This window comes from Varanus komodoensis, unplaced genomic scaffold (genome assembly GCF_004798865.1).
Source record: "Varanus komodoensis strain SLA01 unplaced genomic scaffold, ASM479886v1 scaffold42, whole genome shotgun sequence".
Classification (NCBI taxonomy): Eukaryota; Metazoa; Chordata; class Lepidosauria; order Squamata; family Varanidae; genus Varanus; species Varanus komodoensis.
In genome coordinates this window covers 3,626,738-3,766,361 of record NW_025335972.1, presented here as the reverse complement: position 1 = coordinate 3,766,361, position 139,624 = coordinate 3,626,738, and the positions used below count along the sequence as shown (strand labels likewise).

General features: G+C 45.5%; 6 protein-coding genes and 1 long non-coding RNA gene across 13 annotated transcripts in view; 4 read left to right on the top strand and 3 right to left on the bottom strand.

Annotated features, from left to right (window-relative positions):
* The window catches only part of ANGPTL6 (angiopoietin like 6), a 34,211-nt gene extending 14,866 nt beyond the window's left edge, over positions 1–19,345 (top strand). Inside the window, exons 2-7 of one of the 2 annotated variants that reach the window (XM_044443535.1) lie at positions 9,610–10,247; positions 12,163–12,349; positions 13,473–13,663; positions 14,706–14,976; positions 17,699–17,907; positions 18,558–19,345. In XM_044443535.1, coding sequence (XP_044299470.1) covers positions 9,678–10,247; positions 12,163–12,349; positions 13,473–13,663; positions 14,706–14,976; positions 17,699–17,892 — 1,413 coding nt within the window. In that variant the 5' untranslated portion in view covers positions 9,610–9,677 and the 3' untranslated portion in view covers positions 17,893–17,907; positions 18,558–19,345. Of the gene's footprint in view, positions 1–9,490; positions 10,248–12,162; positions 12,350–13,472; positions 13,664–14,705; positions 14,977–17,698; positions 17,908–18,428 lie in introns of those variants that run through there. The other variant, XM_044443536.1, reaches the window with a different exon arrangement.
* The window catches only part of SHFL (shiftless antiviral inhibitor of ribosomal frameshifting), a 48,794-nt gene extending 3,980 nt beyond the window's left edge, over positions 1–44,814 (bottom strand). Inside the window, exons 1-11 of one of the 5 annotated variants that reach the window (XM_044443540.1) lie at positions 44,702–44,814; positions 34,346–34,487; positions 32,804–32,853; positions 29,126–29,167; positions 27,614–27,646; positions 25,618–25,773; positions 24,316–24,419; positions 23,357–23,505; positions 22,586–22,819; positions 2,973–2,980; positions 1,618–1,621 (exon numbers count right to left, since the gene is read on the bottom strand). In XM_044443540.1, coding sequence (XP_044299475.1) covers positions 22,602–22,819; positions 23,357–23,505; positions 24,316–24,419; positions 25,618–25,773; positions 27,614–27,646; positions 29,126–29,167; positions 32,804–32,853; positions 34,346–34,487; positions 44,702–44,731 — 924 coding nt within the window. In that variant the 5' untranslated portion in view covers positions 44,732–44,814 and the 3' untranslated portion in view covers positions 1,618–1,621; positions 2,973–2,980; positions 22,586–22,601. Of the gene's footprint in view, positions 1–1,617; positions 1,622–2,972; positions 2,981–14,940; positions 15,301–20,924; positions 22,820–23,356; positions 23,506–24,315; positions 24,420–25,617; positions 25,774–27,613; positions 27,647–29,125; positions 29,168–32,803; positions 32,854–34,345; positions 34,488–44,701 lie in introns of those variants that run through there. The other 4 variants (XM_044443539.1, XM_044443541.1, XM_044443538.1 and 1 more) reach the window with 4 other exon arrangements.
* Positions 44,815–51,414: 6,600 nt separating this feature from the next.
* On the top strand, positions 51,415–58,601 carry LOC123030005 (selenide, water dikinase 2). Its single transcript, XM_044443511.1, has 8 exons — positions 51,415–51,729; positions 52,404–52,507; positions 52,673–52,780; positions 53,236–53,390; positions 54,280–54,370; positions 54,759–54,858; positions 57,336–57,548; positions 57,879–58,601. Exons 2-8 carry the CDS (start codon positions 52,412–52,414, stop codon positions 58,106–58,108), a joined length of 993 nt encoding a protein of 330 aa, XP_044299446.1. The 5' UTR covers positions 51,415–51,729; positions 52,404–52,411; the 3' UTR covers positions 58,109–58,601.
* Positions 58,602–58,687: 86 nt separating this feature from the next.
* IKBKG (inhibitor of nuclear factor kappa B kinase regulatory subunit gamma) lies at positions 58,688–72,252 on the bottom strand. Of its 2 annotated transcripts, none has more exons than XM_044443509.1 (15): positions 72,155–72,252; positions 70,511–70,704; positions 66,939–67,147; positions 66,658–66,744; positions 66,094–66,264; positions 65,875–65,936; positions 64,762–64,824; positions 63,247–63,358; positions 63,004–63,122; positions 62,027–62,179; positions 61,816–61,912; positions 61,452–61,601; positions 61,167–61,309; positions 60,911–60,969; positions 58,688–59,480 (listed from the first exon to the last, which is right to left on the bottom strand). In XM_044443509.1, the coding sequence occupies exons 2-15, from the start codon at positions 70,692–70,694 to the stop codon at positions 59,323–59,325; spliced, it is 1,767 nt and encodes a 588-aa protein (XP_044299444.1). In that variant the 5' UTR covers positions 70,695–70,704; positions 72,155–72,252; the 3' UTR covers positions 58,688–59,322. The 2 variants fall into 2 exon arrangements, with proteins under 2 accessions (XP_044299444.1, XP_044299445.1); XM_044443510.1 differs by lacking the exon at positions 72,155–72,252 and adding an exon at positions 71,745–72,078.
* Positions 72,234–76,129, top strand: LOC123030006. Its single transcript, XR_006416021.1, has 3 exons — positions 72,234–72,286; positions 74,908–74,987; positions 75,956–76,129. It is a non-coding gene; the product is annotated as an uncharacterized LOC123030006 (long non-coding RNA).
* A 5,563-nt stretch (positions 76,130–81,692) lies between these two features.
* Positions 81,693–106,446, top strand: G6PD (glucose-6-phosphate dehydrogenase). The gene is made up of 13 exons (XM_044443611.1): positions 81,693–81,772; positions 82,991–83,136; positions 96,668–96,705; positions 96,790–96,898; positions 97,153–97,370; positions 98,667–98,825; positions 99,105–99,230; positions 100,368–100,461; positions 101,152–101,338; positions 103,422–103,657; positions 104,259–104,335; positions 104,914–105,006; positions 105,846–106,446. Exons 1-13 carry the CDS (start codon positions 81,697–81,699, stop codon positions 105,934–105,936), a joined length of 1,650 nt encoding a protein of 549 aa, XP_044299546.1. The 5' UTR covers positions 81,693–81,696; the 3' UTR covers positions 105,937–106,446.
* Positions 106,447–106,895: 449 nt separating this feature from the next.
* On the bottom strand, positions 106,896–132,001 carry LOC123029962 (ceramide kinase-like). Its single transcript, XM_044443431.1, has 13 exons — positions 131,884–132,001; positions 116,972–117,079; positions 115,799–115,924; positions 114,762–114,890; positions 114,560–114,623; positions 113,082–113,227; positions 112,439–112,513; positions 111,833–111,985; positions 110,987–111,092; positions 110,812–110,894; positions 108,839–109,038; positions 107,359–107,555; positions 106,896–106,959 (listed from the first exon to the last, which is right to left on the bottom strand). Exons 1-13 carry the CDS (start codon positions 131,999–132,001, stop codon positions 106,896–106,898), a joined length of 1,569 nt encoding a protein of 522 aa, XP_044299366.1.
* Between the last annotated feature and the right edge of the window lie 7,623 nt (positions 132,002–139,624).

Genomic DNA, 139,624 nt, shown 5'->3' with positions numbered 1-139,624 from the left:
GACTATGAAGGCTACTCCATTTCTTCTGAGGGATTCTTGCCCGCAGTAGTATACCTGATGGTCATCTGAATTAAATTCACCCATTCCTGTCCATTTTAGTTCACTGATTCCTAAGATGTCGATATTCAGTCTTGTCATCTCTTGTTTGACCACATCCAACTTGCCTTGATTCATGGATCTTACATTCCAGCTTCCTATGGAGTATAGATCTTTGCAGCATCAGACTTTCCTTTTACCACCAGATACATCTGCAACTGAGTGTCCTTTCGGCTTTGACCCAGTCGCTTCATTCTTTCTCGCGCTACTAGTACTAGCCCTCTGCTCTTTCCAGTAGTATACTGGACACCTTCCGACCTGAGGGGCTCAACTTCTGGCATCATATCTTTTTGCCTTTTGGTACTGTCCATGGGGTTTTCATGGCAAAGATACTGGAGTGGGTTGCCATTTCCTTCTCCAGTCGTTGGTAGTAACTGGTAAGTCCCAGAAATTGTCGGTAGTAACTGGCAAGTCCCAGAAATTGTTGCACTTCCCTTTTTGTGAGAGGCTGTGGCCACTGGCTTAACTTTTCCACCTTATCTACCATAAGTTGTGGTTGCTCCATGCAGCCCAAAGGGCATATATTTAAATGAAATAACTCTGCAGAGGTGGCAAAGGCTGTATTTTCCTTGGACTCTTCAGTTAATGGAATTTGCCAGTATCCCTTGGTGAGATCTAAGACGGAAAGGAAATGAGCCTGCCCCAAAGGATCCAGCAACCCATCTATTTGGGGCATAGGCGTTGAACTTAGATACAGCACTGACCCTTCTGAAATCAATGCAGAAGCAGATACTCTTATCAGGCTTGGGTACTGAGACCGGCTGACTTCTCCAAGGGCTCACTGACTCCTCGATGACCCCCAGTTGAAGCATCCGCCCTGCCTCTTCTATTATCACTTGCTTCAGCGGAGGTGGGTATGGCCATGTTGGTACTCTGACAATGACCCCGGGGACCATTTGGATATGAAGGGCTATGACTCCCATGCACCCAGGTCGATCAGAGAACACCTCAGCAAATTCTTCCGCCAAGGCTTGGACATGTGCTACCAGAGCTGGCGTTAGTTGGGAATCAAGGGATAACTTTCCAGGGTAGATAGAAGGTCCCTTTGGGGTCTCAGGTCCCACAGCCATGCAATCTGCCTGGTAGCTGGAACTCTTCTTTCCAGGCTTTGAGTAGATTTATGTGGTAAATCTGGGTTGAGCACTTCTTATTGGTGAGCTGTATCTCATGATCTACTGGCCCCACCCTTCTAACAACCTCATAGGGACCCTGCCACTGTGTGAACAACTTGCCCCCTCCCGTGGGTAGGGGCAGGAGAACGCACTGGCTTGGTTGGAATGTCTGGGGTTGGACTCACTGATCATAATAATATTGCTGCTCTCCTTGGGCCTGCCTTAAATTACTCTCGGCCCGCTGAGCTAGGTCAGTGAGGTGCTTTCTCATATCCAGCACATACTGGAGGGTGGAGGTGGGTTCTGGGGTTGAGGCTTCCCAATGCTCCTTGACTAGATCCAGAATCCCCCAGGGGTACCGCCCATATAACAACTCGAAAGGTGAAAACCCCGAAGAGGCTTGAGGTACCTCCCTTACTGCAAACATCAGGGGCCCCAACAGAATATGTCATTGACATGGATAGGTTGATACAAACTTTTTAAGCATCCACTTAAGAGTTTGCTTAAAACATTTCACTATGTCAAGACCAGAGGCAGCTTCAGGGCTCCCTCTGCTGGCCAAGGGCCAGCAGAGCAGCTCTGGTAGTTGCAGGATTCTGTCCTCAGCCCACTGCAGCTCATGAGTTCCACCTGGGGAGCCCTGGGGAAGAGCTATATGAGAACCAGCTCTTCCCCTCAGAAGCTGCCATGACAACAAGGTATTCTCTTGTTGGTGAAGCCCTTCCTGGTCTGTTAGACCTGGAACGCTGCTCCATTGTCCTGCCTGCACCTCTTCCCTCCTTGACTGGTCTGCCTTCCTCGGTTCTCCGACCTTTGGCTTGCTCTGGATTACGCTAACCATCTCTACGGACCTGGTTTGTGTATTGATTTCTGGCTTGACCTTGGACTGTGCACTGGACTTGTCTTGCCCTGTCTGCCTGGATCCTGGTGCCGTTGCCCTGTTGGCCAGCTGCCCTTGCCCTGGACACTGACAGTTTGCTGAGGCAGCACCGCACTCTGACCTAGGCCACCATGAGCACTGACACTGGCAATGTGCTCCAAGTCCTGCAGGCCCAGGTGCTGGCCCTGCAGAATGAATTGGCCACCCTCTGCAATGCAGCCCCAGCTGCTGTTCTCCACCAGGCCCCCGCAGCTCCCTTGCCAGCATGCTTCTCCAGGGACCATCAGGCATTGCAGGGATTTGTCAACCAGTGCCGGCTCCTGTTCCAGATATGCCCAGATGTCTACCCCACTGTACACAGCCATGTCACACTGATGGCGAGTCTCCTGTCTGGCCCTGCCTTCACCTGGGTGTTGCCCCTCTTGGAAACTGACCATCCCATGCTGGGGAATCTGACCCTGTTTATACGGGCCCTCATGGACATGTTCGGGGAGGCTGACTGGGAGCTAACCACGGAACAGGCCCTACAGTCTTTATGGCAAGGGTGAAGATCTGTGGCTAACTATGCAACCGAGTTTCGCTGCCTCGTGGCCAATACGCAGTGGAACGAGGCCACACAGCATTTCCATTTCTGCTCGGGGCTGCATTTCACAATCAAAGATAAGCTGGCTTGGTTGTTCCGCCGGCTGCTCTGGGCGACTTCATTGTGCTATGCATCGGCATTGATGCCTGGCTAATCGAGAGAGAGAAAGAGCAGTGGGTTGCCCACCCAGACATGCTGCACCCTCACTGAGAAGCAGTTCCTCCCAGCGTGGACCCCCTGCCAGAACCCATGCAGGTAGATGGGTCTTGGCATCGCTTGATGTTGACCAAAAAGCAGCGACATAGGAACCTGGGACTCTGCTTGTATTGTGGGGTGAAGGGCCATTTTCCCAATGCGTGCCCTGCAAAAAGCCCAGCAGCAGGAAATGGACTTCCCTGGCGGTCATAAGGGTAAACCCACCCGGACCGGCCCCCATTCACCCCCACTTTGTGTTCCCTGTCCAGTTAATCCTGCTCCAAGGGGGACTCCTGGGGGGAGAAGTTATGCTGGACTCTGGGGCTTCCTCAAACTTCATGGACCTGGAGTTTGCCACAAGGTTCCACATCCCAACCCAGCAGAAAGAGAGACCCATCCCTGTCGAGGGGCTAGATGGCTCTCTGCTGGCACTGGGCCCCATGACGCTTGAAACCGAGCCATTAGGCATACTATTTGCACCAGGCCACCAGGAATGGATCTCTTTTGATTTAATCTGGACCTCTCATTTCCCAGTAGTTCTCAGGATTCCCTGGCTGACTCTGCACAACCCTACTATTTCTTGGGTGCAGCGGAACGTCTGTTTCCAGTCTCCCCGCTGCTAGGAACTGTGCCTCTGGGATCCAGTAACCACTGGCATGAGAACACAGCTAGCAGCCACTACAGGCCATGGGACCATACCTCAAGCACTCCCAGGGAAAGCTGTGGAACCATCTCCACCAAGCTTGCTTCCAGCCCCTTACCGTGACCTGGCGGACGTTTTTGAGAAGGCGGCCGAAACCCTGCCTCCCCATTGGCCCTACGACTGCCCCATAGATCTCCAGTCAGGAGCAGAGGTTCCGTTTGGGTGAATTTATGCTCTCTCAGCCCCTGAGCTCAAGGTCCTCTGGGAATACCTGGATGACAATCTGGCCCGTGGGTTTATTTGGCCCTCCATGTCCCCTGCTGGGGTGTCTATCTTTTTTGTGAAAAAAAGGATGGCAGTCTCCACCCCTGTATTGATTACCAGTGACTGAACCTGGTCACTGTCAAAAACTGGTACCTTCTGCCTCTCATCCCAGAACTATTTGAGCCGTTACAGGGGCCCCACATCTCCACTAAACTAGATCTGCAGGAAACATATAATCTCGTCCACATCCAGGAGGACGATGAATGGAAAACAGTGTTCCAGACCCGATATGGGCATTTCAAGTATCGGGTAATGCCATTTGGGTTGACTAATGCCCCCACGACCTTCCAGCACTTTGTCAAAAATGTCCTGCGTGACATGTTAGACTGCTTCATCATTGCCTACCTCAACAACATCGTGATATTTTCTGGGTCCATGGAGGAACACATCCAGCATGTCTGCGTCGTCCTTCTCCGGCTTTGGGAGCACCGTCTTTACACCAAGCTGGGAAAGTGCACATTTCACCAACGTTTGACAGAGTTCCTGGGCTACATTGCCCCTACAGGACTTCGAATGGACCCCAAGAAAATCCAGGCCATCCTGGACTGGGAACCCCCTAAGAATGTGAAGGGGGTCCAGCATTTTCTGGGGTTCACCAATTTCTATAGAAGGTTCATTGAAGGGTGGCACCCCTCACCATTCTTCTTAAGAAGGGGGCCAAGTTCTCCTGGTCTGTGGCAGCCCAACCGGCCTTCGATCAACTCAAATCTGCATTCATCTCAGCCCCTGTCCTGACACACCCTGATCCAGACTTGCCCTTCATAGTAGAGGCGGACGCCTTGAGTCAGGCCCTGGGAGGCAGTACTATCTCAGAGGAAGGCCCCCCTCCATGTGCTCCATCCCTGTGCCTACTATTTGTGGCAGCTGACCCAAGCTGAGAGGAATTACAATGTGTGGGACAAGGAGCTTCTGGCCATAAAAGCTGCCTTCGAGGAGTGATGCCATCTTCTGGAGGGTGCAAAACACCTGGTGCAGGTTTTCACTGACCATCGAAACCTTGAGCATTTCCAGTCAATGACATGTTTGCAGCCAAGACAGGCACTCTGGGCCTTGTTTTTCTCCCATTTCAACTTCCACAACACCTACCACCCAGGGACTAAGAACAGCAAGGCAAATGCCTTATCCCGCAAGGATCAACAAGATGAAGCTCCAATACCTATGCCCCTGTTCTTGCCCCATAACTTCTTCTGTGCTACCATAGAACAGGAATACCTTGATCAAGTCTGCCAAGCCCTTGCTGGGGATACTTATGCCTGGGCAAAGCAGAATCAAAATGCAGCTTTGAGCTCCTCCAACGCCCCAGTTCTAGAAGAACAAGCAGGCTGCCTCTACTATAGGGGATGTCTCTACATTCCCGAAGGAGCTCTGCACCTTCCAGTACTGCAGCAATGCCACGATGCCCAGACGTCAGACACTGGGATTTCACAAAGATGATGCACTTGCTCTCTCGTGGGTACTGGTGGCCCGGCCTCCCACGAGATGTCTGGAGATACCTCCAGTCCTGCGAAACCTATGCCCAAGTCAAGACACCACATCATCTGCCCCATGGCCTCCTACAGCCCTTACCCGTGCCAACTCAGCCCTGGTCCATGGTCACTGCAGACTTCATCGTGGAGCTTCTCCCATTAAGAGGGCACATGGTGATCCTGGTGGTGGTGGACACGCTGACCAAGCTGGCCCACTTCGTTCCCCTGTCCAAGCTTCCCACCACACAACAGATGGTGCACTACTCCTGACCCATATATTCCAGCTACATGGCCTCCTAGATGCCATGATCACAGATTGAGGTACCCAGTTCACTTCACGGTTCTGTGCAGTATTCTTGAAGCTCCTGAGCAGCACCTGCCATCCGCCTACCACCCCCAGACAGACAGGCAAACTGAAAGAGTTAACCAGGTGGTGGAACAATACCTCCTATGTTTCATGGGATACCATCAAAACGACTGGATGGACTTGCCACCTCTTGCAGAGTTTGCGTACAACAATGCCAGACACGCATCCACAGGTCACAGCCCTTTCTTCGCCACCTATGGTTTCCATCCCTGCAATCACTCATGCACCCCAGGCACTTCCCTTGTCCCCTCTGTCAACAAACGTGTCAGTACCATCCAGAAGACCTAGACCAAACTTTCCCAGCACCTGGAAAAGGCTAAGGCCGCATATAAAAAATACGCTGACTGGAAACGCCAAGAGAGCCCCAGTCTATGTATCAGGGATAATGTCTGGCTCTCTACTCAACACTACGCCTCACCACGCCCTCCAGCCAAACTGGTTTACAGATACCAAGGACCCTTCCAGATTCAACGGCAGACCAATCCTGCCACCTATGAACTGGACCTCCCCCCTCACTAAGAATACATCTGTGAAAATTACCCCATACAATGTGCGTTCCAGTGGTGCCACTGCACCCTCAGAACCCTGGGAAATGGATCTGGGGTTCTTGGAGAACTGATTGGAGGCTGAGAAACCATGGTCTGAGGCCTAGCCATGTCCCTGCCATGAGGTATAGAAAAGGACAAAACAAAGGAAAGGCCAGGGATCTTCAGCGCATTATCCACAGGCACCGTGGGGCCCATGGGCACTCCCAGTACAGCTGTTCACTCCCTGCCCCCTTCAAAAAATAATTTGAAACAAATAAAAAATGATAGAGCACCAGGTTCTCCTTCCTGTTCCTCATCCTGAGCTGATCAGCTGTTCAGAGGATAGAAAAGGAAGGCAAGGCAAAGGGGCATAGGGGAGTGAAAGAGATAGATTAGAGCATGGGTCCACAAACTACAGCTGCGGGCCGGGTCCAGCCCACCATGCTCATTTCTCCAACCCACCTCAGAGCTTTTGAACTCACTTGGAGAAAACTAACTCCGAGCGAGTCCATACTCAGTGGGGAGATGGCTGCCATCACAGTCGCACTCGTGCAGGGAAGATGGGCACGATCGCAGTTGTGCTCGGGGGGGGAGAAGGTGCCCACAATCGCCCCCACCTTCCCTGCACAAGCGTGACTGCAATCATGTCTGTCTTCCCCCCACCCCCGAGCATGATTGCGTCCGTCTTCCCCCCACCCAGCTCGATCACGGACATTGTAGCTATGAGCTGTGTCCCTTAAATATGGACATGCTCTTCCCCACCTCATCTTGGGCTTCTGCTGCAGCCCAAGTGAGTGGAGCAAGCATTTTTAATTTTTTAATTATTTTTATTGTAATTATGTATTTAATTAATTTTAATTATGTATTTAATTTTAATTTTAATTAATTTTAATGTGCAGTGTGCATAGGAATTCATTCATATTTTTTTTCAAACTATAGTCCAGCCCCTCAACAGTCTGAGGGACAGTGAACTGGACCCCTGTTTAAAAAGTTTGAGGACCCTTGGATTAGAGGTTAAGAGCAGTGAGGCAGAAGTATGTGGGAAGGGGGAGAGAAATAGTGAATCGAGAGAACAGCAAAGCAGTCAGGTGGAACAGAACAGAACCAGACTCAGAATAGAGAGGGGAGAAATAGCAGGGAAAAGGGTTGAAGGGAGAGAGGAAAGGAACTGCAATAGAGGATGGGAGTGGAGAGAGAATAAACAAAAGGGAAAGGTCTGTGTGGATGGACGAGAGTTTGTCTGACCAGGGAGGAACAATTTCCACATCCCCCTGCCTCCCAGCCTTGTTCTTCCTCTCCCCACACCACCTCTTGACTAGCCAGGCCCCCATGGTAGCCATTCTGTGCCAGCTACATTCTTCATGGGAGCCATCTGGCGGTGGGGCCCATAGCAGCTTTTCCAATTATCAGATGTGCCCATAGGTGCAAAACAGTCTGGGCTTGAGTGAAGCCAGAAAAGGAGCTCTCAGGATCATGAAAGATAAAGCACTAAGGAGCTGAGTCAGGTAGCCACTCTTTGCCAACCTGGTGCCTCCAAGATGAGTTAGATGACAACTTTCCTCAACTATGGGTATGATGGGAATTGTAGTCCAACACATATGGAGGACACATAGTTAGGGAAGGCTGGGTTACTATTAGAAGTGAAACTTTCAACCTTCCCTTTTAAAGCAGTCATCTGTCTCTGGCTGAAGTGTCTTGTACTATAAATAATTGTAGAAAATAAATACATAAAACATACCCAAACCCTGCTTTGGAATCCCATCTCTTTTGATGGGAACAGCAAGGCAGCAGCCCAGAAGCTGGGAGGATATAACCGTCTGACTTGATGGTGGGGACGTTAATGGTCTTTCCTGTGCCAAATTGGATCCACTTCCCAGTGTGTATTGGCAAGAGCTGTTGGCACTTATGAGACCTTCCAAGCCAGCCCTGTAAACCTATAGCAACGCCCCAGCCTCTAAATATTGAAACTCTCAACTGACTTCATCGGCTGTATTTTTAGGAGGTGGAGGAGGCTGCTGGCTGAAAAGGGAGGGTAGGGTGATTGGAAGGAAGTCTAATCTTCCCTGCCACATCACATCTGGCAATTCCACTGAAACACAAGATCAATTTACTTTTAACAATTCTGTTTTCTCCTCCACTTTGCTATTTAACATTCCCAAGGTAGAGGGAAGGAGGCGGTAAATTTCATCTAGAAAGCTACTCTTGTGAAAGTAAAAAGGTGTGTTTGGGAGGGGGAACTATGATGTGGTGCCACTCTTTAGTTTCTCCCGCCTTTATCATGCAAGAGTATTCTTTCTGTGAGAAAGCTAGGCCTGCCATGTTCTTCCCCCTGGTTGAGGCAAGCTAAACAACAAAATGGGAGATGGAGGAAAAAATAAATGGTTGAAAAGTTCTTTGGTTTGAGTGGAACTATTAGCTGGGATATGAAAGGAAAGAGCTGAACGCTTGCTACTGGCCTCTTTTAATCTAGCTGCTCCAGCCATTAAACAGTGAAGTAACCAGCACAGAATACTGATTCTGCATGTTCCAAAAGGGTAGCTGCAAATGTGTTGTTTGGTTGTTGTTAAATCACTTTGCCAGACTTGGGTACTAGGAACCTTGACTTGTGTGTGGGTGGATTGGGTGAGATGCCATTTGCTTCAGACAGTGAAATGTATTGGGCTGACCCTGCTTGGTTTTGGAAAAGTTGACAGATCCAGTTCATTTTGGTGTGGCTTGCACAGCAGAACTTCCCAGGGGATTGGTGCTCTGGGTGCTTCCATTCTCTCCACTCAGAACATTACCACTTCATTCCATTGCATAGGTAGAATATGCCACAAATCCAGGTGCAGGTTTTGTTCCTTGTCAGATTATTTCCTGCTGCAGCCTTCCCCAACCTGGAAACCTACAGATATTCTGGACTGCCATTCCCAAGTTGCCATATGTTGGGAGTGAGAAAGATTGCTAGCTGGACTTCAGAGGAATCAGAATCTGAAAGAGAACTGAGAGGGGGAGCTGGGAATGTGGGCCAAGCTGAGAGTCTGAGATGAGAGAAGTGGAGATGCTTATGCCAAGGCCAGACTTCCCAGGTGGACATGCAGTCTCTGGGAATGACCAAGATGTACAGTTGGTGAAAGGGGACTCAGAGCAGGGGAGTTTCTCAGACACAAACAAGATGGTCTGATTGCAGCCACAACCCAGCCCAATTAAACATGAAGTAATATGTCTTTAGTATATACAATAGGTAATGAGAATCTAGTTCTGGGGGAGGCTGTTCTACAGGATGTCTCTACTGCATAGATAGGTTTATTCCCAGCAGGGTAAGAATGAACCCAAGTGTGAAGCTCATTAATATGTTTATCTTAAGACCATCTCCTTTCAATGCTCTCGTGATAAGGTAATACCAGACCTGAAATTAACAGGACTGTACTTCATAGATCCTCCAGGGAGAGAGATACAAGAATTATTGTTTCTGATCCCTCTTGCGGCTCCTTCTCCCAAAAGCATGAAGCCCCAGCACTTGGTGGTGGCACTGCTGGTGAGCCTGGCCCAGCTGGTACTGCCTGGTCCTGAACCCCTCACTGGGCCAAGGTGCACCTATACCTTCATCTTGCCCCAGCAGAAGTTCACGGGGGCTGTGTGCTGGAGCAGCGTGCGACCTCCCCCAGAGCCCCTGCGCCTCAATCACAGTGAGGTGGAAGAGCTCCGCCACCAGCTGGGCCAGCAACAGGCCCAAATGGATGAACTGCGGCGAATGGTGGAGGTGGATGGGGCAGTGGTGAGCGAGGTCAAGGCGCTGCGCAAGGAGAGCCGCAATGTCAATGCCCGCGTCACCCAGCTCTATACTCAGTTGCTTCATGAGATCCTCCAGCGACGAGAGCGGCCAGTACAGACCTCCCAGCTGGAAGGGCGGGTGGCCAACGCCTCTGCCGAGGCCTTGCGTGTAGCTGCCAACTATCGCCAATTGGAGGGCAAGTACCTCGCCCTAGCTGCCCTGGTCAACAACCAGAGTGCCCTCATCAGCCGGCTGGAGAGGGAGTGCCAACAAGGAGCAAACGGCAGGATGCATCCACAGGTACTGGCCAGAGGGATCTGGGCATGCTTCCAGATGGGATTTGTATGCTGTGATTCCCTTGCCCTAGTCATAGAATTTGTTTGGGGGTGGGAGAGGCCATTACCTTCCATTTATAACCCTCCTGTGTTTTGCTACCAGTTCTTCCCTAATTTGCTTTCCACCCCACCCCACCTCAAAAAAGAATCCTTTAAGGGGGAAAGACAGACTAGCCATCTGCCTGAAAAGCACTCTGAGAAATAGGACTGGATGGAGAACAGTAGAGCAGAAGGAGCAGAGAAAAGTAATCTTGCCCAACCTGGTGCCTTCCAGATATATTGGAGTACAATTCTTAACTGACTGAGGATGCTGGGGGCTGTAATTCAACATATCTAGAAGGTACAATTTTGGGGAAGACTAGGCTACAGGCTTGTCAGGAGACAGTGACAGTTTTATAACCAAAGATGGGACCCAAACCTTCATGGAAGCTACCCTGTCTCCTCAGAGACCACTGCCCTTGGTAATATGGTTTAGTCCTTTCTGAGAACCACTGTTTGGTTTATACCACTTCAAGCTACACGAAGGGGCTAACATGACTTTCCTTATCGAAGACAGACAGACACACAATCCCACATATGAAAAATGAGCATATGAATGGGAAAAATCCATAAAGGAAGCCATGGCCTTGAACTTATTTGGAGGGCTTTCATTCACAGGGTCACCATAAGTCAGAGATGACTTGATGGCACATAACAAAAGTTGCCTTCCTGACACATTCATTTTCTATGCACAGGAAATTCCATCATGTAAGCATCCTCCTGCCCATGGACAGATATACATACAGTTTAAATTGGTATGGTCTGTGTTACCACTTCAGTGAGAGCTAGGCCATAGCTCTAAGAAGGATTTGCTTGGAGTAGAGAAGCCCCATGCTTGCCTTCCCCACCGCCCCAGGCCCAGCCTTAATAGTAGGCCAAGCAAAGCTTTCCCCACTCTCTGTCTGCAAATGCATGTCAGCCAGGAAAAAAAACCCAAAGTATTGCAAACACAGGAGCCCTGACAAAAAATACATGCTAACTCTATTCCACTTCCCATGTGGATAGCAGCTGCTGCTACAGAGACAGTCAGAGCCAGAGGAAAGGTGTCTCTCTTCAGTTGAAAGAAGATGTGATGTGGCGGCAGTGCTTTGAACCCTTTTAATGTGGCATTTGTTTTCAAGCCAGCAAATGCATGTTCCAATCCATGTGCTTCCACCACATCCAAACCAGTACATCTTCTCTTCACCCTTAGTCATGTGTCCCCCAGCACTTTGGTTTAGAAACGAGTATATACTCAGGCATGCAGTTGGCAGAAGGGTTGTTTTGATTCTATATTATATGGTCACATTTCACTTTCCTCCTCACCCTACCTACTGACATCGCCCCATTTACCTCTGGAACATTTGGTTTGCTCTCCTGAGCTGGCCCACAGCATGTGCAGGCAGGACTGGTGTCAAGGGCGGGCTGCTCTGGCACCCGCCAAGCGCCCGCCCCCCACGAGTGGGTGCGCTCCTCCGCTTCACCTGGCGGCCTGCGCGTTCCCTTGCCGTTCATTCTGAGCCAGCAGTGTTGGCGGAGGAGCTGGAGAGGAGGAGCGGCAGGAGAAGCCACGAGCTGTTTGTTTGCAGGCCGGCCGGCAGGCTGGCCAGCAGCAGCTATGATGAGAAAGAGGAGGATGGATCCGGCGGCGGGTGCCAGTGGTAGGGAGACAGTCGACTCTCTGGAGGGGCTCCCCGTAGCGGCGCGCCCGAGGGCCTGCGGTGCAGAAAGCCCAGAGCAGAAGCGCCCTTGGCCGTGGCCCCGCCCCTTTCCGCGAGCAGCCTCCCCCCGCCCGCCTCAAAGCCCAGTACAAGCTCCTGGAGTGGCGCTGGTGGTGTGAGCGGCCTCTCCTTTCTCCTCAGCCGCCCCTGGTGCCGGTGGTGCCGCACAACCCCGCAAGCATCGCCAACGAGACCAGGGGCCACTTCGATGCGGTCAACGACATCCAGCGAGACCAGACCGCGCCTGCGCAGCACTGGCCCCACAAGGCTTCAGCTGCCCCGGAAGGCTCCGCCCCGCCCCCTGCCGTTGCGCCCACCAAGTCCACAGGTGCGGCAGAGGTGGTCGCCGGGAAGCGCCCTGACGGGGACGGCGAGCGGCGCAACTCGGGACCACAGGGGGAGGCGGCTGGGACTTAACACAAGAACAGCTGGGGATGAAATTGTGGGAGGGACGGTTATTGATGTTCCTCTGTGTAAAACACTCCATTACATACATATTTAAAGGGAAGCATATACTCTACCTATGGGGTGTGCATTATTGGTTCCCATGGAGTGCTTATCCTCAGAAATAGCAACTGCACCCCATCTTGGGATTGCCTCATCTTTTAAGCAACCTCACTTTCTCTCCACCTCCTTCAAATTTAAGCTGCATTAGCTTCAAACTGTTTATCTGTCTCTGCCCTCAACAGCTGGAAGATATTTCTAAACACTGCCAGCAGTAGACTCTGAAAACGGAAGTGAGTTTGCCATTTGTTAAGACTGCTTCCTTATTATTTTCTCTCACTAATCATGTTGGGCTGTTAGCCAGCCGCCAGCTTAACTGTGAGCCTATTGAGGCATGTTAGGATGCTGTCAAATATCCCTGACAATACAGAACCAATTCACCAATTGAGCTTTGACCAATGTGGGAGAATAGACATAGTTTCTGCAATAGAACAACTTTGTTCTAATGTGTCCTCACCCCCACCCTGCAACCTGTTCTCCTGAATTTGCTCCAGGGGCCTCCTGCTTTTTTCCTGAAACATCTGTAGCCAGAGCAAAATAAAACTAATAAACAAAAGCACCTCACCCTGCACTTTGTTCTGTAGCACCCAATCCCCACCCCCACCCCAGCCTAGTATTAAAATTTGGCTGAACATCAAGCCACAGTTGCTGGAGGAAGGCCAATACTTTCCTGACAGTCTTTTGTAGCTGACGGGGAGCATTAAGCAAGAGTTCAGCCCCTGCCAAACATGCAGGAGGCTCCTGGTGTGGCAGAGACTGTCCAGTCCCTCTTCCCTGGATTCTTCCCCACCACAGAAGCATCTGCGGGCTGAGCTCAGAGGTATCTCTGCCAGGAGGCAAAATAGCACAACAGGTGGCCCTAGCCTCCCAGCTGAGATGTGCTTTTTAAAAAGGAGCGCACTGTGCACTCCAATTCCTAATACCTCACTTTTATCTTCCTGGCATAGGGCCTTGGCATGACTGTCAAGCAGCTCAACAGGATGGGCAGCCCACTGGCATCACCATGCTGCAACCAACTGGTGCCTGGGGCATCTTCCAGGTTTGGTGTGACCAGGAGTATGATGGGGGCGGTTGGACTGTCATCCAGCGGCGACAGGATGGGTCGGTCAATTTCTTTATCACCTGGCAGCACTACAAGGTATGAAGAGGTGGCTCTGGGTGGAAAGCAAAGGGGCCCCAATCTTGGGGCTCAGGTGGAATGCAAAGAGCTATGGAATAGAAGTTCACTTGAATTTACAAGTCTGACAAGTAAGAACCCATGTCTGGGCTGGAAACTGAAGCAAACAGTCATGTGCAGCGGTGCTACAAGCAAAGAGGCATAAGATGGGTGCTGAGCCTTCAGTCCCATTATCACACAAGGCCCAAGTGGCAAGGACAGACAGAAAGACACCTGGGTGAGAATAGCTTAACCAGATGTGCCAAGGCACAGGTCTGTAGTGTGTCTGTGGTTCAAGGAGCTGGAAGAAGAGTTGACTCTAGCGATTCTGCCAAGGAGCAGAATTGGTGACACAAGAGTTACTCCTTGAGGGGTCAAACAGCAGAAGCTTATCCCAGAGGCACAGACTGAGTCTGGTTATGTGAGAAAGAGATGGTACTGAACCTGGGTGGCAGGCACTGGCGGTGAATGCCGAGGTGTCATGATTTAAACGGCTGAGGGTGCGCGTGTTTAAATGGATTCTCCCCACAGAGAGATTCCAGTAGTCTAGGCAAGAGAGCTGTAACTGCCCTGATTGGTAGGGGACCAGAAAGCCTAATCACACATTCTTCTTCCCTGCTTCCTCAGAGTGGGGGTGGAGAATGGGTAGCCTTGATCCACCACTGCTCCCATCAGCACCCAAGCAACAGGGCCAATGATCAGAAATGGTAGCTGCTACATGGTGCTTCCAGACAGACAGTTCTTAGAGCCAGCAACCAGGGGCCTCATGCCACTGCTCCACAATTTTCTCCCAGGCAGATTTTCTCAAAGAAGGAAAAAGATGGAAGCAGCGCTAAGAAAATGTGGGAGGGTCATGAATGGAAAGTGGCACATTCTGGGATCCCTGGAGCCTTCTGTGGCAGTGGCGCCATAAAAGCCTCACTGGGAAGTCCTCCTCATCTGAGATCAGGAGAGCCCCGGGTTACCTATGCCATTTCTGAGCCAGTACCAGCCTGCTGATACATCACCTCCTGTGTCTCCTTAGAATGGCTTTGGGAACTTGGAAGGTGAGCACTGGCTCGGGCTGGAGTCCATCCACTGGTTGACACGCCAGGGTTCATATGTGCTGCGGGTGTGGATGGAAGACTGGAGTGGCAGACAGGTTCATGCTGAATACGACACCTTTGCCCTGGAACCCGAGAGTGATTTCTATCGACTGAGGCTGGGGCGATATCAAGGCAATGCAGGTGACTCGCTCTCCTGGCACAACGGCCGACAGTTCAGCACGCTCGATCGGGATCATGATGCTTACTCAGGTAAGAGAGCACATGGGCCAGACGTGGAGAGACAACTATGCAGGAACAGTGAGAATCAGACAGAAGATGATGCTCATTCTGGATGTTTTTATCCTTGGTTTGGTCCCAGGAAGTCAGATTGGCGTGTGCAGCTCTTCTCCATGTCTCTGCACAAAACCTCTGCAGGAAGGTCATGTCATATAGAGACTAGTTTAAGGTTAACTCAAGAGATTTGTGGTTGCAGTGGGGAATCATAATTTTGGATCCCCAGCCACATCATGAAAACATAGGAACCAGCAATATAAACATATCCATAAGCATGAAGCATGAGCACAGGGTGGAGTCCTATGAAGAAGAATAAGGAGTCTACATTATTTTTTGTACATGGCACAAACTTTTTTGTCTGTCTGTCTGTCTGTCTGTCTGTCTCTGCTTTTATTTATTTGATTTATACCCCCCCTACCAAAAATGGCACTCAAGGCAACTTACAACAATTTAAAATAGACCAAAACAATGAATCACACTGAAGTACAATAATGTGTACAACAATGCATACAATAAAACATATTAACATACAATAAGGATAATAAACAATAGCAGCAGAATAAAAGCAACACCCAAGCCTCAGTCCCTGTTGAATAAAGTGGTCCTTGCCTCTCATTGGAAGAAGAGCAGAGAGGGAGCAAACCTGTCTGCCTTGGGATGAAGTTGTACAGTCTGGGAACAGCCACTAAAAGGCCCTCTCTTGCATCATCATCAGATGTGCCCCTGAGGATGGTCATCTCAACAGACAGGTTCCTCCAGCTTTTAAGGATAGACTAGGCTCATATGGGAGGCAGTGTTCTTTTGGTAGCTTTGTCAAAAGCTGTACACGGCTGCATAGGCCACAGCCATTTTGAATTCTGCCTGAAAACAAATTAGTAGCCAGTGAAGCTGCTGTGTGTAACACACTACCCAGTCAACCATCTGGCCACGGCATTTTGGACGAGCTAAAGTTCCTGAGCAGTTTGCAAAGGCAGTCCCATGCAGAGTAGGTTACAGTAGTCCAAAAAGCATGTTAACTAAAGCAAGTATGTCTGCATCCAGACCATACCTCTCTGGGAACACTCCTGGCCATCACAAAGAGTTAGGTCCAGGACCTAGTCCAAGAGTCTGCCCGCACTGCTTCAATGTAAAACCTAAGCTGGATAGATGACATGTTCACTTTAAAATGCTGAAATCTGTATTAGGGCAATACCTTTATCAGGGCAAGTTAGTGGTCACAGAGGAGTGTGCCTCTGGGGGCTGTTGTGGTATGTGTGAACTTGCTCACTATTGTCCCTCATATTTGCACAATGCATGCAGCATCGCAAAGAATCTAGTCTAGAATATTGTTGTATGGTTTAGTGGTTTACCTTTACAGTTTACCTTTAATGTGGTTTGCTTCAATGCTGTCCACTGGTTTCATTTCTAATTGCAAAATGATGATTGTTACTTGTTTCCCATTTCCCCGAGCAGTGAGGCCTACAATAATGTTAGGAGGATTCATTTCCTTTGAATGAAAAAGCACTGAGGCCCTAGGACATGGGTCCTCAAACTACAGCCCGCAGGATGGATCCGGCCTGCCATGGCCATCCATCCGGCCTGCGCTGCCGTTCGCTGCCCACGCGCGCACTTGCTGCACAGGCGGGGAAGTGGTGGCTTGCTCGCTCAGGGATGGTCTCTGAGTGAGCAAGCCACCGCTGCCCATATGCGTGCGTTCGCTGCCGCCTCACAGCGTGGGGAGGTGGTGGCTCGTTCAAGCGGAGATGGTCTCTGAGCGAGCAAGCCGCTGCCACCACCTGCCTCCCGTACACACACACTTCCCACTGCCTCATAGCGCAGGGAGCGGGGGAGGTGGTGGCTCGCTCTATTGGAGATGGTCTCCGAGCGAGCGAGCGAGCTGCTGCCACCACCACCTGCCTCCCGTATGCACATGGGGGTAGGTGGTGCACGCACAGCGTGGGGATGGGGGGAAGTGGTGGCTCGCTCAATTGGAGATGGTCTCTGGCCCCCTATCGAAAAGGTTTGGGGACCCCTGCCCTAGGAGGTCATTGCAATATTTGTTTGTTTACAAAATATACAAATGGAACATAGATAAAACCTATGGAGGCACGGATGCATATCTCCCTGTAAAAAGATTGTGGCAAGCCCGTCAGGGAATGCCTTCTCAAAAGAACCAGAATGTCAAAAACTCTCGTACAAGAGGTTTGGCTTGTACTTGCCCACCTTCCTGAGCACCGAGAATCTTGGAGAAAGGTGAAAAAGTAAGATGGCCCTTGGAGGAGCCAAGTCAAAACTGAGGCTGGCCACCCACTTCTCATGAATGAAGATTACTTACAGATTTAATTTCTCCTGACAGCTTGTCTTTTGACTGCTTAAAAAAATAAAGTCAAAAATAAGGCTTCACGTCTATAAGCCACTTTAAACATTGTTGATTAGGCAGAATGCAGAAATAAATACGTAAATATCTCCACTTTCTCCCAAGAAATCACTGAAAACATTGTTTGTGAGGATAATGAGCATTCTCAGTTTGAAACCCAGACAGCCAATCTCAAAGGTTGCCCTAGAAGTGTTACTAAAAACAATTCTCAGCAAATAGAAGCACAGACTGCACAGCTGCAGCCTTCAAATTCTCCTGTGATGTCAAGCTGATTCTAATGGCACCTGTTATCAGTGTTCGGTGATCAGTTCTTCGGTCCCCTCCCATCTTCTTTTCCTGCAGGGAATTGTGCCCACTACCAGAAAGGCGGTTGGTGGTACAACATGTGTGCTCATTCAAACCTCAATGGTGTCTGGTACAAGGGAGGGCACTACCGGAACCGCTATCAAGATGGTGTCTACTGGGCTGAGTTTCACGGTGGTGCCTACTCACTCCGTAAAGTGGCAATGATGATCCGGTCCACAAAAAGTACCTAATTTCTACTCGTGGGGGTAAGCAAAGACATACACCAATGCAGAGTCCAGACATACTTAAAAAACAGAGTCGTAGGGCTCTGGCAACACCCTACCATGTTTTTGTCAGCTATGTAGTCACCTCTCAGGGGCTGCCCTCTAAGGAAACTCTGGTAATACTACACTGATTGGCTGGGCGGCTGTACCATCACAAACCTGCCTACTCCCTTCTACTGTCCCTGGAACAGTTTTTCAGCTTTAAAAAATTGTTGTTTGATTAATGTAAATAATTAATGCAGCAACTTAAACAACTATAAACAGATGCATAGCCTGCTTGAAAGATGGGGAAAGAGAAAAGTTGAACAGGAAATTAATGTAAGGGTGTTGTTCACAGCATGAAAGCTGGGCAGGGAGGAGATTAGGTTCACAATCAATTTGGCATGTATATCTTCATTCTCCATAGTGTAGGCCTAGTTCAAATACAACAAAACATGGTTTGTTGTGACATGCATGAACTGACACAATCCTTGGGCTTGTGTGTTCCCCACTCCCCCTCACAGACAAGGCAAATTTCAGACTTCTGCTCCTCATTAGAACCAAGTCATAGCTTGTCCAAATTTTGAAAATGGTGGTTTTTTCAAACCATGATTTGTTATCAAACCAGAATAATGATTTGTTCTTGAATCCAGCCATGCTCATGCACATACATTATGAAGGGAAGACCCCTGATGAGACTGAAACAGAGACACCATCTGGACTGAGACGTCTTAATACAGGCAGCAAGGCTGCAGCATTTCAAGCATATCAGCCAAAGCATTGTCAGCACTACTCTGGCACTGCACAGGAGGGGTGTTCACTTCTTGAGAAGAACAGGGCTCGAGCCCACCAAGTTCTGGGAGCAACCCTGATGCTGAAATGGTACAGCTGAAATATTTGGACCCAGGAGTGTGTATACTTTACAAACACACTGTTGTAGATAAGAAATCTAATCTGAACTGACTTGAGAAAAAAAAACTTTCTACCCTACATTTCACAAATGGAAATCCAAGGCACAGCTGAACAAAACAGGCCCTTCTTTCAACATTGGTTTTAGACACCCTGATATAACCATGCAATGAAATGTGGGCTGTTTTGTGCAATCCAGCAGTTTTTGCCTTCTTTGTAAATAAGTGTTGCACCAACTGCCGCATGTTTAAGGTTAATTATTGAAGGGATGTTTCTGATAACAGGTATATATTTTGCAATATCTCTGTAGTGGCTGAGGCAATTCATGTTCTGTAGCCTCTACTTTCCAAATAGCAATTCTGCACGAAAGAAAGTAAAATCCTGAAACTAAAATATACCAATCCCATAAATGAAGACAATTGTATTTGTTTTGCTTTTGTTCACATATTGTTCATGTTCTTTTGTCCCACGTTCTCTGACAAGGAAATCTTACATGCTGTTCTCAAAATACAGTATGCAAATCTGCAATTAATTCAAATTTGCTCAGCATGCTTTTTTAAATTCTGCGCTTCTGCAGAGTTATTCCCGTTGTGGAAATCCCAGTTTTGAGAAGCCACACAGTAGCTGAGCCTCTTGAACGAGTATTTACAGATCTTCCCCCTAATTCAGGGAAGAGCTGCAGGGCAAATGCTGGCTTCTGCAGTATCACTCTACCTGCATGAACAGCCATGTGTACAATCAGGTGCTGTGGATCCAGCTCCTTCCCTGAGCCAGCTCCTGGTCTTGTACAGATAGAGCCCTGTCAGACTGCATTGCTCAGAAAACTGTTGTGCTGGAATAACCCAAGTTGTGAGGCAGGTTCAAGTCCCACCCCTGCCACTAGGTGGCCAAACTGGTTTACAATCTTGCATGTGCTATATAAGCATTAGTTTTACTTAATCCAAGGGTGGGAAACTGGGAATTGATTCTGGAGAAGAATTGCCTTAGACCAAAATAGAGGCTGTTTGACATCAGGGTTTACAAAAGCTGAGCAGGTCAAATATTCCTGAGGACATTCATTTATAGGATTGCCTTTAAGTAAAAGAGGATTTGATGGCACATAACAAGAATAAACTGCCTTGGGGGCACTCTACCCCCAGAGCCCTGTCCCCTGATCTAATCTGCCTCCATCCTCAGTAGAGAGAGGAGAGGCAAGAGGCAGTTGCTCTAGGCTTCTCTCTACACGGAGAAAGGGACCCAGAGGCCAGCTTTGCCCATCCCTCATTATTCATGGGGAGACTTGGAGAAAGCAACTGCACCCTCAGCCACAACCTGGAGGAATGGCTCTGCAGGTGTCAGCTGAGTCCACAGCTGGCTTCACTCTTCTTTCACCAACCCCGTCAGAAAGGTGAAGAAGAATTAACACTGGTGTCCTGAGGCACTGGCTGAAACCCCAGTGGACTTTGTGCCCTATTCACCAACAAGAGAAAGTACACAGCAGTTTGGGGGGGGGGGGCTGTGTGCATAGCAGATTTTGCCCCTTCTAGGATTGGAGGAAATCTCTGCTTAAGCCTTGAGGTCCAGGAGGGCCATCATGGTAGTTCCCATGACTGATTTAATATCAGTGATCCCATCAGCTACCAGTTCAGAGCACAGCCATGGGGGTGGATTTGGTTTCCCTGTTCCCGCTCTGTGTCATGCTGCAGTTGATGATGAAAAAGCACTGCCTTATGTCAGGCCAGATTATTTGTCCATCCTACCTAATCTTATCTGTTTTGACAGGCAACCATCACAAGCCTCCTGATGAGGTCTTTTCTATCACCTGGTAGCAGTTGCTCCTCACTGAACATGCTACAGACTGAACCTTTGATGTCAGCCTCTGATATGGGAACATGGATGTTCAAAACAAGCGTCCTGTTCCTAAGCTATTGCCCCATCCGTAAAGCAGCTTATACATATCCTATTTAAACCTGAGCTGCTGCCTAGTGTCTATAATTTCAGGATCAGAAGTTCAGATCTTGCATGCTTCTAGGCACCCTCCCAGCTGGTTCTCCCCAGCACAGACAAGTTGTTGGATCAATCTGATATGAATTGCAGCTGACCAACTGACCTGTAGAAATGAGACATCTCAATAGGAAAACCTATCATTTTAATTTCCAGCTTTTGTTGTTGCTGTTTAGAGAGGTGTTGCTATTCATCACAGCAAGAAAGAACACCATCAAGTTCATCTTATACATTAACACTTGGTAGAAAATGCATCTCCACAAATGAAAGAAAGCTCAACATAAATCGGAATGCTTTCAACTTGGATATCAGACTATTAAGATCACACATATGCTCACATATGCAAGGCATTGTATACGGTAGGCACTAATATGACTCCCTAAGAGCGAGGCTAGTAGCACACAAATGCTGCATCAGCTATTTGCTTGTTTATAAAAGCTGTTGTTTGACTTTAAACCCCGAGTGCAATTTCCAGCAATAAAATCTCAAAATTCAAGAGAGATTCTAATAAAACTGCCCTTCATGTTCACATGTGACAGATTTGGATTCTCTGAACAGGACTGTAACTGGAGCATTGGTACACATAATAGTGCTTCTCCAACTCCCCCATTTCTGATTTTTGGTCCCAAGAGATTATTGTGGTTAGTCTGCCTGCCCTTTGAGGTAGGTGACTTCCACCAGAGGAAAGGCTCTGCTTAGTCGAGGTCCCTCAGCCTGGTTTTAGGAGATTCCCTGCTCTATACTCCACTGTTAACCTGTTCAGTGGTGTCTCCTGAGTCTTCAGGAGAAACCACTTCTAGCAGTGCAGTTGATCCCATGTAATTCTGAATCAAACTTGGTCTTTGGCTGACTGCTAGTTGTTGCATCACCCCACTAACCTATGTTTTCCAAATGGCTAAAAGGAACCTTTGATTTCTTGCCACACTAGCTTGAGGAGAGAAACATCCAAGCACGTTCTTGCTGCAAGTTCTCTGAGGAGAAAGGCATCATCATCCACCTAAAGCAGCAATAAACACTCCCCAGAAAAGCAACTTGGCCCCTCACCTTGTCATCTTGCCAGTTTGGCTGGTTTTCAAAGAGCTGAAGTCACGTGCCTCTTCCCTAACTGCAAGTCCATCCAGTGTGAGCTGCACTATGGACACAAGCCCAGCAGAAACTCACCCTGTAGCACACAATCCTCTCATTCCAGCTGCACACCACTCTTTGGAGAGTAGCTGGAAGATCGTGCTGGACAGCACGTAAACATGTCGTGTTTGATTTTTTTAAGGTCGATTTGACGATCAGAAGTTTAGACCGTGTCAAGTTCCCCATGCAACCAATAGAAGGTGTCAAGGAGGGCTTGGACCGGACAGAAGGGGCATATCTGCACCATTAGCTTGTGCTGGATTTAGACCAAAGAATCTAGAGAAGTGTAGCTTGAAGGTGCTCAGACTGCTGGGTTGCAAGAGACTACTAGGTCTCAATCATACACAATCTCACAGACTAGCAATTTTTTCTGAGGATAAGAAAAAAGCAAGTTTTTTCAAATTGCTATCAAGAGCAATTTAAACCTGTGGTTTCATTACATCTGAAAGATATGCTCTTTGGAGCGGAAATCGGTAATAGGCAACAAAGCCCAGGAAAAGCCACCTTGAGAAAGAGGTCTAGAAAGGATTACTGAGTGGGTCCAGGCATGAAGGACTGCCATTCATGCCTGCTAGTAGAATTAGCAGACCCCCGAGCCTCATGGAATACGAAGACCATTCCCTCCCTGTCCACCACAACTTGCACTTCAACTCCCCCGACCTACTCTGGGCATCCAGGCATTAATTGCTGCTCCTGCCATCCTCTTCTTCATCTTCTTCTTTCAGATCTTCCAGGATGAGCTCATCGACGTCCCAGCATGCCAAGCTGCCTTGGCTTAAGCAGGTGGCCACTGTGGAGCCGGTACTGTCATGCACTTGGCTGGGGCAGATCACTTTGGGCAAGCCATTCTTGGCCCGGCTTCGAGGATGCACACAGTGGGTTCCGGGTATGTGGGGCTCTGCAGGAGAGGAAGGGACACCAGCTGATTTGGGCAAGCACATCCGCAACCCACTTCTCCAGGATGAATGTGGAGGATCTGTTTTGTTGGAATGGCCCCAGCCACACATTAATTCCCCACCCAGCTGGCAGTGTGATTGTCTCCCAACTCGCACAAATCATTTCTGTGCTCACACTGGGCTACCAGTGCAAGATTGATGCTAGTGCCAAGAGGTAGCAGCAAAGAGAAAAGTCCTCTAAAAAAAATAATCTGCACATCATCCCATTTCGCTCAAACATGAGCAGGAAATGTATTTTGTAAAGAGAAGAAGGCAAATACACCAGGAAGGTGCTTTTTCCCCCAGCCAAAGGCCATGGCTGAGCTGGCAAAGTATTTTGTTTTTTTATAAAAATCAACACAAGATTTTCAACTCCCATTTCTGCAAACAGAAATTGGGCACTACTTACCATCTCACCCAAAGACTCCACACATGCATGGCAGGAGCCTTCTCACCTGGAAGAGACCCATGGTTTTGCAGTTCTTAATTGTGGCACATACCTCTTCGGTTGTAGCAATCCTCTGCAAAGCAGGAGTGCTGTTGCCTGCCTCGTGGCCCTGGGGTCTTGCGAGGTGGAATGATACAGCTTGGGTATACTGGGGTATGGCAACTGTAGCAGGGAGATGGAGTTCCCATCTGGCCTGATCCCCTGCAGAGAGAGGGCAGGAGTTCCTTTATTCATTATTTCTGCCACATTCTGATCTCCTACACTTTTTATTAGGGGTTTTTTTTTTACAGCTCTCTCTGGAAAACCATTACATACAGAGAACATAACACAAAATGGCAAGAAATTCATTTAATGTGCAATAGCTATATGGTATGGCTTCATATACTTCACTTCGCAAGCCTGTAAGAAACTCCAGAGTCATGCTATTAGGTGAAGGCAGGAGATGAATGGAGCTGTCATGGACAAGATGGCTTTCCTTCATGGGGTGCCACAAGTCAGAGACAACAAGCTATTGGGTTTAGATTCCTTATAGTGTCTTGTACATTGACAAATAAACAAGCAGAGCCTATTTGAAGTGAGTAGATTCCCCAAAAGCGGGAGTAGATGCCCAGAAAGCAAACTGCAATTTCCCCACAAGGCTGCACTTCTTGTTACCTAACTTGAGCTAGACATTCTCAGTGCACAATCTTTTCCAATAGCAAACTACTTCTTCTGTTCCCCTCGACTGGAAGGATGTTGCCAGCTCAGTTTCCAAAAGCTTGACAGAAATTTTCAGTTATTAGGAGACCACCTTCTGTCATTTGCTCCCATTAATGAAATGATAAATTATCCTGGGCTATTAGCCATCCATCAGAGCAACAAAGTATGAGCAACCTTAACACCAGTATTCAGTTCAGTAGATTTATCATATACAATTATAACAGGTTTTCCAGGCCTACTTCCATATAGTTTGGAATGGCGAATGTAGGTACTAAAGCCCTTGGTCCCAGACTCACAGTTCTTGTCTCTCACCTGAAGGTGCGCCCACATGCAGTACAGCTGAACTCTGCTATGCCCCACATTTTGTTGAAAGGCACTGGGTCATAGCGAACTTTGCACCAGGGGCAACGGGACACCTGTGGAGAGCATCAAAGTAGCAGATTAGCAGGCACCAAAACCCCAGCAATGATCCACCCTACCTGGGCACAGCAAAGGTCAACTAGAGGTGGCAACAGCAGAGTCCTGCAGAGTCTCTAGAGCAGAGTGTTGGCAGGGGTGCAGCCCTGAAACTACTTCATCCCTGCCATTTCTTTAAGGGCAGTGTTTGTTTCTATATTCTGAGCTCTACTGAGAGAAAATATGGCAGGCTGGAGTCATCATGAGGTAAGAAATGGAAAGCAGGGGCGTGGAAAGGATTGACACATGCCCATGCTACGTTTTCTGCCTTCCACACAACACCACATCAACACCCCACCCCCACTCTCACCCCAGTTTTTAAAAAGGCCTTTACCCTTTATATAGATTTGATGACAGACAAGTCATCTTGTGGGCAACAGGCTAAACATGATCCAACAATGCGATGTGGCCGCAAAACGGGCAAATACTATTTTGGGATGTATTATCGTAAGTATTACTTCCAAATCATGAGAAGTAATAGTTCCCCTATCCTCTACACTAGTCAGACCTCATCTAGAATACTGTGTCCAGTTCCGTAGGATATGGAATAATCATGTTGCGACAAACCAGCTTCAGGCTAGATATCAAGAAAAGCTTCCTCACCGTCAGAGCAATATGCCAGTGGAACCAGCTGTCTAGAGAGGTGGTGGGCTCTCCCACACCAGCAACATTCAGAAAGAAACTGGACAGTCATCTGAGTGGGATGGTATCAATTGGAGTCCTGCAACAGCAGGGGGCTGGACCCACTGGCCTTCTTGGTCCCTTCCAACTCTGCTAGTCTTTGATTCTATGAAGTTTCAACACAGGCCAGCCACCATCAGCAGGAAACAGGAACAGGTAGCCCTCCTGATGTTGTTGAACTACAGCTCCCATCAATCCCGGCCTACACAGCCTTTGGTGATGAATAGTGGAAACTGCTGAACATCGACGTCTGCAGGGTCATATATTCCCTATTCCTGATCTTGAAAACAATTTTAGCTTTCAAATGGGAGTTGGGAGATAACAGAAAGGAGAAAGAATTGGGACAGACAAGAGTAGCTAAAGAGAATATCCAGGTAAGACACCCATCTTTCTTGGAGCATCCACTCAAAAGGCCAACTTGTGGCCCAATCCAACCCCTTTAGGACTGTTCTGATGCATGCGTGTGTACACACCCACCTGTTTTCTCTCAGGGACTCGACGCCACCACATCCTGTCACAGCCCTGGCAGGAAAACTGGTGATCAACAGGGGGGATGCGGTTGTTTTGGGCATTAGTGAACATGCACAGATTCTCCTCTGTCAGAGGCAAGACCTTTAGCTGCTGAGCAACTTCCTGGAGAGAGTAAACAGGATGTGTGAGGCTGCAATCTTGTGGGTTTCTAGTGTCTTGCAGTTTCCCTCCAAAAGGTGAAAAGGTGTAGAGTACCCTGCACCTTGCCACAGATTAAGCTCCTTCCCATGCCTTCCCAAATTGTGCAAGTGTTACTGAGAAAAAGAGTGAGAAAAGGCAGGTGTGGGGGGAAAGAAAGGACAAATTTGTTAGTCCCATTCCTCCTAATGGGCCTGGATGGGTCCCGGCCATCTTGGAGAGGGAAAAGGAAGTGGGTTAGAGTTCCCCTGGGAACAGCTCGTGGAGGGCAAGGTGCAACCATGCAGCTTGAGAGGTAAAACAGTCCTTTCTATTGCTTTTTAGAACAAATTGATATACTGATTCATGCAGCTGCTCATAGATGACCTTATGGAATGCAATCTAGACAAAGGGAAGCAGACTGTGAGTCCTTCCTGATGAGGCCTTTTATAAGCCCATCACTGGGTCTCATTCACAGAATTTTGAAAGGAGTCTATCCAGTTAAGATAGCTTTGCCAGAGCCGATACCATTGATCTGGGTGCTCTGATACTGAGTAGGTACTAAGAACTGTCATCTGAAATGGGGACTTTGGGGACTTCTTACAAGTTCATATGTCAGGCAGGAACCCAAAGGGTGCAGCAGTACTCCAAGTAATGTTTTATTTGTATGGAAATTATGTTGCACTTTCCTCCTACTTCACTTGCCTTAAGCTTGGTGAAACCTCCCTTGGCTTCATCCCAAACTGTCTAGAAGCATTATGATTAGGGATGAGGAATGGAGTCCCTTGCGCACCTTGGAGTCAGCATTCCTCTTTGAATTCTCAAGCAGTGGGAAGCTTTCTGGGCTCGGGGCAAATGCAGTTCGGGTTCAGCAGAGAGCAATGCATGGGCTAGCTGGAGCCAATTTGTGCCTGAGACCGGCTGGGTTTGGCACTGCCAGTCGCTCTCCTCTCCTGCTCTGTGAGCAGCAGCACTCACTTGTTCTCAAGCTACCAGGGTGGATATGACAGCTGATCTGCACAAGACCAGCAGAAGGCCATGGGAGCTACATCTCAAAACTAGAAGGAAGAGCAGGAGGAGAAGGAAGAGGAGAAGGAGTTGTCTTGTGACATCCTGAAGATGAACAGATTATGGCAAAAGCTTTCATGGAAAAGGGTCCATCACATACCATGTATACAGTATTATCCTAGGCTGGCAGATTTATATTCAGGTATAAAAACAGAAAATAAAATAGTGACTCCACATGGAAGCAAAGTGAAAATACAGTATGTGACAATTACTTTGGCACAGTAACTTTTCACATCCTAACTATGCTAAGGACTGGTAATAAACATCCTAGTTTTGCTAAGTCAATTAACATTTGTAGGTGGATAAAAATCTGCTATCTCAGTTGAAATATAGCTGCCAACTTTGCACGTGTGATGAAGCTGACTCTAGTTCTCAAAGGCTTATGCCGTAATAAACATATTCATCTCGAATGTGCCACAAGATTGGTTTTTGCTACAAAAGATTAATGCTTCAACCTCTCTGGAAACAATCACAAAACTGGTTCAGCCCCACATGACTGTGCATATCCCAAATGGTTTAATTCAGATTCTTTATCCTTTATCATGCTGGGAGTTAACGTGTGACTGAAATGAAGTTGTGATTGTCTGTTCATAGTCCCTGCACTAGCCAAAGGAGGCACTGTCTTGTTAACAATTAATTTGCACAGAATACCAAGCCATGCCCTTGTCAATATGGTGGCTTTTCATTTTCCCTCTCCCCTCGTTCTCCCCCAGCCTATGGTTCTGCCACAACAGCCCAAACCTGTTTCTACTCTCACCATGATTTTATCATCATTCTTCGCATCTGGTTTCTGTAAAAAGAAGAAATAAAGGGTTGATGCACACAATTGTTAACTTCATCAGTGGGTGTTGCTGGGGTACTGAAAGACAGTCTGAGCATATCCATCCCAAATGCTCTGTTTATAAATCCTCATAGTTTCCCTGTGTCATCTGACAGAGCATCCTTTTCCAGCTTAGTTCATGCCAGATGAACTGACTGTGACCCCCCCAGCATTCCTGGCTATTTGTCCACACTGGCTGGGGCTGAGGGATGTTGGAAGTCCAAAATATCAGAAAGGTCCCAGGTTGGGGAAGGCTGCTATAGAACCAAGAACAGGGTTTTTTTTTTAAAGCACAGGGCTAATGCTGAAATGTTTGCACGTATGCACACATACAACATATTTCATAAATCAGCATGAGCATTTAAGTGAATATACCTTTGTAACTTCTACTGAAATGTTAAGCAGCTTATTCTTCCTTTGCATCTTGTCCACCACTCTGCCCCAACTTTCTTTTTTTACCTGTCATCTCTTCCTCTATTTTTTAAAATATTTCTTTCAATTCAACAACTAAGAAAATGGAAGTTGTGCCACTGCTATGAACCAGCTTTGGTGCAACCCACTTGTGGGTCCTCCTGACCCACTGAATACTAATATAATGTGGAGTTAAAAGCTGCATTGCTTTCTGAAATTCTTACAAAAGTGGTAGGCATTTTCAGAGTGAGGCTTGGCGGACAAGATGAAAGCATTTGGATGATCCTATCTTGGCTTAATATGCCAAGTTGTGAATAAGCCTTTTGCCTCTGCATGCAGTTTCTCCACTTTTCCCTTCAGGTAAACTAGCCAGGAATACTTCAGTTGGCAATAGTTTCCTATTTTTTTTCCAAACTGGGAAACTGGTTAATATCAGCCTTAGAACAGGGCAGGATATGAGAAGAACTTCAGCTCATTTAATATCCTGGCTCATATCAAAGTTGTCATCATTGCACACACAATCAGTCCAAGGATGGTGGTGGTGCTTGAGCTGGAAAATCCACAGGTGTCTTCCCTTCCCCTAATGATTATGGTCACAATCCTCCAGGAAGTTAGTTCTCTTACACAGGCCTGGCAGCTCTTTCCCTCCAGAGGTTTTCTTTTCTTTGAGAGTAGTGCTGCACTTGCCACTTCTGACCACCATCCCCATCCCCTGCCAACACAGGGGCAGGGGCTAACGGTGTGCGAAGCCCTTTGGACTTGCCGAACAAACCACCTGATATTCTCTTCAATGCAACATGCCAGAAGGCGGATAGCACTTCCCAGCAATTACCAAGCACTTTCTGTTTTTCCACCTGGAAGTGGCAAAGAGGTCCTTTGAGGCTTGTCCAAGTTATGTCCTATTTTGTTTCATTAAAAGTTAAGAAGCATCTCTGTTGGCAAGTGCAACCAATCATAGGGAGAGATGAAAAATACGTCAGGGAAATAAGCTCCACAAAGTGGCACCTCCCCCTCCCCTCCCCCTCCTCCCTTAATCACCTTTTTCTTCAGCTCTTCCAGCTTTAGCTTATTCAGCACCTTCTAAAAGAAGAGAAAAAGTGTTGGAAGTGGCTCGCCAACGGCAAGACGGGATGGCCATATTGGATCCATCAAGTATGAGATACACATACACATAGATATGGTAACATCTTTTACCAACTTAAGGGCTTCTCTACATGAGCTAACCCACTGCCGGCTGGGGGCTCTTCCTTCTGACCTTGCTGCAGAGGAAAATGCATCCTTTCTATGGGGCTTCTTCTGAGGGTTTATATGTCTCAGCCTTTCTATACATGCAATTGCCAACCACAGGGTGGCAATGTGGTATAACTGCTGTATAGTAGGCTTTTGTCTTTTCACAAAGCTTTTATTCCAGTTTGTCATGGTTTAAAATTTGAGCCGATTTTCCTTGCTCCCCAAAAACAAAACGAAACGAGACAAAATGAAACAACCCTGTGAAAAAGAATGGAGTAGTTGGGAGAGAGGACAATGGAGGACAACGACACCATGAAAAGGTCCTGCACCATAAAAAGGTCCTGCAAGTTCACGAGTGCACCCTAAATACCTCATGTAGAGTCCACATGAGAATACACACACATGCAAGTTAAAGCAAACGCTTCATAGCCTAAAGTGTCCGATCCTGCCTAATTTTGGAAGCTAAGCAGGGTTGGATCTGGATGAAATATGGATGGGTGACTTAAAATGTTGTGAACCACCCAGAGTGATTTGGGCATGGGCAGTATAGAAATGTAATGAATAATAATGATACTAGGGAATGCAGGGAAGGCAGCCACATTTTCAATAACATAGGGCTAGTATTAAAATGGGTCAACTCTGGCGGTTAAATAATTTCCCCACTCCCTGCTTCCCACATCAACCCTTCTAGCCCCTTGGGAATGATATAAGGGAACTTAAGTGATCCTGCTGAATGGGATAAGCTGCCGGGGGAGTGGGGGGAGCCGCCTAGGGATGCCGTTGGTGGAAGAGGCAGCATGTGGCTATTTTAAATAAATAAATATGTGTGGAAAAGGAGGGCTCCACAAATTTCAGCTGGAGGGCCTTCCATGAGCAGAACCCCTCTTGTGGAAGGCAGATCCTGGATTCAACTCATTTACTTTAGTGGGGGCCAAAGCCCCCCAGTGAGAAGAAGGACCATCTTCTTGCTGCATTCCCCTCCATTTCCCTGCCTTCCCTACAAGCAATGATTGATTGTTAAGTGCCCATCTCAGACTTAGCTGTATTCTTAGTTACACCCACATATTTTAATGGTCTGGCTCAATACGGGGGCACATCTACTTTGCCCCAAAGTAGAAACATGAAGCTGTCTTTGGAAGTGCAAGGCACTGCGTGATGTGAACTTGCACCCCATCACAGGATGGAGCTGGGACAGCTCAGCAGGGGAGTTTCATTTAATAAACCTTTAGGATGTTGGAGTTGTTTCTATTTATAGTTTGCCCGATCCAAAATAATTGGAGGAATATTTAAAATGAAAACACATAAACAAACAAGAGAAGAGATTAAAATGTAGAGGAAATATCTGGCACCAGTGTCTACTGAGTGCCTGCAATCTTGTGCCACTGACATAAAATGGCAGTAAAATTCCAGACAACTTCCCAGTTAACAATTAACAGATGCACTGTGAAATTCCCGAGGCTTTAGTGATAGAAACATAGAAACAGAGTGAGTCAGAAGGAGTCTCCCAGGCCATCTAGACTGACCCCCGGCTCCACTCACATGCCTACCATGTGCATGTCCAGCCTATCTTTGAACACCCTCACTGATGGGGCCTCAACCACCTCCCACAGAAACCCATTCCATACCCTCGGAGTCCTACCTGTCAGGAAGTACTTCCAGGCATCCAAATTGAATCTTGGTTCCTTGAGCTTGGCTCCATTGGAGCACATCTTGCCCTCCTCTGCAGGGGAGAACAGGTCTCTACCCACCTCCATGTGACACCCCCTCACGTACCTATATGTTGCCAACAGATCCTCTCAGAGTCTCCTCTTCTCCAGGCTGAAGAGACCCAGTTCCCTCAGTCTTGCCTCATCTGGCTTCCCCTGCAAACCGGCCACCAACCTTGTGGCCCTACGCTGCACTGACTCTAACCTGGCTATACCCTTCCTGTAAGCCCAGAACAGAAGGCTAAACTTTAGTGATAAAGCCTCAGTGCTACTGTGGTGACCCCTGTGATATCTGTAGGAGGACAAGTCAGCTCCAAAGGCACCATTTGCTGAATGGCCTCTTGGGCACACTGTGGTCCCTGGGCAAAGCAGCCATGCTGTTGCATCCCATGACTTGTTGTTTTGTATAAGCAGACCTACTGATGGATTCAGACAACACACTAATCCAATGATCAAGGGTTGGGTGTGGGTTGTTGGTTAATTGTGTGTTATTGTTGAAAGGAGGGTTACTGTGTTGCCTGAACCAAGCTAGCACATCATGAATGCTTAGTTGTTGGGTTGTGACCTGTGGTTCGTTCACCATTGTCTATTCTCTCAGCTTGGTTCAGACAACATGCTAACACTTATTGCAACAACAGCCCATGGTTCAACAGCAGCTCATGTTCAACCCATACTCAGTCTTTGAGGGCGGGTTATCATGATAACTGAACCCAGCCATGAACTAGAGCATCCCAACATTAGGGTAGATGTCGTCCCAGAAAGCAGATGCAGGCAGCTAAGGCTTGATGCAGGGTGGCAGAGGCAGGGCTACAAGAGGCCCCACTCCGCTCAGTGCCGTCTCTAGAAGGGCAGGGTCCTCTCCATGGCCATGTTCTCCTGGGACAAGAGAAGCAGTGAGAGAGTCATTGGAGCCAGAGTCTTCAGGACAGGCTGATCTCCTTGGGATGGGGAGATACCTACAGGGATGCCAAAAGTCCTCCCCAAAGCGGGATATCCAGGGGCTTGGCATTTGCGCCTGTCAGGAGATGCCGAGTCTAGGGCCATGCTATAAAACCCACACAGGGGGATCAAACCTCAGATGAGGCGGCTTCTTGGGCCCTCTCCTGCTGCTGGGAGAAAAACATCTTCCAAACTGCTTTTCTGGAAAGCAACTTGACAGGATGATATTTGAGAAGGAAAAGAAATCTTATGGATGATTATTTAGAATTGTTTCGGTACATGTGATTCTCTACATTGTGAGCCGTCCTGAGATGCCGAGGCATAAGGGACGGCATACAAAAATTTTAAATAAATAAAATAAAATAGATACATGTGTTGTGTGCTTATATGTTGGCATGCAAATGGCTTTAGTATTAAGTATAATGTGTTTCTAAGGGTCTTAAAAGCATTCAGAAGGCTTCAGCTATTGGGCAGCATAGAAATATAGTGAATGAACAAAAATGATCAACAGGGAAAAGATTAAGGTCCTCTTTCCTCCTCATCTTTCAGCCAGTCTGGACCACAACCTCCAGTGGAAGCTTTCTTAAAGTACAGAGGGGAAACCTACATCAAACTGGGAGAGACATGTGAATTGGCTCTTAGCCATGACTCACAATTTGTAGGTAAAATTAATTAAGCTCTTTCTACTCTCCTTCCCACCTTAGCATCCATGGATGCCCTTCCAAAGTGGGGAACTAAACAGCAGATGGGGAGGGGGGGTGATTTTCAAAATTGCTCCCCGTTCAATGACCAATTTCTCCAGGTTTCAGCCTCTGCCAAAGATAAACAGAGTGCACATTACCAAAGCCACAGGATCACTGTCGAGGCTGCCTTCAGCGCTTGTGTCCATATCTAAAGAAGAACACATTGTGAGGTTAGCTGGGTGTGTACAGTCAAAATAAAGAAGGCCTCAGCTTTTGAAACTCAGGAAGTTAAATTTAGCAACCGGGAAAGGAAGACAATCTGTGATTTCGGGGGGGGAGGGAAATGTGCAAAACACCAAAATCTAATCGACATCACTTCACATTCATTTGTATGCTTTACTGCTCAAGGATTAATGTGGGGAAATCTGCACTGCAGCCCCCTCCCTGCATTGATGGGGCACATGCTACCAAATGCTTCTGGCTGGAAACCTGAGTTTGTGTCGCAACACAAATGCATTTGCAGGAAGTGCTGACAAGGAGAAGTATGCAGAGAAATTACCGTTAAAGCCTGCTTTGTTTTCTGCTAGTTGTAACTCAGCTATGCAAAAGTGCAAAGGAGGGAAAGGAGATGTTTTTATAATCCTCCTGCTGCTCCCTCACAAAAAAATCACAGAGGAGGAGAAAAGGTGCTGCTCCTTGCTCCAGTCCTCCCAAGCCTGTGGAATCAGCAGCACCCCCTTCTCCTTCACTCAGAATCAAGCAAGCGAGCGAGCAAATATGCCCCTTCCCAGAAGGACTTTCCCAAAGGTTAGCTCCAAGGAAGTGTATGTGATTTGGTGGGATGAGACTCTGCATTTCAGCAAGTTGTTTGCTGAGCAAAAGGAATGGGAAACAATTGGGAGGGCTTGAAAAGATACACCAAATTTTATGTTTTCAGAGAGGGGGACATTTCCAGGTCAGAAAGAAAAAGAAGCAGGGCAGAGGCAAAGGAGGTGGGAAAGCAACTGAAGGATCTCCAACTTTTGCTGAAGCCCACTCCCCTTCTGGGCCATCATTCTCCACCTGGGTTGCTCCAGGCACCATCTCCCATTCCTGTCTCCAACACTAGGAATGTGCCAGAGGGCAGGGGTTGGAGAAGAAGTCTCAGAGAAGCGTGGCCATTCCTGGTCTAGATTCCCTAAAGCGAGCATGAGCAATATGTGGCCCAGTGGTCAAATGCAACCTCCCAGTGCACTCGCCCACTGTGACCTTCCCCTACCTCCCTGATATTTAAAGGTTGTTTTTTGGAAGGGAGGGAGGGAGGTGCTCACATTGGCTACACAGCACTCAAAGACCAAATTTTCTTTCCAAAATTGGAAATTCACATTCCACAGCTGCACCTGTATCCCAAGGGTTGGAGTTCACTTGGAAACAAGCCAGAGTTGACCAGTTTGCCACCAAATTTGACTGGCAAAAAAGCCATTTGAACTTTTAGGAAGGTGCCCTGTGGACTGTGGCAGGAGTCCAGGGGGCAAAAATGGCCCTTGGACTTCTGAAAGTTGCCCCTCCCATTCTAAAGGGACACATCAGCTCCTGAGCTTCTTGGCTGAACGGCTGTCTCACCTGCCTCCTCTCACTTTCTTCCTAGAGATGACAGAAGACTCCCCTCATCCATGCTGCAATCTCTCACTCAGCAGGGTCTCCATCCATGGTTAACTCACCTTCCAGCTCATCTTTGCAGAGGATGATGAATTTGCAAACGAGGTCATGATTGTTGGCAAAACGTCGCATGAGTATCACGGCATCCAAGATGCTCACCTTCCCATAAAATTTCTCCCGTAGTCGGCGGACACTTTTCTCCAGCTGCAACCAGGATCAAGGAAGCCAACATTAAGAATACAGAAACCCTCACCACTTAGCCAGGCTCCTTCATACCTCCCTCTACTCCCTTGGCTGACTTTGGAGGGCCAAACTAGGTATACTGTTAAAATACATCAGGGTTTAGCCATCACATCAGGTCTTGCAACAAAAAGAATAGCAGACACAGAGAGAATGTCTTGCACTTTCCTTTCCTCTTGTTATCCTGACAAAAATCATCCCTTCGTGCCTTCTATTAGTGTGAATGGGAGCTTTCCATCTGGAACTAAATAGCAGATGGGGGGCAGGTGATTTTCAAAACAGTAACAGGGGAGGAGAGAATTAACATCCCCCTGCATACAAACACCTTGAACTTTAGCAGGGAAAACAGATGTAACTGGCATTTTTAAAAAAATAACCATACTGAGCAATAGACTATTGCTGCATAGAATATTCTTACTGCATAGAATATTCACACTTTTTCTTTATATTTCTGTAAGTAAAAGAATTAGAAAATCCATAGTATACATGTTTGGAGCTCAGGAATTAAAACTAAAAATTCTGAAAGAAGGCAGGTACACTGCATGCTTCTTCCCTCTCCAATGGCCTAAAGCCAGGCATGACGTTCATGGCCTGGATAGGATTTGAATTAGGAATTGTTCAACTTGCAGCTCTAAATCAGGGAATGATGGAACAAGATCCTCAGTCCACAGGTAGTCCAGTGGCCAATTACTACTGAACCTCCTAGTACTTATTGGCTTCTGAGATTTTTGCAAAAAAATATTGTCCTGGATGGATGTTGGTCTGATCCGAGATGTGTGCACTTTGTAATCTGAGAATGGTCAACCAGTGACTCCTTTCCAGTTTGATATAAACACCTGGAAAGCAACCCTAGATACCTCATCATACCATAGTAAGAAAAGCTTAACTAGAATTTGATGTGAAGTATAAACGAACAAACCATGGTTTAGCAATGGTTAACAAGCCAGAATCAGAAACCATGTTGTGAAGGGGTTTGTGCTAACTACAGCTTGGTATGATATTTGAATTGTCAAGTCATAATTACTATTTTTACCCCATTTTCAGAGTCCTCTGCGGCAGAGAAACAGGAGTAACAGTATGACTCTACATACTGAGAGGACAGAAGTGGGTAAGTAACTCTAAACCATGGTTTACCTGGGGGATATTTGAAAGCTGAAGCCATGCACTGCGTTCTGAATTAAGGGCAGTAATGTGAAATGCCTGAGCTGGTAATGTAGATATCAGATCACTTCTTGGCAAGTGTCCTGTGTGTGCATGCTTACATGATTTATTCTGTTTATTATTGCATCTATAGCCCAACCTTTACCTCTTACAAGGAAACCAAGGTGGCTTATGTGGGCTCCCTCTTCTCCATTTTTATCCTCACAACAACCTTATGAAGTGGGTTACACTGGGAGTCTGGGACTAGCCCAGAGTCACCTAGTGAGCTCCATGGCCAGATGGGGACAAGAACTCCAGCCTCCGAAATCTTAGCCTAACTCTTCCACCACCACACCAGACTGTCTTTCAGCTTAGATGTTACACAGCCCTTCCAGCATGCTTTCCAAGAAGACCAGGCACCTGAAGGAAACCTGATAATAATAGGTAGATTTTCTGTGAAAACAATAGCTGGTATAGAACATTTTTAAAGGAAAACATCCAAAAGGCCTGGTTGGATTGTGACTTGTGCTTTGCCACTGCTTGCACTTTGCCACCAGGTGCCTGTCCTGGCTGACAAGTGAGGACAATGAAGAGCCCGTTCATCTCCTTGGTATACACCTGAATTATGGGCGATGAAGCAGGTTGGGAGACGTCTAGAGCATAGGTGGAGGAGATCACGGGGTGATTCTGACCGAACACACTTAAGAGCCCATTATCGAGCCTATACTGTGGCGGTGAGGATGGCAAAGAAGAAATTCTTCTCCGTTTCCATTGCCTCCTCACAATGCCGTTCGGCGGAGCTTTTTCGGGTGGTGCAGGGGCTGATACATCCGGGCCCAAAGAAAGATCTTGTGCCACCCTCGAAGGCCCGCTGTGATGACTTTGCCAAGCACTTCAGGGAGAAAATCGCTCAGATTCGCAACAAGCTTGACTCTGCTATTGAACCAGATTCTACTGGGGAGACACCATCGACGCTGTCGAGTCCACAATTAATGGATGAATTTCAGTTGTTGCGGCCTGATGATGTGGACAAGGTGCTTGGACAAGTACGTCCTACCACTTGCTTACTAGACCCATGCCCATCTTGGCTACTTAAGAAAGCCAAGGGCGGGATGGGGACCTGGATCCTGGAGGTGGTCAACGCCTCTTTAAGAGACAGCCGGGTACCTGCCCCTTTAAAGGAGGCGGTAGTCCAGCCAGTCCTAAAGAAGGCATCCCTGGATCCAGAGGTGGCCACCAATTATAGACCGGAGGCCAACATCCCGTTTCTGGGCAAGGTGCTAGAGTGGGTGGTGGTGGGACAACTCCAAGCACTCTTGGATGAAACTGATTATCTGGACCCATTTCAGTCCGGCTTCAGACCCGGGTATGGCACTGAATCTGCCTTGGTCACCCTGTACGATGACCTGTGCAGGGAGAGAGACAGGGAGTGCGTCCCTGTTAGTTCTCTTGGACTTCTCAGCGGCTTTCGATACCATTGACCATGGTATCCTTCTGAATAGGCTAGTGGGATTGGGAGTTGGAGGCACCACATGGCAGTGGTTCCGCTCCTATCTCAACGGCCGATTTCAGAAGGTGGTGCTGGGGAACTATGGCTCTGCGCCATGGCAGTTATGCCATGGAGTTCCGCAGGGGTCCATTTTGTCCCCTTTGCTATTTAACATCTACATGAAACCGCTGGGAGAGGTCATCAGGAGGTGTGGGCTGTAGAATCATCAGTACGCTGATGATACCCAGCTCTACCTTTCGTTTTCCACCAATCCAGGTGAGGCAGTGGCTGTGCTGAACCGGTGCCTGGCTGAGGTAATGGGCTGGATGAGGGCCAATAAACTGAAGCTCAATCCAGACAAGACGGAGGTCCTGTTGGCGGGTGGCTCGGGCCTCGGGATGGGGGACTTGGGCCTTGTCCTAAATGGGGTTGCACTCCCTCTGAGGGACAGGGTTCGCAGCTTAGGAGTGCTCCTTGACCTTGAGCTGTCTCTAGAAGCTCAGGTGATGGCGGTGGCGAGGAGCGCCTCCCTTCAACTTCAGCTAATACATCAGCTGCGTCCCTTCCTGGAGAATGACTGCCTGGCGACAGTGACACATGCGCTGGTAACTTCCCGATTAGATTTCTGTAATGCACTCTACGTGGGGCTACCCTTGAAGACGGTCCGGATACTTCAATTGGTGCAGAATAGAGCTGCCAGGTTGCTGATGGGGACTGGGCGTTGTTCTCGTATAACCCCAGTTCTCTGTCAGCTCCACTGGCTTCCGATTGAAGTCCGGGCCCAATTCAAGGTGTTGGTTATGACCTATAAAGCCCTAAATGGCTTGGGACCTGGATATCTAAAGGAAGGCTTGCACCCATATATGCCCTCCCACCCCTTGAGATCAGCAACAGATGCCCTTCTCCGGGAACCCTCTGTGAATGATATTAGGAAGATGAGTACCCGGAGGAGGACTTTCTCTGCGGTGGCGCCCCATCTATGGAATGCGCTCCCCAGAGAGGTCCACCTGGCGCTGTTGTTATTTGCTTTTCGGCGCCAGGCTAAGAACTTTTTATTTAAAACTTATTTTAATTGCTAAATTATTGTATTTATTAGGATTTTAAAATTAGCCGGGGTTAAACCAGGGGTTTAAAAAAAAATTCTTTTAAATTGTTATATTGTTATTGTTTATGGGGTTTTTTTTTTTTTTGTATTTTTTGTGAGCCGCCCCAAGGCTTTGTTGCGATGGGGGCGGCATAGAAATGTTTTAAATAAATAAATAAATAGAATTTGCCCATGTTCTAAATTGCATCAGAATTCCACAAGGGCCTTTTCCCGTACCTTTGTCCCCATGGCGGCAGCTGCCATTTGCCCCAGATAAACATAAGCCCATAGGAATCCATTAGATCACCCACACACACTAGCACAGAAAAATTCTTAGCAGTTTGCTGAAGCTCCTAGTTACAAAACAATGCAGCAGAGCATGCAAGCCAAGGGTAGAGAGGCCCTGGGGACCCACTTTTTCCTGCAGATTTCTCTGTGCTTGAATGTCCGCTGTGCCAATGACTTTTTCACCCACACTGGCTAATTCTCACATTGCTATCTCAAATGAAACCTGACAGGAGAAGCACAGGGCCAGTTATTTGCACCTGATCGATGTAACTAGGCAACGTTAACAGTTCACTTGGGCCCAGTGTAATGGAAGGGACTAAACCACCTCTTATCCATAATCCATATAGGCTGCAGATTTTTGCTTCTTTGGTGCAGGATTTAGGTGGAGATGGACAGAGTACCCCTCTAGCCTTTAGAACCAGCCCCCATCCCAAAAAAGCAGCTGCATTTCAAGGCCTTGCTTCCAAATAACAGGATTGCCATTGTTTGTACATGCACATGTAATGCCAAACCACCACCACATCTTAGCATGAAAAGGATGAGCCTGTGTGAACGTCCAGCTTGCACCTTCTCACTCCCACGTCTCTGGCACAGCCCTGCTGTGAAGCGCAGCTAAGCAAGCCATCCAAATCTGAATGGGAGCTTGGAAATTGACTTGTTTTTGAATGTGGACATAACCCTAAATTGCAGTTGATTTTAAAAATAGATGCGCGAGGTTCTGGTCTCCTTCCCACGGTCACACCGAGAAGTGGGGAGGGAGTGCGGCAAACAAACCCAGAGCTCATGCAGGCTATTCCTTATATTGTAATGCCAAATTATGGCTTAGCATTATGGGCAATGGATCTTTTGAGTTTTTTCTTCTTGTACTTTTAAACATCTGTTTAGCTGGCAAGTATGCACTGGATTGCATGTCAAATTTGCATAATTTCCTGTCATTCATGCAGATGATTTCAATGTCACACAAATGACGCTGTTGGAGAAGATGGTGTACAAATACAGGGTTAAAGAGAAAGCTTGTGTGTATGTGGGTGTAGAACTGTTCTTAGATAACAGAGAACAAGAAGGAATCAGGCCAAGGATGAGTGTTTGAAGTGCATCTTGGAAGGGTTGTTCTTAGATAGGGTATGAACAGAGGGAGGACAATTCTGAGCCTCAGGAATGGAGGGGGCCTGTGAAAAAGTTGTTAGAGGATAAGGTAAATGATAAAAGCATTTTTCTAATTGTGTGCTGTGCAGTTCCAAGGAGTTCTGCCTTACACATATAATAAAATGTCAACAACGTCGCATCCCATATTCTTAATAAATATTGTTGGTTTGCTTTTCTTCAATCTATCTGGCTCGTGCCATGCAGGATCTGACAACAGCTACTCAGTTGCATTAACTGAACAGCCTCAAGACTTTTTGGGCAAAATCAGCTTTGTGAGCTGCCACCTTCCAGCTTCCAGCGGTGGCCCTCCCACCCCAGCAACCACCATAAGGGCTTGTGAGGAAACATCTTGTGCCGAGGGGATGAGAGAGGAAACACATTAAGGGTAGACTCAAAAGTGCTGAAGAGAAGAAAGGAAAGAGGAGCAGACGAGTAAAGCATGGGGCAGAAGGACAAAAGATGTGGTGCAAACCTGAGTTCCACTGACGTATCCCCATCCATCAAGGCAACCAAATCAAGCAGTCCCATCATGTGTTTTACTCCTTCTCCCTCCCAGTCCCTCCTTGGATCATGTGTCTTTTCAGATTGTTAAACAGCAGGGACTGCCTGATTCTCGTGAGCCTTTCAGGGGCTCTTTGGACCAAAGAGGAACGCTTTGAATAAATAAGTAAATAAAGTATGGTTAACTGGAAACTGTTTACTTAAAAGCAGGTTATTTGCACACTACCAGCTATGAAAACAGAACTTTCTGGTCTGCTCTTTTCTTGAGAATCATGCCACCCGTCCCACCTCGAGTCCTTCCACTGGTGTCCTCTATGCATACAATCAACTTCAAGGTCCTTGTCTTAAGCCTGTGGCTCTAGTGCTCAGATCATGGGGCCCTGCCATACAAGTACATTTGTTTCCCATTGGTTCACCACAAATCCTTCCTCAAGGCTGTGCTTTGGCTGCAAGCATCTTGCAGATTTATAAATAATCACAGCCGTTATGAGATAAATAGAGGATTCCCAGCCTTGTGGTTTATCTTACAATATTAATGCAGGGATAATTACAGAGCAGAGTCAGCAGGCTGGAGGGAAAGTGGTGCCTAACTTGCTCCCACTCACAGGTGCTCTTCTGGCTTACCTTTCTGAAACCAAAATAATCCTAATTGGGACAAGAAGGGGCCTCAGGAGAGGAAATGCAGAGAACTGGCTGGTGCAGGAAAAGATGTGCACTTCCTTTGCAAAGCTATGTGGGGTCTTGAGAAGCATGTTTTTGCTAAAACAACATGCCACCCCACCCACAAAGTAGCCTTAATTTCAGCCATTAGTGCTACCCTTTCTCTGTTATACCACTCCTGTCTCATTTGTGGTATAAGAGGATACTGGATATTTCTTGTTGCCCTTTTAACACAAGCCTGTGCAAGATGTGGTGTTGTGGTTAAACCAAGTGCCAACTCAGACTAGAGAGACCATTTCTTTCTTTCGCCATATGGTCTTTATAATGCTAGGTCTATTTATTTATTTAAAACTTTTATATGCCGTTCCTTATGCATGGCATCTCAGGACGGCTCACAATCAGTAAAATCAAATACATTAAAAACAACCTAAACAGCATATAACCAATAAAACACAACTGTTGCATTAAAATACTAATTTTTAAAATAACGGTTAAATAAAAAGGTTTTTGACCTGGTGCCGAAAAGAGTATAAACTTGGGGTCAGGCAAACCTCTCCTGGGGAGCGCATTCCACAATCTGGGCACCACCGCAGAGAAGGCCCTACTCTGAGTAGATTTCCTTTTTACCTCCTTCAAGGAGGGTTCCTGGAGCAGGGCCTCTCCTGCAGATCTTAAGGGGCCTGAGGGCATATAAGGAAGGAGACCTTCCTTCAGATATCCTGGTCCCAATCTGTTTAGGGCTTTATAGGTCAAAACCAGCACCTTGAATTGGGCCTGGACTTCAACTGTAAGCCAGTGGAGCTGGTTGAGGACCAGCGTTATATGAGAATAATGACCAGTCCCCATCAGCAGCCTGGCAGCTCTATTTTGTACCAACTGAAGTATCTGGACCATTTTCAAGGGCAGCCCCACGCAGAGCATGTTACAGTAATTTATCCAGCACATCAAAGATAAGGTGTTTCAAAATCCCCTCAAAATAGCCACATTCAGTTATTTTTTTAAGCCAAGTTCTGGAAGCACTTAAGTATTTCCAAGCATAGGAAGGTACTTCCCCTTGCAGATCTCAGTATGATGTGATGCCTACTGCTTTCTTAGATATGAGATTTGGGGCACAAGCCTGTTGCCCCAGCCCTTGGAGCACATGCATCCAGTGCAGGGTGCAAGGTGTTTCATTTGGACAGCTGTTTTTGGCCATCTAACTGAAGGCCAGGCAGCTGCGATTGCTGTCTGGACAGAACACAAGCTACTGTGCCCCGCCCCTCCAGCACTTCCATTTTGCTCTGATCTGAGTCCAATTTGCAATATCAAAATGGAGGCCTGTACTGGCTGCAAGGGAGGGTGGAAGGACTCAGCCTTCTGAATCCCACACCAAGGCCACAAGACCTTGGAGCTGGGACTCTTGATAACCATACAGCCCCTCGGGAAGTCCAGGACAGTGTCCTTGGGAAGATACTTTGCTTTTTCCAACAGAATATTCTGGTTCAAACAGCCACTGATGGTACAACAAGCTACTTTGCTGTCCGAACCCAAGTAGTATGTCTTCTTGGAGAAGGAAATAACCTTCAAATAACCAATGGCCTCTTACTGAGTTATTTGCAGATGCTTTCCCTCCAAGAACACATGCTGCCCACACTATCCACCCCCCCACAGGTAATTAGAAAAACTGTGATCCAGGTCATTATGTCCTTTGCAGTACAGAGGAAACTGAAGATCACACTTTATTTTTATGTACCTTTTATTGTAATCTCTGGAATGGGTTATTCAATCCATTGATCACTTTTTGTCCTGGAAGTTCATCTAAATCATGGGTGCTCAAACTATGGCCTGCGGGACGGATCCGGCCTGCCATGGCCATCCATGCTCGGAGATGGTTTTGGACTCGCTGGGAGATCTCCGAGCAAGCGAGCAAGCCACTGCCTCGCATACGCCTTACGGCACCTCACCAGCCCGCACCCCCAGGCACCCCCACCTCACCAGCCAACGGTCACCACAGCCTTTCAACTGGCCCCCTATTCAAAAAGTTTGAGGACCCCTGATCTAAATGTTACCTTCTTTTTCCTTTGTTGCAAATATACATGTATTCTTCAGAGGACTTAGAATTAAAATTAGCTATTTTTTGCTCAGAACAAAGAGAATAGGAGGTAAAATTTTATAAGATGAAATTAAGCTTATTTTTTCCATGTCTATCAAAAGACTATCTGCAGTTTTTAATGTGACTTCTGTACATTAACAGATGCATCCATTCTGCTGCGTGGTTGGCTAACTAAATCAATTTAAAGACAGAGAGCCCCAGAATTGGCTACAACTTCCTGCTATGTGTCCATTTGGTGGCAAAGCAGATGCTGCTGCTACATCAAGCATGAAAAGGCTTCTTCAGAGCAGTAGTGGTACTAAACTGCTAAGCATGTCATGCCCCATAAACACCAGGTGCTTTGTATTAGAAATGCCCTCCACTCCTCAAACTATTAATTATCCACCCTCTAATCTTCATCAAGGCCACAGATGCAAGATGGCATCCCATACACTGCAACACTTAAATTAGAAGAACTATCAACCTGTGCAAAATAAATATGTACAGTATTATTGTGATTTAACATCACTGCTCTACCTATGGCAAGTGCACTGAAGAGGAAGGAGAGTTGATCCAACTACCAAGCCTCTCTCATGGGAAGATCACAGCAACTAATGTGGTAACAAATCTCTGTAAAATTACCCTCAACAATACACTCAGAAGATACACCAATGATAAATCCATACCAAAGAACTAATCTGGAAGAATAAACATATCTACTTAACTTTTTAAATGGTTCTCTAACAATATCATCTCAGAGATGGGATAATCGGGCAAGGAGTTCAAAAGGTGCGGAACTACCACTGAAAATATTCTGCTTAATGCTGGGGAAGAAAGTACAAAGAGGCTGGAAACAAACAGGCAACCAGAACAATGGGTAGAGAATGAAACTTTAAGAATCCTACCTACCAAGAGGTACTAAAGTGAACTACTATGTTTGTTTGGGATCCACAGGCGATAACAAGTCTATCTTCTGCCCACTCCTATGTCAAGCTAAGCATTTTAGAGTTCTTGATACAACACACAGCCAACCCATTGTGTTTCCCCTGAAACCTAATTCAAATTTAATCGAGCCAGGCCTGAACATGTCATCTGTGCTCCAACTACCATTACCCCCAACTAGCTGGATCACCCGCCATGATGGTTTGGGTTGATGTGTAGTCCAACACATGCAAAGGGCACCAGATGGGAAAACACTGACATAAATTAGGAGACAGTGCCTTTAGGCTTAAGCAGAATGCCCAGCTCTCACAATACGATAAATCCCACACACACCTGAGAGGTGAAGACTCAGAGCCCCAGCATCTCTTCCTTTAACATTTAAAAGGACCACTCTGCTAGCACCCCACCAACATTAAATGGCTTTAAAAGTGGGTGATGGTGCATAGGCTTAAGGGATCCGTCAAAGCTATCAGCCATGGAAATGCCAAACACAAAGACAACGCATCACTAGCATGGAGCTGTTACCATCTCACCCTGTTTCTGGGCTTCTCACTGTAGGAAACAGGATGATGGACTGGAACTATCCTTTTGAGATCTAGCAAAGAGAGATCCTCCTATGTGGTCCCTGTGATTGCCCCGGAGACATACGCAATTCTCATCCTTTCCAGAGCAGCTTTCCCCAGTCAAGCGCCCTACAGATGTGCTGGACTGCAAGTCCCATCATCCCCAGCCAGCACGGTCAGAACTGATGCAGCGCATTTCCCCCCTCCTGACTCGTGTAAATTCTCACCACCCCGCTAGACGTCCACTTGAAGGCAAAAAATCTCATCGGGAGGGAGCGAGGGGCGGGCGCCTACCTGCACCTCTTCTTGCGTTACGCGCTGCATGGCGCCGGACGCGAGAGGGGCCGCCGGGGCCGCCAACACAGCCGCGGCGAGCCCGAGCTGGGGCCGGGAGGCTGCCGCAAGAAGCCCAGCCTGGACAGGTCAGCCTCAGCGCGGACTGCTTCTCCTTTCGCTTTCGCTTCGGCCTAATGCGAAAGTGGTGCGGGCAGCCACGTCGGCCTTCTTATCCCCTTTCGGGGGAGGCAGGGCGGAAGAAAGGACATGCGCCCTCTCACAAGCAGGTCGCAGCCCAGTTTGGGACCCGTTCTCGCTCTGGGAAGGGAAGGCGTTTCCCACAAGTAGCCCACCACCCCCGAAATGTACGTTGCCTTGCCAGTACCCTCGCAATTCACCCCGCCAATTATTGTATAGCGCTTATATCTCGTTTCCCCCTTTGCACTTGCACGGTCCTCCCCACTCCATTTCATCCTCACAACAACCCTGTGAGGTGGGCCAGGCTGAGAGGGAGGACTGGCCCAAGGTCAGTCACCCACGGAGCTTCATAGTCCAGCAGGGGCTGCCACCCAGATCGCCCAGCCCTCTCACCGGAGGACCACAGTGGCTCCTAAAGGGAGCGCGCTGCGCTGCTCGCCCACAAAGAGCGCACCAACATCCACCCTGTGCGAAGCTGCCTCTCCGTTCCTGGAAAGCTACACGCGCCGGATTTTGGGGCTGTTAAGGGCTCAAGGAACCCTCCGCTGCTTCACACCAGACTTGCTCAGCAAGGCGCTTGCCTTCCAGCCATCGTTATCGCCTTTCATCTCCGCAGCCCTGTCTGCTTGCAAATGTGCTTATCCGTTCTTATCTGGATTATTTTGTTTGCTTTTGCAGGTATCTTTCATGATATACAGCATTTCACGATAAATAAATTATTCAGAGGATCTCAGCAGGTATTTTCCCGCTCTGGCCTGCCCCTCCCCGTTTATCCTCGCATCAACCGAGTGAGAGAGACTGGGCAGTGCTGCCTAGTGAGCTTCACAGCAGAGTGAGGATTTGAGCCAAGGCCTCTCATTCTATTGGTGCCACTACGCTGGCTCCTCCATCATTTCAGGTTTATGACAAACCCTAAAAGCAGCATTCCCAGTACGCATCCTTGCAGGGTCCTTTGTGCTTGGTCCAAGCTACCCCTGGTGCAGAGTAAGGCCACGGTACTGATGGGGCAGCTGCTTGCATGCATCTATTCTGATGCTGAAGTAACTCCACTGGTTGGCTCTTTGCTACCAAGCCACAAATGTTGTTGGTATGTATATAGAAGACCACCATGACAGAGTGCTGGACAAGGGCTCTGGAAATCTGGGTTCCAGTCCCCACTCAGGCATGAAGCTGAATAGGTAGCCTTAGGCCAGTCAGTGAGTCTCAGTATAACCTACCTCACAGGGTTGTTGTAAGGATAAAATAGAGAGGAGGAAGATTATGTAAGCCACTGTGGGTTCCTCGCAGGAAAAAAAAAGGTGGGATATAAATTACAATAAATTATAATGTTCAGAACAACTTGGCACCTGGCTACCTGTTGGATTGCCTTCCCCAGTATATGCTCATTTGATTGCTAAATTAATCGAAGGGGTCTTTGCTGCTTGTACTATCATCTGCAGATTCCCGTCTTTTTACTATCTCTGAGCCTTCTCTGGGGTACAGTTAGCACTGGCCCAAAGCATCTCACCTCCTGAAGTGAGAAGATGTACTGCAGTCACCTGGAGCTGCTGCTTCCCGTTTCACTGGGGGAGGAAAAAAGCATCCTTTGTGCAGGGGTTTTCCAGGGTCCTTCTATGTATTCAATTAACCAACAACAAGGTGGCATTGTGGTACAGCTGCCACATACCAGATTTGCAGCCATACATTAAGCTTTTGTTATGGTTTCTAATGATTTAAATAAAATTTAGTTCCAGATTAGCCTCCAAAAAGAAAGAAAGAAAGAAAGAAAGAAAGAAAGAAAGAAAGAAAGAAAGAAAGAAAACCTCAAAAGGGGCTGGAAAAAATGAGAGAGGCTCCAAAATGCCCCACAAATTTCCATGAATGAGGAATCACGAGAGCACAGTAAATGCCTGGAGTAGAAAAGCCCTTGGTGTTTCCAGATGAAGCATTTATTGTGAAATCACACTGGTCTATTTACAGCATCATATAGGATATTTCAGACGATCTTGTGTTCCATTTCTGACCCTCCTGTATTTTCCTGCCATTTCCTCCTCCTGTTTTCTTCCCATAAAATAATCTGCTAGGCTGTCTAGCTGGAAGAACCCATGTCTTGAACAGAAAAAATGGAGAGTTGGCTGAGTTATATGTTGAACGGGCAAAGTGACCAGATGTAGCCAGCAGAAGGCAGTGTTACTTCCAAGTTAAACTTTCCCTGACCTGTTGATATCTTAAAGAGTGCATATTTTTCCTGAAATAGGGGTACTTGACAGAGGGAAGCTTTCACACCATGACCCTTTAGTGTTTCCATGCAATATTCCCTGTTGCAAACTGACTTAATTCCTCTGTGTTCCTTACACAATTATCAGCGCACTCTTGCTTGCTGGACGGAGCAACGCTATGGCTGCTGGGTCAGTGTTCCAGGGACCATAGGGCTGCTTGGCTTGCCTCTTCTGACCATCCTCTCCCACCTCCTTGCAGGTAGCACTGAAAGAACTATGCTGGTGGCCCTCTGAGCCTGGACAGGCAGCTTGCAGGAGGATTTTCCAGGGGATAGGATGAGAAGATGAAAAGGCCAAGAAATGCATTATCCTGAGCCTCCTTCCCTCCCCCTCCAGACTTCCCTTGTTGGTTGGGCTCAAAAGATGGTCTATCAAAAGCTGCAGGGTAGAAGGATGGAGAGGCAAAGATGATGGCTACTGCTCTTTCTGCCTGGCACTGGATGATCAGAGGCCTTCAAATTCAGAGGCTTTTGAGCACCAAGGGCCTAATCAATAGGCTTCATTAATTTCCTGCAACTCTTGTCCCTGTAGAAAGAGCAGTCAATACTAACAGGCAGTCTCTTGCAACTCCTCCCTCAAAACCAGCCCTACGCCTGGTAAAATATGTGTGAGTGATCATCTACAATAAGGACTGTTTAACCCTGTAGAGTGCTACAACAGGGTTCTGTCTTGACATGCCAGCCCAATCACACACAAAAAGGGAGTAAGAGTAAAAAAGATTTATTTTGCAAAATAACAGTTCCCTGCACCCCACGGTTGCAGAAAACCCCATTCAAACTTTTTGCATCACTTTCACATCACTCTTTCCCATACAAAGGATGTCCCAAGCTCAATTTTGGTTGGTTATAATTTGCTGCATTACAGGTCTTATTACACCTGCTCACAACTGTTTCTACCAATTAATATTTGCTGAAGCTCGTACCTTTATCAGTTAAAACTATGCTTGTTATTTGGAGTTTCTTATTATCTCAGCCTCTCTTGTTACCTCAGTAGGTGTCCTGTGCTGGGAAAATTTAGATAAATTCTGGCAGAAAAATGTTGCTTATATGTGCCTTTATGTTATAAAATCAAACCTGCACTCTTTCTCAAAAGCACTGGCTTTTCAAGCCAAGTCACTGTTTAATATTGCTGTTACCTTAAGAAAATGGCATTCTTAGCTAGTCTGAGAAGCCTCACTAAAGGAAATACCTGTGTAGAAAAACTGAAATAATGCTGTTAATTTGTTTCTGAATAGGCCCACCTAAACAGAGGCAAGCTCCTCATGGGTTTAAATTGCCAAACCAGACTTCCTAAATGCTTCCTCCATCAGACATATTTGCATGTATAAACAGACTGAGGCTGACCTGAACTGACAAGAATTTGCTAGACTGACCTATCAATACAGCAATCAGTAATGGTTTTCCATACTATTAACATTATTTCTGATCAGTTTAGAACATTATGTCTTGCCTAAAAACATCAGGAGGCTATTGTACTAAGATTATCTGGAAACTTGACACTCTATATTGGTGTATGTGACTAGCAGGTTATAAAATGCTCTGAACATGTATTGAAAACTTGGAGTTGAGTTTCCCTCTGCCCAGTAACGCATTATCATTAGCTGACTGCAGGTATCCTGGGGCTCCAGACATTAAAGCAGCAAAGGTTCAAACATTTGATTTTTCCCTCAAACCCAAGCTTTTATTTCCTCCTCACAAATTGAAAACTGAGATTCTGTCACCTGCATGCCTGAAGGTTATGGCTGCTTAGGCCTATCCAGAAATCAACCTGTGTCTCCTTCATACTTATAGGTATAAAGAAGAGTCTTGCTGGATCCTCCAGAGAGGGAATTCTATAACTGAGATGCCACTAGAGCACTACAGAAAAGGTCCTGTCCTGCTCATACTCATTGAACATGTCTGACTGAAAATAGCCAGAATTTAGAATTTTGAATGTTGGGTTAGGTTCAAATGGAGCACGTTAGACTAGTTAATACCTGGATCCTCGCAGGAGTGAGCAACTTAAGACCCTCTGGTTGTTTTGACCTACAGTTCCCATGAACCCTAGCTAGCATAGCCAATGGTGAGCCAAAGCTTCTCCGAAGCCACAAATGGTACACCAGATTTAGGGCTTGAAAGGTAAACAACAGATTCCTGTAACTGGTGCTTCTACCAGCTTCATGATGGCCAATAAGCCTATGAGCAAATAGCTACCTGAGTTTTCATCTGTTTACATGGAAACATGCTTTAATATTCATACTGAAAACATTGCATAATTTAAGTGGTGATACGACATTCATCAATTTGCAAGGAAGCCCCATTGAATTTAGTGGGACTTCTGAGTAAACCCATATAGGACTGTGCTGTTAATTTGATTGTAATGTAAGTCACTATGTCAACCTATCCTTTAAAACACTTTTTTGGCACCATCTCTCTTCTACTGGGCAAGTGCCTCAATTTTCCTCATCCCTTGCTCTCCACTTTCTTTCTGAATGATTCTCAGACTGGAATTCTGAGAGTTACCGCACCCCATCTGCAGCTATTTATGAACAAGACAAACTGCCTGCACGGTTGGGCATACCCTGCCCAGTGGATAAAAGCATTGCCTTAGATGGGAAATGAGATGGATTTTGCTGTAGGCTGCTACCAAAAGAAAATTTGTTAATTTAAAGATTGTGAGGAAGAAGTAAAATGTTCCTGAAATGCATTTGAAATAAGCAAACCCTAACCCTACCACCTCCTTCTTTCTTGGGGTACTTTCAGACAATGCTTTTATTTTTTCATTGTCCTATGATAGAATATTTCTAGAATTTTTACAGGAATTCAGAAAGTGTCATTCATGTTGTGACTGTGTTTCTAACAGTTCTGTCTCTTTCTTCTCAAAAAACTGTTCAGGAAAAATTTTGATTGGTAGCACTAAGAGTCACGTGTCTGCAAGCATGCAAGTAAATAAAGATGAACTTTTGTGCACCACTTCAGCAGTATAAATGTTAATTATTTTAACCTAGTTTAGCACTAACTAGTTCTACCAAATGCTTTGCTACAATGTTGTTCCTCTGCTCTTACTGTAGAACTACAATACTAGGAAGGCCTAAAAGTTAAAACAGGTTAACAATGATAATACAGAAAGTAAGCCATTTGGTTATTTCCATTTACAGGTAGATAAATGAAATCTATGAACCATTTTTTTTCTGCACCTGTTTACAGAGAAAGATCTAACAGGGAAGACTGGCCAGCTCCCCTGGGAACTATCATCCTTTCCCAGACTATTTGACTTTCAGGGATTTTTGAAAAAATATTCATAGTTGGTTCTTAGCCAAGTAAACCTAGGCCTTTGGTTTAAGGGTGGACAACCTGAATGCATGAAAAAGCTCTCTGCACACAAACAATTAAAACCTTGGACAAGAGCAAGGTTATGTCCTGGCAGCCCACTATATGAGAAGAGAGAAAAGAGTTGACCCACTCGGGACTTGTGCACCACTGACTTTTCCCCTGCTCTCTACTAATATGTAGCTCTTTAAAGGTTAGTTTTATTAACATATATTCAATGCTTTTTTGTTAACAGACAGCATATAGCCATTTAAAACAATACAACCATAAAACGGTAAAAACAAGGATATTAAAAAATACAACAAAAACATTAGAGCTACTACATCATTTGAAAATCTAGCTTAAAAAGATGTGTCATCACATTCTGCCTTAAAGCTGGAAACATTCTCTGTAATGGAAAAAGATTACTACACTTAGTTTAAGACATCCCTTATTGCATTGTTCCACACTGCCCAGTTCACATCCTTTTTCCAAGCAGGCAACACAAAAAAGAAGAAACAAAAAGCAAAGACAATGTTATATTTCGCTCAAAGGCTAAACCACGGGAATAAAAGCTGCATATCTTTTTAGGTCCCCATTCCCAGTTTCAAGTTCCAAGACCAACGTTACCTCCCCCACTCCCCCTCCTCCTGTTTCAAATGAGAAGAGGTAATAAATCAAGCCAGAGAAACTTCTCCACCCTGATGCCCCTTAGATACTTCGTACATTGGAACTCCCATGGAAGTTGCAGTCCAAAGCATCAGGACGGTATCAGGTGGGAGAAGGTCGAGCTAAATTGAGACGTCACCAGTCCGAGAACACCTTTTCACTTCTCGCGAGATCCTTCTCCCGGTGATAAGAACGCACGGGACACTCTCACCCATTTTGCTTAGCTGATACGATGCCCCTCCCACCCCAACCGATCCTTTCGCCAACTCCGGCGAGCGGGTTTTCCTTCCAGTTCTCGCGAGACCTCAAGAAGCGTCTACTTTGGAAAGCAACATGGCGGCACTCGCCGGATCTCCGTCCGCCTCTCTGCCTTCCTTGGCGACGGCCGCCCCGAGTCCGGCCCCGCCGCCGCTTCTTGGCCCGCCTGGCTACCGGCCTTTCGAGCCCGAAGCGCTGGGGCTTAGCCCGGGCTGGAGGCTCACCAGCTACGGAGAGCTGCGGGGCTGAGGCTGCAAAGTCCCCCAGGAGACGCTGCTCAGACTCCTGGAGGGACTCGGCGGCCCACCTTCCGGATTGGCCGGAGCAGGGGAGGCGGCTGCGGCTGTAGCCGCTGGAAGCCCCGCTCCTACCATTGGTGAGACTAAGTGGGGATAGGGTCCCGGGGCTGAAAGGGATGAAGAAGGAGGAGCATTCACTGAGTGTCTCTAATTTAGAAATTGCGGAACGTGCCTGCCCTGCGTGGAAATGAGCTGGAATTGGGTGACTTTCTAAGATCCGTGTCTGTGACCTGCCACAGGTGTAGAATCGACTGCATTACTTGCAGGTTGTGGGTCTTGTGGGGCCATATTTTTGAATCCCTCCTTTGTAAAAAATAAAAAAATAAAAAAATCCAACAACTCAATGCTTCTTGTCTATCCAAGGAAAATATGCTGAATTTATCTGGCTTATATGGGCCTTTTAAAAAAATAAAGGGGTAGTGATCTTGGGTAGTATTAACACACTGAGCTACAAATTAGAAATGGCATTTGTCATACACTCCATTTAGCCTTTGGTGAGCTGCAGTTGTACAGTATTCTCTAACCTAACTCGTTGCATTAATGCATGATGAAATTATGACCTTCAGCTTTAAAGAACCACATATGTATGGATTCATTTACAAATGTGATCTCTTCCTGCAGTCCATTCTGGCATGTTGGAACCTTATCACCTTATTCCCTGTTTTACCACATTTGTAGATCCTTTGTAGTTCCTTGGGGTAGAAATGCTTTTTAGAGGCACTCCAATGCTTGTGGTCCCTCTTCTCTGTAGGCATTGGAATGGATTCCTGTGTGATCCCCTTGAGACACGGAGGTCTCTCCCTTGTACAGACGACAGACTTCTTTTATCCACTGGTGGAGGACCCTTATATGATGGTGAGCAGGGGCTACTTGCAGAAAGTGGTTGGGTTGATAGATGGGACTGAGTTGTATTTAAGATGGAACATGGTACATTTGTGCTGGGAGGAGGCAGACTGATAAGGATGATTGCCTTGTGTGTCACCTTCCTCAATTGTCTGTTGCTGCATGTGCCTGATTTAGGGTCGCATTGCCTGTGCCAATGTGCTCAGTGACCTCTACGCTATGGGCATCACAGAGTGTGACAACATGCTTATGCTGCTGAGTGTGAGCCAGAAAATGACTGATGAGGTGAGAAGCAGAAATTATAATACTACATTTTGAAAAAGCTGTTTAAGTACTGCCAAAAATTGATTTTTGTGCACCATATATATGGCATTTTGTATGTAATTGCAACACGGAGGGGTTGCAGTAAAGGAAACTCTGTGTTTGGCTCTACCTGCTGAGCCAGAAGCTTCTAATTCAAGGCTGGATTTAGCCGGGGAAGTGTAAGCACTCCTGAATCAGTAGTACTCCTGAATTTCTTAAGAGAGGTACAACAGATGTATTAAATGCAGAGTTAACCTTACTTATCATAACTTGGTTTGATATCTGATTTAAGTCTGAAACAACACTTCAAAGAGCTAGTGCTTTGCTGACCCTCTTTTCCTATGAAACATGCAGGCAGGAAATTCCTTTTGATATCCCATCTGGAGTCAAATGATTGCAGACAGTTCCATGAGTTCTTTATTGTATATTTCCCTCAGGAGCGGGACAAAATCATGCCACTGATAATTAAGGGCTTCCGGGATTCAGCAGAAGATGGTGGCACTTCAGTAACTGGTGGACAGACAGTCTTAAATCCTTGGATTATTGTTGGAGGAGTTGCAACAGTTGTATGTCAGCCCAATGAATTCATTATGTGAGTACTGAAATCTCATAAGTAGGAGTGCATGCAGAAGAGATAATATATTACAGTGCTTTGCATTGCGGAGGATCATTCAGACTCAAAACCCAAATGCAATTTTTAGAACACCTTTATTTAGGTAAAATGAAGTTCAGTTCAGCTTGTTCACACTTGACGCATTAATTCAGATGGCTACCAGTGCTGAAGTGGCAGGGCCTGGTGGTCAGCCAGATGGTATACGCAAAAGCAGGTGGTGTGCTATGCACTGCTACTGCTTTGCTATTCAGGCCTTAGTTTTGTTGTTTGTAGTGTACCTTAAGTGTTCTTGCTCCCAAATCTCTGCATGATGAAGATAAGGTATGTTTTTCAAAATCTCCAGGTTGTACATTTATTGAATTTATCTTATATCTTGGTAATATTCTTTTTGATCATGCAATTCTGCAATTACACAGATATTGCTTCTGTTTCAGAGTTTATTTTATGTATATTTTCCCCAGTTTTTCCTCCTTTTTCATCAGATAACTTTGCACATTGTTAATTTTCTTTCATTCAACCCTCAGGAGTTCTTTCATCAAAAAAGAGGCCAATATCTAATTCTATGTGAAAGGAAAAGAGTTTTCAACCTGGTAAAACACTGTTGCAACAAGATATAATTTTGGCTTTGGTCAAATTACAACTATTATCCAATAATTTAATCTTTAGACTGCTTTATTCTCTGTAACTTCCTTTTATGCTGTTGTTAAATTGAGTAATATTGCGACTGATTTTACAGTTCGATAAAAAGTAACACTATTTAGATTTAAGTCACCCTGAGAACTTCATTATATGGTAGCCTAGAAATACTGTAAGTAGGTGAATAATTAAGATGATCTGAGCATTGGTTTCCTCTTCCCTTTTATTCTAGGCCAGACAGTGCAATTCCAGGGGATGTGCTTGTGCTCACCAAGCCACTGGGGACTCAGGTAGCTGTGAATGCGCACCAGTGGCTAGATAACGTAAGTGTTCATTTGTGGGAAAACTTTGCTGCCCCTTTGTGTTCACTGAATATTGCCTAGAGTGGGGAGATTCCTGTGTATATATGCAAAAGAAAAATGCTGTGTATATGCTGTCACTGTAGTAGGCCTACGATTGGTGCAGGCCTCAGCCTGTTAGGCTAGTATAGAATATTGTGAACCTTGTGGGAGGAATCATCTGTCTGAAGGGTGAACAGTAAGTATGTACACAAGAAATTTTATGATGTAGTAGCAAGGTCATCTTGCATCAAATGGTGGAGTTGTTCCTTTGAAATATTACTATAGTGCACTATACTGACTTGATGTTGGTGGTAAGTCCTTGGATTTGTGAGCAAGAACGGGTTTTTTTAATCTTCTGTTTCTGTTCCAGCCAGAGCGATGGAATAAGATTAAACTGGTAGTTTCCAGAGAAGATGTTGAACTGGCTTACCAGGAAGCTATGTTTAGTATGGCCATGCTGAACAGGACAGGTAGGATTCCTTTTGGGCTGTGAGTCTTCACCTGTACTCGCTTTGCAATATTGATGCACAAAATATTGATGCTGCTATTGATGTTATCCATGTTTTTTTTTAAATGAGTTGAAATGCAGATAGGTGTATTCTATTGCTCTGAGCATTTTTTAAAGAGAAAAGATAGAATGTTTTTAACAAAAAAAACCCTGTCAGATCACACTCTAAAATACTTTTGAAGATTTTCAGATCATTTATGTTCCAGGGGACTCTTTAAAGGAAAATTACACTGAACTGAATATTCTAATTGTTTCAAATCTTATCTCTGTGTTGTTCTTTGAGAAGAGAAACATGTTGTAAAATGTGGATGACAACAGTCAATTTCTCTTAGCTCATGGAATAGAGCTGGCTTGTTTTTTACAGACAACACATATTCCTACAAAAAGCTATTGCTAGCATGAATGTCATGAAGCTCAAGTGTTTTAAATTCTGTTGCAGGGTAACTGTATCATCTGCACTGAAATTTCATTGTCTGTTACCGAAATCAGCTTTAACCACGAACCTGGCTGGAAAGGGTCATTTGTAATCATATCTGAGATTGTAGAATTAGTGTCAGCTATATAGTAAGAATGACTGCAGGTGGCACAGTGGTTTAAACTGCTGAGCTGCTGGGCTGGTTGATCAAAAGGTTGACAGTTCAAATCCGTGCAAGGGGGTGTGCTCTCGTTGAATTGTCCCAGCTGCTACCAACCTTGTAGTTCAAAAGCATACAAGTGCAAGTAGATAAAAAGGTACCACTTTGGTGGAAAGATAACAGGTGTTTAGTCACGCAGGCCACGTGACCACAGAAACTGTCTGCAGACTTGACTAGGAAATGGAGATGAGCACCGCCCCCTAGAGTCAGACATGACTGGACTTACCATCAAGGGGGAAACCTTTACCTTTACCTTTTTATATAGTAAGAACTGGCATATTCAATTTGATAGCCTTTAGCAGCACCAAATGTGGCATTTACTTGACAGCATGTAGATTAATGTGTGCTCTGATTGGGGACTCCCAGGCCAGTTATATTTCTCTTTCCTTGAAAGCCTTCTATTATCTGTGGTACGGAGATGCCAGAAGTAGAGTGCTTTAAAGAAGTATTCATCCTCACCCCCCTTTTGACTTTTCTATATTTTGTTGTGCTGCAACCTGGAATTGAAATTAATCTTGACATTTTTATGACTGGATGTACCAGCTCTGCCAGGTTGTCTGGGAACCATTGGTGTACAGCAGTTTTAAGTCTTGCCACAGATTCTCAGTAGGCCATTCAGGGTCTTGTTTTAAGCTACTCCAGTGTTTATTTGGCTGTGTGCTTAGCATCATTGCCCTGCTGGAAGGTGAACCCCCACCAGAGCCCTAGATCCCTTGCAAACTGAATTGGTTTTGTCTGGTGACATCTATATTTGGTGTCATCCTTCTTGCCCTCAATCCTGATCTGTTTCCCAGTCCCTGGCAAGAAAAGCATTCCCACAGTATCCTTCTGCCTCCATGAGGATGGTGTTCAGAGAGCATTGAGCCCTGTGGACTTTATGCCACACATTTTGCAAAAAAGGCCAAAACAACCCTTTTCCACATGTTTGCTGTTGTGTCCCATGTGCTATTTGCAAAATCAAAACAGACCTTGATATGGGTTTGTTTTGGCAATGGCTTCTCTCCACTCTTCCAGAAGGCCTAGCTTGGAATATCCAGGTGACAGTTGAATGGTTTCTCCCATCACAGCTACAGAGCTATTTAGCTCTTTCAGAGCTGCCAATAGCCTCTGGGTTGCTTCTCTGACTAATGCCCTCCTTACCCAGTCACTGAAGTTTGTTGACTGGCCTTCTCTACGGAGAGTTGCTATTGAGACACATTATTTTCTGTATTGTAACAATAGATTCAATAGTGCTTTGGGGGATGTTTATTCTTAGGGCTGCACAAAAATGTTCTCAAACTGGTGCTTCTATACAACTGTGAGTTCCTTTGATAACTCCTTGGTTGTCATGATGCTGTTTAAAAAGTACTCTCCATCAAATTCTGGAGCTTTCCAGAAGTAAGTGTTTAATCTGAGAACCTGTGGCACTGGAATTATATACAGATTCTGGTCAATTAATTACACTGACTTATGGAGGGAGGGAACTGCACCAGAGCTTATTTATGCATGTCACAGCAAAGGGAATGAATATCTATACAACCAATAAATGCCAATTTGTTTTTGTTTACATAAGCTTTGTGCCACAATAAAAATACTTTGTTCCTTCACAGTGTTAAATGGGTATGAGTACTTCTGCAAAGCATGGTATATAATTCTTTATCTTACAAGTAAGGTGAAAGGCTGCATCCATACAGTTGCCACCAACTTCCAGGATAAGCCAGTACAGATAAAGGAGGGGGACAGTAATTAGCTAATAAATGCTGTGCACAGGCTTATCTGCTGGTCTGTTAATACTTGTGCCTCTAAATTTCTTCTTGTCCTACAGCTGCCAGTTTGATGCACACCTTTAATGCTCATGCTGCCACAGATATAACAGGCTTTGGGATTCTGGGCCATGCACAGAACCTAGCCAAGCAGCAGCGCAGTGAGGTGTCATTCGTCATCCATAATCTGCCTATCATTGCCAAGATGGCTGCTATCAGCAAAGCATGTGGTAACCGATCTAGGCTCCTACAAGGGACATCCCCAGAGACATCTGGTAAGATAGCCTAAGCCAGGCAAGCAGAAAGTAGGTTGGATCACTGGGTAATTAGTTGTCTTCTCCCTTCTCATCCCCACCCATGTTGATGAAATGAGGAAAGCTTTAAATAACCAGGAATTGATTTTTGTATGGAAGGACTCTTTAGTCCTCTTTAGAATATGTTAAGTACTCTTTAACTGTGTGCCTTTTGTTGCTAGTCTCCACTTGTAGACTGTAGGGTTTCAATTTAAATAGTAGCCTACAAGGTGTTGGCTGGTTCTAGGCTATAGTTGTAGCAGGGAGTTTTAAGGAGTTGAATGACCTGAATTTATTCTCTTTATGTGGCAGGGGGTCTACTAATCTGCTTACCCCGGGAACAAGCTGCCCGCTTCTGTGCCGAGATAAAATCTCCTAAATATGGAGAAGGACACCAAGCTTGGATCATTGGTATTGTGGAAAAAGGCAACCAGACAGCTCGGATCATCGACAAGCCTCGTATTATTGAAGTGACACCCCGTGGGGCCAGTGCTTCCCCTCAGGATAACAATTCCAGTGCCAGCCCTGAAGCTGCTTCATGAGGCGGCAAAATGGCGTTCTTCTATCCACTGTAGAGTCTGGAATTGAAAATAGTGACACTGAGGCTCTGGATCAGCGCACATGCCTTCTTTAGCACAAAAATCCCCCTGAATATTGTCTCCTTACTGGTTGGTGGCCCCTGCTTCTAATGTAATTGGTTTCAAAGCCATTTCCTGCAAACAGGTACATTGCTGGCACTGTTGATTTGAAGATGGTAACTTGAATTATTTATTCAAATAGTTCTACCTGTTCTTGAGCTCTCCCAGCTTTTGGTCAGACTGAGCAGCTGGCTCAAAAGGAGGGTGGGTGATTTAAAAAGCCATTTGGCTGGGCCAGAAGTCTCTCCTCTCTTCATGAAGCACCTCCTTTAAATCCCACTTGTGGGCTTGGAGGAGCAGAGGAATCCTAGAGGAGCAGCACCAAGCTCAGCTTCATGGATTGTTCCCTGGATTGTAAATTATTGGTGATTTGAGTTAATAAACAAGCTGATTTCTATTGCTAGTGTGGGACTTGGAAGGGTGATGTTGCTTGCAGAGTTAATATGGAAGGAAGGTGCCTGTTATAAGTAGGGAAGTAATTGCTTATCTTAAACTTTGCTTTAATTGACTTACTATAATCTAGAGTCATACAGTGGCTCTTCATGCTGTAGGATTGATAACTAATCACAACAAGCATTTTCCACTGGCAGCAGTTCTTAAAAAGCAGAAGAAAAAATGTCCCCCCCCCTTCTGTGTTATGTATGATCTACCTCATCACAGCTTGACTGAGGAAATGTTTAAGGCACAGTTTGAACAACCTGAAGTTTTCCTACAAAGCACATAACAAGCAAGAATGAGCAGTCTTCATAGAGAAAGGGAAATTCTTCTTACCACCCCTGAAAGGAGACCTACTGAGAACTGAGTAACCACCTGTACTACACAGGTGGCCCATCCCACATATGCCTTGTATACAGTAGAACGAACACTTAAGATTGTTTCACACAAATCCAGAATAGTGCAAACCCCTTTCCCTGTGGCTATGGTAGTCAGGACATGTTGAAGAACAACAGCTGGCTTAACCATTCTCAGAAGGAAAAAAGTTAATGACAAACATGTAGGGAGCAAAAAGTCCATGATCTTTGCTCCAAGGTCAACTCTTAACAACAGAACTGCTGGCTCTGTTTAAGGCAAGATAGTAAAAGCACATCACAGCCTGGAACTTGCTCCTTCTGTCTGTGTCACTGGATACAATCCATGACATGGATTTGCAATGTGTCCATGTCTGGAGCTCTGTACTGGCACTTGGGGCAGCAGTAGTATGGCTGTTCTTCAGCAATGCTTTGTCTTCGCCCTGGCATAAGTTGGGGAAGGAATGGTGCAGCACCCATCCGGAAACCTAGAAGGATAAGGAAAAACACATTACTTAACAAGCTGAACTCAAGGTGCTGTTCCATACTTACACACTACTAGTGCTGTAGCAGCTTAAGTTTATTATACTTCTGTACTATCCAATAACCAGAGCTCTCTGGGTAACTCAAATTTTAGAATTTATGGCACATTTTATTTTCAAAGTTAAACTACAATATAAAATAGAAAGGTGCCGAAGTGAAACAAACCAGCACTACAAATATTTAAAATACGTAAAAGATTTAAAACAGACTAATATTCCTGGGCTGGTCTTTACCTGGCACTGGAAAGAGTACAGTGTAGGTACCAGGCAAGCTTTTCTGGCACTTCATTTCACATAACAGAAAAGGCCCTCTTTTGGCAGAGGCTCCCACAGAAAGACAGGCTTCAGGACCAGGCAAGTATAGATGCTGTTCAGGGTTTTGAATGTTAATTCTAGCTTTCTGAATTGGGCCTGGACATGGACTAGCAGCCAGCACTGATACTGGTGGAGAATCAGCATAGCTTTTATAAAGGGAAATTCTACTCCCCGCCTCCTTTCAGTCTGTGAAGAATGTGAAAAGGGGCAATCTTGTAGATAGCATATACCTAAGATTTCTACAGAGCTTTTAAATTACAATATAAAAGATGATCTTAGACCACCTTTCCCAATCCAGTGCTCTCCAGATGCTTTGGCCATCCTCACTCAGGCTGAAAAGAAGCCAGTTGTTAGGACTGCTGGCTACCACAATCCAAAATAGCTGGCAGCCACTACATAGATAATGCAGCTCTTAAGGATATTAACTGGGTAACCACAGCAAGCAGAGGGCGAGACTAAATGGAGCGGCTGTAATGTGGAGAAGTGAGCAAAAGGCTGCTGCAAATAACTTACATTTTCAGTTGCCTCTAACTGAATTGAAATCAGAGGTATGCTGGGTTTTAAGATTGTAAAAACATTCCGTCTACAAAAGTATCTACACATTAGACAAATATACAGAGTGATAAGATCCCATAAATGTATACATTGCACGTTAAATAAATCTGGCACAGAGCCAGAAGAAAGTACTTCATGTAACATTAAACTGATGGATTTTCACCATCATGAACTACTGTGATGATCACTGGCTTAATTGACAGGCTATATCAAAGGCTGTTCACCATAATGACTATATGATGTGGTACTCTACAGAGTATCAATTGTGGAAGGGAACTGTGAAGGAATCTGGCAGTCCTTGTCAACAAAGCTGAAGGGCAGCAAGTTGGGAAAGGTTGGTCTTGAGTCATTCCTTGAAATGTTAGCCATAGATCCTTGGCTAAAACAGGTGGTTTTAGAGCCTGTAATCCTGATAAATGTGTCTCTCTACTAGTTCAAGCCTCTGATTCAATCTTACTACTTGAAATGATCATCCTGGGATAAGTCAGCACTGCTCCAACACTCACCTGGCTGCTGTGATGGCCGCATTTCTGAATGACGATTCCTCATTTCTTCCATAAGTGCCCTATTTGGGTAGGTAGAGAACACTGTTCAGATTGGTTTACAACACTAATACCTTCCTAATAAAAATTGCCTCTGGCTCCAGACCCACACTGCCACCTTTCCCAAGATCAAAAGGAGATAAATGCATGATCCCAACATCCGAGCTGGGATGGACCAAGGCATGCCAGGTGGGAGGAGTGTATCCATTCACCTACTTACCGGCTAGCTCCCTCAGAGTCTGCTTTCAGCTTTTCATAATCCCTCTGCAGCTGTAAATATTGTTCCTGCAGAGCTTCTCGCTGTTCATGTAGCTTTTCACGAGCCTGACGCTCTGCTAAGAAGTCTGTTTTGTAGATGTCTGCCTGAATGGGAAAGGAAGGATGGCACTCACTATTCACTCCCTTATGCTGCACTGCTCATGTATTTCCCTAGGTTGATGAAGAGACACAATGTCTCATTCCTGGCATGTTGCTAGCCTGAGAACACCCCTTGCTCCCAACTAACCTGTGCCTTGAGTACAGGCACTGTCTCCATGATAATTTTGTGTTGTTCTGCTTCTTCCTTCAGCTTGTCAATTAGCTCTTGCTTGGCCACCAGAGCCTCCTCAGCTTGCTGTAACTGCTGAGACAATTCAGCAGCCTGCAGGTCCAAGCCCTAATTTTTTTGCAGGGAAGGAGTGTGAAGAGGAGAGAGGCAATGAGACACAGTCATGACTGAGGAAATGTGATGAGACACAATAACTGCAACCCAATGTTTCCCAGCCTACATCATTCCAAGGAAGACCAAAGAGGGATTGGGTGTCCTACCCTCCAACTGCCACTCATGCACAGCATCAAGATTTTCCAAGATCAGTCATGATCTTTCTCACCTTGCTCCACTTCTCACTTTCCAGGCTGGCTTTGATATGGGTGTCATACTCCTGGAACAGCTGGTGGTAGGCCACCTGCAGTTGGGCTAGTTTCTTCCTGTTTGAGGGGGAGGATAGATTATCAGATAAGAGGTACTTGCCCCAAGCTCCGAATCCCTCGCCAGGACTGCCTTCTTTTCTGCTGGCCCTGCATCTCCCATCCCACACTCACTTCTCCTCTGTGGCACTCTGCCGCTCCAATCGCAGGGCATTTTCCAGATTTTGCACTTGCAGCCGCAACTGATCCACCTGTACACTGTGTTGTTTGGTGCGGGCTTCAGCCTCCTTTTCAAGTTGCTGCAGCCGTTCACCAGCTCCACGAACCCTGCAGAACACAGCACAAAAACCTGCTAGCCAAGATTCCAGGGTCGTAGGAATTCCCCTCCTGCTTCCCCCAGGGAGTATGTACCATGACAGCACTAGATCCAGCATTGTTTGATTCAGCAGGTTTTCTACACAACTCCTTGAATCTTCACCATCGTGCTCGGTGCCATCATCCTCTTCTGTGGCTTCACAGGGAAAGTGGGCCATTTTTGTGGCTGTGCAAGCAACTGGTGGCCTCTCTGGCCTTTCCATCACGGCTGCTTGCACTCCTGAAGAGGCAACCTGCTTACCTCTTCAGCAATGCAAGTGACTGGAGCAGAGATTTCAAAGAAACCTCCCTGGCTCCTCAGCATTTTCTTTCATAATTTCTATTATGATCTCATGGACTCCTGGCAAAATACATGGAGCAGCAGCAGTGGTCCCCAACCCACAAATGAGAACTGTTACAACTGGGGAGAAGAGAAAGCCTCGTCTCTTTGTCTCTGGACATAAGTCAAACCTGGCTCCTCTTTTTCAAGATGGGGTGCCTCCTCCAAGATCCAGAAAAGCACCACTTTTCTCATTCAAACCAGCTGACTGTATGCTGGAACTGCCTGTAAGCTTTAGGGCACCAGGTACTGTTCACACCCGGTCCCCAAACAGACAAGGGTGATCACATGACCCCTTTCGGTCTGAAGTCAAGCTGCCTGGACTCCAGCTTCCCTGTCCCACATTACAGCCCCACCTCATTGTTCCATAATGTCTGCATCACTGCAGGCAAAAAGGCCTGCCTCCAGCCACCTGCCAACAGGACAGGCAACCACACCAGCCCCCTGCCCACCTCACCTCTCCTCCAGCGCTTTCTTCTCCTGTTTGCTACTCTCCAAGAGGCTTTGGCTTTCCATCAATTCCCCAAGCAGGGAAGTCACCTGGGCCTTTACAGAAGCCTTGTCCTCTCCAAACTGCTGTAATGGGAGACAGGGAAAGGTCAGCATCTCTGATGTGGGACAGACATGAGTCGTCCTGTTTACCCTTCCTGTGCAGCTTATGGGAAGGATATCCCAGAGGAGATGTTAGGTGTGGATTTACCTCCAACTGCTTGCTCAGGGTTTCCAGCTGCTGCTGGGTCTCCTGCTCCTGGGACGCCAGGCGGGTCAGCTCCTCCAGGGTTGAGGCTAGTCTCTCACGAAGGGCTGAATTTCTGGGGAATGAGGCAATAAGACAATTTTATTGCTGACCTTCAAAAACAAACTGAAGTCCTCTATGGTGATCCATCAAGCACTACTCACATTTCATCAGTTAATAATTTCTCAACTCCTTATACCACTCAGGTTACCACCCTTTACAGTGACATTGGAGGTCATAGGGAGAACTGGCACCCTGGGACTTGCCCAATTATGCTCTGTATTCTGGTACACTATCCAGTAATACCCCAAATGTTGCTTAAACAGCTTTGAGTGTCCCCCAGCTACCCTACTGGACAGGAGCACAGCCTGGGTCATTTGCCTGCACTCCTCCCTCCTGCTCTGAAAATGTCCTGGTTCTCCTCACGGCCACAGTATCATCTTGGGGGGGGGGGGGGGGGCTCCAGGGTGCAGCGTTCCAGACCTGTGCCACATGGTCCAACCCCACAAGCCACCCTCTCTGAAAGACCATCTGTGATGGTAAACCTGTCTGCATTACACTGACTCAGACTGAAGATGGCTGCCAAAGAGTGAACATTCCTCTATGTTGAAACATCCCAGCATCTCAGACTAGCTATTTAAGAGAATTCCTGCCAAGCCTATTCCCTGACTTGCTAGCTTTTGGCGTGAAAGATTTTTCCCTTTCTTTTTAAATAGATCCATATTCAGTTGTACCTGAAGCAAGAACTGGAACAGCCGAAATACAAGTATACCATCTCAGTGACAACTAAGCTAGCTAAGAACTTATTTTCTCTTTATTTTCTTGCACTGACTGAGAACTGTTTGTAGCTCTCCAGTGAGTGCCTTGCCATTCCAAATGCTTTACCCAGTTGGCCTTTTCTCCCCATTGTCCTTCCTCATAGGCTTCCATCTTCCTCCAGCTACCACATTCTCTTTCAATAGCTATGTTTATCCAGGACTCTTCCCAATCGCTTCAGAGGCAGGGCTATGGAATTTGACCTTGGTTGGTCCCATCCTTGTTCCCCACAGCCCTGCCTCTTTCCACACAAGGGGGCTTCTACAGCACTCCTGCACTGAACCCATTTCTTTTATCATGCCAGTAGCTGGATTCATGGATTGGAAGCCAAGCCATTCTTCTGCCAGCAGAAAATACTGCTTGAAGAACATAAACTTTGCACATTCTCTTCCTCTTTGCAACTCCCCACATCCTCCTAAGCTGCTCTGGAGGGAGCACTGGATGGGACTGGGAAGAAAGGATGCCGTAATTCCATTCTACACACCGTACTGTTCCGCTAGAGGTATTACAGCTTCGGTTCCAACCTTCTAATTTCTTCCTCGTCCTCAAGAGTTCTCCCCTTTGTCAAAGCAACCTGTTATCAACTATCATTTCCAATGCCCTGCCTGCTAGACTGGGCCTACCTAAGAAAGAAGCAGTGTAAATCTCTCTTCATAAACTTACTCATCCTCAGCCTCCTTTAGCCTCTTGCATAGCTGCTCAGCTTGGTCCCCGACAGAATTCTTCCTGTGAAAACAACAGATGACCAGGGTTTGCAGCACTGTAAAAATTTCCCATAACTGGACTGATTTGCAGCATCAACACACAGCCATTTGCAAATACTTCTAAATCAGTTTTCAGGGATGGAACACCTACAGACTGATGCCTGGCTCTGATACTTAGGACTGTGCTAAGAGCAGTGTGTGGGCTGCTCCTGCCTTTTGTGTAGAACAAATGGTCTGAGTCTGAGGATTACACATGGGTGTGGGGGCTAGCCACCCGGCCAACGGAGGCTAGTATATGATGGCTCAGGGGCTAAAGTTGAACACCACAGAATGCCAACTTTGGAATGCCAAGGCAGTGAGGATTATAGACAGAAAAGTACAACTACTGGGTTTCTGAAACTGAATTAACTGATGTAAGAAGAACTGTTACTGGTGAGAAGATTTAACAGTCAGAAATGAACACTGAGTATCACTAGACCCTAGACCAGGGTGGGCAGGTTGTTGTCCTTTTGATGTTTTGGCCTACAGCTCCCATCAGTGCAGTAATGGTAAGGGCTGGTCAGAGTTGGAGGGCAACAAGCTGCCTAGCCCTGGACTAGACTTTGTAATTTGGAAATTTCCTGAACTGAACTCCTGACCTACAATACCTACAGCTTGAGATCAGAGGCTTTTTTCTGCATTTCCTCACAAGGTGAGGTATAGTGGGAGATTATGGGGGAAGGGGCCTTTTCCTAGGTGGTGCCCTGCTTTGGAGCACACTCCCCGGAGTGGCTTGACCAGGAGCTGAGGTCTTTCTGGCACCAAACATCCTTTTGTTCTCCCAGTCAATCAAACCTTTGTTGACCTGTTTTATTATGGCTTGCAGGTTTTTAGTCGGACTTTTACACATTTGCTGTTCTAAAGGTCCCCCCTCACCCCCGGTAATCTGAAAGCCCACCTGCTGATGACTTGAAGGAAGAACAAGGTACAGATCTTAATATCAAAGGAAAGACATGATAAAATAAATATGCAGGCATAAAGACTTGGGCCTCTAAGGGCACTGCCCTCTGCTTCTTCACCCCAGAACACTTACTTGTCCCCTGAGCCTTGCAGGGACTCCAATTCCAGGGGCTGTTCTAATGGAAGTCCATTCTCCTAGGAAGGAAACCAGAGGGTATCATAAGCAAACCTTACCAGCTCCATTCGCTGTTCCCCCTCTTCTGAGCCACCACGCTGAATTCCATCCAGCTTTATTCCAGTGGCCTCCATTCACTCCTTAAACCATCCTGTGGGTTCCCTCACCAACACTCACTCTAATTTTCCTTCCAGCCTCTTCTTTGGGCAATGCGCCTTTTGCTGCCCCTTGCAGTTTGCAAATCTCAGCCTGCAAGGCCAGCTTCTCCTTTTGTAAGGCCTGGTTGGCTTCTTGCAGCACCTTAAAATCATCTTCCAGCCTTTTTTCCTGTTGGGGCATTCCAGGTGCCTGAAAAAAGCAAGTGCATAATTGCAAGGGGTAACCCCACCTCATCAGGTCACAAGGTCTAACCTTTCCATCACCACTTATAGCAGCCTTCTCCAGCTGGATGCCTTCCAGATTTGTTTGACCACAACTGACAGAATCTGATAGCCAATTCTGGAAGCTGAAGCCGAACACATCTAGAGACACCAGATGAGGAAGGACTGAACCAGGGACCGAGGACCAGCACATGTCTTTGCGACAGATGGTAGGGCATGAAAAGAGTCCAAGTTACAACTCTTCCTCACATTCTGTCTTTCCACCTAGGATCAGCCTTCCCTAACCTGGGGTCCCCCAGCTGTACTGGGTTATAACACCCATCACCCCAACCAGATGACCACTAGCAATGCTTCTCCTTACCAAAGCAAGCATGGCCTCTTCTTGAACAAGAGTCACAGTATCTGTCTCTTCTTGTGCTTCTGCAGTCTCTTTCTCCGAGGAAAAAGCCTGAGATGTTGAGCAGGAAAGCAGAAATCTGATTTATCTAAAATTATCTAAATTGTTTCACTGTCCTTCCAAAAGCTGACATGCTCACACCCCTTCTCACGGAAGGTGACTTTTATCAATGTACCTCAATGGGGGCAAGGGAAATGGGGAGCTGCAAAGATACTTCCAACCAATCCTTTGCCCCTCCATATTACCAGTTGCATCTTTAGTCGCTCCAGCTCCTGAACAGTTTCTTCCAACTGTTTTTTCAGCCCTGCACGTTCTGAGTGCAACTTTCCCACCACAAGCCGAGCCTCCTGGAACTTGCGCATGAGGAACTCTTTTTCTTCCTTGTGGGAAGCCTGGAACTGAAGGAACTCCTGGTAATGCTTCCGCAACATATGGTTGCTTTGTCGGATGGCATCTACCAACAGAACAGAAAAAAGGAGCTCTGGTTGGGTCAATGCTTTTTCCAGGAGCTGGAATTGCCACCTCATACCTGCTCTTGATGCTGAATGAACAATCCAATAAACAGTTTCACCTCCATGTCAAAGCTTCCCTTTTCAAGAAAGCTTTGAAATTCCCATCCTCAGTTGTATTTATTATTAAAATGCACATACTATCTTTTTGCAGTAAAGTCACCAAGGAGCCAACTATTAAAAAAAACCTGTAACAGAAATCCATTAAAAGAGTTACATAATTTAGAAGGCTAGATTAAAGAGATGTATTTTCCCTTCCTTTTCTGAAAACCAAAGGAATAACCTATTATTCCCTATCAAAGACAACTGCCCTAAGCAGAAGAAGGCTACCCCGGTACATATACTTTAGAATCAGACTGTCTGAATCAAAGGAATGGAACAGACCAGAAGAGTATTAAATGCAACTCGCCCTTCCATACAAGTAGCTCCAATGCTCCCTCCATTCCAATTAAAAGTCATAATCCAGACGAGCATTTTACAAGCACTGTACAGAGCATGAAGTACAACGACAAAGCCTCACAGAATTATTTTTCTGGTCTGCTGTAATTTAGATACGGGAACATGCTACTGTGCTTTTGAAATGAAACAGATCAACTTCTATTGTAATGTATGAACTGCTTCACTTCTGCAATTCTCAGGTGAAGTTCAGTTGTGATTTCACTGTTCCTTCTTTACCCTGATTTGCTCCTGGATTAGAACAACTGATTTCAATCTAAAGTTACCTCTCTTCCCAACAGCATTTTAGTGTGTATCACTTCACTCTAGGACAGAAGAAAGCAAAAAGAAATGCCCCAATAGCTGGGACTTCTGCTCCCAGCATTCCTGACAATTAGCCTTGTTGGTAGGGGCTTTTAGGAGCTGAAATCTAATGACATTCTGCCTATTCCTTGCCTGGGAAGTTCAGAGTTGCAAAGATAGGGAATTCCTTCTTACCTATAGCTACCAGGCAGGTGCTTAAGGATATATATCTCAAGACCACTTCTATTTAAAAACTTCCCTGGTAGCTCTAAGCAAGGAATTCTAAGCCTGTAAGCAAGCGGATCAGCAAAGTGTTCCATCCCTCCTCTGCATCCACTATGGAAACCAGCTGAATTTCTCCTTATTCACTTCAAGCAGCCTAAACCACAGACAGCCTCTTTGCAAAATAGCTCTTCATTGTCAAAGCACAGCAAATGAAAGACTGGCCTTTGTGCATGAACTGTTTAGTTGTTCCCAAATTAGAAACTACTTCTGAAAATCCTCCCTTTCAGTAATGCTGAGTTCCACCTCTCTGGATATGCCCCTCTTTAAAAGGGCCAGCCTTCAAGATTTATGCAGGCCCACTAACTAGGTAGCTTATATCCCAATGCTGCATCATGGTGTCAGAGATGTGGTAGGACATTGCCTCTTCTTCCACCTTTCCTTTATTCCCTCCCTTCTCTTCCAAGCCCTGTCTGTCCCCATCTGCTGAAGCCTTGAAATCCTACTCTGCTCTGGTCCTCCCCGCATCTCCCAGTCTTCACTACTCTGGTCAGTGCCACCTTGGAAAAGATGCCAAGAGTAACTGTCTTGTCTATTCCCAACAACCATTGCAAAAATGCAGCAGGCTGTTGGAAGAGGGTCAGGATTCTCCAGTCCTTCTCTGCCAGCCCCTAGTAAGCTAATAAAACATGATTTGCAGCATTGTGACTTAAGAAAAACACATTATGTAACACAGCAACATATAACATGGTCAATACACACACTAGTATACTATCAATCACATTAAATCATCCAATAAATATCAACGGTTCAACCAAAAAGAACTGTGTAATATCACATATATAAATCCATCAAGCTAAATATGAAATAGTATAAATAACACGTAACATCAAACATGACATATTTACTCCAGGAATTAGGAAGCAGCAAAGTAAGAATACATATTAATTTCTATACCATAATTATTTTAATAGTATTCAATAAAATGACGCTACTCTTCTACACATTCAAGATTCTTTTGTCTGTCCCCTCTTAGTCTAACTTTCCCACAAATTTTCAGGAATCATGTATGTTGCCAACTTTAGGAAACCATTCTTTACATGTCATTGATTTAGTATTTTTGCAGCTTTTGGCAGTAATCATTTTTGTTGCCATTACCAAAATAACTATCACTGGCTACTGAATTTTAGAAATCTCATATTAAAGGAGTTCTAATAACACCGTTCTAGGGCTAAAAAACAAGTTGTATCCAGTTATATGCTGACATCTCTCTTGTTTCCAAAAATCTTGAATTTCTGGGCAACTCCACCACATGTATATATACAGTGGTACCTTAGCTCATGAATTTAATCCATTCCAAGACTCTGGTCATGACCCAAATTGGTCGTGACCCAAGTCAAATTTCCTCATAAGGTTCAATGTAAATAAGGTTCATCCATTCTGTAACTATTTTCTTAAATCACAAACATTTGAAAGGGCGCACTGAGGGGGGAAAGACGGGTGCGATCGCAGGTGTGCTCGGGGGGAGGCGGATGTGATCGCAGGCATGCTGGGGGGAGCCCTCCCGTCTCACCCCTCAGCGCACCCACGATCACCACCTGATGCGAAGTTCGCGACCCGAGGCAAAATTTTTCAGAAATTTCTGTTCACAACTCGATTTGGTCGTGAACTGAGGCGTTTGTGAGCCGAGGTACCACTGTAGTTAGCTGAATGCATCTCACATTTCCAACATGCACAATTAACCCTTCTATATAGCTAAGTCACTTTTGTGGCTTATTTGCAAGGCTGGCCAATACATTTTTTTAAAGGTGTGAAACCCTTTGGAGTCTCTGATGCAAAAAAAGGGGAGTATCTTAAAATAGGATGCATGACACCTTACTGGAGTAGACAAACATGAACCACTCAGAGAAAATAATGCGCCAACTAATTTAGTTCAGTGTATTATATTACTAAGAAGAGAGGTAGCATTTTTTTCTGTTTGCATAAGACTGGTTTAGTGAGAAAATCAAGCACTTCTATAATCACTAGTTCCTTTAACTCACTTGAACTACCCTGGTTTGAACCCTACCCCATCAGCACCACTAGGTCAATTAGCTTGCTCCCCAAATTTAGCAAGCACTACTGGGTTTAAAGAGAAGCAAGAATATGGCATCAGAATCCAGACAACTGTAGGCAGCTACCCAATGTGACAGCTGAGCTTCCAATAGCAGAGGACGAGGCCCAGTCACAGAAATGGCCATATCAGGGACTGAGTGTAAAGTGAGAGGACCCAAGAATTAAATATCTCATCTATGCCCCTAAATATTCAAGCCAAACTGTAGGCCAAGCTTGCTCCATTATGTCCTTACCTTTGAGATCTCTGTTCTCAGCCAGAAAGTGCTGCACAGCCTCATTTCCAGCCAGCTCAGCTGGAAGGTGGAGAGTAGCAGCTTTCCCCAGAGAAGAATCATCTGCCATCATGCAACAGTCACTGCCAGGGTACCCTCCTGGCTGTACCATGTCAGACCTCCAGCCCCCCTGGGCTGCACTCATCCAGCCAGGCCTTGAGAACAGAGCAGACAATTAAGACCAGGAATTGAAAACAACAACTCCTCATTCAGTCTCTCACACCCATACACATTTTCCACAGCTGTTGAAGGAAACACATGAGATGCTACGACATTTCACTTTATAGTGCTAAATCACTAATATCAGGGATATGCCACTTCAGACTGTGGGGTTGCCACTCATTTGCAAGCACATTTGTGCACAATTTGCACAACTGCAAGCTTCTCCATATAAATAACACATTCCTTATATGCATGATGTACACAATGGTATCAGGGAGAGGCTAAGCTAGAACCATTCTCCCTGACCTGACAACTTTCTATGTGATTTGTTTTTTTTTTTTTTTTGCATTGGAACTGTTGATCATGTGAACCTCCCTGCTACAGTCAGAAATGCTACTGCTTGTTATAGGCTCATCATCATCATTAGAGAAAAAACAAATTTCATACTCAGGAAGAAGTCATTTTTCAGTGCCCAGTTGGGAAAGCAGAGGAGAGTATGAAAAACTGGATTTGGGAACAAGTTCATGTGCTTGAGCTGAGTATTCTGGCTAGATGCCTGGATTTGGTGTGGTGTAGAGGTCTGAGCAGCAGTAGGCAACCTGGAGTCCTCCAGATGTTTTGGATTACAACTCCCATAGACCCCAGATAGCATGACTAATGATTACAAGAGAAGCTTTTGCTCAGGAGAGTACCAGACTGCCAACTCCTGAGTTAAAACATGGACACAGACTAGTGAGATTTGGGTTCAGACCCAGGCTCAGCCCTAATACTTACTCTTTAAGCCAGCCAACATTCCTCAGTCTACCTTGCCAGAGTTCTTGCAATTTGCAAAGGAGAAGACAGTTCCTATCTGTGCTCATTAAGCTCATTAGAGGAAGGGATAGATAAAAATAGAAGAGAATGTGCCAGGAGGACAGGCCTTTCACCAGCTTTTAGGCATGGCCGCTTAATAGAACCTGCATGCTCAGCAACAGTAAGCAACAAGGGAGGGGGTGCTTCCCTCACGACCTACTTCGTGAACTTCCAAACGCACCTGGCCAGCTCCTGCGGGGAACAGGACGCTGGTCTAGATCGGTCAGCCTCCTCCGAGCGCGGCGCCCCCCAGATGCGCTGTGACTGCAGCTCTCATCCTTCCCTATCCCGGGGCGGGGGGAAGGTAGTTGCAATCCAGCATATGTGAGGGCCAGGCGCCCGGGCGAGGTTGTGGCAGAGCTCTGGCCAGGCCCAACAAGGCCACCGTAGTACTCCGGCGCTTGCCAGGTGGCTCGGCTTACGCGGAGGAAGTGGCGGAGAATGCCCGGAGCGGACTTCGCGGGCGGAACAAGTTGAACAAGCCTGGGGGCGGGAGCCGGACGCCTGGGTCCCACTCCCAAATCAACCCTCTTTGTTTTTCCCCAAAGACCAGCAGACCCGTTTTGCGAGGGGCAGCGAGACGCAACACACCTCTCCCCGAACTTCGGAGCCCCCAATTGCTCCGGCGGCGGCGGCGGCGACTTCCTTCTTCCTGGAAGGTTGTTTTGTTGTTATCCGGAAGTGACGTTTGAAAAGCGAAAGCGAATCGGAGAAGAGTGAGAGGTGGGATTCCAAGGGTAGCGCTGAGGCGGAAGTGATGTTCGGTGGGCGGCGGTGGCCGTGGGGTAGTGACGCGCGTGGCTGGGCGGAGGGTATGCCAGGGCCCCGCGTTGTAGGGGTGACAGCAGCACTTTTTCGGGATCGGACGTCTCCAGCGCAGCCTTATGAGGAGAAAGACAGCGCGGCTTTAAAAAAATAGAAATAAAAATAAAGAACAGTGTAGTAAATATCCAGAAAACAAAAATCGTGGCTACAGAAGAATTACACAGCTTTAGGCTTAATTGTGCTTACCTTGGCTCCGTCATGAATTTAAATAAGACTGCACTCCAAGAATTAGCACAATGAGACTTGGAAGGGCAGCAATGAAGGAAGTAGAAGGGTCCGAGATCAAATCAAGTCGGAACTTTCTATAGAAACAAAACTGATGAAACTGAAGCTATTGTACTTCAAACACATAATGAGAAAGCAAGACTCACTAGAAAGGGCAATCCTGCTAGGAAAAGTTAAAAGAGGAAGGCCAACTATGGGACGGTTCAGTTCCATAAAGGAAACCACAGTCTTGAGTTTATAGCTTCGCACAGCTGTCAAGGACAGAACATGTTGGAGTGTATTCATTCATCAGGTCCCTTTAAGTCAGAGATTACTTGACTTGTAGCAACAACAAACCAGTTCAACCTTCTCCTCTGATGTGCCAGGACTGTAACTCTCAGCATGCCCCAGGAATCATGACTGGTTGAAACAGCCATGCTTACTGAGCATGATGGAAGTTCTAACACATTTGGAGGATATCTGGTTAGTAGATGCAACCCCAGAGATAACGAGAAAGAAAGGGAGAGTAATGCATGACCTTCTGCAAAATAGAGCTGCCAGGTTGCTGACGGGGACGGGGCGTTATGCTCACATGACTCCAGTCCTCCATCAGCTTCACTGGCTTCCCATTGAAGCCCGGGCCCAATTCAAGGTGTTGATTATGACCTACAAAGCCCTAAACGGCTTGGGTCCTGGCTACCTGAACGAGCGCTTACGTCCGTATATGCCCGACCGCCCTTTGAGATCTGCGGGAGAGTCCCTTCTCCGGGAACCCTCCATGAAAGAAATTAGGAGAGTAAGTACCCGGAGGAGGGCTTTCTCTGCGGTGGCGCCCAACCTATGGAATTCACTCCCCAAAGAGGTCCGCCTGGCACCGTCGTTACTGGTTTTTCGGCGCCAGGTAAAGACCTTTTTATTTAAACATCATTTCAATTGTTAAAACATATGATCTGGCCTGGGCAACTTCTTCTTCCTTCTCTTTCTCCTCCTATATTTTTATTTTATACTGATAATTTTAATTTTGTGTTTGTAAATCAATGTATTTTTTGTATTTTTATATTTAATAGTAATTTATTATGTACTATTGTATTTCAATGTATTTTATCATGTTGTAAGCCGCCCCGAGGTTTCGGCAAGGGGCGGCATAGAAATGTTATAATAAATAATAATAATAATAATAATAATAATAATAATAATAATAACTTCAGTTGAGATTTCCTTTGGTTCCATAAAAAGCACAAGGTGGCTGTGAGTAAATGGGCAGTCTGGAGTTTTTGAGGGAAGGGGTTTGAGGTGGTGATGTAGAGTTAGCCACTTCACTCAGTTGACTTTTGTTGCAATATGAGCCACCGTTTTCTTTGATTTGCTTTTGTCTTTTTTTTTCCTGGAGACTACAAGCAGCTGTCAACCGAACTTGACCCAAGAATCAAGCAGGGGGCGCTGTTGCCTATTGATTGATATTAGTGATATTTATTTCTATACTGCCCAATAGCCAGAGCTGCCTGGTAGTTTACAGGAATTCATGAAGTATGATAAATATATCTATTTACTTACAACTTTTGCATACTGTTCCACATCAGCTTCCTGAACAGTGAACAATAAAAGATAAAAAGAATAAAACAATCATGTTGTTTGGAAAGATAAAATAGAGAGGAGGAGCATGTGGCTCTCTTTCTTCCTTTTGCAAGTTGGTTGTACTGGTTAGAGTTTGGGATGGGGTTGATACTTGGGAGATCCTGGTGCTAGTCCCCCCTCAGATATGAAACCCATTGGATAACTTTGGGCCCGTCATGACTCTCAGCCCAACCTACCTTACAAGGTTGTTGTAAGGACAAAGTGGATAGGAGGTGAACCTTGTAAGCTGCCTTGGATTCTTTAGAAAGGGAAGAAAGTTGGGGTATAAATCACACACCCCTCTTACAATCATACATAATAAAATAATAGCTATTTAAAATGATTTTAATAAAGCAGAGTAGTAATAAATGAATAAATTAAGAACTATATTGAAACCCCCATAGTTCCAAAGAATGGTTAATGCTGCAGTCCTATCACCACTTAGATGGGAGCATGCCTTGTGAAAGCCAGTGAGTGATTGCTGAGTAGACATGATAGGATTGTTAGGTGAAATTTATTTTATTTTTGCAGAATTGGTAGGTGACCTTTCTCAAAATTTTTATTTATTATACTAAATACAATACCTTTTCCTATTGGGCATTACAGAAATGAAGGAATGATGATGTATTTATACCTTCACTTTTTTCCTGCAGGGAATTCAAGGTAGTTAATATGATCCTCCTCCCATTTTATTCCCACAGCAACCACCCAGGGAGATAAATTAGGCTGAATTTGTGACTCAAGTCAACCTGGCTCTCCCCAGTCCTAATCTGGCACTTAGGTAATTGTACTACTCTGACTGACTGTTAGAGAACTGCTGTGTGAGCCATGATCAAGCTCAGCTTCTGTTTGTTACACAGTAATTGTGAGCGGGTAATTCCTGCTTTAACTTGCAGTATGAGAATCATATCATCACATTGCTTCTGATTGTTGTAACCAGTGCTTTTTTTGTCATAGAACACACCGGAACAGAGTTCCGGCACCCTTTTTCGACAAATTTTCCAAGTTTTAAAAGTAACTTTTGAAAATTTGATGTTTGGTCCATGTGGATTTGAATTGCCCTGTCAAGTGCAGCAGGTCGGTGGCAAAATTATTAAAATGGTGCATGCAGGCTGCTTGTGTGTCGAATCCGATGCATGCGTACTTCGTCCGCACTAGTTGTTATGGCGCTGCTCGGCTTGTGATTGGTCATGTGGTCACGCACTGAGTGCTTACTGCAGGCGGCGACTGTTATGTTTTGTTACACAATTGACATGTGTGGGGGTGTGTACAGTGATTGACTACATGCGAAAGGTAAATAATTTCATGAGTTCCAGCACCCTTTTTCTTACAAAAAAAGCACTGGTTGTAACCTACTCTGACCTTTGCTCAGATCTGCAACAGTGTGCTCCTAAGTCACTGTCTCTGTGACCCCCTCCTCTTCCTCACTTGTAGTTGCAGGACACTATGAGTGGACTGCACTGTATAGTTGTGATAAGCCCTCCACCTCTGCCCTTCTGCTCCATGCGGCAGTATGGGGATATTAACAGCCTACTACTCACTGCAGTACAGAGGTGCTGAAAGCTTCTCAGTCCTCCACCCTTGCACATAATATCTGCCTCCACTGTCTCTCTACTCCCATCTCTAATCATGGATGGATAGTCGTTTCTTCTCTGAGCACAAAAAGCTTATGCAGGGCATTTTAATTGTTAAAACAACTTTTTAAAATTACATGAGAAAGGATGTGATTTTCTGTCTTTGCTTTTCTAGGTGATGGGAAAGCAAGCAATGGAAAAATGATGCTGCCAAATCACTGACTGTGGTCCTATTGCCTCCTAAGAACAGCAGGTACAAGACGGAAGAGGCTGAGAATCCATTCTGTAAATTAAAGAATCCATCAGTCTAAATTAAAATCCAGTCTGGCCTATAACTGGCTGACCACAATCAAGGTTGTTATTGTATTGTAGAGATATTCAACCTGTTTGGGACAGTGGACACATTAGAAATTTTGTGAGTGCTTTCTTGACATGCATGCCATGGAGAGCTTACACATTCATAAGGTTGCTGCCACAGTGGGCAAGGCCAGTCACAAGAAACTCATTTCCAAGAAAGTTAACTTACCCAGGAACCTATGTATAAAGAGGAGGGGTTGATACTCCAAAACACAAAACCATTCCCCTGAATCCAGGTTAGAATGCCAGTGGGGGAAAAAACTTTATAGCATGCCAATTGAAAAAGAGGAATGCAATAAACAAAAGGAATGAAACACTTGGTACCAAAAGAGAAATCCATCAGAGATTTCAGCTATTTTGTCTAAAAAGGACCTGCATTTTCTCCAGGCTACCCAAGGCACCTGTTCTGAATCAAAAGAGTGGAAATAGAGGAAGGAATGTGGTGGCTTTTAAATTTTCCATGAGTAATGTTTAAATCGTGTCACTAAAATGTATTGTGACTCCTTTCTACAGCACAGTCCCAGTTCATACAAACAACCTACTGTTAAGAAGCCGTGGATGGTTTGCAAAGGAGCAAGCCTGCTATCTCCCAGACAGTTCTTTGCTGAACAGTTCAGTTCCTGGCTTCTTTACTGTGACATCTGAACCTGGAACTCTGGGTTGTTTGTTGAGGAAGAAATCCAAAGTTTTAACCCAGGAAGCTGCTAATAAGCTGTGCTGTGAAATGTGTCTTTAAGACACACTTCATTCTTGAACAAAGACATATAAATGCGAAATGGCTGAACTACAGTTCATTTGGAGATTTAGCTTTGTTCTTGGGGTTTGAATAAAGATTAAGGTTTTAATTTTGGGGTGTTTTTTAAATCACGCTACATATGCTCATTATTGCAATGATGTCTGCATTAATTACCCAGCTATGAATGGCAACTGCTAAGGTAATGGCTGTAGTCTATGTTTTTTGCATTTCACTTTGCTCTAACACAGTTTAGTCTTCCCCATTCATACCCCAACCTGTGTATAGAAATCTGTCAATTTGAGGTTTACCCTTCATATATCAGATGAAGTGAACAGTGTCCATGAAAACTTATGCCAGAATAAATGCATGAATATAAGGTGAGACAAGACTGTGTGTGCGTGAGGGGAATTTTCCGCCTCAAGCATCAAAATACCTTGCAAGACAAACCACATTCCAGATAAAAGAAATGAAGGGGTTATGCAACAGCATTGCCTACAGAGAAATAGAGAAACACTTCCTCTTTCATTGCCCAGTCACAAGGAAAGATGTTAAAGGGATCAAATTATGTTCACAACTGTTTCTTCTTAGACTTCTACTCCTCCAATAAATTGTGCTTGTCTTCTGGAACACACATTACCTAGTTACACTAAGCTTGGCCTCCCTTCCTGGCTGCTTACCTGCCTTTCTTTCTTAAATGGTGTACATTACAAACTACTTTGTGAGGCAATTTCTACTTTAGTATGCAAGGAAATGTGGGTGATGTACTTCTCCAAACTGCAAAAATAAAGCAAAGTTGCATTAGCAGTGAGAGGAGGAAAGTGTTTGCCCTGGGAGAGAAGAAAATTTTGAAGGAAGAATGGGTAGCAATGAGCAGTGGGCACAGCCAATTCAGCCCCAGCTCTCCGGGGACTGCCAGGAAAAATGAGCTACACCCACATTCTTTGGCATGCAAGTTCCACTTCCTTGACAATTGCTGTTTACTTTGTCATGCTGGCAAAGTCTGATTATGATGAACTGAACTGGAGAAATAGTTTCTGCTCTGCAGGAGGGCTATGAGTGGAAGACAACATCTGAATTCCCTGTAAAGTTTAGTAAGTGAGGCCAGTCCATGCTGTGATAAAATCAGCGTGGTGTAGTGATTAGGAGCATGGGACTCAGTCTCAAGCAATCTGGGTTCTAGTCCACGCTTGGCCATGGAGCCAAAGGGATGACTTTGGGCCAGTCAGTCTCTCAGCCCAACCTACCTCACAGGGTTGTTGTGAGGATAAAATTGAGAGGAGGAAGAGAATGGTGTGAGCTGCTTTGAGTTCAGTGTAAGAAAAAAGCAGGACATAAATCTAATAAAATAATGCCAGATATGGAAGTATCCATTGAATCCCAGCTTTCGAAGCACTGGCTTTATTGTCCTTGTGCAGGCTTCTCCAAGTGGATGGTCCCCAGGTGTTTGAGCTATAGCTTGCATCACCCTTGACAACTGACTGTGTTGGCCAGGACTGATGGGAGTTTCCCAAAAGTTCTGGAGAGCACCAGGTTGAAAGAGACTGTATTGCTTATATATTTATTTGGTACCTCCTTTCTTATTGTTCTCTGCTTTCAGAGTCAGCTAACAGTAACAACTCCAGATCAAAATAGAAAAGTTAAAAGATGAAAAATTCAGTAATGGAAGAAATTAAAACCAGCAGGCAACCAAACAGAACCTACTTACAGTTTGCATACCAAAGGCCGCTTGAATGAGAACAGTTTTGCTTGCCAAAAAAACTACTGTGGGGAGACAAGCAACTTAATCTCCCTTGGCAATGTATTCTAGACTTTAGGAGCAGCCACTGAGAAGGTGCCTGTCTTATGTTCCAATGAAATGTGTCTCCAAGCCCAAGAGAAACTCCACCCCAGATTATCATTAAACCTAGGCAAGCTCACATGGAAAAATAAACTCATGTAGCCTGGTTCCAAGTCATATAAGGTTTTATGGATCATAACCAGCACTTTGAATTGTGCCCACAAATGGTCAGGTAGCCAGTGATGCTGGTGTAACAGGAAAGTTATGTGCTCCCCCTTTGTGGCCCTAGTCAACAATGTGGCCACAGCATTTTGGATCTTCTCAAGGTTTTGAACACTTCTCAGAGGTAGCCCCACCCAGAACACATGAAATAGTCCAAACAGTGCAACTGATGCATGCATCACTTGGCTGGATCAGGCACGGAGCTGGCTGTTAGCCTCAGCAGTGCACCGCAAACACACTCCAGGCCACTGCTGTGACCTGGGCATCCAGGTGGGGCCAGGTCCAAGAGTACACTCAAACTGCAAGCTGGAGTGGAACCTCAACGCCCTCCTCTACCTTTCCACTAACCAGAGTCTTGTCTGGATTAAGCTTCAGTTTGTTTGTCCTCATCTAAGCAATTCCAGCCATCAGTTTAGATTTAGAACAACTTTCTTGGGTTTTGATGGAAGGGAGAGGTAAAGCTGCCTGTCATCAGCATTCCATTGGAACTGAAAGACAACACCTTAGACAACCTTTCCTAGAGCTTCCATATGTACATTAAATGCTGTAGGGATCATGACGGGAACTTGTCCACAGGTCAATGCCCAGCATTTTTTTTTTTTTTTTTTGGATTTATATCCTGCCTTTTTCCTACAAAGGGCTCAAGGCAGCTTACATCATTCTCCTCCTCCATCTTATCCCCACAACAACCACCCTGTGAGGTAGGTTGGGCTGTCTGCCTGGAGCCCCTCAGCACCATCTTGTTCTATGTGGACTGCTTCAGCTCTGCATCCACACAGTCTGTGGACTAACATTTACTATGCTGGGAATTGCAGGGCTTTTTTCTGACTAAATAAGCATACAGTTGCCCTAAGTGATCTCTTGAGTTCCTACTGATTCATGGACATCCTCTCTATAAGTTATAAATGTTGGTCCATCATTTAATTGGTTGGTATTATCTTGTGTTTACTCTCATGAAGCATACTTGCATAATTAAAATACCATTTGTGTTACATAAGTTTAACTTGCCATTACCGGTGGTTCACCTCCTATTTCTCAGACTCATTATTAAGTTTTTAGTTGTTTAAACTGGCCCATTACTTGGTCATATGCAATATTTGTTTGTTTACTGGATTTCTAGCCTGCCTTGTTATCCACATGGCTCCCTGGGCAGGTTACAAATGGAGTGCACAATCCAGATGTGCATTCCAGCCTAAACTTGGGATTTGCATGCTACTCACCTTTACTTAACATGCCAAATGCAAGTTTGTACTGTATATGGAAAGACGGGGAAGAGCAGTGGCTATGGAAAAGAGGCTTGCAAACAGTTGTTTCTATCACTCCTGTGCTTTGAGTAGTCATGCGGCAGACGGACAGAAATTAAGCAGGTACTGCAGAAGTAAAATGTTACCTGCAGGATTTCTGCGTTCTGGACTAGGAAGCATGTGGCACAATTTCCTACTTCTTGGTGATAACTGATTCCATCTTCCAGAGAGGTAGCCCTGTTAGTCTATTATTACAAAAAGAACAATTCTTTTAACATCTTAGCAGACTTCATTAAGGTTTTAATTTTTTAAAGGTGATCCAGGAGTAATCTGCAAAATTAGAGACCAGTTAGTTTAATGTCTATATGGATGCATTCTTGAACAAAAAATTCTTACTTTATTTATATGATGACAGGATCTGTGCTGGTGGAAATTCACCAAGAATGTGCAAAAGGGACATTCCATATTGAGCATAATGAAGCTTGTAATATAAAGCTGCCAATATCATACAGCCCTTAAGCACATTTATGGAACAACTGCACTTGCACGCAGTTCTAGTCATTGTATCTAAAAAGGATATTGTTGAATTGGAAAAAAAGCAGAAAAATGATCAAATTGTAAAGGGCTGGAGTAGTTCTCCTAGGAGAAAACATTACAATATCTGGGATTGTTTAGTACAGAAAATGGTGAATAAGGTGTACAAAACTATGCATAAATGGATAGAAAGAAATGTTTTCCCTTCTTTCATAATACTGGAACCGGGAGTCATCCAATGAAGTGGAACAGAGGGAGATAAAAGGAGGTACTTCTTCACACAGTGCATAATTAATCTGTGGAGTTCATATCCACAGCTCCCATTTTGGATGACTATAAACGGGCTTGTCCAAATTCATGGACAAAGTTATCCTAATGGCAGTATGTTCTTCCCAGTATCAAAAGCAATCTATGTACACAAGCAGTTGGGGAACATGGACGGGACGGGACGGTCCTGTTACTCTCATAACTTGCTTGCAGGTTTCCTGCGGGTAGCTGGCTGGTCACTGTGTGAACAGAATGCTGGATTAAATGCATCCTTGGTTCTTGGTCTTATTTTCTTCTTAGTGCGCCAGTATTACGGCATCAATTTTCATGACCTTTCCCTATTGTAAGAAAGTGGATTCTATCTATCCCATTAGATCTGATGTCCATATCAAATGCATTAAATCTCTAGGATGCTGAAGCCGCATTTTTTGGCTTTAGCCAACTCCATCATATATTTCGAGGGTGGCGGTCGCCGCCTATCGTGACCAAACCCAGCTAGCAATCAGTTCGTGGGGACCGTGGTGGTGATGGTGAGGGGAAGAGTGGCTGCATTTGAACTGAGTGCCGCCGCGCTGGTTGCGTAAGCATGGCTCTGGGAAAGCCCAGCCGCTTCTAAGTGCTGCCGGCGGCGGTGAAATGGCTTAGGGCACTTCCTATTGGCTCTCGGCCTTCCGGCCCGCCTGAGCAGGCTCTTCTGATTGGGTGCAGCAGAGGCGCTAGTAAGCGGGCGGGCGACGGGGCGGGACGCCTGTCAGCCCCGCAGGGGTATGGGGCGGGGAATGGGGAGCCGGGCGAGCGTGAGGGGAGAGCGCCTGAAGGAGCCGCCGCCGCCGCCGTCGTCGTCACTCAAAGCCGGTATATGGGGTGGGGAGGTGGTGCCATTTGGGGAACTTAGCTGCGAGGCTGGGGGATGTGTGCGCGGGTCAGAGGAAAGGCAGGGCGGGGAACGACTGACTGCGGGAGGTGAGGGGCGCATGGGCTGTGGGACCGGCGATTAAAGAGAGGGGCTGGCCTGTGAGAAGGTGGGGGGGGAGGTGGAGCGGTGGGAGCCAGGAGGACGGGGTTTGGCCGAGGGGGCGCGCAGTGGGGGCCAGCAAAGGGTCTGGCTGAAGTTTCTGAGCGCTGAGGGGTCTCTCCGTGTGCTCGCGCACCTGCTCCCTTCTGCCCGAATCCCCCTCTCGTGCGCGCGCATACACACACGCGCTCAAACTTCCATGGAAAGGCGGAAGAATGTGAAGCAATGGCTTGCAGTGGTCAGGGCAAGCTAGGAAGAGGAAGTATATTTGACTCGGGGTGGGGTCAAGGGCAAGAAGAGGCTGGATGGGTGGGGGTTGGGTCAAAGAAGTGGAGGGGTGGCGGCGGCGGTGACTCGATCTCATAGGCAACTTGGGGTTGCCATCTTCAGAGAGCTAATCCTTTTGTCCCATTTTATGGCCCAGCATTTCCCTGGCCAGATTAACTGACATTTGTCTCCATTCTAAATGACCCTATTGTTTCTCCTCCCTCCATTGGGAGTTCAGCTGCTTCACCCTTTTCTTTCTCTCTGCAAACCACTACTTAATGAAGAATGTTATGCAATATGTAAAACACCTACATCAAATTCCCTTTTACTGTATTTGGTATTATGGTCCCGGAAATGATGTATTGGACTGCAATGCATCAATAAAGCACATGCATCTATAGAAAGTTGGTCATTCCTTTCCTAACAGGAAACTTAATGGGTTTCTTTCCCATTGCCACAGTATCCACCTACCTCAACTTTATTTTTCCTCATTCTTTTGGCTCTCTTTAGAAGTAGAGAGTTCAGTTGGTGGAGCCTTTCCAATTTACAAATAAATGTCAGCCCTAGAAAACTGACAAGACTTGGATAATACATTCTGTTGAAACTGCCTGGAGCAACTTAAGCTTGACTTGCTTGCAGCAAGTTGAGACTCGTGCCTTACAGATCAATCCAGCATTGTAAACTGACGATTGTGCCATGACAAGGACTGACAAACTCTTCACCTGGGCAATACCTTCTGGAGGGAGGGCAATCAGGTGGGTGGAGCCTCAGACCAACCTTTTTTTTCTCAGGAAACAACTCTGCCAACATGAGTCGTCACCCACCACAGGAGGAGTTGACCCAAGCAGACATCTGTGGGATGCTGCGTGAAGAGCTAAGCCAGGGAAATGACTTCCACAAGTCAGATACCCACATTTTCATCATCTTGGGGGCTTCGGTGAGTATCTTTCCTTTGGACCCAGTTAACATACATGAAAAATCGACCTGGGAGTGTAGGCATCTGTATGTTTTAGAATTTTATGTTGCTTTTCCAAAAATAACAAAGTAACTGGACTGTAGTTTCCCAGAGTGGCAGGCATTGACCCCACAAGGAGAGGGAATCAGTATGGCACTGAGTTGTATAATGGACAAGAAAAACTGCCAGTCTTTATGAAGTGCATGTTTGGGAGAGATGATAATGGTGTAGGGGTGAAAAGCACAGTTGGCTATATACATGTGTAATGTCATAGATGGCATTAGTAATAATGTATTGTTATAAAAATTGAGGCACTATTGCATGTATAACACTTAAGCTACTCATGCGAAATAAAATTACAGCTTAAACAATATAGATGGATTAATCTATAGAATAGTAAAAACAATAACAATAAAAAGTAATGGACAGGCAAAAATAGGTTGTTAAATATCCTCCCAAATTAAAAATGTTGCTACAGAATGTACCTAACTTATGGTAGTTTTGACTAACTAGCATTTAAAATTGTGATGCAAGTATTTGAGCTGGTACAGAAGCATTTTTTTCTTCTGCTTCTCCCTCCCTCTCCTTCCTTCATTTTACTTTTTTTTCTCCTTAAAACATTCCACCTGAAGAACAATTATCCTTATGAAGAATTCCGTATGACCTGCATATTTAAAACACTAGTTGGACCATCTAAAAAAACTGTGCCATGTAGTGTGTAATTGTTAACTCTAAGAGATGGGCATGGAATTGTTTTCCAAATAATATTAGGAAAGGTTGTGACTGCAAAAGAAGTTTGTTTCCTCCAGAATCAGGAAGGTTGGCAGACCCCCTAAGGCAGAACTACACAATTTACAAGCTGTTTGGTGAAAATGCATCTCTGTGTTGAGTTATCCCCCATAAAAGGTATCTCATTTTGTATATTTTCCTATTTGTACCAATGGATAGGAGAAATATTAGGCTAAATCATGGTAGGTAATACAGATGGGAGAAATATTAGGGCAAATAATCCATCACTTTAGGTATAAGAGAGCTGGAGTCTGTTTTTTGTGGTAATTGAATATCCTGTATAATTCTGATCCAAGGCTATTTAAAATTAGTGCAAAGGAACTAAATAGCTTGTCCAGCTGATAATTTCAGGCTGTTATATCCTGCATTTAATTCCTCTGCTCCCAGTTTCCTATTACCATATTGTCTCTGTTGATCACTCTTTGTTCAATCCTGGGGACCTAAAGATTATTTTAAATCTGCTCCATCTATGCTTCACAGATCATCAGAAATCCTTCTATTGTCAGCTCATTGACTGAATCATATTTCTTTAGGAATGTATTGGAATAATGCACAATGATTTTCTATAAATCCCTCCAAAAGTAAAACACTGAATTGCCAGTCCATGCAACTCAGAAAAAGCCAACCTGTTGGAAAAGCTGCAGATCAGATTAACAGAAATCTGAATTCATTTGAATTCATTGAACATTGCTATCTACTCCCACACTGCTATTCTCCCTGTGGTACCTGGTCTAGAATCTTCCCTTCCAGAGGTGTGGCTCACAGAGATGCAGGATTTGTATCTGGTGACAGGATGTTGATGTGGCCCAAATACCAGTGACAGGTGGAAGGGCCATTTTGCCCTGCAGCAGACTGTGACTTGCCTTCCTGTGTAAGTGCCTCCTTGGGCTGAGTTGTATAACTCAGTGCAACAGTAATCACCACCTTTGGGTAGGTGGGTGGGGGTGTTTCTGAGCATGCTTGAGGGAGCAGGTAGCTAATCCAAATTTATCCCAGATTGAGTAATGTGTTGGTAATCTGAAGCCTGTAAAGCAGTTTGGGATTTGTCATCACTCTGTCTCCTAGTTGTAATGGCAAAGTGTTGTCTGCCTACAATGAAAGGATGGGTGGTGGGCAGGGGGAAGCAATTACAAGAATATAAACCTATTATACTTGCAAAAATATACTCTGAAAATGTACATTGAAAAATGTACCTTGAAGTGTACTTATTTTTTACATTGCAGTTTTGTATACTAAATCCTGGTTTGTATTCATGCACAAGGCCTGATATGTAATTTAATCTGCGGCTTGGTGGTAGAAAAGCATCATTGAGCAGGATACATTTTAGCAGTGGTTCAAGGGATACCAGCATAAACTGTGAGCTGAATACAGATTTAAGCTGGTTCAAGTGCCCTGACAGAAGTGGACTTTCCTGCCACTTTCTTCCCAGTGGCAGCTGCTCCAGTGCCTTGAAAATGCTACACAGAGAATCAAGGCACCCTGCTGAATGGGCGTGAGGGGAGGGGAAATCCTCAAAAACTGGATAGAGGTACTTTCTTCAAGCAGAGCCTTTTGTTTCATAGGAAGTACGTACCTTCCTTTAGCTGAAGACAGATTCTAAATCCACCCTTGTAACTGTGAAAAGCTTTGAGAGTTTTTAAAAATCACGTCCTGGGAATGTAGTGAAGGGAGATATAGGCTGTTTTTAAGTTTGTTTGTTTTCTAAAGAGGCTCTGGGCTGAGGGATGCTCTAGAAGGAAAGCTGTACTGTTCATTCTGGAATAATAGGCTGCGGTTGCTCAGTGGCACTTTATGCATGCTCAGAACATTTTACTTTAATTACTATTACATTGTATTTGTTTAATGAAGAACAGGGCCCAAAGATGAGAAGGGGTGGTACTAAGTGGGAATGATTAGAGGATGAGAGGTGAAGGCACAATATATTATTATTATTATTATTATTATTATTATTATTATTATTATTACATTTCTATGCCGCCCCTTGCCGAAACCTCGGGGCGGCTTACAACATGATATAAAGATTATATAAAGATAATATAAAGATTAAAAGGACTTTTGTGGGGTATTTACATTACTGATGGAAATGGATGTGCCATTGCGATTCCATTTGTCAATGGCTGGAGAAATGTGTTGAGGTAGAGCAAGTCCCTCCTCTCTGCCCACTTGCCATTGAATGTTGCTCTCTGCCCGAATATTTACACATGTGGTGGGGCCTAAATTGCTCCTAGACTCTATTTGGATGAATTGCAGCATGCTGCCAAAATGGTGTCTGTATGTTTCATTGATTTTGGTCATTTGTGTGTAAGTGTGCGGTTTGTTAAAAAAAAAAGCGTTTCTTCTTGTTTGTTCTTTAGTGGGGTAACTTAAGACTGGTTGAACCACCCAGTGGGTGGTTCTAGCTCACCACAGAAGAATGAAAAGGGAGCTCACTGGATGATTAAGAGGACAGGAGACACAGCTTGAACAAAAGGAGAAGCATCAGCATTTGCTGAGTCACTGGGGATTAAATAGATGCAGTTCCCCAGTGAGCTGCTGGTGAGAGAGGAAAGGTACCAGCTCTTCTGTTTTTGGTTCCCAGCATAAGACCATGCTTCTAATCTGGAGGCATCATGTATAATGCAGGAGTAGGCAGTGTCCTGGGAATAAGCAGGGCGTGGCCAGGATATCTCTGCACTCGCCAACCATGTGCAATGCAGTCTCTAAGTGGATAATCTACACTGTATTTTTGTCTTTTCCTAGCAGACATGCTGACTTGAATTGGGCTCAGCATATTTGGTTTAAAAGTACATAATCAACACACTCGATTTCTGAAATTAGAGCAGTCAAGATATATTCTGTAAGTTAGGATGCTTCCAGATAATTATGTTTTTTCTAGGTGGCCTAGTGCTATTGTCAGCAGTTGGCTGGCAGATTTAAAGGACTGGTTGCTCACAAATTCTGGTGGAGAAAGGAAGGTGAACGCTTTTGATTACTAGTATATTGCGGTAGGTAACGTGTGCCTGTGGTCCCCACTGTGTCCTCCGATGCACTTCTTGGTGCACACTCAGGTGGCCTCCTTTATTTTAATTAACATTTTCTTAACTAGCAGTTGTCATTACCAGTCAATGTCTTGGGGCCAAACATGGGAGTCCTTAGTGTAAGGAGTAATTCCCAGTAGTGACGATATGGAGGCAAAGTACCAAGCAGTACAGTTTAATTCGTTCTTGCAAGAGCGGGCGCCCACCACACAGGCAGCGCACCATTTACACACAAGACATTGCTTTTTATTCCCTTCCTCGCAGACCCTTCCTCTTTTCCCCCAATGGCTGGGCTACTAAGAAGTTACAATCTTCTCCGTCCACCTACATCATACTACCCCTTGATATGCTCCCCCTCCGACTCATACATCCCATGTTCATGCTAATGAGCCCATTACCCTTGAGAGGTGTGTCAGTTACTATTCATGAACCTATGCAGTACCTTCTAAAAGTTCAACAGGTCAGAGTGGCCTTGCAGATTCTTACTTGAGCCAACTTGCTTCTTAAATCTGGTGGGAGGATGAGATAGGAAGAACAGGCCTTCCTTCAGGCTCATTACGGCCAGTTATAAAAGGTAATCAATTTCCTGCTCTCTTCCACTGAAGGTGACAGTTTTACTACTGTCCCCCAATTTTACCCTCTCTGGCATTTTTCAGGACTTTGATGTAAGAAACACTATTACTTTTAGTACAACTATTTACATGGTTCTATCCTCAGGCCTTTTGGCCTTAAGGGACTTCAATGATCCTACCCTAACCCTGTATTTCACCGTTTCTTTGGTTTTCACCTTACCACTTAGTAACAGTAATATTTCATTTCTCACATTAGGAAATAAAGAGGTTAGATAGTTGTGGGCTAGTGCTTTCCTCTGCAGTATACACAGACATCATGAGAAAGAAGGGGGGGAAATAAAAGGGATTTATTTGTCAGTCAAACTGTGGTGGGGTGAGTATGCATGAGTGGTCCAGAGTTAGAAAGAAAAAGAAACAGATAGGGGATGAGCTGGCTGGTGAATGTGACAGGGCCCAGAGAAGAAGAGTCTGCCTTTGGTGAAATAGCTTTCTCTTGGTACTGAGAATTATGTCTTGGTTTAGTGTATTAGGGCTCAGATCCCTTCTGTCTCTCTGTGGCAAACACTTGCCTTTTGTCTTCCATGGCAGCCATAATGTGGGAGTGCCTACATTTTTTCTTGTGCCCATAAACCCCCAAGAGACTGCCTACACCTGATCCACATGGACTAGCAGGATTGTGAGAGAGCATAAGACTGAACCTAAATAGTAATTGCACTTCAACATCTTCACAATTGGAAATACTAATTAGAATTTTAATGTCCTGCTTGTTTTTGAGGGCTATTCTTCTGCTACTGCCATTCCTAGCAGAGCCCTTGGCCTAGCTCTCACTGAGACAATGCCACTTCAGTTGTGGGCTCACATGATTACACACATGTACACACACATGCATACAAGGTCTCTGCATGTAGAAAGTTGGCACATGAACTGTTAGTTTATTTGTTCTTATGTTCGTGTGTAGGAAGATTACCATGAGAGTCCCCATCAGCGGTCTGAAGTGGCACAGCCTAGACATAACCCAGCTTGGGGAGAATGAGCCCTTTGGGAACTTCTGTAAGGGGCTTCGCTGCAAGCAGTTAGGCCACAGCCACTACCTAAAGGAGAGATTACCAGAAGCACTAGCTTTCTATATTGATATAGTTATGTTGTGGTAAACAAGTTGTTGTATCTTCCTCTGGAATTTCAAATAATTGAGAATTCCTGTGGCAGGATCAGGCTGTGTTCCAGAAAAGTTAAGGCTCATAAGAACATAAAAGCCATGCCATCCATCCAGTCCAGCACTCTGTACACATAGTGGCAAACGAGCTGCCCACAGGATCCCTCAAGCAGGATGGGCGCAAGGCCTCCTGCCAAAGCTCCTCAGGAACTGGTATATGCAGGCATGCCACTTCCGATAAAGGAGGTAACACAATGCCAGCAAGGCTAGTAGCCACTGATAGCCTCCTCTGCCACTTTGGTAATACAGTTCCTGTTCTTGCAAATGGTGTGGTACTTGCACAATAAGCAGTAAGTCTAAGTATTCTGTAAGATTAGTGCTTAGTCATTCCTGCACAACTTTAAAGATCAGGTCAAGGAAATGCTGTTATAAAAGATTCTTGTTTTCAGTAGGGAATGCTGAGACCTTGAAATGAGTTATGAGTTACCCTTGAGTGAAATCTCTGCCAAGGTTGCAAATTTGAGCTTGATATCTGTAACTTGTTTCTGGTAGGGCTGTCAACAGCTTAAATAATTTTTAATTGGTCAAGCATCTTTTAAAAAGTCAATTAATTAATTAAATCAAAATTAAATTTGCCTATTATCCAAACCTTAAGGTAGTTGCCTCCTAGAGATATTGTAATCTATAGTAAAATACCTGTAATTTAATCCACCCAAATTACTGCTTATTGTTAAAGGAAGAAATCATCTTTGATATTGGAGTTTGGTATGTATGGGAACAAATAAACAAGCAATTACATGTACTCAGTTTGCACAGTGATTGACTAAATTCCTGCCCCCATCCATTAACTGACAATTCAGCTGATTAAATCTTGCACCCCTGATACTGAGCTGCTGAACTTCAGTGCTAGACTTCTTTTACTAGAGAGCAATGAGAAAACAGTAACACCTACCTAATGAGCTAAACTGTGGTGCCTATCCAGTAGATTCTTAGTGGAGGAATTGGTGAGCTCTCCTGACTTTCGGTATAGGCAGTAAGTGTACCTAGAGCATGGGTCCTCAAACTACGGCCCGTGGGCTGGATTCGGCCCACGATGCCCATTTATCTGACCCGCCTCGAGATTTTGGACTTGCTCGGAGAAAACAATCTCCGAGCAAGTCTAAAAGCTCTGAGCCAGCACAGGCGTTCTCTGACAGAGAGCCGGCGCATGCATCTAATTGTAAAAGCTTAACTGCGCATGCACCGGCTCTTCCCCACCCCCCATTGCATGTATATACAGAGTGGGAATACGGAGCAGGAAACAAAAGTGAAGAGGGCAGGAGAGAGAGAGAGAGAGAGAGAGAGAGAGAGAGAGAAAGATGCTAAAAAAGGATTAAAGGTAAGAAAACTGACCTTATAACTTTTTAAATCCATTTTTAAGTAGGTGAGCCATGTCCCTGGGGGTGCAGGAGCCACACCCTTCAATGGGCGAACTCCTGCTGCCATCGAGTGGCTGCCCCTGGGCTTGGTGAGGTGGCTGCGGCTTGTGGCGGAAGCACGGGAGCTGCGCCTTTCAATGGGCAAGTCGCCATTGAGCGGCTGCCCCCATGCTTGGCGAGGCAGCTGTGGCTTATCCAGAGAAGGCTCTTCCCCACCTCATCTTGGGCTTCTGCTGCAGCCCGAGGGAGTGGAGTAAACGTTTTTACATTGTTTAATTTATTTTAATTTAAATTATTTTTTAATGTGCAGTGTGCACATTAATTATTTTTTAATGTGCATAGGAATTCATTCATGTTTTTTACAAACTGTAGTCCTGCCCCCCAACAGTCTCTGGGACCCTGTTTAAAAAGTTTGAGGACCCTTGACCTAGAGTCTAGTATAGCTCCCCATTCAGCTGGAAACCTCATGTGTTCTGGATGTTTCACACCTTTTTGGCTCAGGTCACAGCAGGGTAGTTGACTTACCAGTGTTTGCTTTAGATAAAGAGTTTCCAGTGCTGGATGCTTAGGAGAAAAGCAGGGAGCTTCTACAGGTCATTACACCTTCAATAAGGGCGATAGCACATGGCTGTAGTTTGTCACCAAAACAAAAAGAAGACATGTGAATCTGGCATGCAGTTGGGTCAGGAAAAGCTCAAGTAATAATGTATGGGGAAAAGGACAGGCCAAATGGGGAAATATCTGTGCCATCATTCACTTCTTCACACATATATCCTAGTTTGCTGGGGATTAGAAAGGGTTTTGGTCTATTGGTCTATTTTTATACTTATATAAGACAAAGTAATATAAGATGGAGAAGTTTGCACACTTGGGGGGTTGGGGAGAAGTCAGTCTTTGCTTTGACTCCAGATATGTGTGTGCCCATAAGGTAAGCTGCAAGTGGCTCACCAGATCCAAAGAATAGTGAATACTCTTCAATTAAATCATGGGTGTGGTTTGCACTTGGGGCACATCCAGACTGTTGTAACACAGGAATTAGCTCTGTTTCCCCAACACTTTCAGTCCAGCAGTTATGGAAAGTTTTGTCCTATGTTGTTCCCTTGTGGATGAATGCCCTGCATATTCTACAGGACTGGCTTCCCGTGAAGAGTGCAGGGATTGCCCTGTTTGTTAATGGAGCTCTTCATGCTCTTGTAGCTGAGCACTTCAGTCTCTAGCTGGTATTGCAATATTTTTTGGAGTGCTTTCTTAGAATCCCAGGTGAAGGACAGTATGAGATAAGATGCTGTCTGCTTCTACCACAAGGGAAAGTGAGGTATGTTGTTGTGTTTTGGGTGCCAATAAAGGCAGCAAGGTGGGAAACATCTGTCCCATGAGGAAGCTGTGTTGTCTGATCTTCATTAGCATGAGTTCCTACTAATATGAATGGGAAGTTCATGCAGGAGAACTTTCCAGTGGATTTGTACCTTCTTGGTTAATTAGCAGGGGAAAGGAGTGATTTGGATTTTCCACTGTAGGTACTACAATGTTTCAGGTGCCCTGCTATGCAACTGCCTATTTTAAAAAGAAACATGGTCCTGCATCTGGAGTGAGAGAGGGGAAAGAGAGAGTGTGCTTGCCTCACACTATGGATTTTTGTGTAATTGGGTCAGGACTGATAGACACAAGGAATATAAATCCTACCAATAGATTTAGAAAATGTTCTGGGTAAGGTTGTGCCGTGCTTCATTCTAAAATCTCTGGCAAAGGCTGTAGAATGTCTAGGGACATTCAGGAATATTGCTTTCATTTCTGGAGGCATGGAGTTCCCAGTGAGACTTGGTCTTCCTCCCAGGGTAGCCCTGTTCCCAGTACATGTGAACAGCCATGCCAGGACTCCTTGTGGAAGTGTTGTGTTGTGAAACAGTCACACCTCCTTTTTGCTCAGTAATACCAGGGAGGTTGGGCAAGGCCAGGCATAATTTATTTCTTTACATGAAGAATATGGCAGGCTTGGCTGAACAGAGAGATTAATCTGCTGCAGTTGATGCACACAATCAAACAAATGGGAAGGTCTCTTGAACCCTTGGCGGTGGGGTTGGGCCTGCACACGCCTGGGTGAAGTGACATTTTTCCGGCAGCAGCATGAAGACTAGATGGAGGCAGGAACTGGGATCTGCCTGGTGTAGCAAAACGTGTAAATGTTTTGCTGTACCAGCATGGAAACATTTCTATTTTGCATCAGGCAGCAAAATGTCTTGGGCCGGCACAACTTTGCAAGTTAAAGAAGCAGAGCCATTTCTATTTTGGTTATTATGGACAGTCTTGTTAGTGATGATGGTGCCTGAGGACTTCAGGCTGGAATGTGACAGGAGCAAAATGCTTCTAAGTGCCAGGAGTCAAGCTGTAGAACATGGGATGCAGTCAGTGCATGTGAATGCTGCTGCTTTTTGCCATTAAATAAACATATATGGGATTGGGAAGAGTGTGTCTGGGCTAAATGGTACAGTCCCCAAGCAAGGAAACACTGACTCCTGTGATCAATAAGAGGGAACATAATATGCTGGATAGAGCTTTTTCAGTTTCCCTCACTTAAGTGTTGATTTCAGTACTTTCTAATATGCAAGTATTGTAAAGCAGGACCCATTAAAATGTCAGTAAACAAATAGAAACCTTAGCAGTTTCAACCAACCCATGATCATCATCACCATCACCATTACTGCTAAATAGCATAAAAAACCCCCAAAATTATAATCTCCTTAGAACCAAAAGTCTTCCTAAACATAATGTTGTTAACCGACTTTTAAGAAACTAGGAGAGAGCAGGCGGGCTTCTTTAGTAGGAGAATTCTAAAGGCCAGGTCAGGGTGCCACCACTGAGAATGTCCTGAATCTTACTGCCTCTGTCTAGATGGCCTATGGTGGTGGTACACACAACAAAACCTCTAGACAGATTTTAAGGCCTGTGGTGATTTTAAGGCCTGTGGAAATTGATGCCATTTTCCATTGATGCCATGCACCAAATATATTTTGTTTTTTCTTTAGAATAGGAACAGCTTACTGTGTAGCAGGGTATTGTTTATGCCCAAACCTTTGTGTTAAGACCAGCTTTGATTCCTGCCTTTGAGACATGTCCCTGCAATCTAAGTCCATTTATTACTCATATACTTTGAGGTAGCTGTTGGGAAGGCAGAGACTGAAATCTATTGATAAAATCTATGTTTTATCAGAAGTTGTTGCAATTCCTCATGCAGCCATCGAAGTGTTCCAATAGAACCTCCCATAATCCCTTCTGTTGTGAGTTCTTGTATAGGTATGATTATACTTCATTCTCCGGCAAACTAGGTTGTAGCTGTTTAATTTTTAAAAATGCCTCAGTACACAACCTTCTATTATGGTTTTATTGCTGTTTGCCCCAATTTATGCTTTAGCCTCATAATCCCAAACTGTGTACTTCAAGCCTTGCTTCTAGTCAAGCAATTTGAGCCTTATGTTGCCTGACATGTCTTTGAGAATCCAGATATTTCTATTTAATGTTCCCATAAATCTTTTACATTTCTTCTACATGGCATGGTGAATACTACTTATATTTCAGTTGCTAGAAGAGGAAAGAAATTCTGGTAGCTTTTAAAATGTTACCTGCAATTCTTCACAGTACTCACACTGCTGCATGTTGTAGCCACTGAGCTGGTTTGCACATAGTAACAACCCATTGGTTTAAAAATGTTCCATCCTGGTAAAAATGTTAGGAAGAGTGGAGTAGAAAAGCCAACAAAAGATGAAGAGGAGGTTTACAGACCCCCTTAAAATATATTTCAGGACAGGTCTAAAATAAAATATGTAGGAACTCTGGGGTCCCTGTCAGTATGGAATTCTCAGAAGAAAATCCCCATGGGAATATAGGCCAGCTGCATTGCTGCCTGTGGGCAGGGCTGTGCTCCACATTTTCATCCCCTACTCATGACTAAATGATACAAAAAATATGTACCATCAATTATATTTTGCAGAAAAGAGGTGTTTCTGCGTTCCAGGAGTTTATTTTGATAGTAGGGCAGAGGAATGTGAGGAAATGCAATTACACACACTTGGGCTTGGTTTTTGCTGAGAATGGGAGTAAAGGGTTAAGACATAGGCTTTGCAGAAAAGGCGTTTTTTCGGCAAAAATCTAGAATAGGGGGTGGCACCCTGTAACATTAACAAAAAAAACCTGCAGGATGCTGAATGGTGGCCTTCCCCAGCCTGGTACACCACAGACGTGTTTGGGTATGACTCCTATCATCCCTAGCCAGCATGCTGGCTGGGATTATAGGAGTTATAGTCCAGTATATCTGGAGGGCCAGGGAAGGCTGCTGTGCAGAATGCAGAACAGGCAGCGTGCCTTACCCTGCAATGAGACAGGCCCTTTGGAGTGCCATGATTCCTCCTCCTAGCTCTCCCATGAAGTGGCTGGTGCATGGAAGGGCGTTTCTTTGCACACTGCACATTGCTGCCACTGTCTTGCCAGAAACCCTTTCCTTGCCTCAGTGGCTGTTACGAGGGCCCTAGTTATAAGGCTGCCTTCGCCCTCGGCTGCGATGCAACAGGGCCAGACCAGTTTTTGTTCCACACACACCCCCTTGAGTCAATGTGTCCTGTTGCCTAGCAACTGCTCGGCTGATCTGCTGCTGACTCCCACCCACCTGGCGGTGTGAGGAGCTGGGCTGGGCCGGCAGGTGTGGTGCCAGCTGGGCTAGTGCTGCCTGACTCGGCATGTTTACAGTCAGGGCTTGCACCAGTGGCAACAAAGCCTGCTGCCCACCTGCCCGCTCTGTGAAGGGGGAAGGTGAGCGCGGCACTGCCAGGCTCAGAGAGGACCCAGGCAGGAGGCAGGAAGGACCTGAGTGACGGAAGTCTGTGCTGCAGAGCGCAGGCCCCAGTCCAGCCCACATGTCTGGTTGTACACCATATGGCCAGTGCTTCAGGAACTGGAATAAATGGAGCTTTGTAGATGGAGAGGGCATGGACAGGAGGACAGAAATGTGTTCACTTTTGTACTCCATTCCTTCGTCTGCCATTGCTTCCCATTCAGAAGCAAATGACCTGCAGAAGATTGTAGTTTGCTGATGAAGTCCATTCTGTGCCTTGTGGGGTCACATTTGGGCTCCCCCTTCCCAAGGTTTGGGAAAGCAGGGATACTGCATCTCTGGTTGGTGTGGAGATGCATGTCCAAGAGGAATGAACTGGTGTATTGCTGATTTACCATCACTATCTAGCACGGTTATTTGTTGGTCATTGTTGGAATGAGTAATTTTTTAATTATTACATCTCATTTACATACAACATTTTTACCTATCTAACTAAAATATACGATGGTGCCCATACACAGAGGGTGCTTTAATTAACCGTGAGCCTGCTAGAGCACCGGTGAAGAACCTCAGTCCTGGGATCCCAATCTGGCCCTGTGGACTCTGCAGAAGGCCATGACCCTTCCTCCTGGCCCCATCCTCTTTTCTCTGGCCACCGATTATTTAGTCATTTGCTGACTTTTGTACAGTTTCTCCCACATTCCAAAAGGTTGAAATGCCTCTCCTCAGGTTTAGTTCCTTGCAATAAGGGGTTTAAGCTAAGCTATGCCAATATTAGGGACTGCAGGTGGCGCACTGGGTTAAACCGCTGTGCTGCTGGGCTGGTTGATCGAAAGGTTGCCAGTTCGAATCTGCACAATGGGGTGTCCCAGCTCCTGCCAACCTTGCAGTCCGAAAGCATGCAAATGCAAGTAGATAAAAAGGCACCACTTCGGTGGGCAGGTAACAGTGTTCCGTGCACTTTGGTGTTTAGTCATGCTGGCCACATGACCATGGAGACTGACTACGGACAAACGCTGGCTTCCTCGGCTAGGAAACGGAGATGAGCACTGCCCCCTAGAGTCAGGCATGACTGGACTTACTGTCAAGGGGAAACATTTACCTTTACCTTATGCCAATATTTGGGCCCTGCCCCCTTTTGCCTTCAGGCAACCACTGCTGTGCAGCCTCAAAGAACTTCTCTGAAATGGAACCTGACCCTCAGGCTGAAGAAGGTTCTACAACCCTGTTCTGGGGTTTGGGGCTGAAATGGGAAGGGTTTTTGTCCCTCAAGCCTTGTGAGATCCAAGCCCAGGCCAGAAAGAGAATCTGGTCTTTGGGCACAGGGACTGACTGGGGTTCTTCTGGCTTCCAGTCCCAGGCATTATTTATTTACTTTTTTATAGACCATCACAACAGCCACATGGCTCTCTGGACAGTTTGCACAATTAAAAGCCATCAACAAAGCATAAAAACCAACTTATTAACAAATTCAATATACAACTTCAGTACCAATAAAAAATCCATTCCAGCAGCAGGAGCACCAACCGTGTTGGCATCATACATTAACAGATTGGACAGCATCTTATAAATAACAAATGACATATTAAAAGTAATCATTTAAGGCAACAACCGAAAACTGAAATTAAATTAGAATTAAAACTGACAACAATGAAAAAGTCTTTGCTCAGCCTTTTGCCTCTCAGCAGACATTTTTAGTGACTGACTGACCATTTTTTCCTTCTCTTTCTCATTTTTTACAGGGTGATCTAGCCAAAAAGAAGATCTATCCAACCATCTGGTAAGTCCTTTCTGCTCTTAATGTGGTTCCTCCATCAAACAGGTACCTGTCCTTGCATCATGAGCAGCTTGTTCTTCTGTGTAGGTGGCTGTACCGTGACGGTTTGCTTCCTGACGACACTTACATAGTGGGCTATGCCCGGTCCCAGCTCACGGTTGATGACATCCGGAAACAGAGTCAGCCATACCTCAAGGTCAGGCTTCTTTTTTTGTCCATTACCTTGGCAGCCCATGACTTCCCTGGGACTTGGCTCAAGCTCTTGCATTTGCTGCATGGCCACTAGGAATAGTAGCAGATAAGCAGGCCCTCTTTGCCTTCCTGAGGGTGACACACAGCTGCTGTCTTCAGACAGCTGAAGCGGGGGAAATACTCGCTTAGGTTGTAAAAGATGGCAAAGGACAGGTTGCCTTTGTTCTCATAGAATAATAGATGTTGCTATCATTTTAGGCCAATCCTGGAGAAGAACAGAGGTTGGATGCTTTTTTTGCCTGTAACTCATATGTCTCTGGAAAGTATGATGACCAGGCCTCCTTTGAACGGCTCAATGCGCATCTGAATTCCCTTCACAATGGCAAAAAGGCAAACCGTCTCTTCTACTTGGCTCTGCCACCTAGTGTCTATGAGCATGTCACTGCCAACATCCAGAAGACCTGCATGAGCACTGTGTAAGGTTTAGGCCTGAGAGATGGGTTGTTGGGGGAGGAGGGCAGTGTGTCAGGTCTACTATGGGAGACTGGTAGGTGTCTGAATGTTCAGAAGGATGGGAGGCTGCTTTTGATCATGGGGAAACTGTAGCTAAGAAGGAATCCTGTTGATAGTAGCATGCTTAGGGTCATTGTCAAGATATTATTTAACCATGCTTGAGAAGGGAAGGACAAAGTTTACTATAAGGCAGTCTGCAAACCAGCTCTGGAGGACCACAAACCATTCCCTGATTTCTGCCTGCTGACCCAGCCCTGCCCATTTGTACTCAGAACAGACTCTTGCAGGCTCTCTTGAACTTGTCAGCAGGGTACAAAGGATAAGAGGACGAGTGAATTTCCCCCTGACTCAGATCAACAGTGGGCCAGCTGCATAAGCCATGCCAGTCCTGTGTTGATTCCATGATGCTCGTGTGTCTGTATGACTCTTCTCCCCTTCTGTTCCCTTTTGGGATTCTTAACCTCCTGGGCACAGAGCAAGAGAAAGGATTTTGAGGCAAGCATTCTGCTTCTAGATTTGAACGTATTACCCTTGAACAGGCTCAGGTGTCCATTCTTGTGCTGCAGGGCAGCTCAGTGCTGATTCAGGCATGATGAATTGGCTCCAGTTTGCAAATACTGAACACTGCTATGCCCAGTCCACTCTCAGAAGCTATGTAACATGGGGAAAGTAAGTTCTTGGAAGGTGCAGCAGCATTTATGAGGCCAGCTTGATCCCAGCTTATGGACCTGGAACTTTGCCCACATTGTACTGCACATACAGATACCTCCCTGCCATGAGCAGATGGATATTCATGCATATTGAATTCTGTTCTTGCCTGTGAAAGGCAGAGCTGATATACACCTTGCACAAACATTAGTTGTAGTATTTGACACAAAACCCAGTTTCCTGTGTCTCTCTTTTTTGAAAGGGTCAGGGTGCATAGATAGTTTGTTTGAAGTCATAAGGGAAAACAAACAGTCCCTGATGATCTTAGAGGCTAAGCAAGATCCGCTGTGCTCATGGGATTAGATTTCAGTGCCCTACAAAGTACCTTAAGTCTCACCAAAGCTTGCAAAAATAGAGTGAATGTTGGAAAATAAAGCATGCTTATGGAAATCTGGTTGATTTGCATAACCTTTTGGGTGTATGTGTGTTGGGCAGCATTAGTTAAGAGAGGACTAAGACTCACTTGGCTTTGTCTCCATTAACTTGCAACATCCACTTATAAAAAACTGATTTTGTTGCACTTCTAAACCTTCCCCTGCCCCCATCCTCAGTGGCTGGAATCGTGTGATTGTGGAGAAGCCTTTTGGCAAGGACTTGGAGAGCTCCAACAAGTTGTCGGATCACATCTCAGCACTTTTTAGTGAAGATCAGATCTACCGCATTGACCACTACCTGGGCAAGGAGATGGTGCAGAACCTGATGGTGCTCAGGTAAAGCAGGAACTTGAAGTGTAGTTGTTATGGTGGGCCTACTCCGAGGTTCTGAGCATGGAGCCTAAACTGCAACTTGTTCACTCCCTAGCAGATGCCTTGTAACTTGAATCTGTCTGTCTAATTTAGAGGCACCTTATGACCATGTGCAAATAAACCATCTTTTTAACTAGACATAACCTTGTTGAGTGGGACGCAGCTATTAAACAACAAAGGGTCTTTTATTCTATTGACCAACTAGGGCATGCTGACTCAGGCCATCTTCCAATTGCATTGCAGGTTCGGGAACCGGATCTTTGGCCCCATCTGGAACCGTGACAATGTAGCCTGTGTTATTCTGACCTTCAAAGAGCCATTTGGCACAGAGGGCCGGGGTGGCTACTTTGATGAGTTTGGCATTATCCGGTGAGACAGTGCTGGGGGCAAGGGTGGGAGGTCACCTTTTTCATGTATTTGGGATGTGTGTGCAAACCATTGGTCTAATACAACACACAACGGTCATAGCATTCAAATAACACAAGACTTCCAATTCTCTCCATAGCAGAAAAGGGGGTTAACCTGTGTCTGAAATATGCCATTTCATATTGTAGGTAGAACCACCACATGGCTGCATGCTTCCGTGGGGGAGAAAATCCTGTACAAAGAAAAGTAGCGTATAGTCATTTTGCATTCTCACTAATGTAGTTTTCTGTGTGCAGGACAGAATGAGAGAAAGAGGTATCAAAACAGCTATAAGGATGGGGAAAATGCTGGGGAGGTTCTTGATTCTTCTCACACTCACCAGTTCTCCCCTACAGATCCTCATTACCTTACTTTTTAGTTTCAGGTACTGTTTGTGGAAAATTGAATGAAAACAGCTGATCTGCAGGCTTTCTGCAGAACAGAATCTACTGGTGGGGGAGAGCTTAAGTACTCACCTGCTGTTTCTTCCCTGCAAGAGCTTCTCTTTCCATAGTCTTTTAGGAATTTCGCATCTGCCAAGATGTTGCATAGTTTGATTCTGGAATTCTCAGGAAGCTGAATTCTGCACATAACCACATGTCCTATACTTTTTCTGCCCTTGGCACATTAATTCTGTATTAGGCATGGGGAACCTTGGGCTTGGGTACTGAATCTGGGGTTCTAGCCCCTCTCCCCTTAATTTCCAATGAGTTGGTGGTCTTCCAGATTTTACACAATTTGCCCCCTTATGCTAAAAGGCTGAAATGCAGAGAGCTTCTCTGAAACTGAATGTGGTCCATCCGCTGAAAGAGGTTCCACACCATTGTGTGCCTTGTAGCTTCATGCTCAACAGCCACTGGTAATTCTTGTGGCTTTTGCACCAACACGTCCTCTGCTGCTTCTGGTAGTTGCTAGTTCCAACTGCCGTTTTGGTCTCAAGACACACTGCATCGTAGACAGGGAATTGGGGCAAGCCTCTCCCTCTCCATCTGTATATGGGGAAGGGGATGGCTTGAGGGCTATAACTTACACAGAGTGAGGCTGGAATGACCAGCCATCTGAGAACCTTTGTAGCCAATTCCAGTTACTTCATCTCTGCAGGGATGTAATGCAGAATCACCTTCTCCAGATGCTTTGCTTGGTAGCCATGGAGAAACCAACCTCTACTAATTCCAATGATGTGCGTGATGAAAAGGTAAGTGCAGGTCTATGTTAATGGACAGAGTATCAGACTGGGTATTGCTGTTGAAACCCAGCCCTTCTGACTGAATACCCTTGGGGAAGATAGCATTTCTTTGGCTCAGTTCCCTAAGCTGTAAAAAGGTGTGAACTACCTACCACCTAGCACTTCAGTTATCCTCCCAAGTCTTAGAAAGACCCATTCTCTCTTCTAAGCAAAAACAGAAAAGGTCTTGGTCACAGGCACTGAACAGAGATGCTGGTGCTCTGTAGACTCCGACCACTGATAATGTCAAGACTGGGCCAATTCTTTCTGAGTACAGTGTTTCTTTCCCAAGTGTTTTTAAGAGCTTCTTCAACCAAGGTGGATTTTCTCTGTGTGGTTGTCACTTCCAGGAAATCATGTAGTGTGTGAATGCACTGTCATGCCTGATGATGCACATGTGTATCTCACCATGTATACATACTGGAGGAATCCAGCACCAGCTGAAAAGCATGCCTATTGCTCACATGTGTGGTACATGTAATTTCTGTCCCAGGAAATGAAGTCTTATGTATTTGTAACGTATTTGTATTGAGACCCAGTTCTCAGCCCCCATTCCTAGCTGACTGATCAGTCTAAACCACTGTTGTGAGGGCACCCTTATTTCTTTTGATTATGTCTGATCTGTGAGGATCTCAGACTCTGTCCATGACTTTTTACTAGGTGAAGGTCCTAAAGTGCATCTCAAAGGTGGAACTGGACAATGTGGTTCTTGGTCAATATGTGGGGAATCCAGATGGCAAAGGGGAAGCCCAGAAGGGCTACCTGGATGACTCCACTGTCCCCGCTGGTTCTACCACCGCCACCTTTGCTGCTGCTGTACTCTATGTGGACAATGAAAGGTGGGATGGTAAGTAGGGGACTTTTTGTAGATGGAGGGAAACTAGTGGATCCAATCAGGCCTTGCTATGGGCCTATGGTCGAATATACTTGGAGGCAGCAAAAGTGGCAAAGAACCAGTATCTCAATGCCTCTATGCAGTCCTCTCTCTGCTGCCCAGCAGAGCACTCCAGGGTCATCTTAGAGCCATCTGATATTTGCTAGGCACCTTCTGAATAAAATCTCTTGCCTCTGTTGGCACTTACACTCCACTGTTATCGCAGTGAAATCCGGGGAGATATGCACAGCACAGCCTAGTCAAGGTCTCTTGGATGAGTTCCAGTTCATGCAGCTCAAGGATGTTGATAAGGTGCTTGGTCAGGTTGTGCAACCAAGTCAAGACTGGATCCTTGCCCTCTTGGCTGATAAAAGCCTGCAGGGAGGAATTACTGGCTTGATGACTCTGTACAAGGAGGAGTGGTCCCATGCCACATGAAACAAGGCTGTGGTGAGGCCACTCCTGCAGAAATCCTCCCTGGATCCAGAAGATCTGAATAATTTTAGGCTGGTGGCAAACATCCCCTTCCTGGGCAAGGCCCCTGAGTGAGTGGTGGCCAATCAGCTCTAGGCATTCTTGGATAAGAGTAAATATCTGAATCCATTTCAGTCGGGGTTTTGGCATGGAAACAGCTTTGGGAGAGTGGAAAGGAGAGTGTGACCCTGTCAGTACTCCTGAACCTCTCAGTGGCTTTTGATACCATCCATTATGGTAGCCTTCTGGCATGGCTGGCTGAGGTGGTGGTAGGCCATATGGCATTGCAGTGGTTCTGCTACTACTTGGAGAGCTGTCTGCAGAAGATGCTGCTTGGGTGATATTGCTTGGCCCCTTGGATTCTCCAGTATGGGGTCCTTCAGGGGTCAGTCTTCTTGCTGTACTGTTTAAGATCTACATGAAACTGCTGAGCAGGGTCATCCAGAGTTTTAGATTGTGTTGTCATCAGTATGCTAATGATGTGCAGCCCTGTTTATCCTTTCATCTTCAGCATGTGAGTCTGTGGATATGCTAAACAAGTGCCTGGCTGTGACAATGGACTGTATTGAGGGCTAACAAATAGAAGCTCAGTCCAGTCAAGACTGAGATGCTGATAGTGCATGGTTCTTCTGACTGCATGGAAGGAATTCAGCCTGTTCTAGACGTGGTCACTCCTCTTGAAGGAGCAGGTTCATAGTTTGTGGGTGCTCTTTTGAGTCACCTTTCTCCATTGCGGCCCAGGTGGCCTCAGTGGCAGAGTGATTTCATCCAGCTCTGGCTGGTGGCCCAGCTATCCCTGTACCTGGACAGGAGTCTACACTCCGGTAATCTCTAAATTAGAGTACTGCAATGCAATCTACATGGGACTGCCCTTGAAGATTACTCAGAAGCTGCAGCGTGTGCAAAATGCAGCAGCCAGTTCAATAACTGGGATTGGAAGTTCCAGTCCTGTAACACCAATACTGGCCTGCTTGCATTGGCTGCCTATATGATTCTGAGCCCAATTCAAGGTGCTTATTTTAACCTGTAAAGCCCTACATGGAACACCTCTACCAACCACAAACTACTCATATACTGCAGTCAAGATCTGGGGACTCCCTCTGACTGCCAGTTGGTGGCAACAAGAAGGGCCTTTTCAGTGGCAGCCCCTCAGGTCTGGAAAAAGTTTCCTTCTGAGACTTGCCTGGCACTAACTTTGATATCTTTTCTGTGACAAGTTAAAACTGTCCTCCATGACAGGGAATTTAATTAGTTCGGGGCATTTAGTGAACTGCTAAGTTGCAGGCCTTGTGACTTAATTTGTGTAAGCTATTGTAGCTTTTTAACATTTGGCTTTTACATTCTAAATTGTACTTTTAGGATGCTTTTATTGTTATGTTATGTTGAATTGTATTTTATTGTGCTTTTTCTACTTCTATGAATCACTCCAAGACCTTTGGTTATTGGACAGAACAGAAATATAAATAATTACAGTAACAACAACATCCAGGTGACCCTGGGCTGTGGCACCAGAACTGTGGTGGCAGAGAGAAAGGAGACCGATCCCCAACTCTTCCTCCCCATTTTTACCCTCCTTATCTAGGAGTGCCGTTCATCTTGCGCTGTGGCAAGGCACTGAATGAACGCAAGGCAGAAGTGCGGCTGCAGTTCCGGGAGGTGCCAGGTGACATCTTCCAGCGTCAGTGCAAACGCAATGAACTGGTGATCCGTGTGCAGCCCAATGAGGCTGTCTACACCAAGATGATGACCAAGAAACCAGGCATGTTTTTCAACCCAGAAGAATCTGAGTTAGACCTCACCTATGGCAACCGCTACAAGGTACCTTTACGAAAGTGGTCTTTGTTTTCTGTGGTAAGGAAGCTCCTGGTTCTGTGCAAAGCAACAAACATTTTGCATTCGTAATGAAGCAAAGTGCTTGTTAGCACAAGGCTGCTGAAGGTATATTCCCTGTTCTGAAACTCTAAGTATCCGCAGGCTGTTTATTAGTTTGAGTAGCATCATGTCAACAAGTAGGTTTGAAGAAAGAAGAGATGGACTGAAGTGGTGGTTGATGTGTAGAGAAGCACAGCCTGTTGGAGATTACAAGAGAAGGTGTGGAAGTTTAAGGAGCACAGATGTTGTCCTCCACACTCTCAACTTTCTGAAAAGTGAAACTACAGCTGGTAGATTGTCAGACATGCCGTTACATCCATTGAGGGCTAGAATCTGCCTGAGCATCAGTTGATTAACACTTACTTATTAATTGAATGTGCAAACGAAAGCCATTGAAAGTTCTGTGCTTGTTTCTGCCTTTGGTATTTGATTTGGGATGGCTCTTTGCTTCTAGTGTCTATTACAATGAACAGAGGACCATCCATTCCAGGGACCCGTAACTGTCAACTCGTGGGGGACACACCACTTACTTTTTTCCCTTTCACAGGATGTAAAGCTCCCGGATGCTTATGAGCGTCTCATCTTGGATGTTTTCTGTGGGAGCCAGATGCATTTTGTGCGCAGGTAAGTGGTGGGATCTGTTCAAGGCTCCCATGAAACAGCAACAGAAACAGAACTCAAGACAGACCAAAGGGGAGAGAGAGACAGAGACAGAGCCTGGAACTGTCTTTCCAGGCAAGCTGTCAAATCTGGAGAGTGGGTGGAAACTTGAGTGCTTAAATACTGATCTTGTGGTAATCAGATGGAGGAGGTGAAGATGGGGAAAGGATTGGAGATTGTGCCCTCTTACTTTGGCCAACAGGTTTGGACTGGGAGTCCATTTCTCACACGGACTGAGCAACTGAGGGGGCTGCTCCACCCTCCCACTCCATCCTAGTGGCATGTGCTCATAAATTTATCAGTTTTTGTGTGGGTCAACACATCAGTGTTGATGAGTTTTAGAATCATGTTCCTTTAAAAGAGCAATCCATACAGAGGGCTGTATTTCTCTGTGCCCCCGCACATTCTTTGAACTACTCTTAATTTTGGACAGAAAGGGACTGATCAGCTGGTGACTGGTATTCTGCTATGTTCCACCTAACAGTAGCTGTCTTTATGGCTGCTGCCTTCAACCCAGTCTAATACTGCCTTCCTCCCCTTAGTGATGAACTGCGTGAGGCCTGGCGCATTTTCACTCCACTGCTCCACAAGATTGAGACAGAAAAAATCAAACCAGTTCCCTATCGTTATGGCAGGTGAAGTTTGAAAACAAGGGGATGGGACAGGGCATAAATGCATCAAGTGTCACAGGACTTCCTTCGAAAAGCAGGTGATAGTAGGTTTGACTCAGTTTTGAGGATTCATCAAGGAGAGATTTTATGCTGGCCCTGAACACACACCACACACAAAGAGTTTCTGCCCTTTGAAACAGCCCAGCTCTCCTACAAGAGAACATTGTCCTCTCTTAGCTGAAATATTGGCCTCCCAATAGGTTTTGGCCTAGTCTTTCCATGGAATGTCTACTAGAGGTAGCTTCCATGCCGTTTCTGTACAAAGTGAGAAATTTTCAGGTATTTATCATCATGATTTGATACATTTCTGGGTACCACCTTAAGTGCTGGAAATTGAAGCAAGGGCTGTAGAGGTAAACTAGGGTACCAGAATGCTGAGACCTTCTAACTCAGTAGTGTTAACCTCTTTGGAGAGGAAGTTGCTGGCTCTGCTTCTGAAATGCTCTACCTTTTGAAGGCATGCATATACAGGTGAAGTGGGGATACTAGTGCCTTTGTAACTATGTCCAGGAATCAGCAGAGTCAGGGTGGGATCATTTACCAGATTAATGACTAGGAAGCTTCATGCTGTGGCAATTTCAATAGTAAAAGAAAGTTCTCCACCCCAGTCAAATATTGATATTTAATGTAGCTTTAGTATGCTTCTCCACCCATAGTAAGCCAGAGTGGTAACAACATGGGCTGAGGATGCCAAAAGCCTTGGGTCAGTAACAACTGCCTGGTATGACCAGTGCCATTGTGGGAGAGACCTGCTTGCACCTGCATTTTACTAATTACTGACAGTGAAGCTTCTTCTCTTCTAGCCGGGGCCCTGCAGAAGCAGATGAACTGATGAAGAAAGTTGGGTTCCAGTATGAAGGCACCTACCGCTGGGTCAACCCTCACAAGCTGTGAAGGCTGCCTGTCTTGCTTGGACCAGTGACAGCCGCTCTACCCCACCCTTGTCTGAAGAAGCTGAGTTGGTCAGGTTGGGCAATGGGCTCCCCTGAAGACTGCATCTGAAAAGTGATTGTCTTGTCCTAGCAGCACCTGCTAGGTCTAGGCAGGAGTACACTCCCCCAGCATGAGGTGGGCTGCAGCGTGGGTGGAGCAGTCATCTCCACTGGCCTCCTCATGGGCCTCATAGAGCAGGTGTCTCCATAGATCAGCACCTTCTGCAACACTGGCAGCTGATGGACTAGAAGTTCCATTCCAACCTTTGCTCCTCTTTGTGGAATCATGTTGTGGTGGTGGCGAGTAGGAAGCTACAGAGCTTTCCTCTGCCCCCCACAACTGTATTTGCTGCTCTGCTGATTGCACTAGCTCTGCTTTTGCTGCCTTACTGTTACATTCCTGCTCAGTCTGCTTCCAGATTTTGTATGTGCTACTGTTCTGTAAATTACTACAGAAGTTATTACAAAGAGGCATCCTCGTCCTTGTATTTCTTTGGAGCAGTCTGAGTTTGAAGGTGTTGAGTTTTGCTTTTTCTCTTTCTGAAAATCCAAGAGCCTTTCGAAGGGCTAGATCTTCTTTTATTCCAGCTACTCCATACCAGTATGATATGAAGGTGAATGAGGATGACATCGAGGTAAGATCTGCACAACAGATACAATCGTAGATGCTGCTGTTCTCCACTTGGAAATGGCAGCCTCAGTCAATTGCTGAGATTCATGAGGAGCAGGCCTCTGATCACATACCTTCTGGAGCTGGACCAGTGCACACAGGCACAGGTCCCCAAGCTTGGTCTGCCGGGGTCCACCTGGAAAGATGCTTAGGCTGTGGCTCTCTAGTGGCCAAGCCTCACAGTCTTCTGCTGGAGCTACAGTTCGTGCTATTCTACTCTTCCAGCTGTCCTTCATGTTAGCAGGAAGCCTCTATGATGTGCAGGATGCCTGTTCAATGCCACGAGCAAAGAGATGAATGAGCCGCCCATGTACTCTGAGGAGAGAGAGGTTAGAGGGGAGTAGAAACACTGCAGGAAGAGTAACTGTAGTATAATATCCTCACTTTGAATCCCACCCAGCCACTCTCCTTCCTAGCACCCCCTATAAGCATCTTTGACTCCTGACCTGCTTGGACTTGCTCTAGGCCACACTTCCTGGAAGGCCCCAAGCCCCTTTGTAGCAGGCCTGCTGGCCAGATCAAGCCTTCTGAGCCCTGGCCTCCTGACTACGTGCCCTGTTTGCTGCTTATTGCTCTAACACTTAGGTCCCCAGAGGTCTGCCTGGAGGCACAGGCCTGCATCTTCCACAGGCTCCCAGGCTATGCATTCCACCTTCATCTGCTTCCTTACTTTCCTGCAAAGGATTCTTTGTCCCAGCTAGTCAGAAGACGCACCTAATGCTGATGTCAGCATGGCTTAAAGTCTCGCCATCACAGGTCCAGCAGCTGACTGGAGGTCGTTCCTGGCACGTTCCCCCACACAGTCCCTTGTGTTCTCGCACAGCCAGCTCTGCATCCCCACAGTCCTTTGCTTTTGAGGAGGTGAAACGAACAGCCCGGACCCGGTAGACACTCACAAAGGGCAGGTCAAACTGAGGAAAGCATTTAAAGAGGTTTTGTTTTGTTTTGTTTTAACAAGGAACCTTCCTGCTGTACCTCTAAAGTTGGGTATGCAGTTAGGATCTCAACCAATTTCTCATCCCTGCAGCCATCAAAGAGACAGTGTAGCACCAGTACGAGTTCATACAAAGCTGCCTTATACCTTTGGTCTTTGCAGCCCAGTACTCCACACTTCCAAGTTCTCAGACAGGAAGTCTTTCCCAAAGCTGCTGCCTAGGAGGCATTCTTCTGAAACCTAGGACCATCTCCTTATAAAAGCTTGTGCCTTGGGCTCCAGAACACAGTTACTTACTTTCTTACTTACCTAGGTAAAACTTTCTATATACAGTTTTGAATATTCTGATCCCTTGTAATGTGCAAGATTAAAATGTATAATGTATTTTTCTCCTGCAGTAAATGTGTTTTCTACAGGAGAACAATATAACAGCATCATAAAAATAGTTGAATATATCCAGCAGAAATAATGCTTGCAAAAAGCATGGCAATAGATAGTGGTTTCACTGTCCCTGGGAAAAGGGGCAAGGGCCTAGTATACCCCTTGAGGAAGGAAGCTTGAAAGCCTAGGAGTCATGATGCTGTGTACGCTATAGTCTAGCTTTTAGCAGCCCTGGCATGCAGAGCAAAGTTCCCGCTATGAGCTTGTGTAGCCTCAGATACTTGAATGCATTGAAAATGCTCCCAGTTAATAATAATAAAAAAGAGGCTGGTTTCCACGGCAAGAAAAGGGCACTGTATCCCTCTGGATTTTGGTACCACAATGCCCATCAGTCTTAGCCAGCATAACCAAAGTTGAAGACTGATAGAAGCTGCAGTCCAGCAACATGTGCTCTAATGGATGTTGGGCCCAAGCTGAGGTAAAAAGAGGGTGGAGCTCTTGGTACAGGATGTTACCCACTACATTATATAAAGGGAAAAATGCCCTTTCCCATTTTTGCCTAGGATAGGGGCTTGCAGCTGTCCAAGCAGATGCCATTTAGACATGGTTTCTAACAGCCTGCTACTGAACTTATTCAAGCCCCTTTCCACACATTCTGACCAGTTCAGTCCTTTATGAGGGGCCTAAAAGCTTTCCCCAAAAGATGCTTAAGAGAACCCTACAACAAGCCAGATAGGGTTACACTGGAGCAAAAATAATAAGTGCCTATTTTTACTGAGTTCTCCTTTCACCATGTGGCTATAAGGGCCTTTTTGCTCCCAGTAGAGAGAGATGAGAAGAATGAGGAGGGGGAACCTGTTCCAAAAATGCTTCCCACACCTGGTCCGAGCAATTGGTGTGTCGTGTCAGATGCTTCAGGAAGGACAGCACAGAGCATTCGTGCACCAGGATCAGGTCAGCAGTTCCGTCGGCCAGATGCGCACAGGGTGAGAGACCTTCAGGGCTCTTGGGGCAGGCACTGCTCATGCAGGTCAAGTTAACAGCTAGGAAGCGGCCCTGAACCTGCTGCCATTCACCTCCTGCAGGAAGGAAAAGGAGAAAGAGGCTTAACCTGGGCCATTCTTCCTAAGGCTTAGCAGCTGCTGGAACACCGTGCCTGAAATGTCCAGAACATAGCTCTCCTCCTGACAGTACTCTACTGGAGGGCCTCATCCAGCATAGTAGAATGTTAAGGGGAATATTTAACCAAGATCAGTTTACTGGCGTCTGGAATTCACTTCTTCCAAAAGACTCCCAAGTCATAAACCAGCAGGCAGCCAACAAGCTTGCTGGGAAGAGACCTGAAAAAATAGTGGTAATAAAGTTGTGTATGATGGGATACTTATTTTTGCAAGATAAACTTTTAAAGGAAACGGGACAAAATCTTATGCGTTATTCTTTGTGTGTTATAAAAAATAAAAATCAAATTTTCAAAAAAAAATTCTGACAGTCCTGTCGCCTTGTTACTCAGAAGTGGAGGCAAGGACCCATCCTTTATTACTACAATAGCAGTAACCAAATCCTGGCATTTAAAAGCTATTTTTGGGGCTAAGTCCTGGATTATTAAGCGCTTAACGTGTGAGATTAAAGACAGCACAGTCCATTAGCCTACCACAGGTGGTTCTTTTCATGCTGGCTGGGTTCCAAAGACAGAAGACCATCTCTGGAGCCAGCCTGGGGGAACATTCTGGGGAGGCAGGGAGGGGAAGAGCAAGGACTACCACCATCTGAAGAATCTTGGCCATGCTTCTGCCTCTGTTACACTGACAATCCTGAACATCACACTCCAGCCTTCCATCGGGTGCCCATGATCCACCAAGTTCAGAGAATCTGGGCAGCCGTGTTTGCAGGTGTGCTGGTGGCACAGTCCTAAACAGTTAGGCAGCACAAGTAGCTGGGGAAAGCTGGAAGTCATGGCCGTTTTTCTATCTAAACTTACATAAGATTGAACCTTATATTGCAAATCCATTTGAATCCCCCTTCTGCCATTAACTCACTAGGTGTTCTTCTAGAACGGGCAAGCAGAAAGATTTCCTAATGTTTGGGATTTCATCTTTCAGCATGCTGGACCACTGCACTTGCAAGATGGGGTTTCCAAGAGTTGAACCTCTAAATATCCAGAGATGTACCTTCTTGCCCACTTATTTTAATACATGACTCGGAGTTTATTCTAATGTGCAGTTAGGCAGTTTTTGCAGTTGTAAAAAAAATGTGGATGCTAATTTTTGGTGCAACTGCAAATATGAACTGTCGTATTTTTATTTTTGCCATTGAAAAAATTATGGGAGGTATTCACACACAGGACGGGGGTGTAGCACCAGAGCCTTGTGTAGCTCAAAGCAATGCTCAGAATAAACCGCGGCATGCCCCACCAGCTTGCAGCTTGAGACTGGCACTCCTCATCCTCAACGGGGGGATGGTGGTACTATTTGTTGCCCCTTTGGGCTTCTTACTGTAATGATTACAACAAGGTGAATGTAGGCAAAGTACTTGGAACATTTTTGTCCCCCAAAACACCCAGCACCACCCTGACCTGTTCCCTGAGCTGCAGTCTGCCAGTCAATTTGAAACAATTAAAGGGGTGGGGGCTCGGATAAAAATGGTGCTGGGACAGTATGATGCATCTAAACAATGAAATTTATTTTGCAATCTAATTTTGACTTTCTTCACCCTCCATTGTCCTCCAGATACAATTGCTGTTACATGCTGAGAAGTTATTTTGGATTTACAGAGACCCTATCCATGAAAGCTTTCCAAAATACCCTGTCTTTCACAGCCCTGCTCAGCTCAATCCCAAGATCTCCCTCTCTCACCTGCTTGCTTCTCTGACTTAGACAGCTTTTCTTCCTTGTTTCCAACCAAAATATCTTTGCTAGATTCTGAACAGACCATGCACCTGGAAGAGAGAAGCAGTGTTATGATTACAGCATTTCCCTTTTCAGTCCTGGAAATTTTTGCCCTGTTCTTCCTTTCAGTTTGCTGACATACCCTGCCCGGCAGCGGGTCTGGTCCCGCGGACTGGACTCCTTTGTCCCTGCCAACTGGAACTCCACCATGCCTTCATAGCTACGGTTGTTGAGCACTGCCTTGGCTCCTGGAGAGAAAGGCACAGAAAGTTATAAAGAAAAGCTGTGTGAAAGGAGATTCTGAAGAACTGGAAAACTGATGGAAAACCCAGTTCTTACCTAAGTAAAGAGACTGGGCCAAGGAAAAGGGGGCAAAGTTACATTATGTAAATCATCCATCATGTTTACCGCCAAAAGCACCATCCCATATGTAAAGGTCATTCATGCTTTCAAAATTATTTCCCCAGTCCTTGACAGGTTACCATTTTCCTCAACCTGGATGAGCTATATAGGGGTTAAATTACAATGCCAATTATTCCCAGCCCACATGGGTGCTGCCTAGGGATGCTGTGAGCTCTGTAGTATGATGTCTTTGGGGAGCATCAAGCTTGGGGAAGCTGATATAGATTGTTATAATACAATGGAGTACATTTTTGGGTAATAAAGCAGTAATTTTTATTCTTCTACTGACCAGGCCAGTTCTTGACCTCTGGGATAAGCCGCTGGTCTCTTCCCTGCCTGCCAAGGGGATTTTGCTCTGCACCTTTCACTGTATGCTCCCTCCCCATCCCTTGTGCACCCAGCTAACTTTATGTAATTTTTATAGGCAATCCAAACTCAGCCTTCCCCAGCCTTGTCCCTTCCAGACATTTTGGATTCCACCTCCCAGCATCCTCCAGTCAATATGGTTGGCTGGGAGATGCTGGGGGTTCTAGTCCAACACACCTGGAGAGCACCAAGTTGGGAAAGGCTATTCAGCATCATATACCTGCATAAGTGTAGCGCATTGGCCCCATCCAGCGGTGTTTCTCACTGGCACTCACCACATCACCATAGAAGCCATAACCAACCAAGGAGACCGAGTAGCGCAGAAGCTTCCCATTGTGCCAAATACTGCAGACATCCATGGGCTGACTGTCTCCTAGAAAAGACGCACAGAGGGACTGCTCAGGACCCAGACGCTATTCCCTCCACAGCTGCAGTGATGCTTTTCTTGGTGTGAATGTCCATGCAAAAAAAAAAAAGGTGGTAACGTCTGGTTTAACTAAGGAGATAAGAGCTGTGTTACGTTTCTCGGCAAGAACTGGAGCACTACAACAAAGACCTGTCTGCTCCAGCCCTAACACTGCCTGGTTTCCAGAAATACATGCAGGCACAGCCATGTTGCTGCCCCACTTGCCAGCCTCACTCACAGGTCTTGAAGGGGTCAAAGGAGGTCTTCAGTTGTTCCACTTTAGTGGAGGGGGCGGCTGCAGCTTTGAGGCAGGACCTCCATACCCTGGCTGTGCTGGCTGGAACTAATGGGACCCGCAGCTCAACAACACCTGGTCCACTGTCGGGAGAAATAGCAGAGTAAAGAGTGACGAAAAGGCACCTATGATGATGTGCAGAGCAGAGGTGACAGGGTCATTTGTTCCCACCGTTGCAAAGCAGATACAGTCCGTAGAACCTAGGGGAGAGAAGGAGGACAACATTGCCTGGCGGCCCAAACACACCTGACATTCCCACCCTGACCCTCTAGCCATCTCTGCTTCTGTGGGCACGTATCCCAGCACAAACATGCCTATAAACTTATCAACTTCCTCAGAAGACTTATTTTGAGAACCTCCTCCAAGGGAGTTTTGGGGGATGGCACCAAGGGAGAGGGCATTCTCCTGATTACTGGATGGCCTCTCCAGTGAAGTCCACTTGGTGCCACCAAGTCTACTTGGTGTCATTTCGGACACCATGTTAAGACTTTCTTCTACTGCAAGGCATTTGACAGCACAGACTTTTTAAACAGGCCCTTGGATTTCTATTGTGGATTATGCAAAAATGCTTTATATTTTTGTTTGCAAATTGCTTGATATTATGCTATTATACTCTATTTTCAGGGTTTTGATGGTTGTAAACTGCCCTGAGAGCTTTGGCTACTGGGTGGTAGAGAAATGAAAGAAATGGAATTAAATGAAATGTCCACCGTTCACAGTCTGAAAAGGAAGCTCCCTGTCCCGATCTCCTGGAACTGCTGCCTTCACCTGCAGGTATGATGCCAATACGAAGTCTTGGAGGCAGGAGCTCTCCATCAATGTCATCCTCATGGACCCTTGCTTTTCTCTGTGTCCGTTCAATCAAGGCATGCATCAGCTCGTTGAACGTGCCGTCACCTCCCACACTTAACAGCCTGCAGAGCACGGAGAAATGAGATGGATTAAGTTGGCCACCAAAACAGCCTCTAATGTAGACTATTTTTAAAGACTCTCTTTCCAGACCTAATTTAGAAGATAGTTCCCACATGCTCAGAAACATGTGGTTCTTTAATCGTGCAAGGGTTGAGAACAAACTACAGATTCTATTTTTGAATTGGTTGGGTTTAACGATCAATGGTTCACACATTATGGCAACCCAGATTTCAAAAATTCACACAATGAGGTCATCTTATGGATGAATCAGACCATTCTGTATGTTTTAATAATTTTACAAGCTGCAGCTTTTACATAAAAAGCAAAACTAGGTAGAAGTCTTAAGTCTTGACTTAGTTTTTAAAGTCCTGGTTATAGTCAAAATATTTGCAATTTCTTACTGGATGTTATAAAATATAATCTTAATTTGTAAATAGGTTCAGGAATATACATGTCCCACCATGATTAGGAGCAAGCAGCCAATATAATAGCAATCCTTTCACTTTTATAAGATAAATCCCACCAATATCTATGAAAGTTGCCTTTTGGAAAAAGTTGTCAGGAATAGCTGACTTTTCTTTGGTGTTTGTTATTGCCATCCGCACTAACAGATGACAGCTCCAGCAATATCGCAAATCCACAATTCACTGTATTTGAAGGTGCAAAGTTGTGACGACTACACTTTCATTTTATGCAGTATTGCAGGTTTCAGACAACATTAGCCTAGATATGGCAGGCTCAAAGCCCAGCATTTGGAGGTGGGTAATGTTTCCCCCTTGTTCAGGTGGGCTACAGAACCTGGAGAAAGAGATGGATGGATGGGTCTGCCCCCTCCCTTTGTAGTGTAAGATTCCCGTTCCTGAGGGCCTTGGGCAAGCCTAGACCTTCCAGCTCTCTGTCTCTGCCTGCTCCCTCCAATGTGGCTTCCACTCCCCCTCCTATTCTTGCTCACAGCTTCCACCTGCTTGCTTGTGGGAAAGGGAGTGAGGCCACCCCTTGTACTGCCTTCTGACCAGCATTGTTACCTGGGTTAAAGGGAGAGGCAGGTGAACAAGCAGGTTACAATGGTGAAGAGACACAAGTTGGGAGAGGGGCTTATCAGCAGGCCCCCAGTGAAGTGGAGTTCCTTGGCAGATGCCCCCCAATGCCTACCTTTGACACCAGCCCTGGCATGGCATCCTTTGAGGTACCTGAAGGTATCTGGCCTGCAAGCACCTTTCTGTAGGATTCCTGCAGTCTGCTTGAAGCCCAAGTAGGCGTGCTGAATGTGCAGCCAGAGGCCACTGGAGGGCAGGGGAGGAGATGCAGGCAAACGCCTATGAGAAGTCACTTACCCATCGAAGTCACACAGGTCTTGCTGCAGGATGTAGTCACGAGCCTCCTTGGCATGGCAAGTCTCTAGGGGAGGGAAGAGGAAGCCCTCATTACAGGACTGCAAGGAAGGACGGGCTGAGAAAAGCATACTACCGGGACAGAGGAGAGGCCCACATTGGAACGGTGAGGGAGGAGGAGGAGAAGGATGGAAAAAAGACTCACCTACAACTTGAACATAGATCCCAGCCAGGGCAAAGAGTGGGGCCACCTGACTTCGGTAGATCTCCACAGCCTGCTTGCGCCCCCCAAAGGGGTTGATGAAGGCAAGGAGGCTCTTGGGTCGGGTAACACCTGGAGCAGAGCAGGGAGAAAAGGTTCACCTGGTCAAGTACCCGGTTTCTCCACCTGGGGGTCATGTTCAGGACAAGGAAATAATCTCTCCAGTGGCACTCTCCGGTGTTCAGAGGTATGTTGCTTCCGTATAGGGAGCCTCCGTTTCTCAGCGTGAAGTGTTACAGGGCTGAAGAGTTGATTAAAAGCACCGGGGAGTTTCAGAACTTATTTTCATGGCCAGTACAGAGCCTACTGCACTACTGCAGAGGTCCCCAACCATTCAGTTGGTGGACATTTTGAGAGTATCATGGGAGCTCTCACAAAATGGCTGCCAAACAAACATTTTACACATTCACAAAATGGCTGCCAGGTAGACAGGGCTGATCACAAAACACTAATTTTCCATAAGGCAAACTGGTGAGACCAAAGGGAAAGAAACTTGCTCAAACACCTAGATACAAGGCAGGAATGGGGTGTCGGCTCCAAAGCACAGTTTTCACACTTTTGAAGCCGATAAAGATGGTAGTAGGGAACAGCACTTCACTTTGCAGCAGCCTGCCTCCCTATTTTAAAAAAAGTTTGATTAAAAAAATTAAGAAATAAATTAAAAAACAGTAGGGGTGGGTGCCCAGAAAGGTACGCATGACACCAGTACTCTGAAATGAAAATAAAGGGTGCCTCTGAGCACATGTAAAGAGACCTTCCCTGTCCTTGTCTGATCATACCCCCACTCTACATGCAATTAGGGAGGCTTCAGCAGCTTTTGGCAATTAAGCAGTGCCCTCTCAGATGCTGGGCCTGCCTTTGTCATGGCAACCATGCCCTACTCCCTGGGTTTCCATGGAAAGGAAAGCACCAGCTTTGGCCCAGCTGTACTGCTCAACCACCACCACCACCCACTCCTCCCAGCCACTCAAGGGGCTGACCGTGGAGATGAATCCAGATCTGCAGTGCATTGACCCAGCGTAATGCCAGCTGTGAGGCAGGCGGGGCGGTGAACTCTAGCTCTCCCAGGCTCCAACACTCTTGCTTTCCCCGCTGTACAAAAAACACTGGAAAAGAGAAAGAGGGGCATGATTGACAGAGTGAGTGAAAGAATGATGGACAGTCAGGCTAGGGATGGGATCAGGAAGGGCCCTGCTTGAATCATAGAAGAGCAGAGCTGGAAGGGGCCAGAGGGCCATCAGATCCAAAGCCCCGCTCAGTGTAGGACTCCACGTTGATTGCACATGTTGCACCAGGAAAGACGCATGTGTGCATGTTCATTTGGCTTCATGTGCAAAAATGTTTCTCACTTTCTCAGTTTTGGAGTAATACTTGCTGAGTGTCCTAGTCATGGTTTCAGGAAAGAGTATTTGGATGCTGCACATCTTCTCTCAAATGCCCTTGGCCATCACCAGTTCTACTGAGGGATGAGGACCCAAATCAAGAAACGTGGCTTGTTTAGAGCATTGCAGTAAAATTTGTATGGCTCAGGGAAATCCCACCTGCTTCATGCAACACTATTTATGTAATCCAAGCAGCTGCTCCTGACTTCATTTAACCCGTGTGCCTTATTAAGTCAGTTTCTTACAAAACAGTTGCAATGTCTTCTATGCTCTCCCTGCCTCTCCAACATTCTGACTCGGTCCCCTCTTCCTCATCCTCACTTCCTTTTTCTCCTTCAGATTCCATCTCCTTGATGCTGGTGGTCTTACTTCTAAACTGCAGACATATTTCTACAGCGTCATTTCATATTATGCAGAAACACAACTCTGTGTGTGAGGACTTGAAACTTTAAATAAATGAAAGGTCAGGTGGTCAGCGACCATAGCGGCTACCAGATTTATTGCACTCCAGAGCTGGAAGGAGAATAGTGGGAAATTTATTCAAGCAGCCCTTGTCCTGCAACAGCTTATCTGACATTAAGAATCCCCAGCCTATCATAACCCTGAACTGAATAAGGAAGCAGATCCCACAGCTGCCCCTGGAAGTGTACTCCACCATGGGGAATTCTGCCTAAGATTGAACTTTACTATTTGATTTTTAAGGCCGAATTTTGTGTTTCCAACTGGCCACACAATAACATGAAATAGCTTGAGTTGAGCCATCCTGCTCACCAGTGAAGCAGTTTTCATTCTCTATGGGGCCCAAGACCTTCTTTGCCTCACTGGCTGCTCCAAGCCTCACAGCAACCATTTCCTGGACAGGAATGCAGAATGCAGGGTCTAGGAGGGAAAGGAGAAGGAGAGATGTGTTACCCAAAGGTCTTCAGTGCTATCATCAGCCACGAGTTTTACAGAAAGGGCATGCTTTGAACTGAGCAAGGAGTATCTGAAGGATTAATAAGCAGTTGCTTCACCTTCTGACTTGCTCCCAAGAACCAGCGTCTAACCTCTAAGCTCTTTAACATATATCCCTTTGGGTCCTTCAACTGCTTGCTCACAATTCATGTTTGCTTGTGCCTCAAATGGTCATTCTAAATAAGCAAGGGGTTACATGAAAGTAGGTGACCATTAAAAATTGCCAAAAAACAGGAAATTCATTTGTATATGTTAACATATAGGGATATTTGTAAATTAGAAAGGAGCCTTAGGGCACAATCCCATGCAAATTTAGACAGAAAAGAGCCTACAGCTCCCAGCGTGTGGAAAATTTAGACCATTTGGACTGTCTAAATTTGCACAAGATTGCACCTTTCAGTAACTTAAGGAAAAATGTGTCTGAGCATGTGCAGAATATTTCCCTTTTATGAGGTAACAGCATCTTCCTGGAAAAAGGGAGTGTCACGCATGTGTAGTGTGACCTTTACCCAAAGTCTTCCACCTTTTCTTTTTGTTTAGTGATCTGTTTATAGAAAATAGGGAATTGGAACACACTACATAGCTTCAGCAACTAACCCAGAGGATGAAAGTTCTGGTCAGGCCAAAGGCCCATGAAGTGCTAAGCAAAGGCAGCCTTCTCTAACTGAGCAGGTGCCGCCACTGTGGATCAGCCTGGAGGATGAGGCCTGAACGAGAATAACCAGTTAGGGTGGCCTCAGTGCCCTCTTTGCTGCAGGGGAAGCTGAGGACGTGACAGAAACTACGGAGAACTGGCCACGTATGGATGACTGCCCAGGAGACGTTTCCTCTTTGAACTCAAGCCCCTCTACCGCAAGGCAAACATTCAAAGCCATTCCTGCAGCCCACTCATGCTCTTTGCCTCCACATTGGGGTGTCTGCCCCCCACCCCGCCTTGAGCAGAGTATGTGTACCATGAGCAATAGCTCTGGGGTCAGCCTGGGGCCAGGTTTCCGTTTTATGCAACTGCCTGCTAGGACAATGCTCTGCTTTGATCACCAGAGTCACAGAGGGAAGGCCTGTCTGTCCTTACAGCCCTTTTCTTTGAGAAAAGGAAGCGCAGGATTTGGAGCCCCCTTGCACAAGACATTATCAGCGGGCCCCCCCCTTGGGCAGGGAGCCTGCCTGCCTTCCTGCCACGTTCTGTCAGTGCACTTACTTCCAGTCAGTAATTCCACCTGCTTGCAACACAGGCAAGGAAGCAGAGAGCACGCAGACTGTGCAGCTCCTGCTCTCCTTTCTCACCTCCCCCAGCGTTGTCTGGCCCAGACCAAGAGGCAGGAGAACAAACAGGGTGCCCTAGCCAGGAGCAGCAGCAATGCAGGGGGCTTTCATCAGTGCAGTCCTGCTGGGCTGCAGTCCCTTGGCAGCCTCCCATCCCTAATCTTGAAATCAGCTTTGACCTGGACAGTCAAAGCAGCCACAAGAAGGACAGGATCTCTAGACAGGGCAGGAAAAGCTCCAGCCTGAAACCCTGGAGAGCTGCAACTGCCAGTCAGTGTCAACATGACTGGGCTGGATAGACCAAGGGGCCTGGCTCAGGATCAGGCAGTTTCCTCTTTATGTGTAACCTTGCACTGATGCTTCTTGACTAAGCTAAAATAATCAGGTGTATCCTAAATTGTTTCAAATAAGGGGCATAACACCATCTTCTTTCATGCTGGGTCAACACAAACTTCTTTCTAAAAGGTACCACCCTACCCATATGCCATTTTCCAACAAAGTAGAATGCATGCTTTTCTTTCCATTTCTCTTCCATAATGCTATCTATCTGAACACAAGGAATATCTGACTCCCAAAATGGTCAGAAATGTCCATGTTCAGTGCAGAAGATTGTGAGATAATGACTCATATAAAGCAGACAGCCTTGTGTCAACCAACATTTTAGGTATGTTCAGGATCTCCTCTGAATTTATGCAGTACTAAGAAACTGTGTCCCCTTCATGGATCACTGCCTTGTCATGGCGAAGGGGCTTGCGTAGCGCAATGAAGCTATGAGCCATGCCGTGCAGGGCCACCCAAGAGGGACAGGTCATAGCAGAGAGCTCTGACAAAACGTGATCCACTGGAGAGGGAAATGGCAACCCACTCCAGTATCCTTGCCATGAAAACCCCATGGACAGTACCAAAAGGCAAAAAGATAAGATGCCGGAAGATGAACTCCTCAGGTCGGAAGGTGCCCAATATGCTACTGGGGAAGAGCAGAGGGCTAGTACTAGTAGCACCAGAAAGAATGAAGCAACTGGGTTGAAGCCGAAAGGACACTCAGTTGCTGATGTATCTGGTAGTGAAAGGAAAGTCCTATGCTGCAAAGATCTATACTCCATAGGAACCTGGAATGTAAGATCCATGAATCAAGGCAAGCTGGATGTGGTTAAACAAGAGATGACAAGACTGAACATTGACATCTTAGGAATCAGTGAACTAAAATGGACAGGAATGGGTGAATTTAATTCAGATGACCATCAGGTATACTACCGCGGGCAAGAATTCCTCAGAAGAAATGAGCAGCCTTCATAGTCAATAAAAGAGTAGGAAAAGCAGTACTGGGATACAATCTCCAAAATGACAGAATGATCTCAGTTCGAATCCAAGGCAAACCATTCAACATCACAGTAGTCTATGCCCCAACCACCGGTGCTGAACAGGTTGAAGTTGACTGGTTCTATGAAGGCCTACAACACCTTCTAGAATTAACATCAAAAAATGATGTCCTTATCATCATGGGGGATTGGAATGCTAAAGTAGGAAGCCAAAAGATAACTAGAATAACAGGCAAGTTTGGCCTTGGAGGACAACATGAAGCAGGGCAAAGGCTGGCAGAATTTTGTCAAGAGAATACAATGGTCATAGCAAACACTCTTTTCCAACAACCCAAGAGACGACTCCACACATGGACCTCACCAGATGGTCAACACAGAAATCAGATTAACTATGTGCTCTGCAGCCAAAGATGGAGAAGCTCTATACAGTCAGTAAAAACAAGACCAGGAGCTGACTGCGGCTCAGATCATGAACTTCTTGTTGCAAAATTTAGGCTTAACCGGAAGAAAGTAGGGAAAAGCATTAGGCCACTCAGGTATGACCTAAATCATATCCCTGATGAATATACAGTAGAGGTGACAAATAGATTTAAGGAATTAGATCTGATAGAGTGCCTGAAGAACTATGGACGGAGGTTTGCAACATTGTACAAGAGGTAGCACCATCCCAAAGAAAAAGAAATGTAAGAAAGCAAAATGGCTGTCTGTGGAAGCTTTACAAATAACTGAGGAAAGAAGGGAAGCGAAAGGCAAGGGAGAAAGAGAAAGATACACCCAATTGAATGCAGAATTTCAGAGAATAGCTAGAAGAGAGAAGAATGCCTTCTTCAATGAACAGTGCAAAGAAATAGAAGAAAACAATAGAGAGGACCAGAGATCTCTTCAAGAAAACTGGAGATATGAAGGGAACGTTTCATGCAAAGACGGGCATGATAAAGGACCAAAATGGCAGGGACTTAACAGAGGCAGAAGAGATTAAGAAGAGGTGGCAAGATTACACAGAAGAACTATACAAGAAAGAGCTTAACGTCCCTGATAACCACGATGGGGTGGTCACTGACCTCGAGCCAGACATCCCGGAATGTGAAGTCAAATGGGCCTTAGGAAGTCTGAGCAACAACAAAGCTTGTGGAAGCAACAGTATTCCAGCTGAGCTATTCAAAATCCTAAAAAATGATGCAGTTAAAGTGCTACACTCAATATGCCAACAAATTTGGAAAACTCAACAGTGGCCACAGGATTGGAAAAGGTCAGCTTACATTTGGATCCCAAAGAAGGGCAATGCCAAAGAATGTTCAAACTACTGCACCATTGCACTCATTTCACATGCTAGCAAAGTTATGCTCAAAATCCTACAAGCTTGGCTCCAGCAGTATGTGGACCAAGAACTACCAGAAACATAGAAACAGAGTGAGTCAGAAGGGGCCTCCCAGGCCATCTAGTCTGACCTCCGGCACTAGCCGGCTCCGCTCATGACATGCCCACCATGGGCATGTCCAGCCTATCTTTGAACACCTGCACCGATGGGGCCTCAACAACCTCTCATGGAAGCCCATTCCACACCCTCAGGGTCCCAACTGTCAGGAAATTCTTCCTGGCATCTAAATGAAACCTTGGCTCCCTGAGCTTTGCTCCGTTGGAGCACGTCCTGCCTTCCTCTGCAGGGGAGAACAGGTCTCTACCCATCTCCATGTGACATCCCTTCACATACCTGTATGTCGCCAACATATCCCCTCTGAGTCTCCTCTTCTCCAGGCTGAGGAGACCTAGTTCCCTCAGTCTATCCTCATATAGCATCCCCTGCAAACCAGCCACCAACCTTGTGGCCCTACACTACACTGACTCTAACCTGGCTATATCCTTTCTGTAATGAGGGGCCCAAAACTGAGCACAATACTCCAGTTGCGGGCGCACCAGAGTCGTATAGAGTGGTAGTAATACCTCTCTTGATCTAGAAGCCACACTTCTGGCTATGCAACCAAGGGTAGCATTTGCCCTCTTGACTACCGCATCACACTGCTGACTCATGTCTAGCCTGCAGTCAACCAGCACCCCGAGGTCCCTTTCACAAGTGCTGCTCTCCAGCCACTTGTCACCTAACCTGTACTTATGACAGCTATTCCTGTGCCCCAAGTGCAAGACCTTGCACTTATCCACACTGAACGCCATCCTGTTGTCTCCTGCCCACTTCCATAGTCTGTCCAGATCCTTTTGGATCTGGAGTACCTGCTCCTCAGTTGTGGCCACTGCTCCAGTTTTAGTGTCGTCTGCGAATTTGATCAGCAGACTGTTCACCCCTTCTTCCATGTCATTAATGAAAAGATTAAACAGGATCGGCCCCAGGACAGAGCCCTGAAGGACCCTGCTTGTCACTGGCCGCCATCCCGATGATTCCCTCTAATGGTTACCTTCTACTTTCGGTCAGTCAACCATGCCCTAATCCACCGGACAGTGCTTTGGTGTATCCCAAAACTCCTCAGTTTCTCCACCAGGATATCATGGGGCACTTTGTCAAAGGCCTTGCTGAAATCCAGGTATACCACATCCACTGCATCCCCTCCGTCTAGTCATCTCGAAACCTTGCCATAGAATTCCACAAGGTTTGTCTGGCAGGACCTGTTTTTGCAGAAGCCGTGTTGTGTGGCTGTCAGTCTCCCTTCCCTATCTAGCATCACTAGATCTCTCTCTATTATGAGCCTTTCCATTGTTTTTCCTACAATGAACGTAAGGCTAACAGGTCTGTAATTCCCCATGTCCCTTCTACAATCCTTTTTGAAAATTGGGACCACTGATGCTACCCTCCAGTCCTCTGGAACTTCACCTGTTCTCCACGAGGCCTCAAAAATGAAGGCCAGAGGGCATGAGAGAACCCCTGCCAACTCTCTAAGTACTCTTGGGTGTAACCCATCAGGGCCTGGCACCTTTGTAATGCCCAATGCCCTGAGGAGCCCCTCGACTTCAAGGGGGGTGACTCTAATCTGTGCCCCTAAGTCCCCAGCCTCATCTAATCTCCCATGCGGATATCCCCCGTCCTGCTTTGGGGAGAATAGTCATTTAGCATCTGTGCCTGTTCCCTCATATCAGTCACTGGATCTCCTTCCTCTTTATTTAGTGGTCCCACCACTTGTCCCCCCTTCCTCTTCCTATTTACATGCTGAAAGAAGCCATTTTTGTTGCTCTTGATATTCTTGGCAAGTCTCAGCTCGTAATCAGCCTTTGCCTTGCGAAGAATCCTTCTGCAACGGGCTGCCTCTTCCCAGTGTACCCTTTTGTCTATTTGCCCCAGTACCCATTTCCTACAGAGATTCCTCTTTCGTCTAATTCCTCTAACCACTTCCTTTTGCATCCATGGCAGCACTCTCCTCCGCCTCCCCACCTTACTAACTAGAGGTATTGTCAAGGCTTGTACCTCCAAAACCTCCCCTTTGAGTGCCATCCACCCCTCCTCAACTCGCTTACCTTCCAGTAACCTATCCCAGGAGACTTTCCCCAGTCTGGCCTTTAGTTGGCCAAAGTTGGCCCTCTTGAAGTCCCAGCTTCTAGTGCTCAACCTGCTGCATGTCCCCAGTCCCCTGATCTCAAAGCAAAGGATGGAGAAAAGCTACCAGAAGTACAGGCAGGATTTTGAAGAGGCAGAGGAACTAGAGATCAATTGCCAACATACACTGGATCATGGAGAAAGCTAGGGAGTTCCAGAAAAACATTTCTGCTTCATTGACTATGCTAAAGCCCTTGATTGTGTGGATCACAACAAATTGTGGCAAGTTCTTGAGAATCCTGTATGTGGGTCAAGAAGCAACAGTGAGAACTGGACTCGGAACCACTGATTGGTTCATAATTGAGAAAGGAGTTTGGCAAGGCTGTATACTGTTGCCCTGCCTATTTAACTTACATGCAGAGGACATCATGAGAAAGGCGGGGCTAAATGAATCACAAATTGGAATTAAGATTGCTGGGAGAAATATCAACAACCTCAGATATGCAGATGATCCCACTACTCTAATGGCAGAAAGTGAAGAGGAACGAAAGAGCCTCTTGATGTGGGTGAAGGAGGAGAGCGCAAAAGTTGGCTGGAAACTCAACATTAAGAAAACTAAGATTATGGCATCTGGTCCTATCACTTCCTGGCAAATAGATGGGGAAGAAAATGAGGTAGTGACAGATTTTATCTTCCTGGGCTTCCTCTTCCTGAGGCCCCATTGGTGAAGGTTTTCAAAGATAGGCTGGACATGCACATGGTGGGCATGTTGTGAGCGGAGTCGGCTGGAGCCAGGGGTCAGACTAGATGGCCCGGGAGACCCATTCTGACTCGCTCTGTTTCTATGTTTAAGATCACTGCAGACGGGGACTGCAGCCAAGAAATTAACAGATGCTTGCTCCAGGGGAGGAAAGCTATGGCAAATCTAGTCAGCATACTAAAAAGCAGAGACATCACCCTGCCGACAAAAGTGCGTATAGTCAAGGCTATGGTTTTCCCAGTTGCAATGTATGGCTGTGAAAGCTGGACCATAAGGAAGGCTGAGTGCCAAAGGATTGAGGCCTTTGAATTGTGGTGCTGGAGAAGACTCCTGCGAGTCCCTTGGACTGCAAGGAGATCAAACCAGTCGGTCTTAGAGGAGAACAACCCTGGTTGCTCTTTAGAAGGCCAGATACTGAAGATGAAACTCAAATACTTTGGTCACCTAATGAGAAGGAAGGTCTCCCTGGAGAAGAGCCTAATGCTGGGAATGGTTGACAGCAAAAGAGGAAGGGGACAGCAGAGAATGAGGTGGATAAGATAGAGTCACTGGGGCAGTGGGTGTGGGCTTGGATGGACTCTGAGGGATGGTGGAGGATAGGAAGGTCTGGAGGAATGTTGTCCATGGGGTCGCGATGAGTCGGACACGACTTCGTGACTAGCAACAAGAAACTGTGTGGAAGAGATGATTAGAGCATGGGGGTGGCGGTCCATGTACTTCAAGGAGGAACAGAAGCCAGAGCTTGTGCCCCTCCAGGAGATCTCACTGTCAAGCCAATCTCCCTCCCAATACAGTGGTTGACAAACACAGTGTTTGATTTTCCCACAGGAATGAAGCGAAACTTATATGAGGCCTCTGATAAGTCATCACACATCCCCACCCCATGCAGGACTAACTGCAAACCCACTGTACTCAGCTCTTTCACAAACAGACAAAATCCTTTCTTGATATAATCTCCTGACCAGACAACACTTGCATTAAAAAAGAGGGAAAGGGAAAGGTTTAAGATCAAGACACTAAAAGCAATCCTGGTTTCTGGCTGGAAAGCCAGAAGAGCAGCTACAGTGAGAAGAATAGAATACTTCAACTTCCTAGTCTTGTTAGGTCAGTTACATTATCTTTGTTAGTGAGGACAACTGACCTGCTCCACTCACATGTTAAGAAATATTAATGCCAGGAGGCTAGTGTGACCCTTCGGGTTCCATCCTATGCACGTTTAGACATAGTGGATGGGGAATGCTAGGAACTGCTGGATGTTTTCCTGTTTAAATATGCAAAGGATTGCACACTTAGTGCAGTGAACTGGACCAGCACCTCCTGCAGGGGACCCCTTGAATTGTTTCTTTTCATCACCAGGGTGAACTCCGGGGCAGGTAGAATGCAAAAGAGAGACAAAGTTTTAGAGTGGACTAAAAGAATGGAAATATACAGATGCAGACACACATACACACATTTAAAGATGAGAAGTTGTATCTCTAAGGGCACAATTCTATGCATGTCAAGATCAAAAAGGCCCTACAACATCCAGCTGGGAAGTGTAAGACTTTTTAGAATTTTTCTGTCTAAAAATGCATAGGATTGTACCTTAACCAAGCTACAATATGCAGAGAGAGAGAGAGAGGCAGAGAATATACCACTCCATTCCCATAGGCTCTGGATGGTTTATAAGAAATTAAAGCCAACGGTGATTAAAATTGACTAAAAACTACATATTAAATAAAACTGGCAAGATAACTAATCTGGGAAAGGCTGTCAGAAGGGAAACATCTTTAACTCCCACTTAAAGGTGGCAATCTTATGTGTGTCAGGGATGTTGCACTTCAAGACTGGGTTTCCAGTCTTGCCCTCCTGGGTTCTCTGGAGGACGGTGTCCCCTTCTACTGCCCCCCTCCCACCTTAGCCTCCCTGATCATTATTGCATGTTTGGTGGTTTCCTGGGTTTGTGCAGGTTTTTCCCCCATTCTAAATAAGTTGAAATGTATCTCCTAAGTTTCCTGCAGTAAAAACTTCAAGCTAAAACATGCTGGTATTGAGGATATTTTGGCCCTGGCCACTTTGCCATTTGATCTCCCCTCTCACCATCAAGTGGCCCATTACAGCTTCTCCAAAATGGAATGGGGACCCCAGGCTGAAAAAGGCTCTACACCCCTGCTGTAAAACTTTTCAGTGCTTTATATCTGTAAAGGGTGCTCCTGTGGCATGATGGATAATGCTGGTATAGGCCAAGTGCTGTTTCATTCATGTACTCTCTTGGAAGTTAGTACTGAGCAACTGGGAACTTGCTGTTGCTTTTTCCCATTCACAGATTGAGAAAATGTTTTGGTGGGTGAATGTTAGGAAATCTCTCAGTTCAGCTCCCATCTCTTCCACAACTTTACAGGGTAACGTAAGGCAAACCATTATTGTGGAGAACAGATACTCCAGTGTCAGTGGCATGGTGTATCCACTCCAGGTTTCAGTCTGAACTTCTGAGGAGTGATCCATGGTTCTGAAGCATATCCCCAAAATAGTTTCAGCACCCCAGAGAGCTCCTGAAATCTGGAGTGGATACTGGTACTGTGGCCTCCAGCCACTGCTTAGTTCCTCATCCATGACATGGGAATAATGCTCCATTTCCCCATTTTATTTTATGGGAATAATGCTCACAGGATTCTTCGCAAGAATCCTGTGAGGCAACTTAGGCTGGGAGTTAGTGACAGACCCAAAGTCACCCAGTGAGATTCACAGGACCCCTGAGTGCCTGTCCAACATGTCATCTATTAAAATGCAGGATACACAAGGGATATTCAAGGGGCTGACTAATTCGTTATGAGCCTGCTTGAGTACTGAGATCTGCAGGAGAGGCCCTTTTGAGAGCACTGTTACCCAAGGAAATGAGCTTTCTCCTGTGTTGTTCCTGAGCTTTAGAATATACTTCCTCAAGAACTACCACTCTCTTGGCTTTTAGAAAGGGTATGAAGACATGTTTATAATTCAGCCTTTAATCTAATGTTTTACTGCTTTAAAATGGGACTGCAGGACTTCAAGCCTGAGGGTCACATCTGCTCCACAGGAGTTCCCAATTTGACAGTCTGAGAATCCCCATATAGCAATGCCACCTTCTCCTTGCCTCCCACCAATAATCATATGATGGATTCCCAGTTTTTGCATGTTTCTTCCCATTTAAAAAAGTAGAAATTCCCCTTTTAAGGCTTACTTACTGGCAGTCAGAGTTTTAAGCTAAAACATTTTTCATATTTTGCCCCCACTCACCACTGGAATGTGGTCCTGAAGAAATTCTATAAAATTGAATGTGGCCTGAAAGAGTTTTAATGCCAGTGGTTTAAATGTTCTTATTTTTTTATAACCTAGTGTGTAGTTCTATGGCATGCTGGGAGCTGTGGGAGTTTTTTCTGTCTAAACTTACATAGGATTGCATTTTTAAAGTGTTACTGATTCACACTGCTGCGTGCACCATCTTGATTTTTTAAAAAGCAAATAAGGCAGTATTTAAATATCAGCTATAAGCACGTAAATAATCACTACCCTCCTCTAAATGAGAATTAGCACGTGAGAAGTTACCACAGAAATCTACTGGCTTAATAAAGGATAGAAAGTCAATATACTGACATGGGTGGCTTAACTAGGTTTATTTTTTTATAAAATACAAGCCAAGGGCACAGTCTCTCCTGGTCAAGCAAGCCCCACTGAAATAAAATCAAACTCCTGATAAGCTCTAATGGGCTTCACTCATTGCTTTTCACTCAGTGAGTTCAAATACGCACATATACACATGTACCTCCTGACCCTATGTTGCCTTTAATTATTCTAGCCTGCGTATGCATTCTTTCCATATTCAACCAAGTTAAATTATTAACCCAGGTGAGGAAGTTAGTTTGGTTCTATGCATGGATATAATCCACCCTTTTTATTGGCAAAAGCTGGGCAAATATTAACCAAGACTAGGTGCATTTAATGGATGGTGCAGTCATTAGCTAGGCGCAAGTAGTCAATATTACAATTAATCAACAATTGTTACTATGATTGGGTTAAATCTAGGCCTGTACTCAGCCTGGGTGCATGAAGTAAGGGAGGGACAGTTCATTTGGTTTGCAGTCTTTTGAAAGACAAAATTATGAGCTTTTAAATTTGTTTATACAAAACATGCTTCAGAGGGAGAGAAAAATGGATTTATCCGCCTCCTTCTTCCCACATCAGCCCCTCAAAATGCTGCATAGAGGCTCAGGAGGCCCTGCTGGCTGAGGTGAGCAGTACTGTTCTCATTGGGCTCCTCTACAGCTGCACAACTACAGTTTATTTTTAACTCCTCAACCACAAAAGTGTATATGCAGTTTACAGGCTAAAAGGGAAAAAGACATTCCTCCCCTACCTAAAATTATGTGAAAGAGGCAGGGCACAGAAGAAGCCTTGTTGGGAAGCATCCCAAGATTGTTTCCACAGTAACCCTCTTTTCTGAAAGTGTCATTCCTTGTGCAATAACTTTCTCATTGGTCATCCAGACAATATTCTTGTTGGCCTGTTCTAGTAGCGTGTTCTCCATTTATTTGCTTCTCTTTTTTGGAGACTTAAATTGCAGGGATTAGGTTGTTCTCATCCTGAAATGCAGCTGCAGCACTGGCCTGCCCAGTATCTGAAGTCCAGTTCTAAACATTTTCAGAACCACTGTTCCTTTAAATAAACACTTCTTTTGTGGTCTCAGCCACTTTTGTTCTTTCTTGTTAGTGTTGCTGACACTGATTAGAAATTAGACTATTCATTTCTATTTGAAAAGCCTGCTTTATCAATGCTAACCAGAGCCACAGTGTTCAGATGCACTATACCAGGAACAAGCTATGGGGAAGGGCAATTGCTTTCATGACTCATTAACTTCTCAGAGGTGCTGGATGCTTGGCCTGATCCAGAAGCACTTAGCTTGCATTCTCTTTCAATCACTCCAGTGTTCATTTTGTTTTCATGATGAGTGTGTCTCTGTGTTTAATGACTAATTTCCTTGAATAATTTGCTTTTTTTAAGCTTGGCTGCCAAACCTAACAACTGCATTTAATTTCAGAAAAGCTCTCGACCCTTTGGAATGGGAAAGGCTAGAAAACTACCAAGTGATGATTAGGGGAGAGCAGGTAGGATATGGTCATTGGGACACTGGCAGGCTTGTCTGGGTTCACAGGACTGAGGTTGTATATCTCGGTTATATTGAGAAATGGTCCTATTTCAATATTTAAAAAGGGGGAAAGGGAAACATATCCTGAATTTTTTGTGGCAGTGCTTATGTGATTAGGTGCTTTTTCTTTGGTGGGGACCACAAAGCTTGTAATTTTGGGAGAATGGCTTAATAATAGAAACAACGATTAATTATGGTTTGAGAGCTATGAATTTTCTAGATATTTTGTCAAAAACACATTTCTTCTCAACTGCTCCCTTCCCCAAATGGATAGGAATACTTCTTTATAATGTGATTGTCCACATTCTTAAGATCAAATAAAGCATTTACTCAATGGCTAATTTTGTACAAAGTAGAAGAAACTTGTTTTAGCAATTCTAATTTTATGTCCAAGACTGCCACAATACATAACTGATTAGTTTCCAGATGATATCCAGTAGCAAATGTGTGAACATACTTTGCGTAAATCTCTAGCTATGAAGTCTGACCTTTGATGACGTAAACATGATTTTAAAAAATTAAGAGAAATAGCTAAAAGTTCAGATTAAGAACTTGGCATCAAATTGGCATCATTCTGTCACACCCACCAAGGCTTATGGAGATATTGTTATTGTCTTCCACTTGTGATCATCCCTTGTTTTCTACTGCTTCTTATCCCCTGCCCACAGAAAAACCATTAAGGAGTAAAAGATATAACAGCTGCATAATGACTTCTAATTGCTAGTACAAGGAGCCCTCCTCCATCTGGAAGTACAACTGGAAGTGAGCTATTTTCATATTTGGTTTTGTATTTTTCTCACTTGGATTGTGTGAGATGCAGGAAATGAAAGAGAAAAACTTAAGAGAAAAATTCAAAGCACTGAGGCACCTAAGGTCTCAGCAACCTTTCAAAGTAGTCCCATTTGGTGGATGACTTATTGTGCAAAGGTCATCTGGGTGGCAGCCCTCTGCTGCTCTCCGCTTGTGCACTCTCTTTGGTCTTAACGCTAGGATGGACAACTGCTGTCTTTTCATGCCCAGCATGACCTAGTGATTTAGCCTGGCATCCTCTTTAGCAGTCAGTATCAAAGACATCCAAGCAGGGAGCCAAGCAAGTGGAGGAAGGGGGTGCTGGCCACGGAACTGTCTCCCAGCAGTACAGTTCATGCAGAAGGTCCGACGTTCAATCCCTCCCATGCTGAATATCTCGAGGGTCCCCCCCCCCCCGAGAGGATTCAACAGCAACTAATGGGAATCTGAGGCATTTGGGAGTCTGAGTAAGCACTGCTCCTCTAGCAGTGGGTTTTCAACCTTTCCACAGCTGGGGACTGGCAAAAACAGGAAAACCATCTCCGGGACCACTGAGGCAGAAACAAAAATCACCATACACATAATACAGTGTTCTGTATATTGTCCAAACACAATACCATAAAAATAAATTCTCCAAAACAATGAGAAACCAAGAAACAGAAAAGCCGAAAAAAAGAGAACAAAATACTGCAATTGGCATGGCATGGCTCTCAGTTGGCTCCCACTGGGTTGTCTCTCCCCTCCCTGGTCCTCCCGTGGAACCAGCGCACTGCCTATGAATGCAATGCCAACCGAGGAAGAGGTGATGCACCCCCCACCCCCACGGACCAACAGGAAGTTGAAAACCACTGCTCTAGAAGGACAGCTTGTCTGACCTGCTATAAGGTAAGAGCAAAATTGCCAGCAAACCCAAATTATATCATTTATTTAGTTATGGCCCAGGTTTATGTCCTGCTTCGCACAGTTATCAGCACAATGAATGTACAATGTCATCAGTATGGAAAACTTTAACAATAAATGGCACAGGCTAAATAGTGGCAAAACTACACACACTACTGTGCACTACAGGCCACAGTTGGCTGGGTCACATTTCAGGAAGTTTGTGAAAAGGCTTGCCGGCTCTGCCGGGGCTACATAATGAACACCAGGCATTTGTATTCTAAAGGATGGGAGCTGTGACTCTTAATGCTCCACTTTAAGGACTGCTGGGGTGAACCTGAGGAACATGGGGCACCCACCGAAGGGCTTCCTTTGATGAAGAGCATAAAGTGTAAGTTCGTGAGGGGTGAGGCACTCCCTAGGGTGACCCAGGGCCACGTTCTTTATAACATTATACCTTAATCCCTTAAACGTAGCCGGTAGCTTACTGGCAGCCTCTTTCAGCAGCCGGACCACTGAATCCTGCACCAGCTGCAGCTTCTGGCCTCAGGCTCGTGGAACCTCCCCGCAGAACACATTGCAGTAATCCAGTATAACAGCCCTGCGCTGTAGCCACAGCTTGGCCCCCTCACAGATTGAGAAATCTGCAAAGGGCTGCCAGGCTCTCTTCCCTTGTACTGACCTCACTGCCCATTTTGCTGATGGACCCTAGAATGCGTGCATGTTTGACTCTTTTTGCCTTATCCGAAGTTGCCTCAACTCCACAGACAGAACGTGCGAAAGCCATCATGGCTGAGCACGATGCGCAAGCATGCCAACTACGGAGGCGAGCAATTTGCATTCAGCCCGTGCGCAGAGACACCACTCCTGGAGAGGCCGTGGAACGAACCCTGAAGGCGGAGGCTCCCGCAACTCGCATTCAGATCTGGAAAGGGGCTCCTCCCAAGGCAGTCGATGTGGAGCAGGGTCCCCAGGCACGCGCTTCGAATCCCAGGCGGCGCACTATGGACGCCGGGAGGTCGCGGGAGCGCGCTTCTAGCTCCACTGAACGCGCAACGGGACGGGATAGCGGCAGGGACTCACCACTGGCCCGGCCAACTTGCTCCGGAGTGCCCTGCAGGAACTCGCCATTCGGCGGGAGCGACACCAGAAACGGGCCACGCGGCGTGCGCAGCGGACACCGCAGGAAGGTCTCCCCCATGGCCTGGATTTTCAAAGCGGGGGAAGAGGAGGATCAGCTGCACTTTCTGCGCCGGCCGGCCGGCCGGGAAAGGAACTGCGCCTCTCTTTCTCCCACCTTCTCCACTCCGGGAGCTCTTACCTGCTACTGCTGCGCCTCCCCAGGGCGGAGAAGCCCGAAGAGCCCGCCCAGACGCTCGCTGAACTTCTGAAGATTTGTAGACCGGCCTAATTGTAAGACAGGAGCTGGCCCCAGATTTCTCTGCTGTTCCTTGGCTCCTGCAATCCACCAGAGGGGAAAATGCATATATTTATTACTATTATTTTTAACCATCGTTCCTGGCGGTCTTCTCAAGAAGAGTAGTTTATCTTCAACACTGATTCTAAGATCAGAGCGCTTTCCTTAGCGGAGGAAAAAAAGTATCCCCAAAATGCACTTTCTTAGCCGATTTCACAGTTAGCACTCAGCTTCCAAACCACGTTTTTATTTTCATCCAGCTGGGAAAGTTAGATATCTGCCATGCATGCTGTATATTATTAACAACAGTTTTCCAGTGTTCCACCCAGAAATTTTCTCCAGTCTGGCTATTTTCTTTTTTCTGACGATGATAGGACTTGAATCAGAGATCTTATTGAACTATGAAGCTTCTCTGATAATCCTAAGGTAAAGCCTTTTCACTAGAGGAAAGGAATCTCTTTGTAAACATTCCATTCCCTGATAACTCTCTGCTCCATTTGATATGTGTGTCTCTATATATTGCATATAGATTCCTCAGTTCTTTTTGGGAATTGATCCTTTCATTGCATACAGGAAGGTTAAAGTTGAAGAGCTTTGTTTTTGCCAGGAAATTATCAGATAAGTAGACCAGATTTGAGAACTGATCCCCTAATTGCAATGGTTGATAACAAGACAATAAAGCAGTCCAACTATAGATTAAGGGTAGATTAAGCCTAGATTAAGGCAGGAAATGTATTGGGAAAGGGGGGTAATGGAAGAACCTGATGTTATCTCTGTTCTGGCATGTGGACCTCCTGAAAAGCTGCACCTGAAGGAGTTGGGAATTGATGGCTGTTGGTGCTTGATGGTTCCACTAGCAGCCAACCTCCTAGAACCAATATTTAGAGACTTCAAGTGGAGGCCATTGGGCCAAATCTGCCTCCTTTGTATGGCTGCCTGTCCATCAGGTTTCCAAACAAGAATTTAAAAAAAAATGGAGAAAATTACTTCTGATTAGGGTCTCAGCCTGCCATCCCCAACAGCAAGACACTTCATGGGAATTCTGGAACCAACAGAGTTGACCCTGTTTTGTGAGTCTTGGCACTAGAGTTATCATAAAGGCCTAACCAACAAGACGGCCTGCTTCAAATGGCTTTCTCATCATGAGAGAGTTATTTCAATTTGCCTCCAAGCACTCTGTGGGAGAAGGGATCTGGATGCCTCTCTTATCTGTTTGGCAATTTCCTTTTCCCCTCAGGAGTCTCAGCTGTCATTTACAGAACACAAGGAAAAACAGGTTCCCGCTCTCCTTTCAGTTTCCATGTCACTACCTCCTCGGACAACAGCAGGTCAGTCCCCAAGACGGGCATCACCCTGTGTACCAATTCTATCTAGCCAGTATCCAAGATCAGCGTTGGCAACTGTGCTATCAGGTTTCTGTATCAGAATTAATGTGATCTGAGAGTAGCCTTCTCCAGCCTTGTACTCCACAGATGTGTTGAAGTACAACTTTCAGCATTCCCCAGCTAGCAAACTGGTTGGGGGATTTCTGGGAGCTGTAGTCCAATACAACTGGAAAGTTAGAGAAAACTGTTTTTGATTCTTCTAACTCTCCTTTGGTCTAACTCATCTAGTATTCATCCATGTCAATTTTCTAATAAAGTCATGTTATTTAATTTCCCCTTGAAGTGAAACATGCCCTAGCTCTATTGACAATGTTTTATTTTTGTCAGTAAAAGTAATTTTCTTTCTACTTTTTCCACTTGCTGTATCATCCAACTCTTGAAAATTGGATGCACCCTCCTTGTTCCTTTACCCAAATAATTTTCAAGATGAAAAACAGCCCTTCCCCCAGGCACCTGTTCCTGATCTGCAACTCTGGACTTTCAGATGAAGTTTCCTGATCTGCCCTAGGATGTGATAAGGGCAGGATAAATGAGAGTTACATTTTTTATTGAATTTCAGAAGGCAAGTCAAAGGGACTGTGAAAGAAGCTTTGGCCAAAATGGTTTCCTCACACTTTAGTTAATTTGCTTTAAAACCCTTTTAGACCTGGGACTCACTTTCTAATATTTTACCAAAAAGTTAAAGGTTATGGTGCTGATGTTCCAACTGTGCTTAGATCAGGATGCAATTCAGTAGTGGTTCCTAACCCACCATCTGAAGATCAGTATGGTTTGGATTTAAGCATATTAGGTGAATATCAAAAGAGGAAGTTGTGAAGTGTGAATCATATGCCTGAAGAAAGAAACATGAAACATAAATTGAATTTACATATAAGTTTTAAAATGTTACTGTTATTTTTCATACATTCAGACTCTTGCATCTTTCTTAATTGGCAGGTGGATGTTACTTCCTTTAAAGTAGGAATCCTTTCTGATTGCTACAAGGGTATAATATCAAGGATGGTCACCAAACTGCCCAATATTTCTGAGAAATCTTCTCAAATGGTAGTGTTGAACCTCTTTCAGCAGAGGGATGAATTCTATTTGGGGGAAGCTTTTGAGTGAGGAGAGCACATTCCATGGTGGGTAGGGCTTAAGGCAAAAGTGGTGGGATCAAAATGACAAACATCCCAGCATATTTTGATTTAAAGGTATAATCCTATCCATGTTTAGATAGAAAAAAGTCTTCCAGTTTTATCATGAAGGACTGTGTCTGCCTAAACATGGCTTGGACTGCTACTTAAATCTTAAGTAGTTAATTTAAACCATGGCAAATCCAAGGAATCAGAGGGGCTTTGGAGAATGAATGGTATAGAAATGTATAAATGAATGAATAAACAAATGGGCTGAGGGGAATAGCACATGTTCCTGGAGATCCTAGGTTTGTCAGATTTGGCCTGCATGTCAGGTTCAAAACTTTTGGTCTAGTCTAAAAGGCCAGCCTTTTAGAGGAGCTTTTCTGGCACAGGAGAAACAGCAACAGGGCTACTTTTGGTTAAAAAAAAAAGGGGGGGGGTCCGCATTAAGGCTGCTTCTGTTCTGGGAAACTGAGTTATCTCAGGGTTGAGGAAGATGAGTTGTACAGGTTAACTCTCTGCTTTTCTCATAGAATTATAGTAGAGTTGGAAGGAACCAAGAAGGCCATCAGTCCAACCCCCTGCTCATTGCAGGGCTCCTAGTTAAACAATTCCTCTCAGCTATCCAGCTATATCCTGAATGCCTCTAGTGTGGGAAAGCCCACAACCTCCCTGGGTAATTGGTTCCAGTGTCATATCTCTCTAGCACCCAGGTATTTCTGATATTCAGCCAGAATCTGGCTTTGTGTAACTTGACTCCAAGTATCCTACACACTGGGATACTTCAGAAGAGAGTCTGGCCTTATGTGTGATAACCTCTCAAGTACTTGAAGAGTGCTATCATATCTCCCCTCAGTCTTCTCTTCTCTAGGCTAACCATGCACAATTTTTTCAATCTTTCCTCATGGGACTTTGTTTCCAATCCTCAGATCATCCTTATTGCTCTCTTCCGAACCCTTTCCAGTTTGTCTGCATCTTTCTTAAACTGGGATGCCCATAACTGGACACAGTATTCCAGGTAAGACTAACCAGTGCTGAGTAGAGGGGAACTAGTAGTTCATCTCATTTGGAAGTAATACTTCTATGAATGCAGCCCAAAATAGCATTTGCCATTTTTGTAGCCACATCACAATGTTGATGCCTATTTATCCTGTGATCTTCAAAATTTCCAAGATCCTTCTCACTGGTAGTATTATTAGTCAAGTATCTGCCATCTTGTAATGATGCATTGGTTTTCTTTTTCTTAGGTGCAGAACATGGTATATGTCCCTATTAAATTTCATTGTATTGCCTTCAGCCCAGTGCTCCAGTATCAGGATTGCTTGATAATTTCTGTCTTCCATGGTGTTCGCTATCCTGCCCAGTTTTGCATCATCTGCAAATCTGATAAGCATTTGCTACACTTCCTCAAAAATGTTGAAGAACACTAGGCCCAGAATTGAACCCTGTGGTTGCCTACTCTTTACTTCTCTCCAGTTTGAAAAATTGCCATTGAGGAGCACTCCTTGAGTCCATTTCTGTAGCCAACTGTGGATCCACCTGACAGTTGTTCCTTTTAGCCCCCCTTTAGCTAGTTTGCTAATCAGGATATCATGGGGCACTTTGTCAAAAGCTTTGCTGAAGTCACAATATATTATGTCTACAGCATTCATACCATTTACCAAGGAGGTTACCCAATCAAAAACAAAGATTAGTCTGGCAGAATTTGTTCTTGAGAAATCCACGTTGGCTTCTATTAATCACTGCATTGCTTTCAAGGCATTTGCAGACTGACAGCTTCAGAATTTTCCCAGAGATTGATTTCAGAATGCCCAGACTTAAGGAAAAACAAGGCACATAACTGCACAACAGCTATGGAAAAGATGGACATTGGATGCCATCCTGAATAGGAGAATTAAGCTGTCAGACGTTAGAGGATGCATAGTCTTTGCAACTCCCTTTTCAACAAGTAGGCTGAGGCTTTATTTAAGGGAGAAGTTGAGAGCTATTCAGATCTATGTCAGCACAGCTAGACATCAGCTGGGGAAATCTCTTGTTCTGAAAACAACTTGAGTCTTGACAAAATTCAATAGGTAATACCAATCTTTGTCATCACTGTAACTCTTTCTGTTTGCCTTGAGGGATTTAAAATTTGAGAGTCCTGCCAGAGAAAAAGGTCATCTTGATTAGGAAGTTGTTTTTTCACTTGTTTTTGATGGAACACAAGAATACCTCAAGCACAGAACTATAAGGATGCTTCTAACGCTGCCTCTACTATATTCTTAATTAGATTTCCACTACTCTTCCTCAGACAGGGAGGAGTCTAGTAACTAAAATTAGGAACTGGCAGTCCTGGTAAAGAACAGAGTTGCCAATTGGTGTGTATATGTGTGTGGTGGGAACGGGCAGCTTAGCCTTTCTCCCTTTACACAGGATGAATCCTTGCCATGGCATGAGACAAAGCATTCTCGTGTGCTAACTATTGCAGATCAAATGGAAATGAAAGGAATGCTATGGGAGTAGATGTGGCTGCTTCCATTGGCAATAGTATTAGGTCACAATTCTATGCGTGTTTATATAGGAAAAAGTGGGAATTACCCTGTGTTGGCTGCAGTATGCTGAGAGATGTAGGATTTACTTTGTCTTGATTTCATCTCTAGCTCCATCATATAAATTGTTCTATGATAAGCTTGCCCAGAGTAAAGGTGTCTATTCAGTATGATTGATCTATTCCAGAAAGGTTGCATTGTCATTAGTAAACTTGATTGTTCAAAGTGCTAAACTCAATATTAGGGGCAGAGAAGCCTTTTGGCCCCTTGATGCATGCTTTAACATGGTGAGGAGGTTTGAGAGGGTCAAAGAAGTCAAGAGCAATGCCGCCAGACTCCCTAATTAGGCTGGTCATCTAGCAGGGTCACCCAAGGCTGAATGGTCAAAGTTGAGACACCAGACTATGATGGTTCCACCCTCTTCAGGAGTAACAGTCACAGAAACAGAAGAGAAGGGCTATCTCTGTTACATATGGGGTGGAGAAATTCCTGAACGGCAGCTACAGAATCTTTCACAGACAGGGACAGCAGCACTCTAGATAATTCAGGTTACTACTGCACAGGAAAAGGCCATGGTAAACCACTCCTGAATACTTCTTACCTTGAAAACACTATGATGAAACCATCCAAAAGGAAATGAGATAGTACCAGAAGATGAGACTTGCAGGTCAGAAGGCATTCGACGTGCTATTGGGGAAGAATAAAGGACAAGTATGAATAGTCGTATTCCTAATGATGCAACTAAATCAAAGCTGAAAGGAAGTGTAGTGACTGATATGCAAAAAGAGGCAAAAAGAAAGTCCAGTGCTGCACAACATATACAATTAGAACATGGAAAGTAAGAAGCATGACTCAAGGCAAGCTAGAAACCATAAAGCAAGAAATGTGACAGTTAAGCATTGCATTATGTGCTGTGAATGAAGTACAGCGGACTAGAATGGGACATTGTCACTCCAAGGAAACCAGAGTCTTTTGTTTTGAAAATGACAAGCTCAGAAGAATCAGAGGGTCTCTAATGCTGAGACAAAGTGTAGCACAAACAGTAAGGGGTTATAATGCAAAGTCAGAGATGACTTGATGGCACGTAACGATATAAATTTATTAGAAAAATACATTCTTGTGTTTGAGGGCTTTTTAAAAGAGTCCTGGCAGAGTCACTGTTAACATTAAATGTATATTTTATAATATATTATTGTTTTATATATAATATACATAATGATTTATTTTATATATTATAATGAAAATTAAAATAAAATATATCAACAACAAACCTTTTTGGGCCTGTGGCCACATTTGGCTATTTAAGAAACTATCCTGAGTGCTGCTACAAAATGGATGCCATGGGTGGTATGGCTAATCACAAAGGACAAGTGAATTGTCCAAAAGATTGAGTACAAGGCAGTTGTGGGGTTTGAGCCAGAACACGAACAATTTGAACCTGCAACTTTTGGTTCTAACATAGATCTGCTTCACAGAAGGCAAATGTTTTTCCACTCCTCCACTCTCTTTTAATCAATGCATTCAACCATTTGGGCTAGGATTGAGGGGGCCCAAAATTCAAGATTCAAAACCTCAGTCAGCCATAAAGTTTACTTGGGTGACTTGGCCCAGTCATTAAATGCAATCTATCTCACAGGATTGTTGTGAGGATAAAATTTAAGGGAGGGAAACCAAGTAAATTGCTTTGAGTTCCTTGGAGGAAATGCAGGATATAAATGAAACCAACTCAAAGTGTAGGTTATTAATTTTATCTGTAAAAGCTTCCTGTGTGAGTATGTCCTTAACAAAAAGCAAAACCTCACTATCCTGGCCTGTAAGAAAAATCCACATTAGGGCAACTAACATGGCACAAAATAGCATGTAAGTTTTTGTGTTCTCCTGTATTCTTTGATAGATGCTAAAGAAGGCAAATTGTGTGTGTGTGTGCAAGGAAAAAGTAATGTTTAAGCCAGAGTGTCTGAGCCATGTACTGGTGTACATATGGCCAAAATACACAACAAGGGAAGATTTTGTTTTAAAGGATTTATTTTCAAGAATAACCAGCTACCAGATGGCACACCTGAGCAGTCCTCAGTTGGCCCTTTTACACATTGATCAAGAGTTACACATGACCCAGTTAACACTTTCCAATAGGTTACAGGAGGCGGTAGTCCGGCCAGTCCTAAAGAAGGCATCCCTGGATTCAGAGGTGGCTGCCAATTATAGACTGGTGGCCAACATCCCGTTCCTGGGCAAGGTGCTAGAGCAGGTGGTGGCGGGACAACTCCAAGCACTCTTGGATGAAACTGATTATCTGGACCCATTTCAGTCCGGCTTCAGACCCGGGTATGGCACTGAATCTGCCTTGGTTGCCCTGCACAGGTCATCGTACAGGGCAAC

What these genes read in the sequence shown, in the direction of transcription:
- IKBKG (XM_044443509.1), bottom strand. Translation starts at nt 70,694, where the DNA reads ATGAGTGCAGCCCAGGGGGGCTGGAGGTCTGACATGGTACAGCCAGGA. An exon ending in AAGAAAGCGCTGGAGGAGAG is followed by an intron (nt 62,180 to 63,003) that starts GTGAGGTGGGCA and finishes TGTGTTCTGCAG; the next exon opens with GGTTCGTGGAGCTGGTGAAC. An exon ending in AAAGTGAGAAGTGGAGCAAG is followed by an intron (nt 61,602 to 61,815) that starts GTGAGAAAGATC and finishes CAAAAAAATTAG; the next exon opens with GGCTTGGACCTGCAGGCTGC.
- LOC123030005 (XM_044443511.1), top strand. Translation starts at nt 52,412, where the DNA reads ATGGATTCCTGTGTGATCCCCTTGAGACACGGAGGTCTCTCCCTTGTA. An exon ending in CGCACCAGTGGCTAGATAAC is followed by an intron (nt 54,371 to 54,758) that starts GTAAGTGTTCAT and finishes TTTCTGTTCCAG; the next exon opens with CCAGAGCGATGGAATAAGAT. An exon ending in GACATCCCCAGAGACATCTG is followed by an intron (nt 57,549 to 57,878) that starts GTAAGATAGCCT and finishes TTTATGTGGCAG; the next exon opens with GGGGTCTACTAATCTGCTTA.
- G6PD (XM_044443611.1), top strand. Translation starts at nt 81,697, where the DNA reads ATGGGGAGCCGGGCGAGCGTGAGGGGAGAGCGCCTGAAGGAGCCGCCG. An exon ending in AAGACCTGCATGAGCACTGT is followed by an intron (nt 97,371 to 98,666) that starts GTAAGGTTTAGG and finishes CCCCATCCTCAG; the next exon opens with TGGCTGGAATCGTGTGATTG. An exon ending in CAGATGCATTTTGTGCGCAG is followed by an intron (nt 104,336 to 104,913) that starts GTAAGTGGTGGG and finishes TCCTCCCCTTAG; the next exon opens with TGATGAACTGCGTGAGGCCT.
- LOC123029962 (XM_044443431.1), bottom strand. Translation starts at nt 132,001, where the DNA reads ATGGGGGAGACCTTCCTGCGGTGTCCGCTGCGCACGCCGCGTGGCCCG. An exon ending in GACCTGTGTGACTTCGATGG is followed by an intron (nt 113,228 to 114,559) that starts GTAAGTGACTTC and finishes CGTGCTCTGCAG; the next exon opens with GCTGTTAAGTGTGGGAGGTG. An exon ending in CATGCTGACATCAGCATTAG is followed by an intron (nt 106,960 to 107,358) that starts GTGCGTCTTCTG and finishes CTCTCTCCTCAG; the next exon opens with AGTACATGGGCGGCTCATTC.